Source organism: Hyperoodon ampullatus (genome assembly GCF_949752795.1).
Source record: "Hyperoodon ampullatus genome assembly, chromosome: 3".
Lineage (NCBI taxonomy): Eukaryota > Metazoa > Chordata > Mammalia > Artiodactyla > Ziphiidae > Hyperoodon > Hyperoodon ampullatus.
Window position 1 is genome coordinate 47,135,210 of NC_136916.1, and position 144,179 is coordinate 47,279,388.

General features: G+C 35.6%; 1 protein-coding gene across 2 annotated transcripts; it reads right to left on the reverse strand.

The window, feature by feature from the left end:
• Positions 1-10,980: 10,980 nt before the first annotated feature.
• ZNF280D (zinc finger protein 280D) lies at positions 10,981-107,435 on the reverse strand (the record flags this gene model as incomplete). Of its 2 annotated transcripts, XM_079699870.1 has the most annotated exons (19): positions 103,984-104,130; positions 101,544-101,609; positions 101,304-101,443; positions 92,536-92,653; positions 87,451-87,621; positions 87,197-87,306; positions 79,320-79,543; positions 75,822-75,979; positions 74,917-75,017; positions 73,749-73,895; positions 61,286-61,420; positions 59,145-59,452; positions 58,528-58,668; positions 51,499-51,561; positions 45,920-46,038; positions 45,733-45,769; positions 30,194-30,239; positions 14,570-14,625; positions 10,981-11,605 (listed from the first exon to the last, which is right to left on the reverse strand). In XM_079699870.1, exons 1-19 carry the CDS (start codon positions 104,117-104,119, stop codon positions 10,981-10,983), a joined length of 2,901 nt encoding a protein of 966 aa, XP_079555996.1. In that variant the 5' UTR covers positions 104,120-104,130. The 2 variants fall into 2 exon arrangements, with proteins under 2 accessions (XP_079555996.1, XP_079555997.1); XM_079699871.1 differs by lacking the exons at positions 10,981-11,605; positions 14,570-14,625; positions 30,194-30,239; ... (11 more) ...; positions 87,451-87,621; positions 92,536-92,653 and adding an exon at positions 107,387-107,435 and having other exon boundaries at positions 101,226-101,443.
• Between the last annotated feature and the right edge of the window lie 36,744 nt (positions 107,436-144,179).

A 144,179-nucleotide genomic window follows, 5' to 3' on the forward strand; every position in this document is an offset into this window, starting at 1 on the left:
CCTTGTGGCTTGTTGAGCTTCTTGGATCTGGGGGCTTAGAGTTTTCAAGTTTAGAAAGTATAGGCCTCTTGACATCCCACAGCTCACTAAATAGTTTCTATTGCTATGTCTTCAAAGTCTGTGATCTTTTCTTCTGCTATGTCTGCTCTGCCATTAATTCCATCGCATAATTTTTATCCCAGACATTGCAGTTTCCATCTCTAAAGCTCAATTTGGGTCTTTTTAACATCCTCTTAACTTTTTCAAGATAGTTATATGTTTTAATATCCTGTCCCTTTTTTTTTTTTTGGTACGCGGGCCTCTCACTGTTGTGGCCTCTCCCGTTGTGGAGCACAGGCTCTGGACGCGCAGGCTCAACGGCCATGGCTCACAGGCCCAGCCACTCCACGGCATGTGGAATCTTCCCGGACCGGGGCATGAACCTGTGTCCCCTGCATCGACAGGCGGACTCTCAACCACTGCGCCACCAGGGAAGCCCTCCTGTCCCAATTCTGACATCTGTTTCAGTTCTGGGTCAGTTTTGATTGGCTGTTTTTCTCATTATGGTCATGTTTTCCTGCCTCTTTATATGCCTGGTAATCTTTAACTGGATGTCAGACACTGTGAGTTTTACCTTTGTGGGTGCTAGATATTTTTGTATTCCTATATATCTTCTTGAATTTTGTTCTGGGATACAGTACACTTGTATGTAAATTATTTGACCCTTTCAGGTCTTGCTTTTATGATTTGTTAGTTGGGTAAAGAGCAGTGCTCAGTTTAGGGCTAATTATTCCCATAGTAAGAACTCCCTGAGTTCTCTACCCAGTGCTCCATGAATTATAATTTTTTTTTCATTCTGTCTGGTAGGAATATGCACTGTTTCTGTACCCCCCTAATCCTTTCAGATTGTCCTTTCTCTAGCCTTGGGTAGTTGCTGAATACTACAAATCTCTCTGTGCAGCTCTCTCCTCTTTGGGACTTGGCCCTATGAATTCGAACTCCCTGAGTTTCTCCAGACTCTCAGCTCTGTCTCCTCAACCCAGGGAATCTCCCAGTTTTTGTCTCAGTTTCCTTTCCCCGTGTTAAAGCTTGGAAACTCTCAAAGCAGTAAGCTGAGGTAATCATAAGGCTCACCTAATTTGTTTTCTCTCACGGATCACTGTCTTTCATTCCTGATATCACTGTCCTGAAAACCAGTTTCATGTCGCTTTGTTTCAGAGGGGAGGGTTAAATCCAGTCCTTATTGCTACAAGTTGGTCAGAAGTGAAAGTTCTAAAACTATTTTTTAAATTATGCAATAAAACAATTTTTAAAAATCCTTAGGGGGACTAATATAAAATTACTGGGCAATAGGATAATAGTAAAAGATAGGAAATGCTGAGATAGATCTAAAAAGGTTAGACAATTCTAATAGGTCCTCAGGCACAGGCATTAAAAGATTTTCATAATGTTACTAAGTTTATCAGTTAGGATAGGTTAGAATTATGTTACGGTAACCAGCCTGAAATCTCAATTACTAAAAGCAAAAAGGTTTATTTCTTACTCATTTTAAAAGTCCATTGCAAATTGGGAAGGTGATTCTTCTCTTCATCACAGTTACTCAAATGACAGAGCAACCACCAACTCAAACGTTGCCAATAAACAAATTAGAGGAAAGACAGGAGTTTAGAGAGTCAATTCAATTCTCCAGCTCAGAAGTGGAGCCCACAATTCACAGGCCAGACCCAGAAAGATGGCATCACCCAACCATAAGGGAAGTGTAATCCTGTTATGTGTCTGGTTCTCTAGAGAGAACTACTGTAACTACATGGTGAAGAGCCCTAATGACTATCACAGACCACGCTTCTGGTCAGTAGTTATTCAGTGTATCCTCCTTCTTATAGCCAAAACACACTCCTTCTCTTCGAAGGAGAGATAACTCAACAGTACCATTAAATCAATGGCATCAAGCTCAAAGTTCAGTATCTCTTGCTAGTCTCTAAATAAGGGGATAGTATGCACTAGTCCCCTCTAGATTGGTTATCCTATGAATTAAAAAGCTGTCCTTTACACACACAAGGTTGAAACACAGACAGAAAAACTGTAAATAAACACTCCTATCCTGAAGGAGAAAGATGGGAAACACATAAGCAGTCACTGGTCCAAAACAATTCTCTGCTACAAGGACACTACTCTGATGGTGCAAAAATTCCTTGATGAGAACCTGACTCTGCTTGCTGGAAGGGGGTCTCTAATCAATTGCTGTCCAAAGCTATTGATCCCACCATCCAGGAGGTCCTTCCTTTTTTCTTTATCCTTCTTGACCACAGAGGTAGACATTGGGGAATATGTTTTATTTGGGGACCAAGCAACTTTCTCTGTCTGCTACCCCATGTAGAAAGCTGGGGGCCCAAGGGTCATTTTGAGTTGATCAGTCATAAACTTTTAGTCCAGGCTCATGGTTTGACAGTTCAACTCTCTCAAAATTTTTGCTTTTTATTTATCTGACTGCAGTCAGCAGTGAGCCAATACTCACACCCACAAATTTAAAGACGTGCTCCCCCCAGCTCCTCTTTACACTTGACTGGAGTACCCTGAGCCCATCAGGCACTGGCAGAAGACTGATGTTTTAGCAACTGTTTCCTAAGCCATTTTATATATCTGAACAAATTACTGGGCATTGGTATTTCCAATTCCTGACAGATATTAATATTTAGGATGTGGGAATGAGAAATGAAAACTTCTGGGAGTTCTCAGGTATCCCCAAATTACACAGAATTGTCACTCTATATTTTTCATAGCACCATACTTAATATATTTAAAATAGTTATGAGTGACCAAAATAAATACTGAATCATTTTTCTGTGATAGTTATACTAAATGTTCCAGATATTTTCTGTTAAAAAAGACATAATAATAAATGTTTATTAACATGAACCAATGTATTGGGACAAGATTATATACTTCAATACCATTATATCTACCTGACATAGATATTTGATAACAGAAAACATTAAATAAAGGAAACATTAACAAAAATGCCAATAAAAATTATTTTTTAAATTGAAAGCACTACAAATATTTGTTTAAAAGTTTTTTCTTAAAATGAAATCTATCATACTAAGTGAAGTAAGTCAGGCAGAGAAAGGCAAATATCGTATGATATCAATCATATGTGGAATCTAATTTTAAAAAATGATACAAATGAACTTATTTACAAAACAGAAACAGACTCACCGATTTTGAAAACAAACCTATGGCTACCAAAGGGGAAATGTTGGGGGGAGGGATAAATTAGGAGCTTGGGATTAACATACACACACTACTATATATAAAATAGATAACCAACAAGGACCTACTGTATAGCACAGGGAACTCTACTCAATATTCTATAATAACCTATAGGTGAAGAATCTGAAAAAAAGAATGAATATATGTATATGTATAACTGAATCACTTTGCTGTACACCTGAAACTAACACCACATTGTAAATCAACTATACTTCAATAAAATTTTTAAAAAAGAAATCTAAAAAGACACAACACATTAATTGCCCTGATAGTCTTTATCTTTATTTTATAACAACTATTCCAGACATAGAAATTCTTCTTTCATTTTTTGCGTCGATATTAGTGATGTTGCTAGGGACTGTCCAAAAACATCTTCAAGTTGGTGTTAGGTTACATGTTACTTCATAGAAGCTCTTTTCCTCTTTTAATGATAAAAATATTTTGTCTGCTAGCCCAGATTTTGGTCTTACTGTTGCAATTGATAGTGCTTTTGCTAATTTAGACTTTAGATCAGTTTCTGATCTCATTTCAGAATGTTCCACAACATTTACTTCTTTTCTTTGCATTTATTGTTTAAGTATTTGTAAAGAATAGCACCCTTTGGCAAATAATCATACACTGGGAAGTGCCAATAAATTTATTTGGTAGTTACTTGACTAATGCCATATTTGGATCTCCTCTCAAGAGTAAAAGCACCACACAGAATCATAAGTCAAAATTGATAATTTATGGAATTATTTTTCTTCCACACATGTTATTTTTGGAAGGCCATTGATGGGATTTGTATAAAGTATCCTATGAATATAAACCTACTAATTTTTATTTTACTTGCAAGAATGACTCACCATTAGCAGCAGACAGGGGTATGAATACACATTTATACCATGGCAATAGCTACAAGTATGACTCAGTGATCAGACTATGACCACATCTCTTTTGGGACTCTTATTGTGGTTCCTGGAAATGTTGACTTTACTCTTGGACTCCACCTGTCAGCATTCCCTAGTCTTACTTTTGAGCTTGACTTCAGAGGATTCCTGCAAACCAGTAATGGCTCTAACTTCATTACTTAGCTTTAATTCTCATAGGAAAGTTACAATACTTTTTCCTGTTTCATCGATTTCTTGACTGATTTGTCTTGAAATTCAGAAAAATGTGTGTTTACCAAGAAATGCCGTGAAGGAATTTCCACACAGAAGAAACACTTCGGGGCCTCTCCTTAACCTATTTAATTGGTATGATGGTCATATTCTTAATTTAATTAAATTTTCTTGCTTAGTCCTTCTCCTTTTACTGGTTGGGGGTGAGAAGTTTAGCCTTTTATAACCCCGCAAGTATCTGGATTTGTGGACTTTTTCTATTCTCTTTTGTTCCTACTTTCAATCCTACCATTTCTCATCTGAGTTCACTCCTTTCTCAGAGTAAGTTGTCAAATGCAGCCAATATAGTAACCAAAACATGCCATTAACATTTTGTTAGTCAAACTCTTCCAATAGAGATACAACTTCATTATGTACACCATTTGTCTTTCAAGTATTACAGTCAAGTTTACCAAATCTCTCACCATAGCAGAATGTGGATCACCTCATGTAGCCTTGCCATCTGCCACCTAAGCCAATGCAATACACTGGTGTAATGTAGCTCAGCTGTGTTTCTTCTAATGGCAGCAATCCACTTTCAGGATTAATTCCTACACCAGTAGGGAGAGACTTAGTTATGCTGTAGAACAAAAATTCTCTAACTGCAGTAGCTTAAAATAAAAATGTTATTTCTCCTTCATGCTACATGTGTATCTAAATAAATAGGAAGGCTCTTTTCGTAGTCCCTCAGGAACCACGCCTGATATAGCAATCACCATCTGAACAGTAAAAATGTTACCATGCTTGAGGGAAAAGAGGGTTCTAAAGAGTCTCATATTAACAACTAAATCCTCGAAACCAGAAGTCACTTTCACTCACAACTCACTGGCCAGAAACTAGTCATATGGCCACACACTAGAAATATTTGGTGAATAGAAGGAATGAAAATCTACATTAGGCTAAAAACAAGCTGACTTTGAAGAATCAAAGAAAGAAATCTAGATGAATAAACTCTTTTAACTTCTACAAGTTAATGCTGGACCAAGAAGCTTTCTATAAGTACTATGGTATGATAATTAAAATAAGTATGGGTTTCTATTTTTCAATTTAAAAACTGAATACTCTTCAATCTAATAAATTATACACTTAGAATTTTAGTACAGGTAAATAAAATATGAACCAAAATTTATGAAATAAGAGCTTCACTGCAGTGTCTATAATAGTGAAAGTAAAAGAACAGTTATAAAGTTATGACTATACCCATACAAAAATATAGGGCAGGGCTTCCCTGGTGGCGCAGTGGTTGAGAGTCCGCCTGCTGATGCAGGGGACACGGGTTCGTGCCCTGGTCCGGGAGGATCCCACATGCCGCGGAGCAGCTGGGCCCGTGAGCCATGGCCGCTGGGCCTGCGCGTCCCGAACCTGTGCTCCTCGACAGGAGAGGCCACAGCAGTGAGAGGCCTGCGTACAGCAAAAAAAAAATTATAGGGCAGGGGTTGGCATACTTTTTCTTCAAGTGCCAGATTGTAAATCCTTGAGACTTACAGACCATATGGCCTCTGTCATGTACAACTGTGCTGTTGTAGTGCAAAGCTACAACAGACAATATATAAACAAATGACATGGCTGTTTTCTAATAAAATTTTGTTTACAAAAATAGGTAGCCAACTGTGGGTCATAGTTTGCTAGCCCCTGATATAGAGCAATTAAAACCAAGTTTTTAAGGCAGTGTGTAAATGCTTAAAATATTTTGAAAGCTTAAAACTATAGTTTATAGTTACCAAATTCTCCACAAATGGCAGGTTTTACTTAGTATTTAGGAGGGAAAATTCATCTTAAAAAAGAGGTTGAATTGGGTGAGTAATGTAGTCAGTTTTTCTGTTCTGTTTTTGGAAAAGTCAAATGACCCTAGATGTACGTGAAATATTTCTGTAAACCAAAATCCAAGGTCACTTCTGTGATCAGCAGTTATTCAGGACATTAACATCTGCAGCTACAGCTTCATTTATAGCTTGGTCCAAAAATCTTCATAACGATGACCCTCTGTGTCATCAAAGAAGACTAAATTATGCATAGTATATTCTTTTAAATAACAGAAGTGATTTTATCATACTTTTAAAAAGCAATTAAAAGTTACCTTTAGCTAACTGTAAAAGTAATTTCACCCAGGACACCTCATCCCTCGATGATGTTACAGATGCTGCTACAGATGTGTTTAATTCCTTACAAGGTGATCCAAGTGAAGTATCTTTGAGTTTACAGATTTTGAGATGAAAATTAAACATTACCATGACGTTAGAAAAATCTATTTGACTATTCATTTTGTGTACATGGATTGGCAGATACGCCTTATTAGTAAACAATATTTTTAAAATAATCATTTCCCTTTTAATGCTTAGACATAGGTAAATTGTGTTTTTTAGCTGAAAATACAAGACTTAGTGTTATAGTAATCTAGTAAAAATGAAACACTTGCAATTCTTTTTAGTGCCTATATACATACAAAAGTCCTAATTCACTGAAGTCAGTACAAGTGAGTGATCCTGGAGTAACAAGTTTGATGGAACAAAAATGATCATGTCAACCATAATTTAAAAATGACATTACAGAAGCCTAAAAAAATGTAATGATGTCAAAACATTCATAATTATTATATAAAGTGTATCTTTAAATCACATGCTGTCTTTCCTGTTAATAGAATATTCACTAACTCCTCCTCTTGAGGTAAAATTCCTCAATTCCTATTAGTAAAAGAGATCAGTAGGTCCTCTTCTTTAGGTTAAGAGGTCCTCCATTCCATATGCATATAATCACTGTAGGAATAATAAATAAAACTGTAATTAGTACCATCAATGGAAGGGTTATTTGCAAAAACTGATATATTTTTAAAAGGGACATTCAGTATAAATGCTAGGAACTACAGATGTGGTAGAAAACACTAACTTCAGAATCAGATCAAATTATGTTCAAATCTTGGCTTTGTAGCCTTAGACAAGTAATTTCCCAGATATCTTTTTACTTATAGCTGAAACAAGGTGACTCATATCTTGTCAGTTCCTTTTAAAAAATGTTTAGAATAGTTCTTTAAAAATTTATAGGGTGAAAAAAATGACAGTTTCCTCCCTAAAACATTGGAGATACAAAGGGGAAGAAATAACATAAATAAATATGGCATTCAGATTTTCAACGTAAATTAAAAGTGCATCCACAAAATGAATGTTTCTTAACGTCACTGAACTGCACATGTAATCAATCTTAATTCTGTTGTTAGATAACAGGAGACTATAATATAGTAAGGCACCTTGGTAGTTAGTTCTTAGGCAAAGAGTCACTTGAGTGCATCACTGGCTTTCATAGTCAATCAAGAAAATCTAAGTGCTTGTTGTGTATTGGTTTGTTATGATTTCAAATACACTTGTTTATGACTTAAGTGAAGTTGTTTTGATCTACAGGTAAATTTGTTTACACTAAGGAAGCTGTGCCAGGATGATGTCATCAACATCTGCTGTTGTTGATAAGTATTCAGCAGCTCAGCCATTAAGGGGTGCCGCTGGGGAGGATAATCAATACGAACATGTGGAAGAGCAGCTATCAAGTGATGGACATTTAAACTTTAAATACCAAGAATTTGTGAGGACTTACCGAGAGTGTTTAGTCTGGGCAAGGCTACTCTTTTGCTGACTTACATAGCTCTGTGAAGATCTTGAGACACTTGCTCCTGCCATGGCCAGGTCACTCTTGGTCCTCAGCAGTGTTAAACTGTGCAGCAGTCTCAGGAAAAGAAGGGACATCTGTTCCTGCCTTGGCAAGGCTACTCCTGGTAGGCAATGGTGTAAGTCATGTAATGGTCCCTGGAGTCATAACATTTGGAACAGCCCAGCTTGCTTACCGACACCGGTACTGTCACCCACTAGTTTCGTGCCCCAGCAGCAAGGAACCTACGCTGGCAGCTGATACCCAGCTTTTAGTTGGAAGGACTGACTCTACAGACAACCAATTCCTGGAAAGGTATACCTCAACTAAATTTGGACTTTCTTTCATCTCCTCTTTGCCTAGAACAATAGTGTAATCAATCTATTATTAGTTTGGAGTATGTTATTTCTTTATTAGCTAATTAACAGACATTATCCTGTATGGTATCAGCTTGCAAAATGTTATTTTTATAAATTATAATTCTCACAGTGAACTGGTGTTAAATAAGTTATTGGCAAAGAAAATCTCAGTCCCTGAGCACAATTTGCCTGGACAAAACAGCACTCTAAAGCAGGCGGTGGCAATCTACAGTCTACTGGCCAAATCCAACCAACATTCTGTTTTTGTAAATAAAGTTTTATTGGAACACAAACAGGCTACCATTTACATATTGTCTATAGGTGCTCTTAAGCTATAAGGAAGAGTTGGATAATTGAGACCACACAGTCCACATTTATTCACTACCTGGCTCTACAGAGAAAAAGTTTGCTGACCACTGTGCTAAAGCACTGCTACTCAAAGGTTTGGTTTGCATACCTGAATTGTTTGTTCCTGATCAGAAATGAGATAAGGAGATTATGTGAAAACAGAAACCAACTATGTTACCAAGTACAATGTTTACTTCAACTATTTTTTTTTTCATTGCTAGACTTTCTCAATGAAGGATTTATAGTCTGGTACAGGTTCCTTTTCTCACAGTGGATAGGTATAAACTATTCATTGATCAGGTACTTTCAATACCACTACTGTAAGTATACAGGGGCAGGAGAAGGAACTACTCAAAGCTCACAAGGGACTACAGTGTCACTTAGAGACTTATTTTGGTACAGTGCTCTAGGTTTTTGAAGCATTAGGTGACAGCCTTGGCAACTAATTGAATGAGATTCAGAAAATGGTCCTTACACAGACTTTTTCTTCCCCTTACTCCAAAAGTCTTCTCTGCTATAGATTTATGTTTCAACATGGTGAAGGATGACAGTTAATAAGTCCCTCTATCCCAGCTTTTCTTGGGAGCAGGAAAGATAAAAATATTTGCCCCCACCCTCAAAAATATTCAAGAAAATAAGTCAATAAAATATTTTGCCTATTTAGCCTCTTTAATTTACTGAGCAGATAGAAAACTATAATATTAAATTATAATTCTCTTGAAGTAGAAGAATTTGTAAAGCAAATCAATTCTCTGTAAATATTAGCACTTCTTCCCCCTGTACTTTAAGTCTCAATTTAAAATAAATCATGCATCAATTAAAGAATACGGAATAAAATCTACCACTAACTTTAACATGAAATTTCCTTGAGCAATATACAATTTCTAGAGGCGCCAAAGGTAATCCGACTCAAGCAGCTTTCTGAAAAATAAAATTATTCAGGGACAGATTTTTATTGCAAATATTTACTCAAAAACTACTATATACAGCAGAATTTTAATAGCCATTTTAAACATTTAACATTCAGTGAAACAAAATTTTGAGAATTCAAAGCACATTTTAAGAAGTAAAAATGTAGCATTTTAAATAAAAGTTTGTTAGTACGTCAAAGCAAACTACTGTTACTCATATTATTCATTTCTATATCTATTATTTTCTATATGATAAAAAACTGAAAAAATCAATTTAGCAGCCATCTTATGGATAAATTAGGCTAAATATCCCAAACCAATTTTTTACATCCTGCTTTAGGTCCCATTTGAATTTTCTATTTTACAATTACAGAAAAAGTCACTTAAACATGGCTGAATTCATGCCAGGACATGTTTTCAGTTTACTGCTTTACAATATCTACATTAATCCATACTTTGGTTTGGTTTCCAGACCATTTTTATGGGTCTATTTCTAAAGAAGATCATTAAAACAATATTAAGAGCATAATAGCTACAGGAGTTTCAACAGTGGGTTTCTACTTTATACAACTAGTACATCAAGGGATTTCTGCACAGCTTACACACTGACAAAAAGCACAAATATAAATTTTTATTTTAATAATTTCACTTTCACTGAAAGTTTAATTAAGGTAAGCTTACAGCCTGGCAGGCTAACACTTGTATGGAGGTACACAGATTCAAATATTCTGTTTACATGCTTCTGGCAGTCTGGAATGTAATATTATATCCAAAATTAAGTTTATGTTCATCCAAATTCTCATTAGATCAACTAATTTAGCATTCTAAACATGCTCCATTTACCAGTATCATACTCAAAATGAAGCCTTCATTAACAAAGCCAATTGGCCATTATTTTAAATCAATTATTCCCAAAAGGTATGTGGTTTCCAAATCTCTTCCTTTAAGTTAATTGAAAAGGATGTACAGGTAATAAGGACTTTTAGTTTAGAACTGATGGAAATTTCAAAAGCTTTATTAATATAACTAATATTCAATTCACATTGACCACCAGGTTCCATAACCTCAAAAACTGCTAAATGAGACTTTTTCATTGCAAACTTAACTTTCATTAAAATCTTACTCATGTCTTAAAAACTTTTTGGAAATTCATACTAATCATGCTATTAACGATGAATTGATTTAATAACCAAGGTTGAATATACAGGTAAAGTGTATGAATGACCTCCCTCACATTTTTCTATCTCTGCACTCTGCAACAGCACCACTGAGCTCACCTGATAGCACTGTTCCAAATGCTCTTATCGTTGGTACACTAAAACTTAGAATGCCTAATTAATTTCAACTTCTTTCTTTTTCATCTGCCAGGTCTCCTGTTGTCTCTGTTGTGCTAAGGCTATTTTCTCCAGGAACGTCATCTGTTTGATCAGACACTACTTCATCAGTCTTGGCTGAAGGATCACCACTACCTTTCTGAAGAATCTCTGTGGCTTCAAACTCAAGCACTTCTGATGGAGTCAAAGGTTCCAAATGAATACTGCCTTGCTCACTAACATCAGAACTAACAGATTCAGGTTCATCTCTTTTTCTTAAAAACTGATCAATGCTAACATCACCAGATGTTAACTGCAAATCCTTAATATTCTTTGAAGAAAATCTAGCTTCACTGGCATTGCAATCTTCAATCTGATCACGTGCAATGAGGTTTTCTGAACTTTGGCACCTCTTCAACTCTGTTTCCTGACAAATGTGCTCTATTTGTTTTTCCTTCTCCACCTTATCTGCATCAATAACTGAATCATAACTGAAGATATGCTTTGAGCCAGTTTCCTGGTCTTCAAGACAGGTATCATTTTCTTTATCTGAACCTGATACACCTTCTTCACTTTTTGTTGTTGATGAGCCTTCGAATAAATGCACATCACATCCATTTTTTATTTCCTCTGAAGAAGCTTCATCTTGTTTACTGGAAAAATAAAGCTATTTATTATCTATTTCTTCATAATACAATGTATTTGAACACTATCAAAATAAAGACATTCTCTAAAAAAAAAAAAAAAAGGCACACTTGCCCACCAAAAAAAAAAAAAAAAAATTGAGGTCCCCGGTCTTTGCCATGATGTTACAATTTAGGAGGTGGCCATGTTCTTGGGCAACAGAGTGAGAAACTCCGTAGTCGCAAATTAAAAGGAGCCCTGAGGAGGCTATTCACTGGTTTTAGTTCTGGTTATCATTATTTTTATCTGTTCATACCCTTGCTTATTTTTAGTTAAAATGTGAGTGTGCTTATTAATTCGTAAGAGTAATTTAAATAAGGAATGAATATATGTGGAAAAAACCCTATTTCTCTTTTATGATTTATATGTCCTCTTGGGCTTAGAGTGTTTTCCCTATGCAAAATCAACTAAGCATTCACAAACATTTCACTGATTTTTTAACAGCCTAATTTATAAAAACATAAACACATGCCTAAAAAATATGTAAATATAACACATGCATACATATATGCTTATGTGTATACCTGTCTCTGTGTTTACTCTTACCCCGGTGTGTTAACAGAAACTATTTAGTGAATATAGTTCCCTATGCTATATATTAGGACCTTGTTGTTTATCTATTTTATATATAGTAGTGTGTATATGTTAATCCCAAACTCCTAATTTATCCCTCCTCCACCTCCTTTCCCCTTTGGTAACCATAAGGTTTGTCTTCTATGTCTGTGAGTCTTAGAAACAGGAGGTTTCTAAGAGGCTCTCCAGTCCCTTATGTAGATGTAACAATGCTTATTTTAACAAAAAGAAATTTAATGATTACATTTATATTAGTTCTTACATTAATCCACCTGGAATTTAGACTTTTTCCTAATGAACTGCCCAAATATCAAAGCAATGTTATCAGATAGTCATTTATTATTTACTAAATTATACTTAAAAGGCTGTTTCTCTGCTATTTATTCTGTTCTGATGTGTCTTTTGACTATTAGAGGCCAATACCACCCAGTAACAATTAGAAATTAACATTGTACTTTATTATCTAATAGGTCAAATCACCTACATTCTACTACTCTTCTCCCTAAATTAAGTTTGAAAAAGTAAAAGATAATTGTACAAGGGTGCTCATTAAAACAATGTTTAAAATAGTGAATACAGAAACAACCTAATATCTAACACAGCTGTGATTTTTAAAATTATGGTATTAATAAGTAGAAAAATATGAATCTTACTTTAAACACCACTAGTTTCCAAATCAAATCCAATTTGGATTTTCAACTAAATGTTCATTAACCACAAACTAATTTGGGAAATGACCTATCATGTAAGTTCCTAATATATTATTTTCCATCTCAGTAAGTTTTTTCTTTGAAATTTTCTACATAGATGCTGCACTTTACTCATCTTGTTATTACTGTGAATTTTATCCATTATATTTTGTAATCAAATGTTATTGGTATACCGGAAAGATTCTGAATTTTACACCAAGCTGCCTTAATTAATACCCTGATTAATTTCAATCATTCTTAGCTCATTTTCTTGGATCTTACAGGTCAATTACATCATCTGCAAAAAATTATATTTCCCTCATTTAAATTTTTTAAATTCTTATTTTTGTTCAGATCTTATTGAACTAACTATAATTTACAGAAAATGTTAAAAAATATGGATGTAACTAGTCTGCTTTTTCTAAATCCTTGTTTGAATTTTTGTTAACTTTTCCCAACCAGAATTCTAGGAAAAATGCTATGTGAAGAAAGGGCTAGATAATTTTTCTTTCCTTTTCTTTTTTTATGTGGACTATTTTTAAAGTCTTTATTGAGTTTGTTGCAACATTGCTTCTGTTCTATGTTTTGTTTTTTTGGCAGTGAGGCATGTAGGACTCTAGCTCCCCCACCAGGGATCGAACCCACACACCCCCACCCTGCGTTGGAAGGCGAAGTCTCAACCACTGGGCCATCAAGGAAGTCCCAGGGCTAGAAAATTTTTCTAGTGAAGTCTAAGAAACATCTTCAAAAGGTCTTATTCCATAATTTTCTTTTTAGAGGCAATATATTAATTAATCTCATCAGGTTAACAAGCAGCCTACTATAAAACACACAGCATAAAGATAGAAATGGGGAAAGTACTTAATCTAAAAGACAAAATCACCTTTAGCTGGAATAAAGTTCTAATTAGAATGTTGGATTTTCTTTTGCTAAAAAAAAAATTGTGAAATCTCATGTTCTGCAGTGTTCTACTCAAGCATTAAATTTTTAAAAACCAATAAGTGAATTTTGGACCTTTTATGTTGAGATCCCACCAAAGAAGTAGCTTTACAGCTTTTTGAAAATACTTAAAAAATAAGATATTAAAATTACCTATTTGCAAGAATTGTCACCATCTTATAACCTGTAGCATCTTGTAACTATTTTCATTTAATAGAGACAATTAAAATCTGTTAACATTTTATTTACTTGTAAGTACTTTTAAAAAATTTAACAACTTATAAAACGTATTCTACATGTTTAAGATTTCAAAACTAAGCACCTGCAGTATATTTTTGTTATATTAATATTTCAAAATTTTATTTTAATTAAAAGCCATTACTAAGGGCTTCCCTGGTGGCGCAGTGGTTGAGAGTCTGCCTGCCGATGCAGGGGATGCGGGTTCGTGTCCCGGTCCGGGAGGATCCCACATGCTGCAGAGCGGCTGGGCCCGTGAGCCATGGCCGCTGGGCCTGCGCGTCCAGAGCCTGTGCTCCGCGACGGGAGAGGCCACAACAGTGAGAGGCCCGCGTACCGCAAAAAAAAAAAAAAAAAAAAAAAAAAGCCATTACTAAAAGGAACACCATATACAAAATTTAAATAGCCTTTTGCCAATTAACTGAAATATAACACAGCTCAAGTATCATTTTATATACATGAATTTCATGAGATTCAGTTTTTCCTTATATTTACCTTTCAGAATTTGATGTTTCTGTTTCTCCTTCAGCCATATTAGGTCTTGCAATTTCCTGAAATGATTAATAATAATTTTCTTTTATATTCAAAACTAAGCTTAAAGTAAACTACTTTTATTATACTAAACTTTCTAGATAAAAAGAACTTAAGTGTGATACCTAGTATACTAAAGAAAGAGAAAATTAATTTCTTAATTTAAAGTATGTATTAAAATAATTCTCATAACTAAAAGCATGATTTCAAAAATTGCTTTTTAAAAAACTTGTAAGAATTTCAGTGTACCAAAAGCTTCTGAATCAAGGACATGAAACAGTTATCCAGTTATAACAATACCTGCTTTCCTTAGATTCTTTCAAATATGGGCCATAATTACAATTACTTGAATAGAAAACTAGTAAAACACAGCTTGAATTTGAATGTGTCATCCACAGTATTTTATACACACATATTAAATACAGGTACTTAGATAAAACATTTATGAAATTATGATTTTATATTTGGAGCCATGGTAACCCTTCCATTGTCAACCCAAGTAATATTAAACAATAGACAAATGAAATATTTTTGCTTATTTCAAATGTTTTTTGGTGAGGAAAGAATACACTAAAACCTCAGTAAGCCAGAGGTCAGCCTAACAGTTTATAACAAATTATTGAGCATATATGATGCATGAGGTAGTATGTTAAGAACTTTACATTCACTATCTCATTACTTAATCCTCATATTATATATCATAAACTCCATTTCTACAAATGAGAATAAAGACTGCGGGGGTTAGGTAGAAAACTGAAGGCAATACTACAGTAAGTGGTGAAGTTTCAAATCTAGGTCCAGCTCAGCCACAATAGTGATTGATTCAAATCTGTGAAAGTGATATGGTGTATTAATCACATACATGTAATATTTCCTCACACTCCAAAAGCCCTGCTAAAATGAGGGCAAAGAAATAAAATATTTTCACTCATAAAGACCAAGAAAACATCAAAGCATACTAACTGTCAAAGAGATTTCAACAAATTTTTACATGGATAGTGGCTGGAGGAATGGAAATTGACTTCACAGTGTGGAGGAAGTTACAACTACATGTCTGAGCAGAGAGTGCAAGGAAAAGAGAATCAGTTTTCCCAGAGAACATAAGAGATCTGGTATTTGGAGAAATTCAGTACACTATCCAGTACACAAAAGGTAAAAATGAAGCATGAATACTGCTGAGAAATCTAAATGCTCTTTCCCCAACTCACACAACAGGTACCTATCCTTTCCTCTACCACTTAGGCCAAAGGTTAACTCTGTGAACTGGAGACAGTCTAGACTTGTGAACACCAGGAATGGCAAAGGACAGGCATGAGGTACTGAAAGAAAACAGAAAAATTTAGTAGAGGTCCATAAACTGAAAAATGGGACCCACATTTATCTCTCTGCCTGGCTCCCAGAATGCTAGCAACCAGAGGAACCACTCTTCACCCCACCACCTGCAGCTGGAATCTAGAAGATTCCTCTTTGGAGAAAATTATCAGCCTCAAAGACTTTGAGAGCATCCTCCCTACTGAAGAATCAATCAGTCAGCTCAGCAACTGATTTTCCTATGTTGAAGTCTAAACAATTGCCATGCAGACTGTGCAGGCTGTACAGCACACTAATCCATGAGGCAACCTTCACAATATAATCCATGTCAGCAGTTCTTCAAGTGTGGTTCACAGACACATGGGGCCTCCAAGACACTTTCAGGAGGCATGTGAGGTTAAAATTCTTGGTACTAAAGCAGTGGTGAGTAAAAATGCTGGCATCTTAACTCAAATCAAGGCACTGACATAGAACCAAAACTGTACTAGTAGTCACTGTATTCTCCACTGGCATACACCAGCAGTAAAATTAATTTTATTAAATATCAATCACTGAGTGCATGTCTTTTTAATATTCTGTGTAATGAAAGACCAAATATGCATAAAGCACTGCTATTGCGCACTAAAAACACTTGGGTCTGTGGCTGAGTTGCAAGCTGAACTTGGCCACATTTTTTTCATGGAACATGATTTTTATTTTAAAGAATGACTGTCAAACTATGAATATTTAGACTTGAGTATTTAGAAGACATTTTCTTCAAAACTGACAAAGTGAGCATGTCACATCAAAGAAAACAACCGACAGTATTTGTTGCCAGTAATAAAATTCAAGGAAAAATTAAATTTTAGGATAACTTTTATCCACTATTCATGAGATTAATGCTAATATTAATGTGATTACCTGATATTATATAATGAAACGTGTCAACACTTAGATCTATGTAACTTGTGAACCAATATATTCCAAATGACTAAATGCACATTGTTATAAAATCATGCATGGGTAAAAGAGCCAATCAAAGTGTAAGCCAGACCAATAGATTTTTTTTTTTTTTTTTTTTTTTGCGGTAGGCGGGCCTCTCACTGTTGTGGCCTCTCCCCTTGCGGAGCACAGGCTCCGGAGCACAGGCTCAGTGGCCATGGCTCACGGGCCCAGCTGCTCCGCGGCATGTGGGATCTTCCCAGACCGGGGCACGAACCCGTGTCCCCTGCATTGGCAGGCGGACTCTCACCACTGCGCCACCAGGGAAGCCCAGACCAATAGATTTTAATGTAATAGAGTACAAAAAGTTCAGTGATATGGAGTCAGATTCCACATTGCAACAAACCTTTTAAGAAAAAGTTCACTTGTCTACTTTGGCTGTCATAAAAAAGAATAATCACAATTATCTGAAGAGATTAAAGTACTAGATGAGGCTGGGTATTTTTCTTATATTTCAACCAAAATAACATATCACAACAGATTGAATGCAGAAACATGAGGATCCAGTTTCCTTCTATTTAACTAGACATGAAAGAGATATGCAAAAGCGTAAAACAATTTCATTCTTGTACCTAATTTCTCTTGTTTTGACAAATAGTTATTTTTCAGAAAAATATTTGTCATTTTAAGTAACAGTATTTTTAAAATTTCATACATTTAATTTCTAGTACTGTAAACATCAATACATTTTGAGAGTACTAAGGGGTATATATAAATATAACAGGGTTGTACCCTGTGGAGTGCTGCAGTGCACAACCTGTATGGCTATGCAAGGCAGCCCTGTCCCTGTCCAAACACAGGGTTTTCGATAAACTTTTTAGCGCTTCACTTTTATGGACAGCCAAGGATCACCACACAACTGAAGACATCCTTTACATCAGACAGATCAAAATAAACAAGAGAGTAAAGAAAGAGGCTGGGAGACATCAGAGACTTTGCTGGGAACAAAATAAATATGTATAATATATATTTAATATCCCTGGAGAGGTACGAAATGTTATGTCCGTTAAACAAGAACAAAAAACTATGAAGACAAAACAACTGAAGAACAAATAAAAAGAACAATTCAAAACTAAATATATGGCAACTAAAATAAGCAATTAAATTTAGAAAATCTTTTTTGAAAGGTTGAATGAAGGGACAAAAAGATAGAAGGCAAGAAAGAAAATGCCATACAATCAAAAGAGTTGATGCAGGAAGTAGTGTCAGATCAACAGGAGTTTCAAAAAAAAAGAGAGAACAGAGAAAATAAAAGGGAAAATTTACCAAAGAAATAAAACAAGAAAATTTCCCCCAAACAGAAATACCCAAAATTACAAAGGCTTATCAAATTCCTACCATAATGAATGAAAAAAGGATGATGGGTGAACATATGAAATTTCAAAACACCTGAGATAGAGATAATCATTAAAGTTGCCAGAAAGAATAAAACAACATAAACACAAAGAAAGTGGACCAAAAATGGCATCAGACTTAACGAAAACAATACTTTCAAATATGCATAGGAAAAATGCTTTCTATGTACCTCAGCCAAACTATCATTAGAGTAAATATAGTTTTAAATTTACACTAAGTGAAAAAAGAATCAACCTTTCTGTGGAAGTTGTTCGGGGACATGTTTCATCAAAATAAGGAGTAGAACAGAAAAGAAGAACTCACAGTTCAGGAAACAGGACATCCAACACAAGAAAGTGGCAAAGTAAAATCCTGATACAACAAATTATGCATTAGGCTTAGACAGCAACTAGTTTAAACTAAAGCAAATCGGAGAGAAGATCTCCAAGCCCTCCAACAATTTTTTTTTTGATGTGTGTGAACATTTGGAAAAAATACTTCCAAACATTAGACAACACATCACAACATTTTAAGAAACAGCATTAGGTACACAGAAGACTAAACAAATCAGTAAAAATATATTTTTACCCAGAAAAGTAAAATGAAGTATAGGAAAGAAAATCATAGTACACTTCCTGGCTCAGTATATATAATGGTCTCAAAAACTGTGATGTTAACTATGCTGACATCAGTGCTATGCCAAGCCATATAGAAACAAGAGATAAAATACACATAACATAAAATTTACCATCTTAACCGTTTTTAAATGTGTAGTTCACTGGTATTAAATACATTCACATTGTTATGCAATCATTACCACCATCCATCCCCATAACTTTTTTCATCTTGTAAAACTGAAACTCTACACCCATTAAACAATAGCTCCTTATTCTCCCCTCCCCACAGCCTCTGGCAACCAACACTATACTCTCTCTTTTATTTTGTTTAAGTACCTCATACAAATGAAATCACATAATATGTCTTCTTGTGACTGGCTTATTTCACTAGCAAAATGTCCTCAAAGTTGATCCATATTACAGAACCCCCTTCCTTCTTATGGCTGAATATTCCATGGTATGCGTATACCACATTTTGCTTATTCTTTCATCTATTGATGGACACTTGGTTTAACTTCCATGTTTTAGCTATTGTGAATAATGCTGCTATGAAAATAGGAGTACAAATCTCTCTTCAACTCTTTGCTTTCGAGTCTTTTGGGTACAGTATACCCAAAAGAGGAATTGCTGGATCATATAATTTTTTTGAGGAACTGCCATACTGCTTTCCACAATGGCTGTACCATTTTACATTACCAGCAACAGTGTACAAAGCTTCAATTTCTCCACATCAGCATCAACACCTGTCTTCTGGTTTTGGAGTTTTTTGTGGGGTTTTTTTTTTTGTGTGTGTGTGTTTACGTGTCTGTGGGCTTTTTGGGTTTTGTTTAACAGTAGCCATCCTAATGGGTGTGAGGTGGTATCTCACTGATTTGCATTTCTCTAATGATTAGTGATGTTGCACATCTACGTGTTTATTGGCCATTTGTATATCTTCTTTGGAGAAATGCCTGTTCAAGTCCTTTATGCATCTTTGAATTGGGTTGTTTATGTTGTTATTGAGTTTTATGAGTTCTCTATATATTCTGGATATTAATTCCTTATCAGATATATGATTTGCAAATATTTCCTCCCATTCTATGGGTTGCCTTTTTATTCACTGGATAGTATATTTGATGCACAAAATTATTAATTTGTACAATTTTTTTCTTTCATTACCTGTGTCTTTGGTGTAATAACCAAAAAATCACTACCAATTTCAATGTCATGAAGTTTTTGTCCTTTGTTTTATTCTAAGAACTTTATTATTTTAGGTCTTACATTTAAGTCCCTTATCAATTTTGAGTCAATGTTTGTATATAGTGCTGGGTAAGAGTACAATTTAATTCTTTTGCATATGGATATCCAGTTTTCCCAGCATCATTTATTAAAAAGACTGTCCTTTCCCCATTGGTCTTGGCACCCCCATAAAAATCATTTGACCATATATACAAAGGTTTATTTCTGGGCTCTCTATTCTATTCCTTTGGTCTATAGGTCTGTCTTTATCCCAATACCATACTGTTTTGTTTACTGCAGCTTTGTCATAAAATTTAAAAACAGGACATTTGAGTGCTGCACTTGTTTTCTTCTTTTTCAAAGTTGTTTTGGCTATTTGAAGTCTCTTGAACTTCCATATAAATTTTAGGATGAGTTTTTCTATTCCTGCAAAAAATATCTTTGGGATTTTTTCAGGGATTGCAATAAATCTGTAGACTGTTTTGGGTACTATTGGCATTTTAACAATATTAAGTCTTCCAATCCATGAACATGGGTTGTCTTTCCATTTTTTTTTTTTTTGTCTTCTCAAATCTCTTTCAGTAAAGTTTTATAGTTTCTTTGTAGAAGTCTTTTACCTCTTTGATTAAATTCCTAAGTATTTTATTCTTTTTTATGCTATTAAAGTTGTATTGTTTTGTAATTTCCTTTTCAGATTGTTCATTACTTGTGTATAGAAATACAACTGATTTTTGTGTGCTGACTTTGTGTCCTGCTATTTACTTTGCTGAGTTAATTTAAGTTCTAATAGGGTTTTGTATGAAATCTTTAGGGTTTTCTACATATAAAATGGTATCATCTGCTAACAGAGATAATTTTACTGCTTTTCCAATTTGGATGCCTTTTATTTCTTTTTCTTGACTAATTGCTCTGGCTAAAACTTCCAGTACTATGTTGAAAAGAAGTGGTGAAAGTGGACATCTTGCTTTGTTCTTAATCTTAGAGGAAAATCTTTTAGTCTTTTACCATTGAGTATGATATTTGCTGTGGGTTTTTCTTATATGGCTTTATTATGTTGAAGCAGTTTCCTTCTGTTTCTAGGTTGTTGAGCATTTTTAACATGCAAGGGTGCTGAATTTTGTCAAACACCATTTCTGCATCAATTGACGTAATATGTAGTTTTTCTTGCTTCCTTTCATTGAGGTGGCTTATTACTTTGATCAATTTTCATATACTGAACCGTCCTTGCATTCCAGGAGTGAATCCAATTTGTTCATGGTATATAATCCTTTTAATATATTGCTTAATTCTGTTTGCTAGTATTTTGTTGAGGAAATTTGCATCAATGTTCATAAGGGATATTTATCTGTAGTTTTCTTTTCTTGTATTGTCTTTGTCTGGCTTTGGTATCAGGGTAATGCTGGCCTCACAGAATGAGTTTAGAAATATTTCTTCCTCTTCAACTTTGGAAAAGTTTGAAAGAAGTGGTATTAGTTATTATTTAAATGTTTGTTAGAATTCACTAGAGAAGTTGTCATGTCAAGGGGTTTTCTTTGTTAAGAGATTTTTGATTACTCATTCAATCTCCTTACTAGTTATGGATCTACTCAGATTTTCTATTTCTTCATGATTTAGTCTTGCTAGGTTTTGAGTTTCTAGCAATTTGTCCATTTCATGTAGGTTATCCAATTTGTTGACACAGAGTTCATAGTACTCTCAAGATCATTTTTATTTCTATAGAAATGGTAGTAATGTACCCACTTTCATTTCTGATTTTAGTAATTTAAGTCTTCTCTCTTTTTAAGTATTTCTGGCTAAAGGTTTGTCAATTTTGTTGACCTTAGCAATGAACCAACTTTTCTCTATTGCTTTCTATTCTCTGTTTCATTTATTCCTGTGCTAATTTTACTTCTTTCCTTCTGCCAGCTTTGGATTTAGTTTCTCCTTCTTTTTCTAGTTCCTTAAGTTGTACAGTTAGGTTGTTGCTTTGAGATCTCTCATTTTTTAATATAAGGGTTTACAGCCATATATTTCCCTTTTAGCATCACTTTCACTGCATTTTAGAAGTTTTGGCATGTTGTATTTTTCCTTTCATTCTTATCTAAGTATTTTCTAATTTCCCTTGTGATTTCTTCTTTGATCCATTGGTTGTTTTAAAGTGTATTGTTTAATTTCTAAAATCTGGTGAATTTTTCATTTTTCCTTTTATTATTGATTTCTAATTTCATCCTGTGATCAGAGAAGATACTTTGTATGACATCTATCTTTTAAAATCCACTGAGATTTAATTTGTGGCTTACTATATTTTCTATCCTGGAAAATGTCCCATGTGTACTTGAGAAGAATGTGTATTCTGTTGTTGCTGGGTAGAGTGTTCTGTGTATGTCTGCAAATCTAGTAGGTTTATTAAGTCTTCTACTTCCTTACTTATGTCTAATTATTCTATCAATTATTGTGAGTAGAGTACTGAAGTCTCCAACTATTACTGTAGAATTGTCTATTTTTCCCTTCAACTCCGTGAGTTTTTGCTTCATATAAATTGGCAGTCTGTCAGTAGGTGTGTAAATATTCATAATTGTTATATCTTCTTGTTGTAGTAAACTTATTAATATATAATGTCCTTCTTTTTCTCTTGTAAGCTTTTTTGATTGAAAATCTATTTTGTCTGATATTAGTAAAGCCATCCATACTCTCTTTTGGTTACTATTTGCATGGACTATCTTTTTCATCCTTTCACCTTCAGCTTGTGTCTTTGAATTTCAAGTGAGTCTCTTGTATACAGCATGTAGTTGGATCATGTATTTTTTATCCATTCTGCCAACCTCTGTCCTTTGATTGGAAAGTTTAATACATTAACATTTAGACTAATTACTGATAAGGAGGGACTTATTTTGTCATTGGGCTATTTGTTTTCTATGTATCTTATTACTTTTTTGGCTCTCATTTTCTTCATTACTAACTTGTTTTCTGTTTAGTTGATTTTTTTGTAGTGAAATGTTTAAAATATTTTCTCATTTCCCCTTGTGTATATTCTATAGCTATTTTCTTTATGGTTACTTTGAGGATTACATGTAATATCCTAAAGTTATAACCCTCTAATCTGAATTTATACCAGCTAATTTCAATAACATACCAAAACTCTGTTCCTTTATAGTTCCATCCCCATTCCTTTTGGTTGCTGATGTCAGAAAATTACATCTTTATTCATTGTATACCTAGATATAAACTAAATGCGTTAGTCACCTAAATTATGTAGGAAACAAAATTAGAAGTTACAAACCAAAGTTAGAGAAATACTAAATTTTACACTAAAAATTGTTTTTTCTTTAAATGCATTCATCTCTTACCTCATGTAGAAAACAAAAAGTACAGCTACAAATCACTGTTACAAAATACTAGCTTTTGTAATTTCCCATGCACTTACCTTTATTGAGATCTTTATTTTGCCACAGAGCTTTGAGTTGTCATGTACTGTCCTTTCATTTCACCATGCAGGACTCCCTTGAGCACTTCTGGCAGGGCAGATCTAGTGGTCAAGAACTCTCTCAGTTTTGTTTACGTGAGAACGTCTTAATTTCTCTCTAACTTTTGAGTGACAGAATTGCTGGATAGAGGATTCTTGAGGTTTTCTTTTTAGCAATTTGAATATATCAACCCACTGCCTGTTGGCTTCCAAAGTTCCTGATGAGAAGTCTGTGGATAATTTTATTGAGAATCCCTTGTATGTGATGATTCAATTCTCTTTGATGCTTTCAAGAGTCTCTTTATCTTTTGGAAGTTTAATTATAACGTGTCTTAGTGTGGGTCTCTGAGTTCATCTTACCTGGAATCCATTGTGCTTTCTGAATGTTTACATTCATGTATTTCATCAAATTTTGGAAGTCTGCAGTCATTATTTCTTCAAATATTCTCTCTTTTCCTTCTGGGACTCTCATGATACGAATGTTGGACTACTTAACGGTGTCCTAAAGTTCCCTTAGGTTCTGTTCACTTTTCTTCAATCTGTTTTCTTTCTGTTCCTCAAACTCAATAATTTCTATTGTCTTATCTTCAAGTTGGCCGATTCTTTCTTCTGTCTGCTCAAATCTGCCTTTGAATCCCTCTAGTGAATTTTTCATCTTCAGTTATTGCACTTTTTTTTTGTGTGTGTGGTACGCGGGCCTCTCACTGTTGTGGCCTCTCCCGTTGCGGAGCACAGGCTCTGGACGTGCAGGCTCAGCGGCCATGGCTCACGGGCCTAGCCTCTCCGTGGCATGTGGGATCTTCCCGGACCGGGGCACGAACCCGTGTCCCCTGCATCGGCAGGCGGACTCTCAACCACTGTGCCACCAGGGAAGCCCCAGTTATTGCACTTTTCATCTCCAGAATTTCTTTTTGGTTTCTTTTAGGTTTTCTATCCCTTTATTTATATTTCCACTTTGTTCACATACTGTTTTCTTGACTTTCTCCACACATTCCTTTTGTTCTCTGGGCATCTTTAAGACAGTTGTTTTAAATTCTCTGTCTAGTATATCTGCCATTATGTCTTTTTCAGGAAAATTTCTGTTGATTTTCTTTTTGCTTTGAATGGGCCATACTTGCCTGTTTCTTTGTATGCCTTGTGATTTTTTGTTGAACACTGGACAGTTGAGTCTAATAATGTAGTAACTCTGGGAATCAGATTCTTCCCCTTGCCCAGCATTTGCCTGTTCTATTTTTATTATTATTTTTAATTTTTATTGTTGTAGGCTGTCTCTGTTCCCAAATCACCCTGAGGTGTAAACTTAAGGTCTTCTTATGTCTTTTCTGAGCCTTTCCCTGGGCATATGCAATCTTTTTCTAATTTTACCCACATACACAGTTGTTTTTGAATGTCCTAGTCTTTAATGTCTGACTCCTGAAAGGGGGAGAAGTGAAAAATGAAGGGAGAAAAAGGGCTGTCCACTTAAATTCCTTGGAAGTCACTTCAGCTGGAGGGAAAGGGGCTTGCAACAATGGGGGGTGAGGTGCAACAATAATGTGCCCACTTCTTTGTCTGCAACTCTTTGATAAGAAGCAGCAACCAGATTCCCAATATCTGGAGGACAAGGTCTTTTTTGCCCACTCTGGCTCCCATAAGTTGTGTGCAAGCTGCTCCAGGAACATGTGCACAGCTGCCTGCCATATGGCTGCTACAGTGCTAAGGGCTTAAACTGATGGAAATTAACTGCAATTCACTCTCTAAGTCTTCGCCTGGAAGTTGCAAGCCTTCAACAGACTTTAGAGCTTCAAAATAGTTATATCAGATAGAGTCAATCTGTGCAACTGCTGTCTAGGTGGGGAGCCAGATTCCTGGTGCTTCCTACTGTGCCATCTTCCCACAATTCTCCTCTCTGTATACTTTTAAAAGTTTTTTCCCCCAGAACATTAAAGTAGTTGAAAAATACTGAAAAGTTGGTATATTAAACTCACAATGGTAGTTGAAGTTTAAACATTTTATGCCTACCAAAACCAGAATTTATTATCATTTTACTTTTCTGGCTTTAGTGGAAGCAAGCACATCAATAACATTTTCAAAGTCTAATTCTTTTCTTATCTTGTTTCAAATAAGTAAATTGCCATGCTTGGCAATTTCTCTTGACCAAGTGACAATTCTAAATAATTTAAAATTAACTTCAGCTTACTGAAACTTCTTTTGCAGAATGCTACTGTGGCTGGTATTGTTTTAAAATTTTGAACACCACTTTGTTAATCAGTTTTAGAAGACCCAAATATAAGGCTTAGATTATATCACAATTTATTAATATTGTATGTTGCTTTAAACAATTCCACATGAAATTTCTAAAGAATTTAAATTGTCAAAATATTTAAGAACTGGGTCAGTAGCTACCTTTTGTAAATCAGATGTAATCTATAGAAAATAACTTTTCTCCAGTTTAAAAGTTCAAAATCTGAAGACATTTCATTTAATTTTTCATATACCTATTTCAAATATGAAGTTAGGTCATTTATAACCTAATGTCTACTTGATCAGCACTTTTCCCATAATTATCAATACTCTCATTTAGTGATTCATGCATTTCCAATTTCTTTTTCACTTATTTTCAAATTCAGGAAGAATATTCACATCTCTTACTCAAGTTTTACATTCCTTGAACACACTTTCAAAATTACTTTCATTTGTGGTAAGGAAAGGAATAGGATTTTTATTAAGCACAGAGCTTCATATATGGTCATGCTTTCTAACTGTAAAGCTTTATTAAACTTTTGCCACTTTGTTCAAAATACCATCCCATATGGATAATGTGTAAAAATCTGTAATATTTTTGTACCAAGATGGTTTTGATCTCAACATAATGTATTCTGACATTTGATATTATATCTTTTCATATCTGATACACATCTCTAATTTGTGTGCAAAGTATCAAGTATCTTGATTGTATTTAATCTTGATGCTCATCAGGTATCTGTGATTTTAATGTTGTTTTCAGAATTGACAAGAATATTCCATCCGCTCACTCCTAAAATATGTATCCTTTGTACAATACTAAAAAAATATGATCATATTTGAATTCACAAATGCAGAATTTTTTGTATTAAATTATGATTATGAGCTGGGCAAGGCACAAATTTGGCATAATTATTTTGGGGGAGAAATACTGGCTTATACACACTTGTATACATGTGCCATATCTATTCCATTATCATATCCTGGCCAGGACAACTTTTTTACATAAGTATCAACTCTTCCTAACTTACTGACAATGTGATAAGCTAGACCATATCTAGATTTTTTTTAAATAACAGCTTTATTGAGATATAATTAATTCAGTTTTTAATTTTGTTGGAATTAAGTGAAAACTTTCTTCTCGGGCTTCCCTGGTGGTGCAGTGGTTGAGAGTCCGCCTGTCGATGCAGGGGACAAGGGTTCGAGCCCTGCTCTGGGAGGATTCCCACATGCCGCAGAGCGGCTGGCCCCATGAGCCACAATTACTGAGCCTGCACATCTGGAGCCTGTGCTCCGCAGCAGGAGAGGCCACGATAGTGAGAGGCCGGTGCACCGCGATGGGGAGTGGCCCCCGCTTGCCGCAACTGGAGAAAGCCCTCGCACAGGAACGAAGAGCCAACACAGCCATAAATAAATAAATAAATAAATAATTTAAAACAAAAAACAAAAAAAACTTTCTTCTCTTGCAATGACATCATTCTTAATGTACATATACCTAGTAATCATAAACATTAATTCATGATGTACTATATCTGGTTTATAATCAAAAAGTAAGAAAAATTATTTTGCTTCTTTTATTCTTCCTAGTATATTTCAGATTTAACATGATTTCCTAATAACGTTATAAATTTGCTTTGAATTTTACTTTGATAAATTATTTTTGCACAAAACATACAATATGTAAAAATCACTCACACATATTTTATCACATTCTGTAAAGCATCATCTATTAAACTATCAGTCTGAATATACATTAAAAAACATTTCCATTTAAAAAAAGCATCATGATGAAATATGATTTTTTCATTATCACAAATTCTGTTTAAATTTTTCCAATCTTTGAAACCACTTTTTGAGTTGCAAATATTTGATTCTGTTGTAATTTTTGCTAAAAAGAATGCACAGGAAACAAACCAAAGACAAAGATTCTTTGGAATAAATGAGCCAGTCACAATGAATTAACTCACCACTAGACAATTTTTTAAAAGACCCATCTTCTGAAAATCTTTGCCCACCATGTGAAACACATACTGTACAATCTGCATCTTGTCCTTGGATGGTCCCATGCTCTATTAAAATCACTTTACTTTATTAGAAACAGGTGACCATGATGAAGAATTAAACATTTAATTCAAATAGCATCTTCTATTTTCTTGCACATGCTTATATTCACTAGCTTCTGAAATTTCTAATGGAGCGGCTGGGCCCGTGAGCCATGGCCACTGAGCCTGTGCATCCGGAGCATGTGCTCCTCAATGGGAGAGGCCACAACAGTGAAAGGCCTGCGTACCACAAAAAAACAAAACAAAACAAAACCCAAGTCAACTCACTACTAGGTAGACCAAATCCCACACTAGTGGCCTAACATGAGAAAAGTCATGCCCATTTTCAGATATAAATACTATTTATCTCAGTCCTACACATAATGTCTTGCTTTCAACCAAACATACACAGAAAAAGCAAAGGAAAAAAAAACAAAAGTACACTGTCAGAAGATAAAACAATTAGCAGAACCAGACTTAGATACAACCCAGCTGTTGGAACTATCAGACAGAAAATTTTAAATTACTATGATTAATATATTAAATGCTTTGGCAGAAAAAGGAGGACAACATGCATGATCAGATAGGAATTTTATCAAAGGATCAGAAACTAAGAATCAATGCAAATGCTAGGAGAAAAACCCCAAACAAACCACAATGACAGAAATGGAAAATGTTTTTGATGGGTTCAACAGTAGACCTTACACAGCTGAAAAATGAATCTGTAAATAGGTCAATAGATAAAAATTACCCAAACTGAAACACTAAGAAAAAAAAGTGTGGCGGGAGGTGGGGAGGAGGGGATGGGGAGACTAGAACAGGGCATCTAAGAACAGGGATTAATATCAAATGGTATAACATATGTGAAATTGAAACCCCAGAAGTAGAAGATACAGGACAAGTCAGAGAATACCGATCAGGACGAATGCCAAAAATAAATACATAAATACATAAACATGTAAATAAACAACTGAGCAAACCAGACTTAGACACATCATGTTCAAACTGATAAGAACTAAAGATAAAGACAAAACTTGAGGGCAGCCAAAGAAAATTGACACATTACATACATATATAGAAACAAATATAAAAATTACAGTAAGACATCACATCAGAAAATATGCATGCCAAGAGACAATAAAATGACTTCTTTAAACTGCTGAAAGAAAACAGCTAACCCAGAATTCTATACTCACCAAAAAATTACTTTCAAAAATGAAAAATAAAGATTTTTTTTGAAGGAAAAAAGCATGGAAGAAGTAATCACCAGTAGATCTGCAGTATGAGATATTTCAAAGGAAGTTGTTTAGGCAAAAGGAATGTGATATTAGAAAGAAACCAAGAGCTACATAAAGAAATGAACACTAGAAATGGAAAAAATGAAGGTGAATATAAAATTTTTTAAGTATTTAATTGCTATAAAAGATGATTTAAAGTAAAAATGGTAACACTGTATTCTGTCTTTATAACCTAGTTAAAAGTAAAATATATGACAACTTTAGAAACAAAAAGAACACACAAACTGTGGATATTGGAAATAAAGGATTATCACAGCAGACCCCACAGGCATTAAAAGAATAAGGGAATACAACAAACAACTGTTTACATATAAATTCAACATTATAGATAAAATGTACCGATTCCTCAAAAACCACAAACACCAAAACTCACTCAAGAAAAAACAGATAACCAAGAAATCCTATATCTGGTAAAGACATTTATTTGTAGTTAAAAACATTTCAAACAAATGAAAAGTTTCCATGAGATAAAAGAAAGCCACTTGAGAGAAGGCTGATACTGTCTAGGTTTCACTTATTCACTCTACAAAATAGAAATGCTGAACCTGCCTCACTTCATTACACTCAGAGACAAGTAACATTAAGCAATATTTCAAAAACTGACACCAAGAAAACATGTACATAAGCAAAATTATTTCTATACTCATACATTAGACTGCCCAGTAAGTAACATTTATATGATAACCCTGAGTGTTATATTCAGAGTGCCTGTTTAAGATAGCTAAAATGTATTTAATATATATTCAAAATATTTCTATTTTAAAAATTATTTAAATCTTTTTGAGTCTTCTAAAAAGATTAATTTTCCAATGTGTCAAATTGATATTTTAATAATTTCAGAATTTTTAAGTCATAAATTTATCTCCATTATTAGTTGAACTAAATAACAGGCAAGTGAAATATAATAATGCCTTTGTCAAAATAAAACACTTTACAATTTTACCGAGGGTTAAATATTTTTATATATAATGAAAACAAAAATCTCATGTTTTTTCTTTCTGATAACATACCAATAATTGTTAGCGACATACACACATTGAATTGAAGTGTTTTAAAAATCACACCCACAATACTTTCAAATGTGTAAATCTTTAAGAGGTATCAAATGTAACATAATTTACCTCAGACACAGGTTCTTGTTCCTTAGTGGGAGCTTCGTTTTTTAATCTTGAAAACAAAATAAGTATTGAGTATTTAATTTTATGTTTACAATAAAAAATATGAAACAGTTGTTTTTTGCATGCTTAAAATAATTTACATGTAAATCTAAATTAATGCACATTTATATTATAATAGTAAATGATCTCTGTAAATATTTTCAGGGAAAAATAAAATGCATGAGAATAAACAGTAGATTCAATATATGCTCTAAATAAATGAATACAGACATGTATTTCCTCTTCTCTAAAAACAAGAGCACTTAACAAATGTTCTCTATGTTAAGTACAATTTTAAAAAAAGACATAACACATTAGTATAACTGTTTCAAAAACAGAATTACCCTTTAAAAAATGAAAGCAGGTTATATGCTTAATATATATAATACACACCAGTATTTACTACTATAGGACTCAAAAAGTGTGAGAAAATAAATATTTTATCTATTGTAAAGTTCAAATGGTAATGTCATTTCAATATATATTACAATTAACTTACTTTAGAGGTGGTAAAATTACAGAAATAATTTAGAATTTTGAAGAATGTATTCTCTTAAAAACCTTCATAAGCATAGCTCAAATATTAACTATAAATTTTTAAACTTTGATTTCTAAAAAACACTAATTATAACTTATGACAACATTAACAAAGGCATATGTCATCTATAAAATCTTTTAAAATATAGGGTTGGCCAAAAGGTTCATTCGTTTGTTTCCTTAAGATGGCTCTATTAGCACTTAGCTGTCTTTAACTTCATCCAAAACAATTTTGTTAGATTGTATGTGACAGCTATCATATCAGTGTGCATTTAAAAACGGACTTATCAAAATTGGTGAATTTTTGTGCAGCCATTTTAATATTGAAGATGGAAGAAAAAAACCACATTTTCAGATGATGCTTTATTATTTCAAGAAAGGTAAAAACACAACTGAAATGCAAAAAAAGAGATTCGTGCAGTGTATGGAGAAGGTGCTGTGACTGATTAAACATGTCAAAGTGGTTTGCCAAGTTTCATGCTGGAGATTTCTCGCTGGATGATGCTCCACGGTCGGGTAGACCAGTTGAAGTTGATAGCGATCAAATCAAGACATTAATTGAGAACAATCAACGTTTTACCACGTGGGAAATAGCCGATATACTCAAAATACCAAATCAAGCGCTGAAAATCATTTGTACCAGCTTGGTCATGTTCATCACTTTGATGTTTGCGTTCTACATAAGCGAAAAAAAACTTCTTGACCGTATTTCCGCGTGCGGTTCGCTACTTTATGTAAGGAAAACGTTCCGTTTTTAAAACCAATTGTGATGGGCAATGAAAAGTGGATACTGTACAATAACGTGGAACAGAAGAAATCGTGGGGCAAGCGAAATAAACCACCACCAACCACACTAAAGGCCGGTCTCCATCCAAGGAAGGTGACGTTGATGTGGTGGGATTGGAAGGGAGTCCTCTGTCATGAGCTCCTTCCGGAAAAACAAACGATTAATTCCAACAAGTACTGCTCCCAATTAGACCAACTGAAAGCAGCACTCAACGAAAAGCGTCCAGAATTCGTCAACAGAAAACGCATAATCTTCCATCAGGATAACTCAAGACTGCATGTTTCTTTGATGACCAGGCAAAAACTGTTACAGCTTGGCTGGGAAGTTCTGATTCATCCACCGTATTCACCAGACATTACACCTTCAGATTTCCATTTATTTAGGTCTTTAACAAAATTCTCCTAATCGAAAAAATTTCCATTCCCTGGAAGACTGTAAAAGGCACCTGGAACGGTTCTTTGCTCAAAAAGAAAGTTTTGGGCAGATGGAATTATGAAGTCGCCTGAAAAATGGCAGAAGGTAGTGGAACAAAAGGGTGAGTACGTTGTTCAATAAAGTTCTTGGTGAAAATTAAAAATGTGTCTTTTATTTTTGCTTAAAAACCGAAGGCACTTTTTGGCCAACCCAATATGTCAATTTAACATAAAAACTACCTGTGCCAAAGGATCTTTCTTTTAAACTGCTGACGACTAAATATTATTTGGTGATATTATACATTAAACAATTTTAATCTGCATAAGTAAGTGACTACCTGATCAGAGATGCCATTAATAGTTAAGTGATTCATAACTTAATGAAGGCTTAATATCTATACTTAAGGATTAATATATTTAACATAAGCAACAACTGTACTAACTTAAATTTCATGGACAAAAATGAAGACATCTAGTAGGACAGAAATGTCAACCATCCTAAAAGCTAATCTCATGGTTACTCAATGAAATACTGAGTTGGCAAACACCCCTCTTTATCCATTCTCTGAGGGCATATTTAAAAAATTAGGTCTATAAATGTTATCTTCCTAGATATTAATAATAACTGTAAAATTACGTATGTCCATTTTAGTTATTACATGAAATTGTAAACAATTTAAAATAGGACATGTCCTTTTTTGTAGAAGTACTATATTGGTAGTGTTTACAATAACTTTCAACTAATTTTGCTAAATAAATCTAAATTAATAAAACTTGCATAAAAAATTGACAAATTATCATTTTTTGGGTTAAAGATTTTGTAAATCTCTCAGGTACTTAATTGTGAACAATATTCATAAAGATGAAATAATATCAAGTGTACAGTATAACTTCACTGCTTTAATAATTTATATGGGAAAATAATTGTTTTAAGAATAACATGTATAAAGTAAGAAAACATGAAAAATTTCTGTTTCTCGTTGGAAGAAACAAAAAGTAGATATTAACTGATTTTTATTTCTAAGCATTTAATAATTTTAAACTCAGTCTGAAAAACTGTAAAACATTGGTTACAAACTAGTTTAAAAATATTTTATAAAAGAATTTTCCTTTTCCGCTTACTGTTGAAAATGTTATCAAAGGTCGAGCTTAAATTCTTACAAAAGAAACATTACCATGCTAATCATTTTCACATATAGCTATTCTAATAAACTGATTTTAAGCAGCAATTAAAATGAAAGCTATTAAGCATGTGTTACTATTATTGCTGGCATTTCAATTGGGGAAACTGAATTTTCTTAATATCTCTGCAAGGGAGGTTGGTGACAGGTTTTTATTACTCTTCATTTTACTGACTAAGAAACTGGTAGATGAGAACAAAATAAATTATTGAAATAACTACCAATAAGAGGCTTATGTGCCCTATTTTGTTGTGTGGCTTTAACCATACTGGTATTCTGTTTAAGGAACAGAATTGTAATAACCAGTGAAAATATTTAGAAAAATAAATCTAAAAAAAATTAGAAAAGCACACTACATAAAATTTCATTGAGTTATAAATTCATCACTAAAATGTACACTATGTTTTTGCAACTACAAAAGCATACTTTGACATTAACAAATTTTAATACAACTACTAATATATCATTAACACTTTTGAAAAGAAAAAAATGTTCTTACCTTTAATCTTATTCATTAAAGATGCCTGCTGAAATAGTCATCATTTGAGATACTCAATTGCTTGGTAGAAGACAGTGAAATTTGCTAAGCTCAAAGTTCTGAGCTAATGACCTGCCATTAGATAATTAGACTTTTCACCTGTGAATTCTTGCAATATTGTTTAATAGAAAAATTTTGTATAGTATTTAAAACAAACACTATTTAAGATTTCAATTTAAACAGAAGGATTGACGGTTATGGATTTCAACAACAACCATTAGAGATCAAGATTGCAAATAATTAAATTTTCTTCTGTATGTAAACCTGCTTTCCCTCTAAAGTTCAAAATAAAATAAATGTCCCTACTTGCATTTTTCTGCAAATCACATGACCAATCCAAAGCTACATGTAAAATGAGCATTTTGGTTAAATTACATCATTGCATTCTTTTGAGGTTTCATTCATACTATAAATAAATGGGGTAGAGGGAAAATGCTCATATTCATTTCAATCAGACCACATTCTTTCCTTCTAATAACATTTAAAAGCCAAAAATTTCAATGCTGATTTTCAAAATGTAATCTTTGCGAATACTTATAAGCAAACTAAAAAGCTGAAAAAAGGTTTACAACAAGCCAGTAGTAAAGTCAACCAGTTCTCAAGACCTTCCAGTTACCCATTCCAGATTAAATTTAGGATAGTAATCATTATACTAATAAGAGTATATTGAGTAAATAAGAGTAAAACATCTAGTGCACCATTTCTGACCGTTTGTTCTGAGAGGTGTTAACAGATGTGTGGAAAGGATGATTGATCTAAACATTTACCAGGCTGCACGTACATTAGGTACTGTGCTAAAAGTTCCAGTCCAAAGACACAGTCCCTCCTGTGAAGGAGTTTACTGTCAAGGAAATGTATTGAAGCAAATGTTTACAGAATTATGAAGTGCTAAAAAAGAGACATGTATATTGTGGCTATACAAAGGACTGAGCCACTATGAGGGGGAAAGGTGCAAGGAGGCAGTGAAGATACTACAGTGAACAAGGTTTTGCAGCAAGAGTAGGAGTTAGCAAAGCAGGGAAAGGAGAGCCAAGGTGGAGGAAAAGCAAAGAAATATAAAACACAGCAATGATATGATACTGAGTGGTCTCATATGACTAGCAGGTAGGGAACGAGGGAGAGTAGTCGAAGATGCAACTGAAGAGATAGCAAGGGCTACTTTAGGAAAGATCTTGATTGTCATGCTAAAGCGTTTGTGCTAAGAACTTTATTCTAAGGTTAATAAGAAAGTATGATAAGATTTGTGCATCAGAAAGAAAAAGGGCAGTATCAGAAGAGGATAAGCTCCAGACAAGGAGTCCAGATAAGAGACAGTTAATGACTGATAAAAGAACAACAAAGTGTTTTTTTAAATCAGAATTATGGATCCTAGTTTTCGACTCAGAACAAAAAAAAGGTTAGACACATAAAGTGTCAATGAAAAGTCCACAGAAATTGGGAAGTCATATGGCATCTCAACTATAAAGAGTTCAAAGTTACTTGCAGTCCTAATGCTTGCTTATGCAGCTGTGATCCCTAGGCAGTACAGGAAGTTTCTGCTCAAAAATAGCAGGAAAAACTTTTGATCACTATTTTTCTTACTTCTAAGTCCCAGAAATTTCTATGTCATTGTATTCACATAATTTTTCTATCATGAAATATTGATTGAACATATTAATAATAAATTTGTTATAAAAAAAAGAGACAGTTAATGACTGTCCCAGGTAAAGCAGTAGGAGTGTCAAAAAAGAGGAAGGTTTTAGGAGGGTGACAAAGTAAAACCAACAGAATACAGGTACCAATTGGATAAAGGTACATGAGGAGAGCAAACATGACCCCCTACATGTCTGCCATTCATATAAAAATATTTACCGCTCAGACCTACTTAGTCTTATATAGCTCATCCTTTGGCACAATTCCAACAATCACTTCTAAACCAATAACCCGCAAATCATCAACCAGAACATGACCCCTACATTTTACTATTTATTTTTCAATCGATCAATTCAAAAATATCATAGTATATTAGAATTAGATGAGTCCTAAGAGAGTATATTATCAAACTGCCCCTATCTTGTAAATGAGAAAAATCTACAGCCTAAAAAGTAATAAATCCATTAAGCAACAGAACTGGTTCTACTTCAAATTTCCACTGCATTTCTTCACAGCCAAATCCCCTGTTATAAATCAGGCTTCCTTAAATTCATGCCAGGAAAAGTGAAAAACTTAACTGATCTCTCTGCCTCTTGACGTTTTCCACTCTAAAACATGCTATCATTGCCAAATTAATCTTACTAATAGACCGATTTATGTCATTTTTGCTGAAATGTTCTACTGCTCATATATCATAGAACTACTACTCTAAGATTGGGAGGCTAGATTCTGGTCCCCGTGCTACTACTGTATCAGTTGTTGCCTGCTCTCCTGGGGAAACAAAGGGTCTTCACATTGAAGCTCAGGCCCATCCAGCTACTCATACTTTATATAGTAAAAGTAGGAAAGTACATTTGGAACCACAAGCACAACCAGGGAAGCAATAGACTATAGTACTTCTTAGTTTAGCCTCTGAAAACAGACTACCATAATTTAAATTGAGGCTCTTAACAGCTATGTGACCTTGGGCAAATGACTTATCTGTACCTCAGTTGTCTCATCCATAAAACTGGGACAAGAACAGTGCATATCGCATTAGTTTGTGAGAATTAAATGAGTGGATAAATGTAAAACATTTAGTGTATGTACTCAATAATTGTTAGCTCTTATTACTGCCATGGGTAGAATCAGGAATCTAATCTTACTGTCTAGAATTTACGTAAGTGTGCCACACAGGCTCTTAAAGCTTTTTACCTAAATATCTTTAATATTTTGAGATTTTTCTGCCATACCTCCCCCATTCTCAAACAAAATACATTAGGTATTAGTTTTGATTGCTGAGCAATTTACCCTAGAAATAATCTACCCACTTCTGAAGATGTGGGTATGATTTGATCATCAGGGAAAATAAGAGTAAAAAATCATTCTAAATGGACAGAGGAAAGAACTAGGTAAAGACAAAGAATCAAGAGAAACAAAATATTTATGTGTAAAAATATGAAGCAAAAAATAAGACCATCAGTAGAGGCAGAAGATTCTAATGCCAGACTCGGGCTATAATTTTGGGATTTTTAAAATTTTGTTGGCAATATTGAATTAAGCCCTGAATACTTAATTTATAATGTATTCACAAACTACCCTCAGAATCAGGAGACTGAAAAAATGGTAGTAACCTCAGAAACACTGGCAGAAGTTGGTAGCATTTGCCTTAAATGAAGGACTACACCAAAGTTTCATTTATCTTTCTCTTTCAATGGGTTTCCCATTACTTCCTGCTTACCAGCTATCAAAGGCAGAAGTCCAAAATGCCAGAAACCTCTGTATTTTGATGCACAGTTCCTACTTGCTAACTTGCAATTATATACCAGGTGCAAATGTATTGCATCCACTTTGAAAAGGAAAAGCTATCTTACAGTTACTAAAGATTTGGTTTGAGGCAGTAATGAGACAGTAATGTCCGTGGTAGGATAAGAGAATCTAAGGACATGATCCCCCATTACCTCCAATCCCAGTTACATTTCAAAAGGTTAGAGAAAGAAACAAACCCAAAATAAATTCTGTGTATCTCATAGATGAGATGTTTTTTTTTTTCTGCTAAACCAAGTATATGAAATGAAGACACTCTGACCATTTTGAACATTTAAGACTCTAGTAACTTGGATTATGACCAGAGTCAATAATTCCTCCAAATAAGTTCAGAACTTCACAGGAAAATAATGGAGTGATTCTTTACATATTCTTCAATGGAAACAGAGTTAGTAGAGTAAACATTTTTAACAGAAATATTATTTTCAAATATAAAACATTTTTTAAAGGTTGCCATTCTGCTCTTAAAAGAGCTTACTTTCTGCTTGCATTTATGAAAGCTAATTAATGACTTACTGGTTTAGTTTAGAGTGGTATAATAAAGTGGTATTTCTCTTTGGACCAAGTCCAGATTCTCTTCTGGTGTAGCATTTCACAAAAATCACATAATCTTAATATATACATGGTATTAGGGGTTTAACTAATTATGAAATCAGTTTACTGTGTGGCCCTGTGAAGATATAGATTCAGTGTCTCCATTTCCGACTGCCTATTCTGTAATTACCCTGGTGGCATGAACTATGTCTCATTCATGTTTCCATTTCCAGCACTTGACAAAGAGTCTTGCATACAGAAGGCACGGAATCAATGTTTGTTGTCAATGAATATGTGGAAGGGTTATCTATATTATACTATGAAAGAGCCATGTAGTTAGCACTGGTGCTAAGTATAAAGTTCAGTAGCCAGAAATACAAGAGAGGAATTCACAGCTTCAAGGAGAGTCAGTTTTACATTTTAATTTTTTTCCTAGTACTCTTTAAATTAGGGGAATTTAATAAAATATAAAAGACATTTTTATCTATATAACACATTTTACATCTCTTTTAAATCTTCAAAACTATCATGTAAAGATTATTTACAGATGAATAAACTGAAGTAACTTGAACATAAAGTGAGAGAGCTGGGTTTTGAACTCTGATATTTTGACTCCAGTCAGTGCCCTTACATTATACTTTGCTTAGAACAAAATTGGAAGTCACTGAGAGAACTAAATCAACTTTTAAAAATCACTTCAAACTGTGGCTTTTAGAACATTTGATTCAGTCAATAAATAGACATCTTTCAATAAGTAGCCAGGTTTTCCAAGCTTGAGTTATTATGGATTTACTATGGATTCTTATGCTCTGAAGACTGCTAGAGGGAAATACCTATTCTCAACTTCTTGTCAAGAAAACAAACCTTGCAAAATTTAAAACTTTACTTCCATTCTATGTAATAATTAATCTATCCAGGTAGATATACAGAAGAAAATGGAGAAAGGGGAAAAAAAGGGAGAAACAGACAGAAAAGAGCAATTCCATGATTGAGTTACAATCTAATATCTGAGAAAAGCAGATTTTAAAAAATCATTTCAAAGGTCTACAAAAGAAAGAGCCACTTTACTAGCACAATTACACATTTTTCGTAAGTTTAGCAGTATTAGATAAGTAGCCAAGATGACTGGAAATGAATGCCTGGAAATAATTAATAAAAGGTTTTCTTTAAAAAAGAAATTCTGAAAGCTAAAAAAATAAAAGTTTTCCTCCTAAGCAGAGAGGATTATGTACCAGTTTTCAACAAGGATGTTTGTTGTTTCACAGTCTTTAGATAGGAAAAGTCAGAACTACAATCAAATTCTGACATTTGAGAATTATATGAGGTGCAATTGAACACTGTAATAAAATGCCATCCATCCAGCAGTTTGGAGGAATATACTCCAAGAACTATGAGCCAAAATTACAAATAACCGCTGTACAGTTAGTACAGTTAGTGGATTGCCACTAAAACTCTCAATGATGAGAAGATTCCACTGATATGTAGTTCCCAGGGTCTCCTGTAAGTAGCAGCAGTAATAACAGTACTAACAGCAATAACAGCTGGAGCAGCAGCAGGAACAGCAGTAATTAGTAGTAATATTAGCAGCAGCAGCAGCAGCTAGAGCAACAATGGCACCAACAACATGCATTTATTGAATGATTATTTTTTGTCAGGCCAGTGGCAAATAATTTGAATTATTTAAATAATTTGAATTATTTAAATTAATAAGTTAACATCCACAGATTATCTCTATTTCTTATAGCCACCCTGCAAAAAATTATTACATACCTTTCAATAATGAGGAAGATAAGGTGAAGTAATTTTCACAAGGCTACAGAGCTGGTTAGATATACAACCAGGATTTAAACCTGGACTGCCTTATTTTAAAGCTGTATTCCTTTCCCAACGCTACACTTCACAGAAGTAAGGATAAAGATACTTTTCAGTGTGAAGGATTAAAAACAGTAGATTCCTACATTTCAGTAAATGATATAGAAAAAGAGATCACAGTAGCTTCTCCATGTTTGTAGAGGAAGGTACAGTCTTCTAGGTGGGCAAATACCAGTGACTAGAGTGAGGCCGTAGAAGGATCTCAACATCAGAGATGTGGGCTGAAAGACGAGATGAACCACAGTGTGGTCAGTATAAAGCAGTATAATTTAGGGGAAAAAATGATTTACACTATTTTTAAGGACAGAGATTACTAAAATGAACCTAGGATTCATAACTATTCCCTAAAACTACAAGTTTATTGCGCTTCAGACACCAAAAATCTAATTTTATGACTAATACATGCTTCAAACAATTAGCTCTTAAGAAAGATTTACTGGGTTAGGAAAAGAAAGTTAACATAAATGATTTGTGAAAATGATATGAGATGGTTAGAATGAAAAGCAGGCTGAAGATTAGGATAATTCTATCTGAATAAAATGCAGGCAGAAGTAAAATTATGAAAAGTAATAAGAGTAACAATGATAACTTTACATAGTGCTTCCTATGTGACAATCACTTTCTAAGTACTATATATGTATACTAACTCATTTAATTCCCTCTACACTTTATGAACAGGTACTGTTGTTTACATGCATTTTACAAATGAGGAATGAGGCAGAAGTCTGTAACCTACCCAGAGTCACACATGTTCTAGTAAACAGCAGGGAAGGAACTCCAAACTAGGCAATCAACTGCAGAGCCTACGCTCTTTAACCACTACACCACACTGTACCTTTAAGGGTCTGAGAGGGTTTAAAATGAAGCTGGCTATCAAATCACCTAATCTTAGTATCAAAGAAGTTCTCCTGAAGCTGTTTAAGTAGGAAGTAAAACTTTAGTATATAAGAAATTCCTTAACAGATAATAAAAGGCTGAAAATAGTCTCAAGAAAAGTAGGTAAGTGGGTAGATTGATAAGCTAAGCATAAGGAGTTACAGAGAAGTTAGAAACAGATAATGAGAGATTCTTAAGCTTCTTAGTGTGAAATCATGTAAAGTAACCATACTCTCCAACAAAAATATCTCTTGCTGCTATAATCAGAGGTAGAATAAACTAATAACTGGCCTGTCCCTGTTATGCACTTATTAGATTTTACAAACATAATAATGAGGATATCATTTTTCTGATATAATTTCTAAAAATATGAAAATGTACATTGCTAGCCTCTAGTTACAAACACTATCTTACAAATGATTCATAAACATAAATGAAATGTCTAGGAACCCATCTTAGGCAACACTACACAACTACTTTTTATTTCCCAGTTCATAAAATTTGAAGGATTACTCCAGATCAGTATTCTACACACTATTCCATGGAGATTAAGAAGTGAATAAGTATTCAAAGAAAAAAATTCTAAGGTCAAATATTCTCTTAGACATTCACAAGTCACATACAGCATGAAAAAGCCCATATCAAAGAATCCATTTAACTTTAACTTGCATTGCCTAAATTTATTTGACCATGGAAACCTTTCCCCCCAACTTATAAATTATGGACATTAGTTGTACAGTACAGAACCTGGGAAAAAATGACCTACTTACCTTCTTTAATAGAAGTATAAGAGAACTACTTTTACAAGAGCCTATGAAAGAGTTAAATGTGCTGAGAAATAATGTGAACATTTAATTTTCTCAAGGTCAAAGAGTCCCTGTTTCTGCTACTGGGAATAGGATATGTGGCATTCTAAATCTTGTCATAAGAACAAATTATGACAATGTAAGTATAACCAATATTGAATAATAGAATCTCAGAAGTCTAGAACAAGTCAGCACTCACATTTTACAAATAGGGTAACTAAGGCTCCAAGAACACTGCCACTCCCCTGGTTTTCTTTCTATACCATCGGCCACTCCTTCTCAGTTTCCTTTGCCAATTCCTTCTCATCTCCCTGACCTTTTTTTGCCAGATTCCCCAGAGCTCAGCCTGTGGATCCTGCCCTTTCTCTCTCTCTCTACTGTATCCCTTGGTGATCTCATATAGTCCCATGACTTTTTTTCACTGAATTTTAAATTTTGGTATAATTGTATATTCACATGCAGTTATAAGAAATAACACAGAGAGATTCCATATTCCCTTTGTCCAGTTTCCCCAATGATAACATCTTATAATACAAAATAACAGTAAAAAATTATAGCACAAAAGCATAAGCAGGATGTTGACAGTGATACATATACCAACCTTACTCAGTTTTCCCCAGTTTTACTTTTATTTATTCCCATGACATTAAATGATATTTACAGCTTAGAACAGCCCCCTAAATTCATACAGGTGAATGCTTATGACATCTCAACTTGCATATCTAACAGATATCACAAACTAAAATATGTCCCAAATCACAGTCATCATCTTCCCTCTCAAATCTATTACTTCTAGTCTTCCCTATCTCAGTTAATATCAATGCCATCTTTGCGGTTGCTCACACTAATAACTGGAATCATCCTCAAAACTTTCTTTCTTCTACACTTCACATATAAACCATCAACGAATTCAAAACATGTCCCAAATCAAAACTCTTATCACCTAAACTGCTAGCAGCCTAGCCTAAATCCCCACCATCTCATACCTGGATTATTACAATAACCTCCTAATTAATCTCCCCGATTTTGTCCTTGGTCTTCTACAGTTTATTCCGAAGACAGCAGCTATGGTAATACAGACACTCTTCTGTATTTAAAGGTTTTCACTGATTGTGGTTTTTATTGAGGTATAAAACACTCCTCTATTCAAAATGCTCTAATAGCTACTTATCTCATAGTAAAAGGTGAATTCCTTACAATGGTCCATAATGTCCTATACACATGGCCCACATTACCTTGCAGGCCCCAACTCCTACTATTCTCCCTCTTAATCACTTATTTGCAGCCAGACCAGTCTCCATGCAGTTCTTCTTTCAGGTCTTTACTCAAATGTCATCTCTCTGTGAGATCTTCCCTGACTACCAAATTTTAAATGGCAGCCTCCAAACTCCCACCCAGTACTTCTTATCCCCCTTCCCTATGTTATTTTTCTCCGTAGTATCGACCACTATCTAACATACTATGTACTTATTTACTTTATATTGTCTGTCTTTCACCACTAAAATGTTCATTCTGTGAGGGCAGAGATTTCAGTCCATTTTTCTGCCAGGCACAAAGCAGATGTTCAAGAAATATTTGCTGAATAAACAAATGAGGCCCAAAGAGGTGAGGAGTCATGCCAAAATATCATAAAAACAGGGCAAGAATCCAAGTCTCTGTAGTTTAGCAGTCATTTTTTCTCAAAATAGCGATGGACTTAAACTGAACCAATCTCACTTTTTATTCAGTGGTAACCAAAAGCACACATGCATGAAATAGCCATTTCTGATCAGGTGAATAAACTATTTAGAATAACCTGATGGCAAGGAGGGATTAGACTCAAGCTAAAACTCATTAGCACAAAATTAAAATATGACCAACTGCCTATAATCAACAAGTTTTGTACTAGCTGCCTTAGGTGTTTTATTTAAATTATTTTTTTAAAAAGGAAGTTATAGGTGATAGAACTTTAGGAGTTTCAACTTTAAGAAAATGAACTTGATAATACTATAAAACAGAGTCCTATGGAAGAACACAAAGCAGTACTCCTACATTGCTATATCAAGAATACAATTTCTCATATTTTTTAACTATAGCCAAGGTAGAGCAAATATCTATAAATGAAAATGGAACTTATGTTAAAGATGTAAAGAAGTTGTTTCTGGGCAAAATTTTTAGATTTTTAAAAAAAACTGGGTAGAAAGAGGGTGAATGACAAAACTTCCTAGAGACAGATAAGGAAATAAAGACTAGCATAACACCAAAGCCACCTACTGAGAGACAAGCCACTTCCAGAGCTTTTGAAAAATTATTCATTTACCGTAGAAATTAGTTTGGAAATTTAAAACTAATGGGTTCAAATTTTTTGATTATTAATTGCAAGAAGCACATTACATAATAAGTAGTCATCTATACTGGCTTTAAATCTGTTTCAAAGTAAAACTGAGCAGGTTCTGACTTCAGAGTAAAAAAACATGACTGAGTCATACTTCCAGAGCCTGCTTAACCCTTATGGCAACTAAGATCACAGAAGGTATTTTGCATGTCATTAAAATTCAATAAATTGGTAGAGTATAAACAGTGACCTTTCAATTGTGCCAGAGGAAAAAAAGCAAGATGCACTAAGTAGATACAGCTCTGTGTGCAGGCCAAATAATAGGGCTTCCATGAAACAATAAAGGCAATGCTCCTATTTATATGATTAAATCTACAGCTTTCATATGAAATTCTTTATTAGTAAATAATTCCTGAGGCACTTAAACAACAGAATTTTTATTAAAACAAAATAATAGCATCAAAACTGTTTATTAGAGCTATAGTCAATGTAACTAAAATAAACAAATGTCAACTTTTTAAAATATATATATGTAGAAATATGTTTTATATATGATAGAAACAAGTACATTATTGGCCCTTATATTTTTTAATGTTACCACTACCCAAAGGAACTATTAATAGCTAAGTAGGTATTATGTATTAGATGTACAAATATGTAACTTTAAAACTTGTTTTACTGTATAAAAAAATACAACTAAATTTTTAAAAAACCTTGTTTTAAGGTCTCCAAGAATAGGTTTTGTCAATTCTTTACACCTTAGAACTCACAATTATTATGATAATATTAATAATAATAATCCTGAAATAAGAATGGATATAATAATGTCTAATGGTCTGAACAACAACCAAATTAAAAAGCTATAAATAAGCAGCTATAGGAAATCTGTAGAGAATTCTAGGGAATATCTTGGAGTTCTTAACAAAACAAAGCAAACATTAAACAACAGTTTTAAAGAAAAGAATATAAAAATAGACATCAATACATTTGGAGAACATAAAACCAAGCTATCAAAATTAAACTAAATTTAAAAAAAAAAAATCTGATAATTGATGTTGTTAAACAACTATGAAGTTACTCCTGGGTGATACATTTTAAATAACAGTAAAAATAAGTGAAATTTTGGAACATAATTGTAGAGACCTGTTGTTCCAGGGATATGAAAAATAACCATTTCCTAATAACCGGAGCTTTTGTATTCCTTGGATGCATTCATGCTAGAGGAAGATTAAAGGGAAGCAGCCAGAATGATTAAACTTCAACTGGGACGCTGAAGCACAGATTTGATTTTCTTGGCCAGAAGTGACCCACAAGCTTAAGATCAAGAGCCAAAGCCCCCAGTGGGAAGCTGTGCTCTATTTGGTGGGCCTTGATACCATCTCTGGCTATATCAACATCAGCCTCATGGAAGGCCAGCCATGAGAAAAGGGAGTCTCCCCAAGATCTGATTTCCTGAGACCACAACCTAGAGCAGGTCCCACAGTCAAATTAGTCACATTCCTTGGAAAGAGAGAACAGGCATCAGTTGTGTCCATCGAAGGGGGACACTGTCCAGGTGTACCCTGAACATTTTTTGAAATCTCTGGGCTGCTTCTCCATCTGAAAAATAAGAAAAATAGCACAATGACAGACAACGAATGAGGAAAAAGACAATCATCTGGCCTAAAAAACTTAAGACTTATAAGAAATTAAGAAAGCAGACAAAACAGACAAAAAGACAAACAGCCATATCATTTGGAACATATTATTCTGAAGTCAAGTAGAGCAGAGAAAAACACAAATTATTTTAAGCAAAGTAAGAAATGACCATAGCAACAAAAGTTATTTTTGGAGAGAGCCAACTGGGGAAAAAAAAACATATGTTAAGATATGTCAACCTGACACAAAGATAAGGTGGAATAAGAATCTAGTCCCATTTGAAGCTGAAAAGAGCTGAAAAATGAGAGCTAGTGTCATGAACTTGGCTGCTTAACTGCCTTTGTGTAAGAAAACATCTCAGAACTTTGAACTTAGGAAATTCCAACTTGTCTTGCACCAGGTCACGAGCTCCATAGAGCAGGAACCTATTTCAACAAGCAGCTTTAAAAAAAACAAAAAAAAAACAAAAAATACTTTAATATTTTTCATTTCTGTTAATGGTACATTTAAAAATGCAATAGTGCTAAAATCCATCAAAGTAAAATGCACTGAATAAAAATTAAACTTACTCAGAAAGATGTTCAGAAGTTGGGATACAAACAGAAACTGAAATTAGAAGAAAAGTATTATATTTAAAACAGCATATGAAATATGATGAGTGAGAAAAACGATTTCGTAAAGAGCACATACTGTGGCTGACCAATAATACCGGAATAAATATCAAAAATCCAAAGTAAAACAATTTTATATACGTACCTTTCTCTATTACAACTTGACAAGCATGAGTTTCATGTTGACTTAAGTGTGTAGCCATATTATCTAAGCCAGAAACATCAGTTAGGAAATCACAATTAAGGCACACTAGAGTAATGCCCCTATAAAAAACAAAGCAAATAGTATAAAAGAAAATGTTTTTATCTTTTATGAAAATCCACACACCAGTTCAATGAATACTTTTCCGTGATTTGCTTTTTGTGTCATAACTGTCATTCCAATTTTTGTTATATAAACTTGATATAACTGAAATGATTCTCTAGAAAATGTCATAGTCATATTCAAATTATACTACCATTTATTTACAGAAAGTATTTTTGCTTTATAAACTTTTCTCTCTCATATCAGTTACTGAAAGCTAAGAGTCAATAGACCTAGAGTCCAGTCTTGGCTCCACTAACAACATGTGTCACTTTGACAAGTCACAGTCTATCTGTGCCTATGCCCATCTGCAAACAAGAGTTCAGTATATATAAATGTACAATATATACATTAGTCAGTGTATATTTACTAAGACTGTCGTTACACATACTGTACTACTAGTGTACTGTATTGTGAATACAATGATGACCAAAAAATACAGTCTGTGCTCTAATGGAACATTTATCTAGTGTTTATCTAGGTGAGGAAAAAATTAGAAATGTGAAGGCTTTAAAAATAGATCATTGTCGTAGCTGCTATCATTGTATATTATGTGTTAAAGATTTTCCTATATATTATTTAGTTTATTCTCACCACAAGCATCCAAGGTTGGTATTATTCTCATATAACACTGAATTAACTGAAGTAGCTAATTCACTATTTAAGTCCAAAGTCTGAGTTCCTCAGCATCCCAGTACTCTGAACTGGCCCACTTGCTTGGACCTAAACTACTTGTTCCCTTAACAAAACTTCACTGAGTACTGTAGTTCTTAAAATATGTAATGATTATAAGTTTTCAAAAAGGTTAGAAAGCAATTCCCATAGTCATCAATACATAGTCATCAATACATTTTTTTGAATTCATGAATAGTTTTTATGCTTATTGGATCAAACTGTGCAGCATTTGCTATTTGAAGTATGTAAACATAATTGGCGTATTATAGTATGTAAAATTGGTCTTAAGACTCTAATTTAAAATGTGTTTAAACTTTTAGCTTTGAGTTTTATTTTAAAATATTAAGCCTGCAAAAATATGCAAATGTTTCAGAGAACTTAGAAAGCCACTATGTTTAATTTATTATGTTTATTAGAGTTAAGCACTTGGGAGCTTGTGGGTCAAGCATCTGAAGAGCTGTTTAAAAGAAAATCAAATATATTAAACGTATAAATGATGTTACATTGTTTAAAGGTAACTGAAGTGTAAATGAGACTTTAAAATATTCTAGTCTGTTCAGTTTAAATGAACTTTATCAAACATTATTATTTAAAGGCCCGATTGAAAGTGATTTTTTAAATAAATCTATCTATCTATCTATCTATCTATTTATTTATTTATTTATGGCTGTGTCGGGTCTTCGTTGCTGCACGTGGGCTTTCTCTAGTTGTGGTGGGTGGGGGTTACTCTTCCTTGCAGTGCATGGGCTTCTCACTGAGGTGGCTTCTCCTGTGTGGAGCACTGGCTCTAGGTGTGCGGGCTCAATAGTTGTGGCTTGCAGGCTCTAGAGCTCAGGCTCAGTAGTTGTGGCACACGGGCTTAGTTGCTCTGCAGCATGTGGGATCTTCCTGGACCAGGGCTCAAACCCGTGTCCCCTGCCTTGGCAGTCGGATTCTTAACCATTGCACCGCCAGGGAAGTCCCAAAAGTGATTATTAAATGTACTAGATTTCTAAATGGAATATTTTTAATCAAGGAAAGTTAAGATTTAAATACTTAAATTTAATAATTACAATCTTTTTCTATTAACAAACTGCCCTCAACAGACACTAAAAGTAGTCTCAATGGTAAGTAGCTAAATGCCTATTCCACTCGACATAGTTAATTGGACCAGGGATGGAATGTCTAACTCAAGCCTTCTCTGAACAGGAATTTGTAATTGGGATATATAATCACATTTCTTGATCTGGGAAAATGTGGGAAGCTAGGAATACTATGTTTGGGTCATCAATAGAGAAAGCTGGTCTACACAGAGAAAGGAGAATAGAACCCATGTCCAGAGAAAATAACAGAGACAAAATCATCCTGCTTCAGCAGGTCAGACTAGAAAGAAGCCGTGTTAGTAACTGATGGCTTTCTGTTTCCCTCGTATGTTCTGGCTGTATCTCTTCCTTCTAGGGGTCCAGGAGGGTCTTTGGAATCCTGCTAATAAATTATTTTTGCTTAGGTGGAAAAAAAATAGATCATGTAATGTGATCATTGGTATTGTCAGTTTATTAACAAAGCATAAATACATTTCTGAAGTTCATCACATACATTAAAATTTTAAATGTTTTACCAATATACAAATACAAACAAATAACATACCTTAGATTGACTTCTCCCCTAAAGCTCTAGTCTAACAGTCTGCTGTATATTTTCCCCTAGATGTCATACTGGCACATAAAAAACTGACCTTCATAAAACTAAAATCATGTACTTCCTTCCCAAATTAACTTGTCCTGACTGGCCTTTCTTATGATGCCATTTCCTCTGAAAATAAAGCTCAACCTATAGTTATCTCTGTCTCTTCTTCCTTAAACAGTCAGTATGTCAAGCATTTTATATCAACAATTTATTGAGTACTTATTCTGTGCTAGTTTAACAATTTTAGACATACCATCTCATCTAAATCTAAACAACCCATAAAAGGTAGATGCTATAACTTATCACCTTTTTAATAGAGGATGGAGTTAGCTTAGTAATTTACCAAGGACACAGAGCTGGTAAAGATCAAGACCAGGTTTGAAATCAAGCACTTTCATTCCAGAGCCCAGTTTCTTAAAGATGATATTATACTATCTCACCGTTCTAACCCAAGTCCTTACTAGATTATTCATAACTACCACAAAAGTCCTAATCAATAGGATTCATGCATCTATAATTCACCCTATTGTTAAAGGTGAGAAGAAATTCAACCTTCCTTCAGTTTCACTCAATTCTATATAAAACATCAAAGGTTGTCCAATGCCCTCCAAAATAAGTCCAAACTCCTTAGCCTTATTTTCAACACTTTTACAATCTGGCTCTAAGCTCAAAACTATTGCCCCCGATTTCAATATTATTACTATAATTTCAATGGTCCATTCATTTACTACTACCATTCCCCCTCTGTACGCCTTCTACTTTTTCATTTCTGCACCTCTATTCATGCTATTCCAACTCAAATGCACCTGTACCTCTTCTATCAGTATAAACAATACTCATCCTTTAAAGCCAAGTAAACTAACACCTATGTAGATCATTCCAAGTAAAGTAATCTCGCTCCCCTTTGAAAAAAAACCAACCATCACTGCACTTATTAAAATCCCTCTTGCTTTATTGTGGTTATTTACATTCACCTCTTATCTCCCACCCAATAAAATGTACATTCTCTGAAGGTTGGTTCCAAGACTTCTTCATTATTATTATTATCTTTACAGGATCTGCTACATTATAGACCTAATAGATACATAGTAAATAGCTAAAGAACAAATATTCCATTCCAATAAAAGAATAATTACAAAAATTATTGTTCTATACAATTATAAGTTTCTATGTTCCATTCACAGAAATAGGCAAATTTTCAATGTGAGACTTATTCAAGTTGAGAGAAAAACATCCCAGGGCTTTAAAATCATATGATTCATTTAAAAACCAAACACACAACTAAGCTTAACAACAGTGAGGTGAAAATCAAAAATCAAAAAATTTTGAATGCAATAAAACTCTTCATTCTTATAAAAATTTTCTGTATAGGCAACCTCTAATATAGCTTAATCTATTTCCTTGAATTCAGTAAATGTTTTAAAATTAGTACTAATATATTTTTAAAACTGAACCAAATTTTTCTCTCCCTGTGAGCTACTGGTCCAACATCATAGATGGGACCAATTGTCCACATAAGTCATTTTCAATACATACATTAATTTATTCAACAAATATTTACTGGGTGCCTAATAACTATCAATGCCTGGCATAGACAAAAATCCAAACCACACACATTCTAGTGAGAGGACACAGAAAATAAACAAAGTATACAGTGAATGAGATGATAAAAGATGATCCAGAGAAAAATGAAGCATAAAAAGGAGATAAAGAGCACTGGGGTAAAGCACAAGAGAAAGGATATAATTTTAAATCAACTGGTCAAGGAAAGGCTCACTCATCAGAATAAAGACCCAAAGGAGATAAAGGAGCTAATCATACAAAAATCTGGGAAAGAGCAAACTAGTCACAGAGAATAATAAGTACAAAGGTCCTGAGACATAATATCATCCCCTCTTCCATTTTTTCCACTAACCCAAAATATCAAAACAAGTATTGGTTAACCTTATCTGTATAGATTAGCTTGGTGCAGCAAAGATACTGATATTTCAGGTAGCAAAGGCGACATGAGCAAAAATAAAGAGGAGTGGGGTCTAAAGAATTCAGAAGAATATGAAAAACATGGTGCTCAGTGAATTCTGAGTTAAGTGTGTGGTAAAATCAAATTCTCAATGTCTTCAGAAATATTCATCAACAGTTCTTTCTGCACAGTAAGCAAGTTGTACACCTCTCTTAATTTGAAAAGGAAAAAGAATTATACAGACTACATACTAATTTCAAGAATTCCAGTGGTTTAAGAAATTTACTTCAAAACTGAAAAAGTGTTAGTCACTTTACTACATATTTTAGGTGTCTTTTTTTAAATCAAGTATTGTTGGTCAGCCCTATTTTTGTTCTCATTTTACAGTGTAAATACATGAAGACTTCATCTTGACACCATTGGTCACCCCTGAAACAAATTTAGCGAGAGAATATAGACTAATCAGGTACTTTGTAAAACACTCTGGCAGTTCCTCAAAGGTTTGATATAGGGTTACCATATAACCCAGCAATTCTAATCCTAGATATATACTAAAGAAAAATGAAAAGACATGTCCAAACAAAAATGAGTACACAAATGTTCACAACAGCAATATTCATAACAGATTCAAAGTTAAAATAACCTAAATGGATAAACAAACTATCATATATACATACAATGGAATATTATTCAGCAATAAGAAAAAGGAGCACTGATATATGCTACAATATGGATGAATCTTGAAAACATTATGCTAAATGGAAGACACAAATCACAAAGGATCACATATTTTATCATTCCATTTACATGAAATGTTCAGAATAGGCAAATCTAAATAGATAGAAAGTAGATTAGTGGTTGCTTAGGGATGAAAGGAATTGGAAGGAAATGGAGATAACCACTAACGGGTACAAAATGCCTTTTTAAAGTGACAAAAACGTACTAAAATTAACTGTGGTAACTGCACAATTCTGTGAATATACCAAAAACTATTAATTGTACAATTTAAATGTGTGAATTGCATGGTATATGAACAGTATCTCAATAAAAATGTTATATACAAAAGACTTAAGTCATATAATTTTTCAATAGAAAAAAATTTAAAAGATCAACTAGTTACCTGAGATCTTCTGAATACTTCTTAAAGATACAAAACCTTTTACTTGGATGATTACTATGAAAGCTGGGAGAGACAAAACAGATTTTATTAATTTTACTATACAGTAAGTCATATTAATTTATAGCTATATATCAAGTCTATACTTAAATCTTTAGTTTTGAATAAAACATTATGATATAAATAATAATATAATGTTCATCATCCCTATTTCATTCAGCATTTTAGCTTACATTCCAACTTATCTATTTATTTTCTAGTGAAATGTATTTCACTAAGCATATTCTTATACAATCAGCACCTCACCCTCACATAAAAAAAATACTCAAGAGTTTAAAAAAGTAAATCACATCAAATTATTTTCTTCAACTGTTAAGAGTTGAAAACAATTTAAAAGTTTTGCTAATAACATTTTTGCTATAATATGAATGGTTACCAATAAGAATCATTTAAAAAATCCTTTTCCAACTTAACATGTTTGTGTTGAGGAAGGGGAGTAGATTCCAAATTATCCTGGAAGTAAACAGTAGTTGAGCTAAATGCCACTGTTTACCATTTGTAAAATCAAACATTTAGAATTCTTTGCAATTACTAGGAGAGGTTTTTTTAAAAAAAACAAATTAAAACAGAACTCTTGAGCTAAAACAATGCTTCCCCTAAGCACAGAATAGAAAACCCCTAACCAAGCTTTGTAGCCGATGATGATAGCTTTCACACACCCTTTTAAATCTCATAAGGAAAGCTTTCCTATACTAGAAAACCAGGATCCGCTTAGCACAGTACTACTTAGCACAGATAAAAGTGGAGTCATAGACTAGTAACATCAGCATCATCTGGGAGCTTATTTAGAAATGCAAAGTCTTGTGCCCACCCCCCACCCACCCCCCCACACACATAGCTACTGAATTAATCTCTGGCAGTGGGGCCCAGGGATCTGTTTTAACAAGCTTTTTCAGTAATTCTTATGCAAGCTAAAGTTTGAGGAGCAGTAGCCTGCAATGAGAGACCTAAAGTAGCCAACACACCAAATCAATTCTAAGTCTCAGATACAAGGCAACCATCACCAGTAGAGCATGTACGTATGGGAAAAGAAATACTCTGACCAGTTATAATCCCCAGAGAACATTCTCAGAAGATTTTTAATAGTTATTTCTTCAATCTGGGGATAACTACTACTAAAGAGTTTATAAATTCAGCATAACATGACAAAAATAATTGAATGGTTTTTTTACGAAGAAACCATCAAGAGGCTGGGAACCACTGAAATTATATGCAAAAATTTGTGCACATAACTGTATTTCCTCGGAGTGTGTCCCAGATTTTATCTGATTCCCAAATAATGTGAACCAAGTAAATTATTTTTTTAATGAGATTTAAAAGTAACTTTTAAAAGCTCTTTCTTCCTTCTCAACAAACTGTTTCGGTTTCTTTATTTGGTAAGAGGAGAGGAAAAAATTACGTTTTAGGGTCTTTTGATGGCTTCCATTTCTGTCTATAACTTGTACCTTATTAAAATGTTGGTACTTTTAAAATTTTAGTTGTCTGAATCCAGTTTTACTTTAGAGTTCCCTACCTATAAAAAAAGACTTATACTGTCATTTTATTTATATTTATTACACAAATTCCATTCTTCTAGTTTTGTGTATTATAGGAATGGAAAAGTGGATCTGTAGCTCACCAATAAAGAGGGAAAAAAAAAACTACCTTTCTTCTTCCTATTAGACCTGTGTAAAGTTAATAACAATAGGGAAATAATCTAAGAAAGGAAAAGAAAGGTTAAGATTTTTATTACGATACAGTAAAACATAACATTAAAATCTAGGTTTTGAAAATTCACCATCTACTTAGACTATATATAATTATCAAAACTCATTAAGCTATTCTCTAAAAATAGATGAATTTTATTGTATATAAATTATACCTCAATAAGTCTAGAGGCAAAAAAAAACTCCCTTTGACCATCTTGCTTTGATACAAGTAAAAAGTTCACCTCTGAAAAAATACAAAAGTATGCAACAATATTGACAGTATGCCTACTATTAAGACACCAGACTAGAGGTTGATGATACAATAAAGCAGGCTGTCTGCCTTAGAGTTCATGGTCCAGGGTTTGGGGGGAAAGGCTGTCAAAAAGCATCTGGCACAGAATAAATGCCTAATAAACATTTGCTAAACAAGTGAATACATATTCATTATCACAGGATAAACATCAACAGTGACACACACACAGTTTTGTGGTTGCATGAGGGAAAGCTGCAGGTAAATGGAGAAGTCAGCTAACAATTAGTAGTACATTTCAGTTAGGAAGGTCCATATACTGACTTACTCCAGGCAAAGCAAAGAAAATAAGAGTTGAAGGCTCTTGGAAAAGTAGTTAGGAATTAGATATTAAAAGGTCTTACATTCTCCAGAAAATTTGAACTTCATCCTATTAATATTAGGAAGGTAAAGGATTTTAGGCCAAAAAATATCCTGACCAGGTATTAGTAACAAAAGAAAGGAAGAAATGGGAAAGGGCCGAAGGGGTGGGTTGTGGACAGAAGACCATTTAAGATGCCATCACAATAATCTTAACTGTTCTTCTAATGACTACTATTTAGTGCCAAAAAATCTATATAAAAAATATAATGAACTAAAGCATATCCTATAAAAATTAATTCAGTAATCTGTCTTATTATTATACAGGAACAAATTGTTGTACCAGCTTTCTTTTTCCTTGGAAAATTTTTAAATCATCCTTCAAAGCCTAAATGAAATGTCATTTATACAATACCTTCTCATTTCTTGTATAAAGAATTCATCGTTACCTTCTCTGGGCTCTCACAGTCATTTGTTTATCACATTAAGCTAGGTAAATATATCTCTCGTACTAAATTGTGAAAATTAAAGGCAAGGACTTTACGATACCGAATAATGACAATTTAGAAATAATACCTATAATTACTTGAATATCTCCTAAGTGCAAATCATTTTATGAAGCACTTTAAGTACATTTCCTCTAATAATCACAGTAACTTTCTCTTCAAGAAAAGGAAAATGGGAATCAGTTAAGTAATTTGCCCAAAGTCACACATGTAATAAATACATGGTGAAGCTTGGTTTCAAATCCAGATTTGTCAGATTCTTCATCACCAGCTTACCACACTTCTTAGCAAACAGTAAGCTCTGCTAGAAAAAGAGATATTAGGTACTTATGGCTGTTACCTAATTTTATTACACGTAGAGAAAAAAGCCTTCTTTCTTATACATAATGTTGAAGAATAATAGCAATATTACACAGTAATGCATTTTCATTTTTTCAGGTGACTTCTACTGCTACCTAAAAGCTATAAGCAAACAGGGTGCAATAATTTAAACAACCAAACCCAAATAATGCTACTTCTTTAAAAAAATCACTTAAAAATTATATGTCTAATGATGCTCTTCTTTGTAAGAGTCTTATTCCAAAAATGCTCCAACTGCATAAGATTTTTTAATATCCTCTTTTGAGATTTTAGAGGCTTTCTTTTATAATTACAATAATGACTCTCACTTGCTGTTTGTAATGTGCTAGGTGACATGGTAAATACAAAGAGCCCCTTCTTCTCAAGGAGATAATACAGATACAAACAAACATAACAAAAGGCAGAATGGATGAATGGCATACAACTCAAAGCGAGGAATGATCCCTGTGAGTGGTTGTGGTGATCAGACACTTCAAAGAAGGTAAAGTGAAAGGAAGGACAGGGGCTTTCCAGGGACTAACACAGAATAAGGAAAAGCCACTGTCAAAAATGAGTATGGGAGAAAGTTTATTCTGGAGAAGAGCAGTCTGAGACTGGAGGGGAAAAGACCAATTGAGAGTACAGAGGTAGTATGGGATAGGGATTGAAGAGACTCATCCTCTGGAGAAAATGAAGTTTCTGTACATATAAAACTCAAGCCTGTAACAAGAATTCACACTGGGAAGAAGTAGTGGTTAGGCCATTCAATGGGAGATATCTAAGGCAGTGAGTGAGGGAGGGGTACATATGAAGTAGAGAAAAAGGAAAAGTGAGCTACCAAACCCTAAGAGTGGCAATGGAAGCTTTCAGTTCCACATGAGGCTAACCATGAGTAAGATTGTGTGTCCTGACAATGAAGTGCAGGGTTGGGGCTCACTGGGAATTGGGATAAAGGTAGAAGGGAGTTGGGCTAATTGGGAATGTTTTAGAATAGAATGGATTTGGAGGTTTTATAGGACAAATGAGAAGCCTATGATAAATGGGAGAGGGAAGAGTAGAATGACCCTTGGCTTAGGAAAACAAAATATTTTCCGATTTGATCCCCTATAAACTAAGGGCAGAATTAAGGCCGCATTTGGGGAGCCATACATTTGTCAAAGAACAAGAGATATTCCACACAGAAGTACACTTGGGAAAGGATGGCTGGGGCCTGGTTTAGAGGAAATGGATTATAGGTGTAGTCCACTGTAGTAGGTGGGAGGCAGAGAGGCAGAATGCAGAAGGTGTTGTCTCAGGAAGCCATGATGCAGATCAAGAGAACTTCACAAGCTTAAGATACTTGCAACAGTGAATTTTTTTCCAGCTGGTATTCCACATTCACACAAATGATGCCCTGAAAGAGTATTTGGATGGTAGTAAAGTGAATTCTGGAAAGATGATAATGTTTGGTTTATTTAGGTTCTTTTTAGATGCCAATGAGTCAAAGGAAGGTAAAAACAAAACAAAACAAAACACGAAATAATTAGAAATACAGAGTTAGATCTCAGGAAAACTAAGGAATGAAATTGGAAGATTCAAAGTTGAAAGGTAAAAGTGACAGTGGTTACATTACGAAGAAAGGAAATGTAAGGAGGAGAGAAGAGCTGAAGGAAGAAAAGGCAATGAATAGGAGTAGGCAAAAAGGAAGAAGAAAAATAGTGGTAACGGTTAAACACAAGCTGAGGAGAACAGTTTCAAAAGTGAGTGACAACAATGACTCTAAAGAAGTCATAGAGTAGTAAGTGAAAAAAAAGTGAATAAATAGGGGGATCAGTACTTGACAGATAATCTTTAAAGGGGCAGTGTTAGTTGGTAGGTGAGGATGATACTCAAATTAAAAGGTAAAGAAATGAATCACAAATATACTAGTTAACAAATACTTTTTACAAATGTTCATGGTAATAAGAAGACAAGAGATAAGGAAAGTAGGCAGTAAGGACAAGTCTCCCTCATCTTAAAAAAAATACCTGAAATCATCTGTAAGCAGAAGGAACCAGGTAGATAGAAGATGAAGTTGCAAATTAACTGAATGAACTTGTGGAAGAACTAGAGGAGATAAGGAGCAGGGTTAACTTTGGAGAAGTAAAACATGTTTGATTTCTGAGATTAATGCCTGGATAAATGTAACAGGAAAAAAATTTGAGGCTGAAAAGATTAATTAAAAGGATGACCTCCAACTATGTGTAGGCCATGTTAATAACTAAGAGAAGCCAAAATAAAATCTTTAGAGTACAAAAAAATGTTTAATCAGATACTGTAGGTAAGAATAAAGAAGTATTTAAAAATAAAAAGATAGGACCCAATTCAAGTTAAAGACCATGAGTCAGAGTTGATTGAATCAAGCACTATTTGGGGGTCTAGAATTGAGCATAAAGTTCAGAAGAAGAAGATGGTCAAGTCTTTGGCCTTTATGCCAGGTAAGCATGACTAAATGTGTAAAGGATTCTAGAACAAAAACAAAGCAGCAATCAAAACAGATGACCCTGACGGTGAGGATGGCTATAGTTAGATAGGTGTTGCTGGACTGGAAAAAGAACTTAAAGCCCAGAAAGTTATTGGGAAATGGGAATTCAAAAGAAATGAACAGTATATATGACAAGATTAAAATAGTACTGTGGTAAGAAAGGGGGTACAACAAGTTTAAAGGTGATGTAAAGCAATGGCACTAAAGAAGTCAAGTTACCATAATGTCAGGCTAGTCATCAAGGGGGTTAAAAAACTGTGAGAGAGGTGCTGGAGCCATCAAGAAACATGGGAGAGTCCTTGAAAGGAGTATCTGATAATGACCAGAAAGTAACACAGAGGTCATGTTGTGATCTATAAGAAAATCACTTTTATTAATCATATTCTGACTTCTGAAAAAATGGAAACTCACTTTGAATAATCAACCTAACTGGCTTATATCTGAACAACTTTTGACTATTTTTAAAATTTTTATTTATTTATTTTTTAAATGTTTTATTCTCATAATCTGTCGTTACTATTTTCTTCTTCTTTTTTTTTTTTGCCGTGCCACGTGGCATATGGGATCTTAGTTCCCTGACCAGGGATGGAACCCACACTCCCTGCACTGGAAGCGCAGAGTCTTAACCACTGGACTGCCAGGGAAGTCCCAATTTTTGACTATTTTTTAAAAAATAAAAATCCATCCTGAAGGATGCCCCAACTAATGAGATACAAATGAAGATAACATAGGCTATGAAGGCTCTCTCTGCATAGAATACTCTAATTATCTAAGTTGAATGAATTAAAGAAAAATAATTCCAACAATGGCATCATGACTGAAATAGTCTCTCATTTCACTGAATGAATGCAAGGAGACATGGTTTGATGGATGGACAGACAGATGGATTACAGAGAAAAAGAGAGAGAGAGAAACAGACTCAATGAAGTTTCTAACATCACTGAAAACCCTGGAATCTCTCAAAGTGACTGCTTTGAAGAGAATAACACTCATGAGATTACATGTATTTGTTTCACAAATATACTTAAAACATTTACTTTTCTGTCTTTGGAATTAACCATGTTTGAAAGTTCTATAGGAAAAAAAATTCCCATAGAAAAACTATTTTCCCTAACAAACCTATCCTAATTTCATTAGTCTAACTGTTCTTAAAATTCGAGTTTCCAGGAACTTCATGAATTACTATGCAGAAAAATAGTACCAGGAATCATCTCAGAAGTTTTCTTAGAAGAGAGAAACTGACTTCTAATAGGATAACTGTTTTCAAAAACAAACTTGCTGAACTGTAATTTTAATTGGTAATTATAGATGTTTAACTCATCTTACCTCATCATATGATTCACATAGGCTTTGCTACAGCTAGTGTTGTATCTGCAAAAACTACAGTGGACATATGTAGGAAAATGGTTTGCAAAATCTTTTATTTCAGAACAACACTCAATGCACTTGTGAACTCCCCGACGACACCTTATAGAGATATAAAGAAAATGATAAAAATATATTTTAAAACAAAAATAATAAGGGACTGCCTTATTAATTTTCTGTTAATTAAAGCTAAGGTGTTTAAATTAACATCTTCAAACAGAGACTTATTATTTGAAAAATCTGCTATGGAACAGCAGCTAGAATAAGTATAAAAAATCTAATATCAGCTAATGTTTCTTACTGGAAAAAAGGGATTAATCAATTGGTTAAATTAACCAATTCAAACAACACAAGATATAAGCACAACATAAAACACCAGTGTAATAAATGAATATTATAGAAAAACAGTAATTTAAGTACTGTTCAACTGTTGTAAAAAATATTTTTTATTATTTGCTTGGCCTTAAGTGACAGTGTATAAATGTACAAGAGAGTTGTGTAATAGGGTAAATTTATATTAAATAAAGTTTTTATACTTAAGATTAAATTAGTATTGTGTATCAAGAATAAAAGATTACCTTAAATTCCTCAATGCTGTATTGACTTTACTTTTTTTATTGCTACTAGCCAATGTGCTTTGTTTCTTTTGCATATTAGATATTTTTGATTTGTATTTAGATTTACTTCCATTAGGCTTACTTGCATTAGGTTTACTTGCAATGGATTTAGTTATATTAGGTTTACTTGTGTTAGATTTTGTGGGATTTTTAGCAGTTATATTTTTAGTCCTTGGAGGTGAGAGCTGAAGTGTAGAAGTGCTTGCACTAATGGTAGGTGTAGTTGAAGATCCTGATTGAAGAGGGCCAACTGAAGCTCGAATAGTAACCTACAAAAATGAAGATAATATTTGCTTTAGAAAATTAATCACTGCATTACTGTTAAAATATCACTGCATAACAAAAAGTTAAACATCAAGTTTTTGGAAAGGGCAAGTATAAACTGTAACTGCTAAGTCTTCCATTTATTCTAAATGTTCATATCAATTAAATGAAATTAAACTTGATATTTACTCACTTGTAATCTTACATTTTTGTACTGATATCAGTTATATGTTAAGAGTTATTAATGGATAATTAGGAGTTAAAGCAAATTATATGAATATTAAAAGAGCACATTCCATAGCTATTTCTATGCTCTGATATAACTAAAAATTCACAAACACAGAGGTCAAAATTTAAATCTCAAAGCCTAGAAAGGACTGTGTTACCCTTCGACAACTATAAAACAAACAGATCTACAGTAAGTGTGACTTCTTTCCAGGGGCTAATTGGGCAGGATTTATGTTTACAAAGGTTATGTGAGGGGTTATATCAATTCACTATATTGCATGGCAAGTTTAATAATACTTAGAATTTCCTTAAAGGAAACTAATACAAGACTGAACATTTGGTATTAAGAAATTATATTTGCTGGTTGACAATGAAGAACACAACTGCTCCAACTTTCTCATTAATCATTTGACTATACACCCCCCCATGTATTTGAGGAACAGCCTATGAGGAAGTACCATGAAAAACATGTGCTTTAGTATCATACAAAGGCATTGGACTAGGAATCAAAAGACCTGAGGTTAAAGCTAATACCACTCCTTTCTAGCCATGTGACCTTGAATCAGTAACATCTTCTCTAAGTTTCTTTATCTATAATAAGGGACAATACTTCCCTCGTCTACCTCACTGGCTTACTATATGGATTAAATAATAGAATATATGAATAAACATAACAAAAGTCTAATTCTAAGGTGCTATAAAAACATTTAGTATCATTATTATTATTATTATTATTATTATTAAGGGAAAATATGAGAGAGGACTGCACTGCTTACATTAGTGTTCTGCATGTCTAGTCCCAGCATGGAATGAATGGATTGCAGGGAAGGATGCTGGATAGCTTCTCTTGCTCTAGGTCTTCAGAGCATGGCTTTATATTGTTTTAGTTAATTCAAATAACAGACATACCCACATTCAAAGGTAAGAACCCAAAGCCAAATATAAATGTTTTGGGGATTATTTCACTTTGGATTATCCATGCCTCTGTTTCCCTCCACTGGAGCAAATATTCAAGAGCTGACTGTGTATAAAGAAGTCAGAAAAAACAGAGGTATATAAGGCAAAAAGGGAAAAGTAAATTACAATCATCAGTATGCAGTCAGACATGTGTTTGCTCACTTAAAACATAATGCTATCCAGCAGCAGAACTTGCTTCTCTGAGAGTAGACTCAGTAATAACAATTTCAATAAACATCTGAGAACCTACAGCATTCAAGGCACTATACCAGATGCTGAGGACACAAAGATAAATAAAACATGATTCCTGATCTCAAGCATCTTACAGTTTAACAGATAAAAATGACATATACACTGCCAACTGGAATAGCTCCAAAATAGCCTATGTAACATTGACATAACCCATTAACCCTGGAACAGTTAATCTAGCTATACTTTTTACAAAGGAATACCACTCTAGAGTTGCACGCACTACTGACCAAAAAGCAATGGTTAGAAGTTTTATTCCTAAACACAGGAATGGTAAAACCTAAAATTAAAGTCTTAATTAAATCAGAAATCATTTTTAAAGTATTATATTCATAAATAAAACCAGGCAGGAGTTAATGTCTATTATCATACAAAATGTCAGAATACAGCATATTTGAACTCACTTTTGTTCCTGGAGGCAATCCTTCTAGTTGTTTAGGTTTTATAAATGTCCGATGATGCTGAGTCTTGTGATCCATTTTCTCTTTGCATGTTAAAAACTGTAGTCTGCATTTTGTACAACGATGTATTCCTTTTTTCTATTTAGAAAACAGAAAAAGTGAAGAAAAATAATTTCTACAACCACAAATATTGTGTCCTGAAACTGCTCTGATTTAATTTTAATGATACTAATTTTAAAACTAGTATTTTACACCTCTTATCATATATAATAGCAAAATATTATTTTATTTTTTAAAACATTCTTTGCATTAGTATTTAGGTTTCAAAAATGTCTGTTACTATCCAGAAATTGAACATGAAAGTTGCATCAACAGATTCTAATGAAAGTTCTCTCAATAGTGCTATGAAAGCTCTTTTACTTATAATTTTAAAGTACTTAGACACATGATACTGTGAAAATGAACTATACTACATTTTTATCCTATAAAATTCTTTTTAATTTTTGCTATTTCTAGTTGGTTGACAAGTTGGAAAAATAAATTCAAATAGCCAAACACAGATTTCAAAGAAAGTTGTTATAGCAATGGCTGTATAAAGCAGTGTTGTCTAATAAAACTGTCTTCAATGATGAAAATGTTCTAGAGCTGCACTGCCCAATACAGTATCAACTAGACATATGTGGTTAATGAGCACCTGAAATGTGCCAAGTGCAACTGAGCAAACAAATTTTAAATTTTATTTAATTTTAATTAATTTAAGTTTAAATAGCCACATACGGCTAGTGGCTACAACATTGGACAGTGTGGATATGGAAGCATAAATAAAAACAACTATTCCCAATCTACTTACTGGCTGAGACCCCTTGACTAAGTCTCTCCTCAAACTTAATTCTGTTATTATTCCACAGATGGGAAACAGGACCCAAGAAAAATCCAAATCACTTTCCCATAGCTATTCAGTGACAATTGCCAGACACCTAATCCAGTGTTCTTTCTACTACACAATATCAACTACAATATTGATATTTATGCTCTCATTAATTTAAAAATTATATATGTATATGCAAACATATATATAAACTGAAACAACATATAAATACAAAAGAATGTTTTCTCTAAAGCTACAATCTGCCAGATACATCACTATTTCTATTTAAATACAATCAATCATTTATAAAATTCGAACAGATAATACACTGGGAAGTACCTAGCACAGTACTGGCACATAGCAGGCATTTCATAAATAAAAGTTCTTTACAAAGTTCAAAGCAATATATAAATATAGTATGTTTGTATTGTATTTTAGGTGCATCTTAAGACTATTTTAGAAGTGTGATGCATTCTTGGAGGTACAGGCAACTTAAATTCACTCATATTTGCTCAAAGAAGAGGAAGAAAAAGAGAAAACGTGGACAAGAAACAGATACCAAGTCAAGAGGACAGAAAAAGAGTTCTCCAGAATCCATTACCCAGAAATATTTTCTCTATCTATAATCCCTCCCGAGGTTACCTTTTCATTTCACAGCTTTAAGTATCATCTATCCAACTACCTACTTGATATCACTACTTGATGTCTAATATGCATCTCAAACCAACATGGACAAAACTGAATTCTGGATTTCTTCCCTACCTCCCTGCCCCCCAAAATATGTTCTTTCCTCAGTCTTCACCATATGACAGTATATGAAAATTCCACTCTTGCAGCTGCTTAGGACAAAAAACTTGGTCACTCTCTCTCACATCCCATATCCAACCCGTTAATAAAAGGTGTCAGCTCTACCTTCAAAAACTGTCATAATATTTCCACTTATTACCTTCAACCACTGCTACAATACTTGTCCAAGACACTCAACTTGACTAATAATAACCTCCTATGTTCTCCCTTTCATGTTCTTTCTTCCCTATGATCTATTCTCCCCACAGCTGCCAATGATCTTAAAACATGGCAGATCTTTCACATGCTTAAAATGCTGATGGTTTTCCAAAGTCCTGATTCTGGTTTACAATGCTCTATATGAATCGGCCTGCATTCTATTGCTACAACCTTATTTCCTACTACTTTTCCTCTTATTACTTTACTCTGCTCCAGCCACAACTGGCCTCTGTGATGTTCTTTGAGTGCCCCAGGTACACGCTCACTTCACTCCCGATATAATGTTACTTCTCCCAGATTTCCTCACAGCTTACTCCTTTATTTCTTTCAGAGAGGCCCGTTTTTGGCCACTATATGTACAAGACAGCAACCACTCCACTCCTCCACTCCCAACATCTCCCCAATCCTAGGTACTCCTTATCCTCCACATTTTCCTTCTACAGTACTTATTTCCACCTAGTACACATATACCTTCAAATATAAGCACACATATATTTATTATTTTTCTCCACTATAATCCAAATTCCAGAGGACACAAACTTTGCTTTGTTCACTGCTATGTAATACCTAAAACAGTCTCTGGCACCAGTAAGGCACTCAATAAATATTTGTTATATAAATGGAGGCAGAAAGCAAGAGACTGACAGAAAGTGCATATGAGCAGCAGGTACAATTTAACTAGTTCAAAATGTCTGCCATTCCATTCAATGAAAATACATCCAGAATCCTGAGACAGAATACATTAATCTACTATTCCCTTAGTTGGACATGTCTTGTACATTTCTCTTGTGTATGTATGCATTTAAATGTGCAAAAGGTGATAAAGACACAGTACATTTTTTAATAACATGATGTTCAACCAAAGAAGTAGTGATCTATTCCAAGGGTAGAGAAATAATTGTCTGTGTTGAATTTTGGATAAGCATGCTACACTGTTTAGGGTAATACTGACTATATGTAATTTCTGACCTTAGACCTAATAATACCAAAATAAAATCTGACTCTGTGGTAGAACAATGAAAGGCTGGGCTCAGAAATCAAATTTTAACTCTGGTTTTTATTAGGTAATGTGACATGGAGCAACTTACTTTCTCCAAAACTTTGTTTCCTCATCTCTAAGGGTGATTGTGAGGATTCAACAAGATAATATGCATGTAAAGCACCTGTTGCTGTCATAAGGTAAATGACTGCATATGTTAACTACTTACTGTTTTTATTAAAGATCTAACGGACATATTTAACACATCCAAAATCACTTTCATTATTTCTTAAAAGTCGTAACAACTAGAATGTTAGCTCTAAAATCACCCAAGACCTAACAATACATTGTCTTAAACAAAAGTTACAACCAAAGTCTTCTAAAACAATAAAATGAGCCATAGAGTCAACAATTCTTATTATCTCATATTGCTCTAATAATGTTATCGCGATTACAAGTTTTTGCTCAGCTATAATTTCCCAGTCTTTTGTAAATAATCATACAAATTGTAAATTTCTTGAAGGATGCATGATGATCCTTCTTTTGATAGATTTTCCCCTCTTAACTGCTGCCTACCTCCTAGGTGCTCCAAATAAACAAAAAAGAAAACTGGACAGGCATGGCAACTGAAGACATAAAACTCAGGGTATAAAAACTGATTACAAATCACATAGCTGGGGAGGAGCTTCAAGATGGCAGACGAGTAAGACGTGGAGATCACCTTCCTCCCCACAAATACATCAGAAATACATCTACATGTGGAACAACTCCAAAAGAACACCTACTGAACGCTGGCAGAAGACCTCAGAGCCCCCAAAAGGCAAGAAAGTCCCCACGTACCTGGGCAGGGCAAGAGAATAAAGAATAAACAGAGACAAAAGAATAGGGACGGGACCTGCACCAGTGGGAGGGAGCTGTGAAGGAGGAAAGGTTTCCACACACTAGGAAGCCCCTTTGCGGGCGGAGACTGCGGGTGGCAGAGGGGGGAAAGCTTCGGAGCCACGGAGGAGAGTGCAGAGACGGGGGTGCGGAGGGCAAAGCGGAGAGATTCCCGCACAGAGGACCGGTGCCGACCAGCACTCACCAGCCGGAGAGGCTTGTCTGCTCACCCGCTGGGACGGGCGGGGGTTGGGAGCTGAGGCTCCGGCTTCAGTTTGATCCCAGGGAGAGGACTGGGGTTGGCGGCGTGAACACAGCCTGAAGGGGCTAGTGTGCCACAGCTAGCCAGGAGGGAGTCCGGGAAAAAGTCTGCACCTGCCTAAGAGGCAAGAGACTTTTTCTTGCCTCTTTGTTTCCTGGTGCGCCAGGAGAGGGGATTAAGAGCGCTGCTTAAAGGAGCTCCAGAGACGGGCGCAAGCCGCGGCTATCAGCGTGGACCCCAGAGACGGGCATGAGACGCTAAGGCTGCTGCTGTCGCCACCAAGAAGCCTGTGTGCAATCACAGGTCACTCTCCACACCTCCCCTCCTGGGAGCCTGTGCAGCCCGCCACTGCCAGGGTCCCATGATCCAGAGACAACTTCCCCGGGAGAACGCACGGCGCGCCTCAGGCTGGTGCAACATCACACTGGCCTCTACCGCCGCAGGCCTGCCCCGAACTCCACACCCCTCCCTTGCCCCAGCCTGAGTGAGCCAGAGCCCCCCAATCAGCTGCTCCTTTAACCCTGTCCTGTCTGAGCGAAGAACACACGCCCACAGGCAACCTACATGCAGAGGCGGGGCCAAATCCAAAGCTGAAGCCCAGCAGCTGTGCAGACAAAGAAGAGAAAGGGAAATCTCTCCCAGCAGCCTCAGGAGCAGCATATTAAATCTCCACAATCAACCTGATGTACCCTGCATCTGTGGAATACCTGAGTAGACAACCAATCATCCCAAATTGAGGAGGTGGACTTTGGGAGCAACGATATATTTTTTTCCCCTTTTTCTCTTTATGTGAGTGTGTATGCATATGCTTCTGTGTGTGATTTTGTCTATATAGCTTTGCTTTAACCATTTGTCCTAGGGTTCTGTCTGTTTTGTTTGCTTGTTTTCAGTATAGTTTTCAGTGTTTGTTATTGGTGGATTTGTTTTTTGGTTTGGTTGTTCTCTTCTTTCTTCCTTTATTTTTTAATTACTTGCAAAATTTTATTTAATAATTACCTTTTGCTTTTATTTTAATAACTGTTTTATTTTATTTTATCTTTTTCTTTCTTTCTTTCCTTTTTCTTTCTTTCTTTCCTTTTTCTTCCCTTTTATTCTGAGTCGTGTGGATGACAAGCTCTTGGTGCTCCAGCCACGTGTCAGGGCTGTGCCTCTGACAGGGGTAGAGCCAAGTTCAGGACATTGGTCCAACAGAGACCTCCCAGCTCCACGTAATATCAAATGGCGAAAATCTCCCAGAGATCTCTATCTCAACGCCAGGACCCAGCTCCACTCAACGACCAGCAACCTACAGTGTTGGACACCATATGCCAAACACTAGCAAGACAGGAACACAACCCCACCCATTAGCAGAGAGGCTGCCTAAAATCATAATAAGGTCACAGACACCCCAAAACACACCACCAGACGTGGACCTGCCCACCAGAAAGACAAGATCCAGCCTCATCCAGCAGAACATAGGCACTAGTTCCCTCCACCAGGAAGCCTACACAACCCACTGAACCAACCTTAGCCACTGGGGACAGACAACAAAAACAACGGAAACTATGAACCTGCAGCCTGTGAAAAGGAAACACCAAACACAGTAAGGTAAGCAAAATGAGAAGACAAAGAAACACACAGCACATGAAAGAGCGAGGTAAAAACCCACCAGACCTAACAAATGAAGAGGAAATAGGCAGTCTACCTGAAAAAGAATTCAGAATAATGATAGTAAAGATGATCCAAAATCTTGGAAATAGAATGCAGAAAATACAAAAAACGCTTAACACGGACCTAGAAGAACTAAAGAGCAAACAAACAACCATGAACAACACAATAAATGAAATTAAGAATTCTCTAGAATGGATCAATAGCAGAATAACTGAGGCATAAGAAAGGATAAATGACCTGGAATATAAAATAGTGGAAAAAACTACTGCAGAGCAGAATAAAGAAAAAAGAATGAAAAGAATTGAGGACAGTTTCAGAGACCTTTGGGACAATATTAAAAGCACCAACATTCGAATTATAGGGGTCCCAGAAGAAGAAGAGAAAAAGAAAGGAACTGAGAAAATATTTGAAGAGATTATAGTTGAAAACTTCCCTAATATGGGTAAAGAAATAGTTAATCAAGTCCAGGAAGCACAGGGAGTCCCATACAGGATAAATCTAAGGAGAAACACGGCAAGACACATATTAATCAAACTATCAAAAATTAAATACAGAGAAAAAATATTAAAAGCAGCGAGTGAAAAACAACAAATAACATACAAGGGAATCCCAATAAGGTTAACAGCTGATCTTGCAGCAGAAACTCTGCAAGCCAGAAGGGAGTGGCTGGACATATTTAAACTGACGAAAGGGAAAAACCTACAACAAAGATTACTCTATCCAGCAAGGATCTCATTCAGATTTGACAGAGAAACTGAAACCTTTACAGACAAGTAAAAGCTAAGAGAATTCAGCACAACCGAACCAGCTTTACAACAAATGCTAAAGGAACTTCTCTAGGGAGGAAACACAAGAGAAGGAAAAGACCTACAATAACAAACCCAAAACAATTAAGAAAATGGGAATAGGAACATATATATCAATAATTACCTTAAATGTAAATGGATTAAATGCTCCAACCAAAAGACAGAGATGGGCTGAATGGATACAAAAACAAGACCCGTATATATGCTGTCTACAAGAGACCCACTTGAGACCTAGGAACACATACAGACTGAAAGTGAGAGGATGGAAAAAGATATTCCATGCAAATGGAAATCAAAAGAAAGCTGGAGTAGCAATTCTCATATCTGACAAAATAGACTTTAAAACAAAGACTATTACAAGAGACAAAGAAGGACACTACATAATGATCAAGGGATCAATCCAAGAAGAAAATATAACAATTGTAAGTATTTATGCACCCAGCATAGAAGCATCTCAATACATAAGGCAAATGCTAACAGCCATAAGAGGGGAAATCAACAGTAACACAATCATAGTAGGGGACTTTAACACCCCACTTTCACCAATGGACAGATCACCCAAAATGAAAATAAACAAGGAAACACAGCTTTAAATGATACATTAAACAAGATGGACTTCATTGATATTTATAGGATATTCCATCCAAAAACAACAGAATACACTTTCTTCTCAAGTGCTCATGGAACATTCTCCAGGATAGATCATATCTTGGGTCACAAGTCAACCCTTGGTAAATTTAAGAAAATTGAAATCGTATCAAGTATCTCATCTGACCACAACGCTATGAGACTATGTATCAATTACAGGAAAAGATCTGTAAAAAATAGAAACACATGGATGCTAAACAATACACTACTTAATAACCAAGAAATCACTGAAGAAACCAAAGAGGAAATCAAAAAATATCTAGAAACAAATGACAATGAAAACACGATGACCCAAAACCTATAGGATGCAGCAAAAGCAGTTCTAAGAGGGAAGTTGATAGCAGTACAATCTTACCTTAAGAAACAAGAGGGCCTCCCTGGTGGCGCAGTGGTTGAGAGTCCACCTGCTGATGCAGGGGATGCGGGTTCGTGCCCCGGTCTGGGAGGATCCCATATGCCGCGGAGCGGCTGGGCCCGTGAGCCGTGGCCGCTGAGCCTGCGCGTCCGGAGCCTGTGCTCCGCAACGGGAGAGGCCACAACAGTGAGAGGCCCGCGTACCACAAAAAAAAAAAAAAAAGAAACAAGAAACATCTCAAATAAACAACCCAACCTTACACCTAAAGCAATTAGAGAAAGTAGAACAAAAAAACCCCAAAGTTACCAGAAGGAAAGAAATCATAAAGATCTGATCAGAAATAAATGAAAAAGAAATGAAGGAAATGATAGCAAAGATCAATAAAACTAAAAGCTGGTTCTTTGAAAAGATAAACAAAATTGATTCACCATTAGCCAGACTCATCAAGAAAAAAAGGGAGAAGACTCAAATCAGTAGAACTAAAAACGATAGAGGGGAAGTAACAACTGACACTGCAGAAATACAAAGGATCATGAGAGATTACTACAAGCAACTCTTTGACAATAAAATGGACAACCTGGAAAAAATGGACAAATTCTTAGAAATGCACAACCTTCTGAGACTGAACCAGGAAGAAATAGAAAATATGAACAGACCAATCACAAGCACTGAAATTGAAACTGTGATTAAAAATCTTCCAACAAACAAAAGCCCAGGACCAGATGGCTTCACAGGCGAATTCTATCAAACATTTAGAGAAGAGCTAAGACCTATTCTTCTCAAACTCTTCCAAAATATAGCAGAGGGAGGAACTCTCTCAAACTCATTCTACGAGGCCACCATCACCCTGATACCAAAACCAGACAAAGATGTCACAAAGAAAGAAAACTACAGGCCAATATCACTGATGAACATAGATGCAAAAATCCTCAACAAAATACTAGCAAACAGAATCTAACAGCACATTAAAAGGATCATACACCATGATCAAGTGGGGTTTATCCCAGGAATGCAAGGATTCTTCAATATACGCAAATCAATTAATGTGATATACCATATTTACAAATTAAAGGAGGAAAACCATATGATCATCTCAATAGATGCAGAGAAAGCTTTCAACGCCCATTTATGATAAAAAAAAACCTGCAGAAAGTAGGCATAGAGGGAACTTACCTCAACATAATAAAGGCCATATATGACAAACCCACAGCCAACCTCGTCCTCAATGGTGAAAAACTGAAACCATTTCCACGAAGATCAAGAACAAGACAAGGTTGCCCACTCTCACCACTCTTATTCAATATAGTTTTGGAAGTCTTAGAAACAGCAATCAAAGAAGAAAAAGAAATAAAAGGAATCCAAATCGGAAATGAAGAAGTAAAGCTGTCACTGTTTGCAGATGACATGATACTATATATAGAGAATCCTAAAGATGCCACCAGAAAACTACTAGAGCAAATCAGTGAATTTGGTACAGTAGCAGGATACAAAATTAATGCACAGAAATCTCTTGCATTCCTATACACTAATGATGAAAAATCTGAAAGTGAAATTAAGAAAACACTTCCATTTACCACTGCAACAAAAAGAATAAAATACCCAGGAATAAACCTCCCTAAGGAGACAAAAGACCTGTATGCAGAAAATTATAAGACAATGATGAAAGAAATTAAAGATGATACAAATAGATGGAGAGATATACCATGCTCCTGGATTGGAAGAATCAATATTGTGAAAATGACTCTACTACCCAAAGCAATCTACAGATTCAATGCAATCCCTATCAAACTACCACTGGCATTTTTCACAGAACTAGAACAAAAAATTTCACAATTTGTATGGAAACACAAAAGACCCCGAATAGCCAAAGCAATCTTGAGAAAGAAAAACAGAGCTGGAGGAACCAGGCTCCCAGACTTCAGACTATACTACAAAGCTACAGTAATCAAGACAGTACGGTACTGGCACAAAAACAGAAATACAGATGAATGGAACAGGATAGAAAGCCCAGAGATAAACCCATGCACCTGTGGTCACCTTATCTTTGATAAAGGAGGCAAGAATATACAATGGAGAAAAGACAGCCTCTTCAATTAGTGGTGCTGGGAAAACTGGACAGCTACATGTAAAAGAATGAAATTAGAACACTCCCTAACACCATATACAAAATTAAACTGAAAATGGATTAAAGACCTAAATGCAAGGCCAGACACTATCAAACTCTTAGAGGATAACATAGGCAGAACACTCCATGACATAAATCACAGCAAGATCCTTTTTGACCCATCTCCTAGAGAAATGGAAATAAAAACAAAAATAAACAAGTGGGACCTAATGAAACTTAAAAGCTTTGGAACTTTTTCCAAAGGCAAAGGAAACCATAAAGAAGACGAAAAGACAACCCTCAGAATGGGAGAAAATATTTGCAAAAGAAGCAACTGACAAAGGATTATCTCCAAAATTTACAAGCATCTCATGCAGCTCAATATCAAAAAAAGAAACAACCCAATCCAAAAATGGGCAGAAGACCTAAATAGACATTTCTCCAAAGATGATATACAGATTGCCAACAAACACATGAAAGGATGCTCAACATCATTAATGATTAGAGAAATGCAAATCAAAACTACAATGTGATATCATCTCACACCAGTCAGAATGGCCATCATCAAAAAATCTAGAAACAATAAATGCTGGAGAGGGTGTGGAGAAAAGGGAACCCTCTTGCACTGTTGGTGGGAATTTAAATTGATACAGCCACTATGGAGAACAGTATGGAGGTTCCTTTAAAAACTAAACATAGAACTACCATACGACCCAGCAATCCCACTACTGGGCATATACCCTGAGAAAACCATAATTCAACAAGAGTCGTGTACCACAATGTTCACTGCAGCTCTATTTACAACAGCCAGGACATGGAATCAACCTAAGTGTCCATCGACAGATGAATGGATAAAGAAGATGTGGCACATATATACAATGGAATGTTACTCAGCGATAAAAAGAAACAAAATTGAGTTATTTGTAGGGAGGTGGATGGACCTAGAGTCTGTCATACAGAGTGAAGTAAGTCAGAAAGAGAAAAACAAATACCGTATGGTAACACATATATATGGAATCTAAAAAAAAAAAAAATGGTCATGAAGAACCTAGGGGCAAGACGGGAATAACAACACAGACCTACTATAGAATGGACTTGAGGACACAGGGAAGGGGAAGGGGAAGCTGGGACAAAGTGAGAGAGTGGTAGTGTATATATGTCCATATATACACTACCAAATGTAAAATAGATAGCTAGTGGGAAGCAGTCGCATAGCACAGGGAGATCAGCTTGGTGCTTTGTGACCAGCTAGAAGGGTGGGATAGGGAGGGTGGGAGGGAGGGAGATGCAAGAGGGAAGAGATATGGGGAGATATGTATATGTATAACTGATTCACTTTGTTATAAAGCAGAAACTGACACACCATTGTAAAGCAATTATACTCCAATAAAAACGTTAAAAAAAAAATCACATAGCCCATACAGTTGGCCCACACATCTCTGTCATAATTATCATTCTTCCTACATCTATATCTCACTCTGGAGCTTAATATAGCATATGGGGAAAATGATGTTAAAAGCCCAATAATGAAATAAAACTACTGTTTTATACTTTATTCTCCCTTTGAAAATTAAAAACCAAAGAAGAAATACAGAGTACCAAGAATAGTGTTTCTCAAACTCTGTTCCTCAAGAAATGTTAATAGATACTGAGCAAATAAAGGGTTCAATAGCCAAATAAGTCTGGGGAATACATATAATATCCTTACTTAGAGATTTACAATGTTCATTAGCATATTAAAATTTCTGAGGAATCCTGTTTTAAAAAAGAAACAATGATTTAATTTTGTAAATCTAGGCCTTTAACAAATTCATTTACCAGTAGCAATTGGTGGGGCTGAGGGGACATGTATTAACAACTGATGGAACAGTGCCAGGGAAACCCAGAATCGAAGGATCTTGCCAGAACTCCTCAAGGATAGGTAGCAACCCAGTCACAACATAGGTGATCCCAAATTTATTTTGAAATTCTACTTTTATGATCTTTCCCAATGAAGAACCACAAGCCGATTTCATGATTATCTAATGACTAGAATGGAAAGCAAAGTGAGCACCAATGCTGAATAAACTGACATGCCAGTTTAATCAATAACAAGAAAATGTAGTGAGCTAATTAGTGAGGTGGCAAAACTTGATTACATGATCATATTGAATAAATCCACTGACTTCTGGTTTTGGCAAAGGTGCTGTTACTGTTCTTTCAAGCACTTAAGAACAGGGTCAGTGTTGCCTTAAACTTTTCAGCCCAAACAAAGGATGACTTAACTCCTTCAGGAAAAGAACCAGTAAGTATAACATCAGAGTTCAAGAGATGGGTATAAGCACTAATACTGGGTCCCAAAAATTATGTAGCAGGACTAAATACAGTTCTTTGCCAGAGTTCATATATCAAGCAGTAAGTGTCACTACTGTTTCCTCTATCCCTGGCAACTATAAAAGACCACTCCTGGTCAATGATGCCAACATGTCTTATAATATGGGAGCTAAAAGTGCAAACAAAGTTTGAAGAGAAAGAGGAAAACACGATTATGAGTCATCAATCTTCTTCATCAGTTCAAACTCATCTTTTCCCCTGCTCCTGATAATTACCTTTCCCAGAAGGTAATTCTTAGCCTCGAAATATCCGATCTTTTGGATATTCTTCCACTCATCTTCTCTTTTTTCCTTCAATCCAAGGTTTCCTATTTCTAGCTATCTTTCAGAATTTTCATGTAGGAACCACATCATCACCAGAAAGGAAGCAAGGAAAAGAAGTGGAAGTTTCACAGGTAATTCAGCATAAATTGCAAATTAATCATGTCATTTGGAACAATGCTGCTTCCCTTGCAGAACAAATCTAACCAATGTTCTAAGTCATAATCTATCTTTTCTCTAAAACAACATTAAAGGAATAAAAACTGGCAAATCTCACCTGATGCTTCATGTAATGATGCATATAGGGTGTTGCAATTTTAATAACTTTGAGGCAAAACGGACATAGCAAGTTCTTAGTGTTTTCATGGGATGTTCTAAAATGAGTTTCTACATCAGAAAATGATGATGATCTATAATTGCAAACCTACAAAAAAAAGAGATTTAGTTTAACTTGAAAACTTATAATGATATTCAATTTCAAAGTAAGAATGATAGGTCACTTGTTCAGAAGAATATTTTGTACTATTAATTCAGCCCTGATGCCTACACAACCAAGAATTCCATTAATGCAAACATCGAAAGATAATCTTTGAGACAGAAGAGTCATTACCTTTCAAAGCTTAAGGATACTTCCCAAAATATAACTAGATTCCCTTATTTTTATCAGATATTTTTATCTGTCACCCCCAATCTTGACTTGAGTTTTCAAACTCTGACACCTCTGGTACTATAAAGTTCTTCTGCTATATAAAATAGCATCTTCCTTTAGATTATAAATGGCCTCCAGGCTATGGAAGTGACAATTTATTTTTATCTTACTTTCTCATTCCTCCAAATCTGGAAAAATACGAGTCCCAAAGCATTTGGTAGGGTTCTCTGAAGTAAAAGCATTTTATATTTCCCTTGTATGACTACATCTTCCCTACAGGGTAAGATAAGTTCATGTTTGTCTTTCTGCCACAGGGCTTTTCTTTGTCTAGTACAGGAGTGAGCAAACAATGGCCTATGGGCCTATTCCAACTGTCTGCTGACCCTACATAACAATGTATGATTTATGCCAAGGGACTTCCTACTAATAAATTATTTACAGAAGATACTTTAATTTTAGCAACCAATTTTATCGAAATGGTTAGAAAAATAAAATATATTTCATGACATGAAAATTATATGAAATTCAAATTTCAGTGTCCATAAATAAAGTTATATTGAAACACAGTCATGCCCATTCATTCACTTATTGTCTATGGCTGCCTGTGTGCTACAATGGCAGAGCTGATTAGTTGCAACGGAGACTGATGATCCTCAAAGCCTGAATACTTACTATCTTGCCCTTTATATAAAAAATTTGCTGACGCCTGTCCTAATAGGTTTAAATCTTGTAACCAAAACAAGAGATAACAAACAAACCAAACAAACATGATGTATACAATAAAATATGTGTATACCTGGCAAATATATGGCATTTCACCAGGTTTATGATTGTCCTTCATATGTTGTAAAAGAATATGCTCTGTTTCAAATGATAATTCACATATTTTGCAAATGGCTAAAAGTGGGGGAAAAAAGATATATTTTAAGATATATATACACACATAAGTATTCAATCATTATGTTGTACACCTGAAACTAATACAATGTTATATGTCAATTACACCTCAATTTTTTAAAAAAGTATCCTATCGAGGCAAATAAACAAAATCAGATATATACATATGTAATTCATTTTGTACATCTATATCAACAACAACAATAATAGTACTAGTATTGGTGGTGGTGGTAGTGGTGAACAGTTCCATAGTTGTTAACTGTGTGCCATGCACAGTTCTAAGGACTTTACTTACATTAACTCACTCAGTTCCCATCAAAACATTATGAAGCAGGTATTTTTATTATCCCCATTATTCAAATATTAAGTGACCTGTCTGAGATCACATTAAGATCACATATTAAGAGGCAGAGCTTGGATGTGAACCCAAGCTGTCTTGCTCCAAAATCTGTGATTTTAACTACCGTTGTATTTACTTTTCTTATTCAAGTTTAAAAGAAGGGCACTGATTTCATATTTGAAAACTATTATCTGAGGCTTCTAATTTAGTCCCCCACATGTAATGCACAGGTTATTTACCATAGTGAATTATTTACAGAGGGACTTTAATTTCAGTAACTAATTTTATTTAAAAGTTTATATAAGTTAAAAATTAACTTTTTCAACTTTACTCTCAAATTTCAAAGTCATCTTCTTATTCTTATTTTTCTAACACACTTGTTCAGAGTTCAGTAACAAACTTTTCTCAGAGTTTACATTGTTAAAATCAACAATACTCAATACTTAAATGAAATTGTAACTTACTAGAAAATTCATGGGGTGTGTGTGTACTTTCAATGTGACACTGCAGTTGAAATGGTGTGGGAAACTGACGGTAGCAGTGCTGGCAGGTGGTGTGGTTTTCCCAGCTTTCACTGCTCTGCTTCTCAAGTTCCAAATGATGTTTCATGTGGTTCATAAACCTATAAATGATTGTCAACAGGTGCAAAAATTCAGATTTAAAAACAAAAATCTCACAAATAAGTACTTGAATCTAAATCTTAAAATTAGAGATATGATTACTGAAAATAAAATCTCAAAAGTCTTAAAGTCCTCTAGAAAAGTGTGCACTTTATTTATTAAGTAACTAAGTAAACATCTTTTCATCCTTGTTTTAAAATAAATAGTTATTATTAATTTGCAATATCACTAATATGCTCTCTTGATCATTTCAGATTATTAAAATTTTTTAAAAGATAAAACAGCAGGTTTCTCCTCCATGCAAGAAATACTACTTACATTTTTAAATAAAATACTGAAAGGAAGGAAACTCTACCACCAAAAGCAGCTACAGAGTCATGAGAGAAATCTTTTAAGCTATGAAGATATACATTAAATTCTAGCTGCTTAAAAGACAAATTACTGGTATTTTTACTTGTATCTTGGTTTCTAAATGCATGTAATAGCAATTTTAATGCCTACAATTACAAGAACCTTTTGTCTTATTTAATGATACTGGTTTACTGTTAGCAAAGACTGTTCATTTTAACTTGCAGACTGTGCCCTTTGTAGGCAACGTCCATTTTTCAGTTTTACATTCTGCTATTTCAGCTTCCCTAAAAAGGCTTCTTATGAGCAGGAATTATGACCTTCAACAACAGACAGTGCAATATAAATGGGAGTGCCTATTTAAAAGAGCTTACTGAAGCTTTTTGCTGAATTTGAAAATAAAGTTATTCAATCAAAATAACAATTTTTAGACGGGGTCAACTATTAACAATTACTCATTTTGAGTCACTACAAGAAATAATGTTGAAATTAAGTGATAATATCATCAATCTGGATAGCAATCATCATAAAGGTTATAACATTTATTTTTTTTTCACACCTTTCACAACACTACTCGTTAGTACAGGTTATGGTACACTTTGAAATATCTTTTAGACTTCCTTTGGTTTTTACACCAGCTCTACAAACACCTATAGGAAATCCTAGTCTTGGCTAAATATTTACGTATAGAGAAAATGTCATGAGCCATTAAACGCTCAGCTTATGACTTTCAGCAAGTAAAATGTATCTAAATAAAATAATTTCTTAACTAGCAAGTTTTCTCTCAATTATTATATGAGCCCTCATCAGGAGCTCATACTACTTAAACCAACAGATGGAAATGAGGGAAACAAAAAAAGCAAACATCTTGCAAGGATATTCACAGAATAAAATAAACCTGTTTTGGGTGACACTCAATGTAGGGAAAAAAAACCACCACACATTGACAGGGCAGAGAACAGAAATCTACAGCTATCAGCTTCTTACCATTCTCTACAAGTATCAATTTACCCTCCCAGTTTTTAATATCAAGGTAAAATATTACTTAACATATTCAATTTCTTTGGTTATAAATTGTTTTCTATTAAGGTTACATTTACTAAACAATCAATATATCAAAAAACGCTCAATTCCTGGATGTTACCAGATGCTGCCTGCTTAAAATTTCTAGATATTAGGACACTCTAGAAATATGTAACTAGTATTCTGAAACAATAACAAAAAAAAGAAAAATTTTACTTTCATATGTTTAATATTAATGTGTTAATCTCAAAGGAAAATTAAAAAAACTGCTGAAATAAATTCTAATATCATATATATATAACATTTAAGAATAACAAAGAACTAAGCAGGGGAGCCATATTTCTATGCATTTTACTATATTAACATGATTTTTCTGGTGTATTTTACTACTAAAATGGTAAAAATATGAAAATAGGGGAAAGAGTTCTATTGTAATATTGTTTCAGTGTTATATCACGAAGTACAATATTTCTTCTGTTAAACTACTGGGACCATTAGCTATTGATGGCTGTTAAAACTTAATCAAAGGGGCTTCCCTGGTGGCACAGTGGTTGAGAGTCCGCCTGCGGATGCAGGGGACGCGGGTTTGTGCCCCGGTCTGGGAAGATCCCACATGCCGCAGAGCGGCTAGGCCCGTGAGCCATGGCCACTGAGCCTGCACGTCCAGAGCCTGTGCTCCGCAATGGCAGAGGCCACAGCAGTGAGAGGCCCTCATACCGCAAAAAAAAAAAAAAAACTTAATAAAAGGGGATAAATGTGAAAACTTGTATGAAATAATATATGTAAAAGAATTTTTAAAACTATAAAGCACTACCATAAAAAAATAATTATTATAGGAGTTTATCACAGTGTATTTCAGGGGTTTTCTATATGCTTCTTCTTGGACCCAAGAACTCACAGGAAAATAAAATAAATGCTGGGTCTACAAGTAAACTATAGGTGCCTAAGAATGCTAATTACAAATAATAGTCACCAAGGGTAAACATAAAAAGGTATGCATATATATGTACACACACACATGCCTCAACTGACGGAAGTACACTGACATCTGCAACTTACTCTGAAATGCATAAAAAAACCCAAATAGTTTGAAGGAAGGATGAATAGCTATATGATGAAGCAAGTATAGTTAAATGTTAATGATAGAATCAAGATGATAAGTATACGAGTGTCCATTACAAAATATTTTTAAATTTGTTGAATGTTGAAAATTTTTATAATAAAATGATGGTAAAAAACCTTACCAAATATAAATATCAAGCTATGTAACCAATAAAAATATCAATCAGTATGTCTTCTCATTTTATCTTGTAACTAACTCTTTTGTGGGATTCGAGCATTAAACAAGATTAGTATATAAGAGGTCAAACTGGACAAAACATAAATAAGTGGTTCCTCTTGTGGTGTGAAAAAAAATAAAATTCAAAAGCAGCTAAATATGAAAATCATCTCATGAAAATTCCTAGATCACTGATAATATAGGTAAAAGAAGTTAATTTTGTTTTATTTGAAATAAAGTTTGTCCTTTCTTAAGTTATTTTAAAGAAATACAACTAACTGGATCCAAGAGTCAACTCTAAAATATAAGAAAGGACAAAAGCCTTTTATTTATTTATTTTTTTCTTTTTTCTTTTTTGCGGTACGCGGGCCTCTCACCGCTGTGGCCCCTCCCGCTGCAGAGCGCAGGCTCCGGACGCGCAGGCTCACGGGCCCAGCCGCTCCGCGGCATGTGGGATCCTCCCAGACCGGGGCGCGAACCCGTGTCCCCTGCATCGGCAGGCAGACTCCCAACCACTGCGCCACCAGGGAAGCCCCAAAAGCCTTTTAACAAGAGAATATGTCTTTGTTCTTAGTGCAAAGTGTTAAAATCTCTTATCTGGAATAATATTTAAAAATGCAAGATAAAGATACAACATTTATATCTGTAGCATTCCAATATTCAAATAGAAATAAAAATAAGTGCTAACATACCTAATATTATTTTTAAGAATTTTCAAGCAACTGAAGCATTTAAAGGTTGTGTAAGTCTTCTGTTCTTCCTGGACATCTCCTTCATGTTTTCCATAATAGAAGTCATTAACTAACATGATCAGTTTTCCTTTTTCTGAATCAACAGTCTTACTTTGATTTGCTGTACTTGAAAATTCTGTTTTAGCCAGTCCCAAAAAGTTATTTATCATGTCTGGACAACAGTACTGAAAGAGAAAAAACAGAAGTCTTATTTATCTCTTAAAACAATTAGAAACCAAAATAAGGTTCTTTGTTTACAACTAAGGTCAGACCATGTAAAACTATGCTTGGTGATATATCTGGAAAAATATTCACCACAAGCTTGTGGTGCATATACATACTCTCAAAATCTCAAACAATAAACATCTATTATCTTAGTAAAAAAAATTTTTTTAAAGAAAGAAAAGAAAAACCTTAAAACCAGGACTTGACTATTGATCTAATAGTCTTTTCCTTATAATCTGTCTTTTCAGATGTAAATATTTAACAACACTTAAATTAAAACTAAACACTGTTCATATCCATGCCATGACAGAGTATAGAAAGGAAATGAGTTTTACATGCCATAATGTATGTGTTTAACTATATATATACTAAATTTCCTAATATTGGTTGGAACTGGACATTGAGCACAGCTAACCTGCCATTCCTTAGACTCAAGGTGCTAAAAAAATGCACAGGGAAAAAATAAAGAACCATCGGTTATGTCTTGAAAGCTTCAACAGTTACATCTTGAAATCTAGAATGCTTATATATTTGACGGGGAAATTTAGTTCCTCATTTGGAAAATCAAGATGTCATATAAACTGGTTCCAATGTGAAATACTTTCATACATGAGCTTTTTTTTTCCCAAAAAGATAATTAATTAATTTATTGTACATAATTTTCAGTTTTAGAATTTCTCTAAGGCAGTTTTACTCAGAGGGCTATCCAAGGAAGACCTGCATTAGAAAAACCAGAAGTGCTTGTCAAAATGCTAATTCCTGGGCCTACTTCAGACCAATAAGCCACAAAGTCTAGAGGTAGGGCCCAGAAATCTATATTTTTTAACAAGGCACCTACGTAATTCTTTTACAATATAAACCAACTGACTTAAACTCTTCCTAAACACATTATCTCATAAATTAGTAGCAACATAAGAAAGTCTGAAAATCTAAACACAACTCTATTCCATTTCTAAGAATAATAAAATCCACTTCCTCTCCTGCCATATTGAAATGTGACATTATTGGTGAAACTTTCTGTGTCACATGAGAAGCTGGACTTTTGATGCAAGACAGACCTATAATATTTCCTTCGATTGCACTTATTTTGTTCACTTCTCAATTCTGAAACCTACAGAGGAAAAAAACACACACACAAAATCTGAAATAGATCCAAAAGAGAGGAGAAAAAAATACTAAATAAAATGAACTGACAAAAAAGTGACATAATTTATGCTTAGGAGTTAAGGTTGCACCCGTAAGCTAAATTAGGATAAGGGTATTAATTCTCTAAGACAATATGACCCTCTGTAGTCTACCACTCTGAATAAACACAATTGAAATGAAACCACAATAAAAAGAGAGAAATGAAAAAGGTTTTGCTACCTATGTTTCTAGATTCTTAAGACACATAATATTTAAGAGCTCAAACTTAAGAAAGTCACACTGGGGCTTCCCTGGTGGCACAGTGGTTAAGAATCCGCCTGCCAATGCAGGGGACATGGGTTCGAGCCCTGGTCTGGGAAGATCCCACATGCCACGGAGCAACTAAGCCCATACACCACAACTAGTGAGCCTGCACTCTAGAGCCTGCGAGCCACAACTACTGAAGCCCGTGCACCTAGAACCCATGCTCTGCAACAGAAGAAGCCACTGCAATGAGAAGCCCACGCACTGCAACAAAGAGTAGCCCCTGCTTGCCGCAACTAGAGAAAGCCTGCTCGCAGCAATGAAGACCCAACACAGCCATAAATAAATAAATAAATAAATAAAATTTATTAAAAAAAAAAGAGTTGCACTCTTACAAAGGACTTTAGAAAGCTAAAGTCAAAAAATGTTGTTTTTGACTTTAAGGACAAATGGAGAAAAGGATGAATCAGAGTAAACTCACCAACACTATTAGAAAAATGATTTAATATATGTCTTACTACAAATGATGTGTATCAGTAACATCATTTTGATAGACAAAATTCCTCATCTTATCTGCAGTTTTACTATAGGGATGATCTCAAACATCAATTGGAAAAAATTATAATGTACAAAATGACGTAATACAGAATAGTCTCACTAATTAGAAATGTGGGAAATCTTATATACTCAAAACGTTAAATCTGGCTTTCAGACTGTAGGAGTTACTCTGAGTCATATTTGAGAATTGATTCTCTTCTAAAATCTATAAAATAATCTATGTAATCTACAGAAGAGTGTGCTGCAAGGTTTATATTCTCCAGAAATGTCTAATTTAGTACATCTATAAACGTTTGTTACTCTAAATACTCATAAATGCATTATAGACGATAAATTGCTTGCTGTTCTTCCAGTTTCTTTTTTGTTCTACAGAAAAGCAAGATAGGACCAGATTTTAAAAATAAACATGCAAATCTCATTCACAATATCGTTTAAACAATGTTTCATATTCCTATAAAATAGCTGAATGATAAATCACTGATAAACAAGAATGGGTGAGGTGCACTGAAGAAGGTTGGGGGATTTAGTAATTGAGAGGACAGTATCTTACAGAAAATATCCAAAAGGCAAGAAAGGAAGTTAAGAAATGAGAACTAGGCTTAGATTTAAAGTTTTATGATAAGACAGAACAAGTGATGGATGGCACGGCTGAGCTACGGCCCAACACTAACTGGTCACCTTTTATTCAGCCCTAGTACCCTTTTGGTTCTAGCCCTTCACTGTAACCCCAGGTTCATCCCTTATTTCCTGGGTTAGTCATTCTGCACATATTAAACACTTTAATGCCATATACTATAATTTGACAAACAGTAGATAACATCTAAACACCATTCTAATCTTTATTCCTCCCAATAGATATACCATGTTCTGTTGCTTTGTTAGTACCTAAAAATTTAGATGGGATTTCCAGAGCAAAGAAGGGGTACCATTTTTAAATAGTAAAAAAAAACTTCCCATATGGTCATCCTACATAAGTCAACATTTTTCCCTTCTCCTTGTGAGATACATCCAAAAAACCACAACAACCAAATTCCAAAAATTTAATTTTCATTAAAACTCAAAGTCAGATAGAATCCACAGACTCCACAACACATGAAAGCACTACCAAAAGCAGCCAGATCAGGCAGAAGACAGGCAGCTGGAAGCAGACCAGAGAAGTCAAAAGAACCCAATGTTAACAGACCTTAGAAAGTGTCAGGAAAACATATATTCTAAGGTGAAATACACATCATGAAGTGCAAATCTATGTTCTTTGTTTGCAAAACCAAGTGTAGGAGCTAGAGCAAGAAGGACGGCAGAAATTCCTCAAACCTCATTCAGTACAGAGAAACAGAAAAGGAATGCTACATATAAAATCAGACACACAAGTTACACTTACAGGAAGAAGTTGTATAAACCAGCTAATAGGCTGTGAGATTATCCTGGCAACCTATGCTTCCCAAAAGGAGCTTTGTACAAAACAACTAACCCAAGGAAATCTACCTTGTTCAATATGATAGGAACTTACATCTAAACAAAAATAATTTAAGATAAATTGAGGAAGTGTAAAATTCTCACAAAAACACCTTAGAGCAGATGCAGATAAAAATAGGGGCCAAAATTTTTGCCATAAATTTAAAAAAACTTAATGAAGCAACTGTGTCTATTTGGAAGACCAAAAAGCAAAAAGAGATGGCAAGACAAAAAGAAGACATAAAGACTGGCAAAATCAAGAGTAAAAGTAGAGAAAAAAAATAAAACCAGATAGCTAAACACAAATTAGAAAAGTACACTGGTGAACAGATGTTGGAAAATAAAATAAATGAGAAAAGCTTAGTAAATTAAAAGAAGGATGGAAGGGGAGGGGAGGGGAGAGGAGAGGAGAGGAGAAGAGGGAAGAGAGCAAGAATTAAAAGGATTAGGAAGAAAATCACAAATATGCCAGACAAAGGACATTGAACAAATGAACAAATGAGTACTGGACAACACCCAGCCTCCCAAATAACAAAACAATTGTATGGAATTTAAAGATACAAATCAAGAAAACTGCACTAAAATAAAGGAAGACACAAATTTACAAGCTGAAAGAACATGCTATATGTCAGAGAAGATTGATCCAAAATTCTCAACACGAAGTCACTGCAGAATTATCAGTCTTTCAAAATAAAGAATCCTCTGGACAGCCAGGCAAAAAGAGCAAATCATTTATAAAGGGCAAAATAATTCAAGCTTATCCCAAATTCTTAACAACAACATTAGATATTGTAAAACAAAAGCAACACCAACAAGATCCTCAAAGTGGGCTCCAACTTTATTATCTGGCCAAACTGTCTTTCATGAATGGACTATAGTCAAACTGTTTTAAACATGAAGGAACTCAAAGAATACTGTTCTCAGGCCCTTCCTGAGGAAATTACTATGGGATGAACTTTAGTCAAACAAGAGATAACCAAAGGAACCATAACAAAAAGACTGGTGATGAGCACTGAATATATTTACTGTGGAAAAGAATTAAAACAAATACGGAAATAAGGTTAAGAAAACTGAATGAAAATGTCATATGCCCTGACAATGGAAAAATGATACAACCAACAAATATAAACTGAAAGGAGGTAAAAGGACAATAAATATGAGGTCAAGAGAGTTCATAGATTGTTTCACATATGGTAGCAGTACATCAAGGAATATAATTTAGAGCTACCAAATAAACAAGTGCAGGTATGAGCATTTTCAATATTACAAAGAAATAGTACAATCAGAAAGATAATATTGACTAAAATCAGTAGGAGAGGAGAAGGTAAGGATGGGGTTAAGAATAGAAAATTTAATGCTACTTTAATCAATTTTAATAGTAGAGAATAGCCAAAGGAATAGAAGACTATTGGAATTATATTAACATTAAAATTAGAAGGATAAAAAGGAAAACAAAAATACAACTTCCATAAAAACCCAAATTACCTACATGTAAAGCAACAACATAGTGAAAGAAAGAAAGAAAGAGAGAGAGAGAGAGAGAGAGGAAGAAAAGAGCAAAAAATTGTGACAGAACCAAGATCAAATAAACCTATCACATCTATGAAAATAAGTAAATTTAACTCAACTACTGAAACAAAAAAGATTTTCATGATAGGATCACAACTTTCTGCTTAAAGCAAGAGGCATACTTAAAACAAAGCCACTCAGAAGGGTTGAAAATAAAAGGATAAACAAAGAATACACTAGGCAAATAGAAACCAGAAGAAAACAAGGGGTGAGCCTAAAAGGCATTAAACTTTAAGACAAAAAAGGACATTTTATAAAAATGCTAAAGGATGCATTCACAATACAGTTATAAAAGAGATTCATCTGTATCACAAACAATAGCAACAATCTTAAAACAGAATTGCAATATACCAAAAAAATATATTGGTGGTGAAAGATGTGGATTGAGATGTGGTATTTCTCAATTCATGACAGAGCAAGTAAACAAAAAAATAAGTTAAGTTATAGAAATCTAAATAATGTAATTAATAAGCTAGATCTGGTTGATAAATATCAAATTCCCTAAAAAGAAATAACGTACCTATCTCCAAGTTAAATAGCCCATACACTTGTCAAAAGGGGAATAATAATAAGTGTTTGGGAGAACTTGAGCTTTTTACCATTAAAAGTTTGAATACCAGTTATGCCAATTAACTGGCTATAAAACAATGAGAAAAATGTCTATCTCAAAGAATTTTCTAAGGATTAAATGAAATAACGTATTTAAAGCTTAGTAGTCTCACATGGTCTCAGGTAAGTATATTGTTGTTATTATTGTAGCACATTTGAATTATGTTTTAGGTATTCTTCCCTGAAAGAAAACATTATTTCTGTGGTACAGTCATCTACTTATCTATAATAAAAGCAAAATAATCATTTACAAATAATCTAAAAATCTTATTTTTTTAAATAGAAATTATTATTGTAAATTATAATTTATATATAAAATGCATAATCTAGAACATAAAGTCTCCATAATTTTATACTTCCCTGTCCGAGATCTGGTGACTATTCTCTAAGATTTCTTTATGATATAAAGGAATATAATAAATTATTCATAATACATTCAGCTTAGTTCAATAATATGTCTTAGAGCTATCTTCCCATATCATCATTCTAGAGATTCCATCCTTTTTAAAAATGCTGCATAGTGTTTTATTATATGAATATTATATGAAGTTGTGATTGTTTCTAATATGAGTAATCACAAACAATGCTATAACATGTTTTGGAAGTAAAGCTACATTTTGGAAAATGATTGCCAGTCTCACCAGGTACAGTATATATAATGAGCTACAGCTTGTACACAAAACAGAAAAGAAGTAAGAGCACTTGTGTTCACCCATTTATGCAGAAAGAAGACAAGGGAGGATAGAAAACAAACTAATAAAAATTATTTTCTTTGAGAGTCATACTGGGAACCAGGTAAATAGAGACAGGGATAAGAGTTTTTACTTGTATGCCTTTGTAAACTTTTCAATTTTGAATCATATGACTATTACCTATTCAAATAACTAAAGATAACTAAAGAATTTAGCCCTTTCTTTTTTCCCTATGTCCAAAATGAAAACATGAAAAAACATCAGGTTATCTCATCAAAATATTACATAAATAGGAAAACTGAAAGCACTTGTACAGGTTAATTCTCATATAAGAACAAACCACAAAGTGCAATTATCAGGGAATACATACTGCGAGCTAGAAGTAGTCACAGATCAAATAGAGTTTTGTATTTAAATAGACTATATTTGAAATTAAAAAGTTCCTTTATTTTTTTCTACTTTTTTTGTAAAATACTGAATTTCAAAAAAGATTTGTCAATCCCTGAAACAGTGAGCAATCCCTGAAACTTTTCCGTAGATATTTCTTTACCACTGCATCCTTCTCCTTCCTTCTTTTCTCCATATGATCTACACTGCCTTTTTTCTTGTCTCTTTCCCCCTTCCTTGCATTTATACCGGGCACAGAAGAGGAATACAGGCTATCTTTCCATAGACACAGCAGGGTACTGTAATATCTACCAAAATATTTTAAGTGAAGTGTTACCTAAACCTCCTATTTCATTTGTACTTTGAAAATTTCTTAAAATCTAATTTCAGGAGCTTCTTATACCAATAAAAAGCTCAAATTAATTTATAACAATTACACAAACTATATTCTGGACTAAGTTAAAACAATTATTTCATATAAAATCCTCCATCATTTGGAGTTTATGTCTGAGTGCTGAAATTAAAGTAAAACTAAGATTTTCATTGCGTAACATGACACACACGTTAGTATGAACAAAAAAGATAACTAAAGAACTGTTAACTTATATGAAATATTAAACACATAATAAAATGCCTATTTTTAAGAAGTTTCAAGTATGCATAAGCTACTAAATAAGATATTCTGAACAATGCATTATTTTCATTTAAAGTTAGAATACAATAAGCAGACATTATAATGTATATGAACTTTATTTTTTAAATTTGATGATTCAGAAGAAATTTTTAAATCTTATATGAATACAATCATTATGAATATAAACTTTTACCTAACATATGTAAATACCAATATGAGAATATTTATCTAAATATCTGAACAAATCATTATTTACTGCAAATCAATCAATATTTTTAGGGATTTGCAAACCTTTTTAAAATTAAATTTTGAAAAAGTTTTACCTTCATGTGATTTTTCAAAGGATCCAAAAGATTGAAATGAATATTGCATTTTGGACAAGCTCTTGGAAAAGGTGTTCCATTTTTAGATTGATTTGATGAGATATTTGTACCTAAAATAAATTCAAAATATATATGATTCAAAATTCATCACTTTTTAACCTTCAATAACCATTATTGATAGTCTGTACTACAATTTCTATAATTCATATATAAATACTATAATTTCTTTTTTATATGCTACATTTCATATTTACCTTTTGATGGCATAGCCTGGGGAGATGTCACTGAAAGAGATTTAACTGAAGAAAATACAGCTGAGGAATTTGTTCCAGAAACACCTTCACTGGGTTTAGACTTTTTTGGATTAACACTGTTTACTTCAGAAGTAGAAGGACGTTTTGATAAAAATGAACTTTCATTCATACCTATAATGATTTAAATAGTGAGAAAATATTTTTAAAGACTTTATTTAGAACATTGCTTACAACTAAGTAAAAATACTTTGGAGTGAAATTAAATGTAATATAATTGAATTATCACATCATACAAATAACAGTAAATAATGACAAAAATTGATGTGATCAAAAGTTAGGGGATATAAAGAAACTGTATAAATATCTATTACATACTATATATATTCAAATTATTCATAAAATACCATTCTATGTAAGACAATACTAAATATAATGTCAAATAAAGAAATATATAAACAGCTATTATGAAAGAAGGCAGAGCAAGCAAAAAAAAAAAAAGTTAAAGTACAAAGAATATGCCAGGGTTCCCACAAAAGAATTAACTTTAGATGCTTAAGTGAGTGAGTTCGTTTAAAAAGAACAAAAATCCAAAAATTTAGAGAGACACTTTAGAATCTTTTTATTTAATGACTTAATGAAAAGTTAGTTTTGTCCACCTAACTAAGAAGTGGTCTACTCATGGCTTTAGGTTATATTATCCATTTATTCCTACATACAAAGTGGAAACTACTAATCTTGAATGATAAAACCTCATTCATTCATGTGAAAGGGTTCATAATAGAAGGAGTTAGTATTATACTATGGTTTTCAAATTATCTTCCCCAGAGCTTAATGGGCTCCTCTCAGGGAATACACTGGGTGTGTTTGACAGAGGAACTCTGATTTTATATTTTATTGATTAGACTTTTGCATAAAATTTTGTTTTTACAGGGATTTCATTCCTAAATGAAGTCTTAGTTTGAAAACTATAACCTTTTTGCTAAAGGATTTTAGCCTTATTCAGAGCATTAGCAAGGGAAATGGGGATATTTAGGCTATAACCAGGCTGGGTAACAAGGATTTTAAAACTGCACATCATATTCTAATGCTCCCAACTGTACACTAAAAGTAGAAGCAGTAAATACACTAGAAATATTCCAGGCTTTTAAACCAGACAGGATAAGTTCAAATCCAGGCTCTGTCACTGATAGCTATGTATTCTTGGCTTATTTAATTAACTTCTCTGAGCCTCCGTTTGTTCTTTTATAAAGTAAGAGTTATAATACCTTATTTTATACAGCGCTTTTAAGATCAAATAAGATACTGTATTTAAAACACCGAACACAATATTTGGTACAAAGAAGGCATTCAATAATAAATGAAAGCTATTATCATTACTAAAAAAATTTCATATCTTAACTTACTTTTAAAAGCAACCAACACAACATCTAGTACATAGAAAGCATTCAATAATAAAAAAACAGCTATTATCATTACTAATAAAATATTTTAGGGCTTCCCTGGTGGCGCGGTGGTTGGGAGTCCGCCTGCTGATGCAGGGGACACGGGTTCGTGCCCCGGTCTGGGAAGATCCCACATGCCGCGGAGCGGCTGTGCTTGTGAGCCATGGCTGCTGAGCCTGCGCGTCCGGAGCCTGTGCTCCGCAACGGAAGAGGCCACAACAGTGAGAGGCCGCGTACCGCAAAAAAAAAAAAAAAAAAAAAAAAAAATTTTATATCTTAACTTACTTCAGAGGGGAAAAAATTATTGTAATAGATTCACCTGTCAGCTTTTTAATAAGGAGAAGTATGCCCGGAAAATAAGAGTATTACAGTAGTTGGCTCCTCTGTTTCATCCTTTGAGATAAAATAAAAATGATTTTTTTTTCTACCTTCAAAGCATGTGATTACTGACGGCTATACTATGGGAACTTGGGAAACATTTTGTGTAATCACAGTAGCATTCTTGTGAGATGCTGAGGTTACCTGAAAAGCTAATGAGTGCTGGTATTTTGGATTAATATTCTGATCATATAATAGGCTAGACAGTACATCGGACTTTTATTATAAGTATTTTTTAACATAAGAAATAAAATTACTCTGAATTTAAGAGTTTTAAATTCTGACCCTTTAACTTATCTCTATTGTCTTTGGTTTGTATTGTTTCCCAGTCAACACCTCTATCTCGGCCAGTAAAAGTCCTGTTCTCATTCAAGATCAAACTCAAACCCAGTTCTCTCCAAACAGCCATGATCACTTGACCTTGATCAGTTAATGCTACTGAACATATTGCACCTGTTACCATTCATAACAAATATTTGTTGTAGAGTCCTTTAAAGCTTATAATGCATTTCACATTTTATTTATCTTATTTGGGCTTCAGAAAGCCCTAACTGAAATAGAGCAAGAATTAAAATTATATCTACAAATGGCTGATTGAAGGTCTGGAGAATGAATGCATTAAATAAGAAAAATAAAATCTCCATTTTAATAGTATGAGAAAACTGAAGTGTAAAGACATGCTAAAGGCTACAAAAATCTTAAGAATAGCAGTTCAAATCTACAGACTAAAGTCTCTCTGCAGAAAAAAACTTAGGAGAGCAGGAGTCACTGTCCTTAGTCCCAAGAAGTTTCAAGAACTCAGACTTTTTCTATAAATAAAGTTGATGTGTTTTGTAAAACCAGACTTAAGACAATTATTTTTTCTCCTTGTTTCTTTTGGTTCTTACCTATTTTACTAACTAGTTTTTTACAAATATGTAGGTGATACCCAAAGAAATGAATATCAACTAAATATTATCTAAATGGAAAAACATTTTAGGTACTGATATTACTATTAAAAAAATCAGGAAGCATTTGGTAAATTTTCCACACTGATTTATTAGTGAATAATCTAAAAATTCCCCCAAATCTCTATTTAGTCAAATATCTGAAATATATCAAAATTGCTAGTATACAAAGCATAATTGCCTGTACAAGGAATTTTCAATTAGATAAAATTCTTTCATAACACACTAATTTATTTTAGGTTAATGAAGAACTTTGTTAATAGTATATAATAAAAGTAACTTCTTCAATAGGGAAATTTCATTGCTCCTTCAATAGGCATTTACTGAGTAATGATTATAGACAAATTTAGTGCAGCCACTTTATAACAGCACTCTGTAATCATATTTTATACCTAAATCGTTTATTGAATATAAACACACTAACCTAATTGAGAATTTAACTATAACCATACACTTTTCCATACTAGTGGCCATAGAACCTAATAAATATTCCTTTTAACAGAGTATTTAGGATATCAGAGGACTTCGCTAACTTATAGATATTATTTTAAGATATTTCTCAAAAACAGAAATATAGATCAATGGAACAGGACAGAAAGCCCAGAAATAAACCCACGCACCTACTGTCAATTAATCTATGACAAAGGAGGCAAGAATATACAATGGAGAAAAGACAGACTCTTCAATAAGTGGTGCTGGGAAAACTGGACAGCTACACATAAAAGAATGAAATTAGAACATTCTCTAACATCATACACAAAAATAAACTCAAAATGAATCAAAGACCTAAATGGAAGGCCAGACACTATAAAACTCTTAGAGGAAAACAGGAAGAACACTCTTTGACATAAATTGTAGCAATATCTTTTTTGATCCACCTCCTAGAGTAATGAAAATAAAAACCAAAACAATGGGACCTAATTAAATTTAAAACCTTCTGCACAGCAAAGGAAACCATAAATAAAATGAAAAGACAACCCACAGAATGGGAGAAAATATTTGCAAACTAAGCAATGAACAAGGGATTAATCGCCAAAATATACAAACAACTCACGCAGCTCTATGTCAAAAAAAACAAACAACCTAATCAAAAAATGGGCAGAAGATCTAAATAGACATTTCTCCAAAGAAGACATACAGATGGCTAAAAAGCACATGAAAAGATCCTCAACATCACTAATAATCAGAGAAATGCAAATCAAAACTACAATGAGGTATCACCCACACCAGTCAGAATGGCCATCATCAAAAAGTTTACAAACAATGAATGCTGGAGAGGGTGTGGAGAAAAGGGAAGACTCCTACACTATTGATGGGAATGTAAATTGGTATAACCATTACGGAGAACAGTATGGAGGTTCCTTAAAAAAATAAAAATAGAGTTACCATATGATCCAGCAATCCCACTCCTAGGCATATATCTGGAGGAAACCATACTTTGAAAAGATACATGCACCCCCATGTTCAGTGCAGCGCTATTTACAATAGCCAAGACATCAAAGCAACCTAAATGTCCATCAGCAGAGGAATGGATAAAGAAGATGTGGTACATATATACGATGGAATATTACTCAGCCATAAAAAGAACGAAATAATGCCATTTGCAGCAACATGGATGGACCTGGAGATTATCATACTAAGTGAAGTAAGTCAGACAAAAACAAATATCATATGATATCATTCATATGTGGAATCTAATTTTTAAAAATGATACAAATGAACTTATTTACAAAACAGAAACAGACTTACAGATATCGAAAACAAACTTATGGTTACCAAAAGGGAAACGTGGTGGGGAGGGATAAATCAGGATCTTGGGATGAACATACACACACTATTATATATCAGACAGATAACCAACAAGGACCTACTGTATAGCACAGGGAACTCTACTCAGTATTCTGTGATAAACTATATGAGAAAAGAATCTAAAAAAGAATGAATATATGTATATGTATAACATCACTTTGTTGTACACCTGAAACTAACACAACATTGTAAATCAACTCTGCTCCAATAAAATTAAAATAAAAAAATAAAAATAAAGATTTTTTCAGCCCATGTTTAATGCCAAGTGCGAACAAGGTCAAAGTTGGTTAGCCTACTTAATTAACAGGAAGAAATAAAATATTCTATTAGTAAATAAGATTTCATTTAAAACCATCAAAAAAGGCATTCGAGAACTATTAGCGCCATTACACCTTACAATATGTGAAAAACTTAACTTGAAGGCATGGACTTCAAAACAGAAAGTCAATTCCATATGCATATTCATCAAGTTTCTTTTTCTAATTTTTTGAAAAAGTGCTGAAACCAACCTGCTATAGAAAGTGTTGGTCCTCCTTGGTAAAGTGGTAATCCTGTATCCTGGGTCAAGTCAAACAGTAACTCTGAAGAATTATTAGAAACAACTCGTGATGACTTCGTTACATAACCCTGTTAAAATATTTCAAAGGAAGAACATTACATATATTCAACATAATTATAATTATTTTGTTTCATAAGCTTTTTTTTTTTTTTTTTTTTTGCGGTACGCGGGCCCCTCACTGCCGCGGCCTCTCCCGCTGCGGACCACAGGCTCTGGACACACAGGCCCAGCAGCCATGGCTCACGGGCCCAGCCGCTCTGCGGCATGTGGGATCCTCCCGGACCGGGGCACGAACCCGTGTCCCCTGCATCGGCAGGCAGACTCTCAACCACTGCGCCACCAGGGAAGCCCTCATAAGCTTTTATAAAGGTAAATTTAACTGTATGCCAATATTATAAGGATAACCTTTGATGACTCCATTACTAGTTAAGTTATAAAACACAAAGGCAATTATTACTATTATGCCAAAATTATCATCTACTAAAACTGAAAGCAACCTATTACTTAGAGCTGGCTTGTTCCTGACTAGTCAATTAAAATGGGGGAAAAATTCTAGCCTGATTTTTTTTCAAGGTAAAAGAAACATACAAACCCATTTTAAATCAGTAAGATTGATACACTTCAGAGAGTCAGTAAAAATCCAGGATTCCTATCAAAGAGCAAATAATAGAACTTACCAAAATCTTTGGGTAAAAGCAAGGAAAAATATATGTAAATATTCTGACATATGTACAATTTTAGAAGCTTCTATACCTCTATAAACCCCACAGATGGGGCTTTTCTGGTGGCGCAGTGGTTGGGAGTCCACCTGCCGATGCAGGGGACGCGGGTTCGTGCCCCGGTCCGGGAGGATCCCACATGCCCCAGAGCGGCTGGGCCTGTGGGCCATGGCCGCTGAGCCTGCAAGTCCGGAGCCTGTGCTCCGCAGCGGGAGAGGCCACAACGGTGAGAGGCCCGCGTACCGCAAAACAAACAAACAAACAAACAAACAAAAAACCCACAGATAAAAATATCAGGGCAAACATACTGGGAATTAATCTGCAGTATGGTGCATCAGGGTTAAGGATGAACATATCACATGATATGAGTTTTGGGATCGTCTTTACTGGCAAAATTTATAAGCCAAGTCTAAGAAAGAAAACTAATGGGTCCCCCCTCCTCCCAGCACCCTACGGAAAGCCATGCTGGGCCAGGCAATCTCCCACCTCTTAGGTCAAATACAAAACTGCCAGGTCAGCAGGGTGAACAAACAAGAAAGCTAGGCACACAGGGTTTAGAATGGAAGCTGTTTATAGGAATGATCTGGGACACCTGTTCCATTCCTGAAGGGCTTGGAGCTCAAGGAAAGTTTCAGCCCTTCCATCAGGAGAAAGTGTGGTCCCAGTTAACAGGAAGATATCAAGAGTGAAAAGTATGAAATGAATCATAATGTAGTCAAATATAAGATAGTATAAATTTATATGTTAGCACACACATATATTAATATAAATAATCATAAAATGTGGTCAATATAATTTAGGGATATATATGTATTCCAGAACTATTATATATTAAATATACTGATACACACACACAAAAATAGATCCCAATTCTATTTATAAAAGACCATCATTGTACAGAGTGAGCTCTCATTAGAGTGATTTTGGACCATTCTACGAGTCATAATATATAACAAGCAAAAGCTCTAAGATTTAACAAGACTTAAAGATCAAAAGGGAAAAAGTCACTTTAAGAGAAAAATGGGCAAAGGGCATAAACTGAGGCACTCCAAAAGCAAAAAACAAATGACCAGTACATACAAAAAACTTTTTTCCCAACTTACTAGTCAAAGAAATGCAAATAAAGACAATGGCAATTACATAACACAAAATAATTGCCACTTCTCTTGAAAGTATCAAGGTCATAATAGACAAAGAGTAAGTAACTGTAGAAAAATATGAGGAGAGTAAGAAGAAATAACAAACTGTTAAGGTGTGATCCTAAATAGGATGCTGGGAACGAAAAATGACATTAATGGAAAAACTGGTAAAATTCAAATAAGGTCTGCAATTTAGTTTTGATAAGTAAAATGTTAGCATTAGGGATATTGTATTATACTTCCTATAAGTCTAAAATTAGTTTGAAATAAAATTAAAATTTATCAATTAAAAAATAATGATAACATATACTACTGGCAAAACAGAAGCTATATTTAGGTATAACTTTTCCACATGAAAAATTTGGCAGCAGCTATCACAGGCTTTATATTAGTTCACATCCTTTCACCCAACGATTCCACTTTAAAAATTTATAGTAAGGAAGTGAAAATGTTTATTGGAGAATTATTTTTAACAGCAAAAAATTAAAATCTTTATGTCCAACAATAGAAAAATGGTTAAATAAATTAAAAGATTACCATGCAACCACTAATATGTTTTTGAGAAATATCCAGTGACACATTCCTAGTAGAATGTTCAGTGAAAAAAGAGAAATACGCATCTGTGTATATAGTTTGGTTCTGACTGATATAATATATATTGTTTGAAGGGGGAAAAAAATCAAAATGCAGTATGTACACTTCTTTCTAAACTTTCCCAACAAAATACATATTTTTTCAAAATACAAACAGGAAGGTTTTGCTTATTTTGTGCTTATAAATTAAGGGACAAATAAGTTTTAAGAATTTTGGTTTACTACTAACTTTTCTATTGACATGAGTTTGTCCATAGGAAATTATAGAAACAAAATATGGGTGAAGGGAGTCAAAGTGTATAAGCTTCCAGTTATAAAATAAATAAATCATGGGGATGTGAAGTTCAGCATGGTGACTAAAGTTAATAATGCTGTACTGCATATGTGAAAGTTACTAAGAGAGCTCTTAAAATTTCTCATCACAAGAAAAAAATTCTGTAACGACGTATGGTGACTGACTTTAACTAGACTTACTGTAGTGATCATTTCACAATATATACAAATATTGAATCATTATGCTGTACATCTGAAACAAATATGCTGTATGTCAACTACACCTCAATAAAAATTTTTTTCTTAATTTAAAAAAGACATAAGCCTTCCTCACCACACGCTGCACACATTGCAGATCTGTGACTAAATAAATGATTGTTGCTGTTTAAAAAAAAAGAAGTTGTTATGGAAACGGGTATCGAAGTAACCCAAGCCACTCAAAGAATTTGAAGCCTAACAGGCAGATATTTGCATTTGAGCCTTAATGTGCAACATTCAAAAAAAAAAAAAATCTGTGATGCCATATAACTTAATTGTAACCAAGCACAATCTTGCTTCAAGATATTTTCTTCAAATATTTACACTTAAAAAATGGATAACATTCACCTACATTTTCTAAAACAGTTCTTTAACAGAAGTACAAAGTTAATACTGTTAAACACTTTCCTAGGAAATAACTCTGGCTAATGTAAGCACCACAGTTTCAGAGAGCAGGCACACATTATTCAACAATACCTGGTAGACTTCCTGAGTGGCGCAGTGGATGAGAATCCACCTGCCAATGCAGGGGACATGGGTTCGATCCCTGGTCTGGGAAGATCCCACATGTTGGCGAAGCAACTAAGCCCATGCGCCACAACTACTGAGCCTGCACTCTAGAGCCCATGAGCCACAGCTACTGAGCCTGCGTGCTGCAACCACTGAAGCCTGTGTGCCTAGAGCCCATGCTCCATAACCAGAGAAGCCACCACAAGAAGCCTGCGCACCACAATGAAGAGTAGCCCCCACTCGCCACAACTAGAGAAAGTCTGCATGCAGCAGGGAGAACCCAATGCAGCCAAAAATAAATTTTAAAAACTTAAAAAAAAAACAGTAACTGGTTAAAATAATTATCCAACATGGAATTTTTAATGTCTCCTAAAACCGTTCAGAAAGATATCAAACACAACCGTAAGGGTAGAATGGGTGCTAGACTGGGATCCAGAAAATCCACACATTTATTTAGCTACAAAACCTCGGGCAAGTCACTTCTGAACTTGAAGTTATTCACCCTTCACACCTAAAAAACAAGTCACAGTCATATTTTAAATATACTGGCACTTCACGGTTCACTGCATGTATTAAATCAAGTAGTTGTCACAACAGTACTAATAAAGACCTTATACCCCATTTTATAAGTAGGTGAACTAAGGTTAGGTGTGGTTATGCAAGGTTCCCAATACAGCCCCACTTATTATTGATGGAGCTGTAATTAGAAGTTGGGTCTAATTACAAAGCCTATGCCCTTAAGCTATATCACACTGACTTTTTAAATGATAACAATATATCCCCACTACCTGAAACAGATTTGAAAGAGACACTGAAGTATAGAGATGTTACATGAAAAAGTAAATATACACGTACACACAAAACATGACATAAAATGAAAAACTATAATTTATTAAAAGCAGTGGCTTCCAAAATTCACAGTAAATAATTTCCTTACATAGCAACCTCAATTCATTCCAGAATGTCATTCTTATCTGTGCACATTAGAATCACCTGGAGAGCTTTTCAAACTGTATTACTTCCAAGAACCATCCACCCAGACCAACTGACAAAATTTCGCCTTTTAAAAACTCCCCAAGATCTAGAACTATCAATTGAGGTGTTTTGATTTAAAAACTATGCCCACAAAAGTAAAACATTTTGAGTTACAAAAAGCCCTAGTTTCTAACTTTTATAACACCAAAGATATCACCCCTATTTTTTTTTCTCCCTGGGTCCAATGTTGGAAAGATTTTTATCTATCAAACTGAATTAAATAATAAAGTTTCAGGCTTCCCTGGTGGTGCAGTGGTTGGGAGTCCGCATGCCGATGCAGGGGAGTCGGGTTCGTGCCCCGGTCCGGGGGGATCCCACGTGCCGCGGAGCGGCTGGGCCCGTGGGCCATGGCCGCTGGGTCTGCGCGTCGGGAGCCTGTGCTCCGCGGCGGGAGGGGCCGCGGCGGGAGAGGCCGCGGCGGGAGAGGCCGCGGCGGTGGGAGGCCCGCGTACCGCAAGAAAAAAATAATAATAATAATAAAGTTTCTTTTTCCGGTTTTCTATCCTCCCAAATGCCAAACAGCTTACAATACTAATGAGAAACCTACCAAGTTAATTTGATTCCACTAATAACAAAGAATCTTTACATTTTGGGTAGCTTACCATCTTAGGATCCAAGATTGAGAGTCAGCAGTCTGGGTAAAATTATCTCTCATTTTAGAAATGAAGAAAATGAGGCTCAGAGAGGTTTTGCCAATGCTTTAGTTAAGAACAAGGCAGAATCAGCATTCAAGTCTCTTGCTTCAATCTTAAGTTATTTAAACTACTAGTCCAGGGCTCATATCAACATTATTTCAGAATGATAAAACTACAGAAACGATTTGGGGTGGGGGTGGTATTTGCCCAAAGATACTCTTATTTTTTATGATATATGACCTCTTCAAAATATACGTGGGGGCAGAGTTTATTTAGCCAGAGATTTTTCTTTTCATGTAAATAAAATTAAATTTAATAAGTCTTCTATGAAAGATATACCTCAAATATCAATTTTTAGTGGTAACAAATATGTAGATTACTTTGTAGTAATATGATATAAAGTGAAGGAAAAATGGATTAGTCATACCAAAAATATCTGGATTCAATTCTGGTTTTGAAATTGAATATTTGCAAGAAAATTTATAGGTGCTTTGGTAGTTGTTTCACTTATTGTAAAAAGAACAAATATTTTAGGGGAAATTTACTATTTCTGTAAGGCCAATGCCAAATAGCTTATGAAGCATGAAAAAAACCAATGAGTTAATTCAATTCCAGTAGCAAAGAATCTTCACATTTTGGGTAACTTTTTGTTTGAGTACTCTAACTCCTTGGTTTCAGAACCCCTTTATACATTGAAAAATTACTGAGGACCCAAAAGAATTTTTATTTAGGTAGGTTATATCTACTGATATTTACCATATTAGAGATTAAAACAGAGAAATTTTTTAAATATTTATTTATTAATTTCATTTTAAACAATAATAAATCCATTACAGATTAACATAAATAACATTTTGTAAAAAATGGCTTATCTAGCAAACACAAAAAAATCAGTGAAAATAGTGGCACTGTTTTACATTTCTGCAAATCTCTTTAATGTCTAGATTAATCAAAAACTGCTATACTCTCATACCTGCTTTGGCTTTCATTCTGTTAAAATATGTTGTTTCAGTTAAAGAATATAATCTGGCTTCATAAAAATTAATAGTTGAAAAAGGGAATATTTTAATAGCAAATTAGAATAAATGGGGTTATATTTCTTAGATACAATACCAAAACTCAACAGTTGGTATTTTCTTAGTTTGTTGCAACGTGGAATACGACTCCTCATCACTGAGTTTTTTGAACTTTGTTACATTAAAATCTATTAGCCTTATCTTGCACTTTGAATGAATCTTACCCATGCATGATTTTATTACACCATATATTAGTTATTTAGAAAATATTGGTTTCTTTGAATTATGCACATCTTCCAAATGTTGAAAAATTACACAATATCAAAAAATCATATTTATTAATACCACCACCCACCAGAAAAGACTTTACCTACTGGGAAGCTGTCAAGATCACGATAGCAGATACAAGTTGTTCAAAATTCTAACTTTGCTTGATAGCTCAAATTTCATCGGTGGCAAGAAATACCACCAGTTGTTTTCCTTGAAGTGACAGGTGCACTTTGTTCAATTTTGAGGAACTGTCTACCAAACAGCAAAGACTGAAGAACTCGTGTGTGGCAGACAGACTCTAAAGTAGCTTCCATGATCCCCACACCCTGGTATTCATGTCCTGCGTGATTCCCTCTCTTGGAGTGTGGGTAAGACATGTGACTTGTTTCTGACAGAATATGGCAAAAGTGACAGAATGTACATGATCTTTTGTATGTGATTACATTACATAAGGCTGTAATGCCATCCTGCTAAGGATTCTCTCTTCCTTGTGTGCTTTGAGGAAGTAAGAAGCCATGTTGGAAAGACCCACCTGGCAAGGAGCCAGCCAAAAGCCACTAACATTCTGAGACTCTCAATCTGACTACCCTTAAGGAACCAAATGGTACCAATAAGCATGAGAACTTGGAAGCAGATACTTCCTCAGCTGAGCTTCAGATGAGACTGCAAGCTCAGAGCCCACACCTTGAATGAAGCCTTGAGGGACTATGAAGATATAACCTGACTCCTGACCCACAAAATCTGTGAGATAATAAAAGTAGGTGTTTTTTTGTTTGTTTGTTTTTTGCGGTACGCGGGCCTCTCACTGTTGTGGCCTCTCCCGTTGCAGAGCACAGGCTCTGGATGCGCAGGCTCAGCGGCCATGGCTCACGGGCCCAGCCGCTCCGCAGCATGTGGTATCTTCCCGGACTGGGGCATGAACCCGTGTCCCCTGCATCGGCAGGCGGACTCTCAACCACTGTGCCACCAGGGAAGCCCTAAAAGTAGGTGTTTTTAATCCACTAAGTTAATAGTAGTATAAACCATGGTTTGTCAGTCATCCTTTCAAGTAAATGGTCTTCTGGGTAGTTTAGCTCACAATTTAATCACACTAGTGCTTTTCCTCATGATAATCATCATACCTCAGACACAGTAATACTTTATGCACACCACCCATTTCATCACACAAAATATTTTAAAAGACACATCTATTCAAGGGTAGAGAGTTAATAAAGTTAATAACATTTTAATTCTTCATCAAGGGAACGGAGTATGACTGGAATAATTTTTATTGTGAGTGCAGGGTGGTGACTAATACAAAAACTACTATTCATACTAAGGAACCAGCAGTTTACCCACCACTGCTTTTGCATCATCAGTGCAAATGTCAACACAGTGAAAAAAGCAAATAGTGTCTTTGTGTTACTGTGACAATACTGTTGACCGAAAACCTATAAAAGAGTCTTACGGGAACCCCAGGGGACTGAAGACTACACTTTGAAAATTTTCACACTAAGGCAATGCTTCCATTTTTTTTTAGAAGTATACATTTACGTACAATACACATGCATGTATATACAAATACAAATAAACTATGGATTAGTCTGGATTGAAATCCTAGATCTATCATTTGCCAGCTGTGTGACCCTGAGTGAATTATTTAAATTATTAAATTTAATATTTAATTATTTAAATTCACTGCAAGCCTCAGTTTCCTCAACTATAAAACAGAGATAAATAATAGTGCCTACTTCATAGGAACATTTAAGAATTAAATGAGATTAATTCATGTACAGCATTTAGCACAAAGCCTTGCACATATTAACAACTCAATATGTATTAACTATTAGTTTTTGTTAAGAGTTATTTAAACTAACTAAACTATGACAGTATGTTTTCAGAATAAAAAGCTCCAGTAGCCTCTTAGCAATTTTCCCAATTAAGAACTAAGAACATTTGGCCCAATTTACAATCTGAAATAGTTTGCCATTATGCAATATTCATTACTAATTATACTTTTATCCATGCTTTGATAGCACAGTTTTCAATACTATACCTATTTAATTTAAGCATATTACCTGATTTAAAAACAGGCTGAGTAGTTTGTTACTGCAATTATTATTTGGGTACCAGTTGAGCTATCATAGAGAAGGTGACATTTTCTGATGCTGATTATGATTCCATTAAATGATTACCCATGGTAGTACAGAATTTTAACTAGGCATTGTTGATACTGATAAATAATACCCAATGTATCCCTGAGCTGACTGTGTAGTTTCAGAAACACTTACAGGTTTAGACAAAGGCTGAACAATAACAGAACTATCTGAAGATCTAGATTCAGGATGAAAATTTACTGGCGAGGCAGGCACTGGATTTGATGTTGGGTTCGTGTAGTGTTGACTTGTAGGCTTGAATGCAGCAGTAATACCTGTATTTTAAAATTACACAACACATTGAATATATTTCTATATAATCAATGATGTCAAAATACTTCACTTTAAAACAAAAATAGTACAATAATACTGTACCTCGGCTGAGCGCACCATTCTTTATTCCCCTCGAATATGAGCTGGGGTTTACTCTATTCAAAATATCTATAAAAGATTACATTTATTTTAAAATTCATTGTTTGAATGATATATATATTAAGATAACAGAAATCATACACTGAAAACAAACAGATTCCTAGAAGAATACAAGTTAACACTGACTTATGAATACAGTTAATTTTAAACGTATATATCTTTATCTACTAAAGAAATAAGATTATGCATCTTAATTATCTTATAGAATAAGAACAATCTTTCTAACTGTAACTCAAAATCCAAAAGCCAGAAGTTAAAGATTGATAAATATGACTACATATAAGTCAAACCTTCTGCATGGCAAAGAAACAGTCATATAATTGGCAAAAAAATTCTAAAAATATATTCATATACAACTATAATTGAAGTATATATCTTTCTTTGAGTGATGAAAGGGCTATACATACACTCAAGTTCCTATTAGTCAAAATCAAACCCTGTCTAACATCCATATCCAATTCACACCCTTATAAGCCCTGAAGTATCATTATAAGGGATCTCACCGGATTATCTACACCATTACTGAGTCCTGAAAGGGAAACTATCTCAGAGAATACAGACTGCAATGAACATACAGTTTACCAGAATATCTTACAACTTAAGGGGCTTCAAATTTATCACTATACCAGAAGTCCGAGCGTAATATGACTTTCAGGATCAGTTTAAAGTTCCTTATTGCAGTTTAAAGTTCCTAATTACAGGTTTTTCAGTAATCAAACTAAAATTTAGAAGAGTAAGGATTGCCTGAAATTGTTGGTTAGAAAAAGGTAAAAGCACAAACACCAGACCTCATATAAATTTCCTTTTTTCCCCTCGTAGTAGAAAGGAACCAGCTCCCATAAAATAATTCTATAAAGTAAAGGGCCATATAAAAGTAGGACTGTTTTCTGAAAATGGCAATGCAGTGCTCTATACCTAAGTACTAGAGATGTCTTAAAGGAGAAAAATCTGCTCAAGCAACTTGACCCCATTTTCATTCAGAAATTCAAGATTAAGTACTTACTCAAACCATCAAAGAACTATTGCTAAAGTCCTTTTGGTGTTTGTATTCTACAAAAGTTTGTACCTTCCTTTCTGGCAACTGTATATAAACATTTAGCTCATACTCCATATGTTAAAATATTTTATGGCTTATACATAAACAGCAATAAAATCATTTAAATTGTGCATCTTAAGAGTACAGAAAAGAAATTCTTCCTGGTCAATCCCCTTCTGACAGAATTATTTTAAAACTAATATACGTTATTCCGGTTGAATACTGTTAACAGTCATCTACAATCAATATAAATTCAATTTAAATCTTAACTGTCATGTTTTCAATAAGAGAACTTGAGTACTAATTTTGCAATATGGTAATATTCCAGTATAAAATAATCACAGTGGCAAGAAACAGTAATTAAGAGAATATATAATTATGTTCCACTATCATCAACAAGCATGCCATCATGCCTAGTTCAATTTATAATCGAAGTGGCACTCCACTTAGAACCTCTAGGAGCTATTATCAATCTGCCACAAAAAAAATGCTACTGAGAATTCAATTGGTTAAGCTATTCTTCCTCTAATAAAACTGACTAAAAATGCCATTCCAAGTTTAGAGGCAATAGAAGGAAGAGCCAGGAGAAAATTTAAAAGTAGTCTCTTAATTACACTTCTACGCACTAACTTGGTAAGAAAACACTAGTATGCTGGTTACGTTCTTTGGTAAATTCTCCTGACTTAAGCAAATAAACATGTAAATGCAATGGGAAGGGATCTATTTTCTCTTTCTCCCCTGAAATTTGTACATTATTTCTCTGTACTTCTATACATTTTTGAGTGGACGTTTTAACAAGTGTTGTTTGTCTTGAACATTGTAACAATGTCAAATCGAATTACTCTAACTGAAATCATTCACTTCCTATACATTCTGTAGCTATGTATAGATGACACTGCAATGAGGCAGCTGCTTAGATGTGAGAACCCTCATCTGAGACTAACCCAAACTTATTTAGTGTATTCTGACATTTTAAGCAAAATATTCTAAACTCTTCTGTTTCTCAGTTTAAAAGAGGAAAAAAAAAAAGAAAATGAACAAAAACATAAATAGGTTTACCTGGCTCCACTAAAAATTATGATTTCTAATATGAAAAGACCTCCAGTTTCACCAGCTAATCTTAGTCCGTTTCTTTTTCTCACATCTGGTATTTTAACCTCTTACCTCCTTAAGTCCCCAATCAAAACCCTGACTCTGAAATTCTTACTGACCTCCCACCCAATCTGTCATCCCTAACTCCCTACAGAGGAACAAGGACTTAATTAAATACTGATAAAACAGTTCACAAGTTTTTCTATTAGAAACAGTATCTTACAAAACTGGGCTTCACTAAAAGTAAATGCTCACTTGAAATTGCTGGCTTTGAACTTGATATCTCTCCAACAAAGATCGGCTCATCATCATCATCATCATCAACCTCTTTTACTTTCTTCTGCCATGGTTCCAACTCTTCTTCTTCACATTCCATAAAGAGTTCTGCCATTTTTGATTTATCTAATTTTCAAAAGGAGAGAAGCAAACCTTATTTTCAAAAAAGAAAAATAAATACATTTTTGTAATACATAGTATGATATTTAAGATCTACTTTAATAATCCTAATAGCAATTTCTGAATTGATATTTATAGTTAGTACATGGTAGCAACAATGAGAAACCCAGAGCTCACTCTCTAAGATATAAACTAGTAAGATTTAGATAAAGAGATGATAGATACGTAGACAGATAGATAGATGGATGATGGTTGATAGGAGTTCTTTACAGTGGACAGAAAATCTGGGAACAAAGTCAGTTTCAGTCATATGCCTAGAATATGATTATATCTACAAAAAAAGATTGCACCTAACCATTATCCAAAAAAAAAAAATGTACTAACAAAAGGCAGATAAACTAAGAATAAGAGGCAACAGGTGGGAGATATAACAGAAAAACTTAATCAAATTCAGGAATGCCAGGTACACAGCAAAGCAGGGATGAGGTGCTAGGCTAAAATAAAAGAACAAAGTGAGGCTTATTCCAATCAGGGAAAATTAGACATTTCCCGCCTGAAGAAACAGACCAAAGAACATACAGTAAATATCACCATCCTAGAAGTTCTGACCAAGCACAGACCTCCTAGGAAGCATTTTAGTGCCTCAGTAACAGACAACCAATTAGCACCAGAAATTTTAGGAAAACCTCTTGTCTTTCAGACCAAAATCAATAAAACAGATAAAGAGTCCTAAGGAAAAGAGATAATGCAAAAAGCAAGACAAATACTAGAAAAAATATAATTAGCATTTTTAGAGGTATGAGACAAAAAAGGATGTTATAAAAAGTAATGTTCAGAAACAAAAATAGAACTAAAAATACAATAGCCAAATTTTTAAATTCAGTTAAAAAACCCAAAATGTCCTCAAAGGTGGAACTACGAGAGAAAAAAAAATATTTATATATACATACATACGTACACACACACAAGTATATATATAAACAAAACAGAGAACACAAGGTTGTTAGAAAATCAATTTCAAAGGTACAACACTCACCTAATAAAATTTATAGAAAGAGAATAGAGAAAAAGCAGGGGGTAGGTTATCAAAGAAATAATGTAAGAAAATTTCCTAGATCAGAAGACAAAAATCTCTTGGTTGAAAGATCCCACTAATACTCAGTACAACAATCAAGAAAAAAGTTATACCAAGACATATAATTACCAAATTTCAGAACAAAAAAGATAAAGAAAATATCCTCAGATCTGTAGGGGTTGGGGGGCAGAAACAGATCATATAGAAAAGATCAAGAGTAATAAGAACAGAAACTAAAAGACAGTAAAGTAATACTTCTAAAATTCTTACCAGAATTATTTTTCAATTTAGAATTCAAACTTTTCATCAAGTGTGAGAGTAAGGACCAGCAACATCACACAAGATTTACTTCCCAGGCACCCTTTCTCAGGAAGCTACTATACAATCCACCAAAACATGAGACTCAATCAAGAAAGAGGAAGACACAGGATGAAGAAAACATGGCATTCACCACAATACAAAGTCCCAGAACAACAGAAGTTCAGTAGGCCTAGAGAACAACCAGTCCAGACTAATTCAGGAGAACAGTACCTTCAGGAGGAATGTCTCTAGGAGGCCAAAGAAAAGATGATTAAAGTATAAACTTTTAGACTACCTGACAAGTTTTACAGTATAGAAAATTGAATTGAGAGGCTCTTGAGAGTGTGAGAAGATTTAGCTATAGACTTCAATACAAGTTAGCAAATTAAAAAACATGAAAAGTATTAAATTGCTGGGTACACCAAAAGAAAGAAAAAAAAAAGAAATGTATCCTCTCATATGCTATTCCATATATAATGGCATATTAATAGCATATTACCATGCTTGTCAGTGAACAGTATTTATATGGTCATCATAATGAAAATATCAAATACGGATTTGATTTTTTATGTTGGGAGATATTTAGAGGGAAGGAAGGCATAGCTGTAAGAAAGCATAAATCCTCATGATAAACATCACTAGAAAATGGTTAAAACTGACTATGCAACAGACAGCACACATATATGTGCATAAGCACTCTTCAAGAAACTGAGGTTAAACCCCTTAAAGCCTTTTTAGGTTGTTTGATTTTTTAAAACTAGGTATATATATTACTTTAAGCTGAGATAGAGGAGAAAAAGGAAGAGTAAGAGGAGGGGAGGAGGGAAAAAAGAGAAACAGTACTGAAGGTCTAAACTAAAGTAACATCAATGGAGATGGATACAAGTGATGCTTAACTAGATATATAAAGAGGGTATACATAGCTATATACCATATATATATATATATATATATATATATATATATATGAATGGGACAGGGTGTGGGCGTTAATCCACTATGACCAGTTTCCTTAAAGGAAGAGCAGATCAGGGGACTTCCCTGGTGGTCCAGTGGGTAAGACTCTGTGCTCCCAATGCAGGGGGCCCAGGTTTGATCCCTGGTCAGGGAACTAGATCCCACATGTATGCCACAACTACGAAGTCCATATGCTGCAACTAAGATCCCGTGTGCCGCAACTAAGACCTGGCACAGCCAAAATTAATTAATTAATTAATTTTTTTTAAAAAAGAAAGAAGAATAGCAGATCAGGACACAGATACACGTATTGAGGAAAGACCCTCTGAAGACATAGGAAGCAGATGACCACCTATAAGCCAAGGAGAGAGGCCTGGACAGATCCTTCCCTCACGACCCTCAAAAGGAACTAACCCTACCAACACCTTTATCTTAGACTTCTAGGCTCCAGAATTGTGAGCAAATAAATTTCTGTCATTTAAGCCATCTAGTCTATGATACTTTGTCATGGCAGCCCTACCAAACTCATGCAGAAGACAAAGATCTTCCTTACTCTTTTTAGCACGGTACTGCCATTGTCAATATATACAGGATATATTGTTGAGAAAAAAATTTTTGAAGATACGTAACAGCTTTACAATTTTTTTAGAAATAATTAATTTTTGTCTATGCATAAAAGAAACATACATGATTATGTATACCAAACTAACAATAGTAGCGATCACCAGGCACAGAGAGAAATCATTTCATTTCTACTTTACTCATATTTTAATTCACATTATTTGTTTTTATGTGAGCATTTGTTACCTTAACAATTTTAAGTGTTTTTGTTTTTAAGGAAATGTGCCTACCTCTCAGCCTTTCTCCTGATGCAAAGTTACTGGTACAAGAGCCACATATACTAGTATCAATAGTGGCAGCAACACTTACTTTTTGGCTGAAAAGGGTTGTCGCCAATCAAGTTGAAGAGCTGACTTTCTGTAAATTGTCATTTAAGTACTAACATAAGGTATCAGTCAATTTTATGAGCCAAATATTGAAACGTGAAACTTGAGGTTTAGAAATTCTTGGATCTAATTTTGATCATCATGTGACTCCACACAAGGCAGCAAGTTATATCTATTTTCCTTCCTATAAAATAAAGATACCTAGTATTAAAGTGGATTTCATTAAATTAAATATACACATACTCAATCATTTTTCCTATAAAAAGCTCAATTTTTAAATTTGATAAGTTTAACATAAACATTTAACTCACTCTACATAATTGGTTCTTTCTTGAATGAACCCAAATTTAATAAGTAAAATGGTGATCCTATTAAGCTCTTACTATTTGAAGAAGTCTGAAATTATTAAATTATAAATAGTTTTTTAAAAGCATCCTTGTGTAAAAATGAATAATTGCCTCATAATGTACTATTTTAATAAATCTGAATTTTTCAGATGCTAAGTGACATTAATCTTTAACTGTTACCTATTCTTCACATTCCATAATAAAACATAATCTTAAATAAGTTTTAGTTTATATTTCTCTGGGTTTTTAAATCAATGAAACTTAAAAGGAAAAAATTAGTTGGATATAGTACTTCATTATAGATTAATTCATTCAAAAAATAACTATTCAAACTAATCATACTCATTGCTTTCTGTATGTAAGGTAATGTACAAAGTTCTAGGGAAAAAACAAAGATAAATACTTATTGCTTTCTGTATGTAAGGTAATATACAAAGTTCTAGGGAAAAAACAAAGATACATAAGTCACAGTATTTGCCTTCAAAAATTTATAATCTAATATGTTTATAATTCAAAACAAATGCTTTTAGAATAAACATAAAAAAATTTGAATTGGGGCTTCCCTGGTGGCGCAGGGGTTAAGAATCCGCCTGCCAATGCAGGGGACATGGGTTCGAGCCCTGGTCTGGGAAGATCCCACATACCACGGAGCAACTAAGCTCGTGCACCACAACTAGTGAAGCCCGCGTGCCTAGAGCCTGTGCTCCGCAACAAGAGAAGCCACCACGAGAAGCCCACGCACAACAAAGAGTAGCCCCCGTTCAGTGCCACTAGAGAAAGCCCACGCGCAGCAACAAAGACCCAACTTGGCCATAAATAAATAAAATCTTTTTTTTTTAATTGAATTGCCTTATTTAAAACAAGAATTTGCTTTCTGGATTCCCACACATACAATAGCATAAGTTTTTTAAAATATACAAAATTTTTTAAAACTGCTTTACTTATAAAGGAAAACAAGTAAAAAATTAGATGACAGAAACCTAAAATATTAAGATACACACCTAATACAATCTTCACATTCCTCTTTATTCTCAGGCTGACAAAAGCTAGTTTTCCTGCTTTTTAATTTCCAAGTTATTTGGATGAAATTAGTCTACAGGGGAAAAAATTATTATTTTAACCTCAGAAGTTATTGCTACAAATGTTTAAATTCCTATTACAAGAGACTCTAGTGAATATTGTGTTCAACTAAATTCACCAAGTTATGAGGTCTCTTTAACTCAATTATTTGAATAGTTGTAGCTTGCCCCTAAACTAACATCAGCGGTATCTAAGCAGATACATGACAATTCTTGCTCAACATTAAGGACCTCCTAGTACCAAGAATACAGAATATTCTCTAAGAGCCTTAATTACACAGCTTATGAGACTCATATATAACATTTTTGTTAAGTGATCATATAAATATGATTTAGCAAAACTTTAAAATTAGTACTCAATTTACAAATATTCAATTAATAAATGACCTGTCCATATGAACAAGATATCCACTGCCTATGACTATAAAGATGACTTTAAGATAACCTACTTCAGAAGCCTGAGGATCATAGTAGCTACTTAGGAACCTCAACTGACACACTAGCAAACACACTAAAAAGCTGGCAATTAGATCTGTAATTCAACCAAAAGCTGCACTGTGTAATACAGTAGCCACTAGCCACAGGTGACTATTGAAGTTTAATTAAAACTAAATAAAATTTAAAACTCAGTTCCTCAGTTTCACTAACCACATTGCAAATGTTCAAAGTCACATGTGGGGCTTCGCTGGTGGCGCAGTGGTTGAGAGTTCATCTGCCGATGCAGGGAACACTGGTTCGTGCCCCGGTCTGGGAAGATCCCACATGCCGTGGAGCGGCTGGGCCCGTGAGCCATGGCCGTTGAGCCTGCACGTCCGGAGCCTGTGCTCCGCAACGGAAGAGGCCACAGCAGTGAGAGGCCCGCGTACCGCAAAAAAAAAAAAAAAAAGAACAAAGTCACATGTGGCTGGTGGCTACTGCATTTGACAGTGCAGCTACAGAACATTTCTACTGGACAATGCTGGTCTAAAGAGTCATTGCCTTATTTCATTCTGGTTAATAAACAAACACTTTAATGGATTCCTTTGGCATGTCAGCCACTGGAACATGCCAAAACTATCACGGTCAAAATCTCTCAAGTCACCACTTCAGAATTTTAGTGGTAAGGCATGGAATTCTATGAAGGTTAAATCAGCTGCCAGTGAAGTGAAATATCCAACAAAGGTATGCAGTGGGGATCTCAAAGCTCCAAAAGGTTCCAACAGCTTCTGCAGCTCAGAGGTGGCTCCAAAACAGCCAGAAAAAGAGAATACACTACACTTCAGCTACTGACTCAGGTAGAAGTTTTATGACCATGTTTAATATGCTTGTTTCTAAATGAATTCCAAGTAAATGACTTACAAGACTTTTTTATATTATAACATTGACTTTTGGAGACTGCTCACATAAATAATTATAATTTCTACTTTACTATTTTTTGTTTCAGATTTTATATATCTAAAATTAAACTATATCTTAAGGATTTTTTCCTACAAAAAATTTAAGTCAAAGGAAATGTGGGGTCTAAATTTTTAACTGTTTGAAAATCTTACTTTTAGCCATTGACAGATACCACCTGATGCAATATCACTGTGTTAAATAATAAAGGTAATGCATTTAGTCCTATATACTCTCTGGTAAGGGGAAAATTAAGCCATTCCACAATCCACAGCTGTAGCATCTACACATAAAAAGAGTACTAGGCTAGAAGCCAGAAGAACCAAGTCATAGCCCCAGCACTGCTACAACTTTCAGTCAAGTTACCTTACAATTCTAGGTCTCAGCTCTTAGTTCAGGTGAATTATCTCTAAGGTTTAATTCAGCTTTTTATACTTTACTGTATACTTTAAACATTTATTAACCATAAACTGTAAAATTTGGTGAATAATAATAGGTTCAAACTCTGACTCTACTTATTAGCTGTATGACCTTGGCCAAGTTAGTTAATCTCTGTGCTTTGCCTACACACACGCACACACACACACACACACACACACACATATATATGCATATATATGTGTGTGTATATATATATAACTTAATTCACAGAGTTATAATGGAGATTAAATGATAATATACATAAAGCACATAGCTCAATGCCTGGCACACAGAAATCACAGAATAAATCTTAACCATTTTTAAATCTGGGCTAAATTCCATTTTAAAGAACTCTAAAAACAGATCACAATTTCATTATTATACTGAAATTTATAAGCTATCAGCTGAGCATTTAGAAATCATTTTGTCATACAGGATCTTCATTACAGTAGATCCCTCATAATAAAAGTTTAGCTTTATAAATAAACTTTCTGGAATGTGGCTGTCAAATCTATCCTGCGATATTTTCATCTTTTAAAAAAGCATTTATAAACTAGTTAAAACACTCATTAACATAAAAAATGTTAAACCATCATATGCACATAACACACACCTATAATTTATCAACACTTAAATTATACACTCTACTAATCTTATAGAATAAAATAAGTATCTAGTTCAAAATTACCAACATATAAAAATTAACATTTGGATAAAGTGTCTTATACCATTTCCATTTTTAAAAAATCACTTTCATTATATATGCATCCCCATAATTTAATTCTAAAAAAATCATTTTTAAAAATGAGTAGGTGGTAAGTAGAATACAAAAGTGAATATGAAGAATAAGGTAAATGGTTAAGTTCTCCATCTAACCAGACCCCAAAAGTTAGAGTTATTAGAAAAAATAATCCAAGAAATCACATTATGAAGTTAATCTCTGTGTTTTTCTTCATCATAAAAAATGATGTTGGGGCTTCCCTGGTGGCACAGTGGTTGAGAGTCTGCCTGCCGATGCAGGGGACACGGGTTCGTGCCCTGGTCCGGGAAGATCCCACATGACGCGGAGCAGCTGGGCCTGTGAGCCATGGCCGCTGAGCCTGCGCATCCGGAGCCTGTGCTCCGCAACGGGAGAGGCCACAACAGTGAGAGGCCCGCGTACGGCAAAAAAAAAAAAAAAAAAAAAAAAAAGATGTTTTAATTGGGGGTTGCATTACTAACCAAGAAGTTGGCAACACCAAAACCAGATATGATTAACTTAACATAAAAGGGAAAATGTGAGAGGATGTCCCTGGCAGTCCAGTCGTTAAGACTTCGCCTTCCAATGCAGGGGGTGTGGGTTCAACCCCTGGTCGAGGAGCTAAGATCCCACATGCCTTGGGGCCCAAAAAACCAAAAACATAAAACAAAAGCAGTATTGTAACAAATTCAATAAAGACTTTAGAGCTTCCCTGGTGGCGCAGTGGTTGAGAGTCTGCCTGCTAATGCAGGGGACACAGGTTCGAGCCCTGCTCTGGGAGGATCCCGCGTGCCGCAGAGCGACTGGGCCCGTGAGCCACAACTACTGAGCCTGCGCGTCTGGAGTCTGTGCTCCGCAATGGGAGAGGCCGCGATAGTGAGAGGCCCGCGTACCGCGATGAAGAGTGGCCCCAGCTTGCCACAGCTAGAGAAAGCCCTCGCACAGAAACGAAGACCCAACACAGCAAAAATAAATAAATTAATTAATAAACTCCTACCCCCAACATCTTCTTAAAAAAAAAAAAGACTTTAGAAAATGGTCCACATCAAAAAAAAAGGGAAAATGTGAAACAGAAATTAATATAATCATTTCAAATGGTGAAAATTTATATTCAAAATAACACATAAAAATAAAGTTCAACTAACATAAATTTAGTCTAAGATTAACATGCTAGCTATAAGAAACATTAAACCTTTAACAATTTTGCTTATATACTTAGAAGAGTTCTTCAGAGGAATGATTTGGATGACACAGGGTCATGGAACATTGTTCAAAAAATTTTATCGCTTTTCTCCTCTCATAAATTTCACAAGAAATCAGGCATTCAAATCATTCCACTGACTTAAAGCTTTGGTTTATGTTCTATTTCATTTTATAAATAATTCTTTAGTCTTTGTCATTAACGTCATACTGAAATGGAGGTCTATAATTTTAGAATTCTAATCCCAAATGATTAGAGCTCTAAGGATTCGAAGTGGGTTCTTTTTTTTTTTTTTTTTTTTTTTTTTTTTTTTTTTTTTTTTTTTGTGGTACGCGGGCCTCTCATTGTTGTGGCCTCTCCCGTTGCGGAGCACAGGCTCCGGACACGCAGGCTCAGCGGCCATGGCTCACGGGCCCAGCCGCTCCGCGACATGTGGGATCTTCCCAGACCGGGGCACGAACCCGTGTCCCCTGCATCGGCAGGCGGACTCTCAACCACTGCACCACCAGGGAAGCCCCGAAGTGGGTTCTTAACTATGAGTAACAATCTAATATTTCCAACCCTGGTTTTATGATCTCTCAAGAATTTCCACTATCTCAAGGAGATACTAGAAAATTAATTTTAATTTGATGTTCATTATGTTAAAACCATACAGTCTTTTGAAGAAGAAGAGTCATGTTTAAAATTCCAGTTTTTTATCACTTAGTATCCATCACCTACTGATTCCATCATGGAAATTAATTTTAACAGGATTAGAAAAGCAGAGAATGATCATGTCTACTTTGACATTCTAAGACAAGTCATGCAAATAGAAACCTTAAATCATTAGATAAACCTGTATATATTTGAAAGAGAGACCCACAGAAATTTGATTTCATAAAATTCAGGTATTTAAATTTGAAATTTTATAAATAACTTATAATTTTTATTTTAAAACATTAAGCAGATGAAATTTTAAATCAGTATTTCCTCCTTTTATGGCTTTTGTTTTATTGTTAGAAAACTAAACATCTATCTTTTTCAGAATCAGTCTAGTTGTTACTGTTAAAAACCACAGACTTATTCTTGAAAATTGCACATTCTAACTACACAAAACGTACAACTAAAAACATCTGATCGCTAGCAGCTAAAATACTGCAGACAAAATACTGGGGAATTACAGAAACTCTAGAAGATATTTCATCAAATCTCACCCAATTTCTGAAAGACTCTAATTTTTATCTGAAGTAGAACATTGCCTTCTGGAAATGGTCACTTCAAGAAAGGGAGAAAACGACCTTAAAAAGGGAGACTATGGATATACATAGTTTTTTTTTTTTAAATAAACCAAAAATTTCAAATGTCATTTTAAAAAAAGATGATTGGGCTTCCCTGGTGGCGCAGTGGTTGAGAGTCCGCCTGACGATGCGGGGGACACGGGTTTGTGCCCCGGTCCGGGAAGATCCCACATGCCGCGGAGCGGCTGGGTCCGTGAGCCATGGCCGCTGAGCCTGTGTGTCCGGAGCCTGTGCTCCGCAACGGGAGAGGCCACACAACAGTGAGAGGCCCGTGTACCGCAAAAAAAAAAAAAAAAAAAAAAAAAAAAGATGATTCATTCAGGAATCTTAAGAGAAAGACGCAAACAGAGAAGGGGAAGGACTGGGAGTCAGCCTTGAAAGAAGTGGCCTACAATGAGATCAGAACAAGGATAGGGAAAATCCAGGTCTTGAAAGAGGTTGCCCTAGCTACTTCCAAGAATAGACTTAAAAAGCAATTAGGCCAGCTTCTCCTGTCCACCTCCTGATTTACAGAAAAAACTTCATTCTCTGAAGGTAGGTAACCAAAGAATTAACACTTTAATTCTCTGAAATTAGAAGAAATCCAGAATTCCTTAAAGCCTATAGGAGATCAACATATGCCACTTCAGCAATTAAGCAGGAAACACAGAAAGCGCTCTCTGCCCTCCTCCTATCTGTCTAAAAGCAGGACATACATTTCCCATTGTGAAGGTCTTCCCCTTTCCCTCTCCCATTCCAGGAGGAGGAAAAACTACCATTATTACCGGAGACAGAAAGTCGGCATTGAGATGGGGCTGCACAAACCTTACTAAAATAGCCCTAATCTTCCATTAGTTTCCCCCATATATGTACATTCCCTCAATTTACCACTGCTAGAAGCCCAAACCTCTTTTCCTTTGACCTGCCACTTCTCCCGAAATTTACCATCTTTTAAAAAAATGGTATATAAGCCCCCATGTCTAACCACCTCTTTGAGTCTTCATTTTTTTTTTTGGATGAACACCTCCACTAACGTAAAATATTAACATCAAATAAAATGTGTACACCTTTTATCCTATTAATCTGTCTTTCATCAACTTAATTTGCAGATCCCAGGCACTTAACCTAAGAGGATAAAGGAAAAGGGTTCTTTTACCTCCACTACAAGTAAAAACCAATTCTCCAAGTTAGTGAGCTCAGATTTTCGAAAGACAATAAAAATACTTCATAATACAAATAATTAAAAGTTTAAAAAATAATACACTTAACCATTTTCTATCTAACGCAAGGCACAATCCTCAATGAAAAAAGTCCCTACCTCAAGAAACTATCTGGTAGGGGGATTAGGATAAATATATAAATATCATACGAAACAGGGCACGGTAGTTGCAATAATAAAAATTGGAATGTCCAACGACAAATGAATGGATAAAGATGTGATACATATATACAGTGGAATATTACTCAGCCATAAAAAGGAATGAAACTAGGTCATTTGTAGAGAGGTGGATGGACTTAGAGTCTGTCATACAGAGTGAAGTAAGTCAGAAAGAGAAAAACAAATATTGTACATTAATGCATATAGGTGGAATCTAGAAAAATGGTACAGATGAACCTATTTCCAGGGCAGGAACAGAGACACAGACATAGAGAATGGACATGTGGACACAGAGGGGGAAGGGGAGGGGGGGATGAATTGGGAGATTAGGATTGACATATATACACTCTACCATGTGTAAAACAGATAGCTAGTGGGAACCTGCCATATAGCAGAGGGAGCTCAGCTCGGTGCTCTGTGATGACTTGGATGGGTGGGATGGCGTGGGGAGGGAGGTCCAAGAGGGAGGGGATATATGTATACATATAGCTGATTCACTTCGCTGTACAGCAGAAACTAACACAACATTGTAAAGCAATTATACTCCAAAAAAAAATAACAAAAATAAAAATAAAAATTGGAAATGCTATAGCAGAGGTTCTTGACAAGGTGCTGAGGAAACCACAGAGCAAAATTCTGTGCACACATACATTTTCTGGGGCATCAAACTGTTATAAGGTTTATGAACCAAAAAGGCTAGGAATCTCTAGGTCAGGGGTTGAAAAAAGTAATCACATCTAGCTGGAGGACTTGGAAATGCCCCACCATGGGAGAAACATACCCATTAATCTCTAAAGGAAAGATGTTTTCATTAGTGTTTTTTTTAAAGTAAAAATGCTCATTAAAAGGGGACTCAAACATACAGAAGTGTGTAGAGTAAAAAGTATGAATCCTTATTCCTTCCCCTGCCCTAACCCCAGTCCCACATATCAGAGTTTGCTATGTGATGCAGTGGATAATAATACTGATTGAAGATACAGATACGGTTATGGTTCAGGAATAAGAAAGACATTCCAATGTCTTATATGTCTTAACAAAGGGCAATATTCATAGCAATAATTTGGATAAAGATCATACTGTGTACAGATTACATTTATAGATGAGTAAATAGTATAATGCACGTTAAATAACAAATGAGACTTTCAAAAGATCTCAACAAAGTAGGATGAATGGTAAAATCTAGCATAAAATTAGTTTTGTATTTGCTCAAAAACCAAAATTTACAAAAAATATAAATTGAAGATATACTACTTATCAGTTTTAGTTACCAGAGAGGCAGTAAGTCCAAAGTTCATTCATTTAAAAAGTACATTTAGGGACTTCCCTGGCGGTCCAGTGGTTAAGACTTAGCCTTGCAATGCAGAGGGTGAGGGTTCAATCCCTGGTCAGGGAGCTACGATCTCACATGCCTCAGGGCCAAAAAACCAAAACATAAAACAGAAGCAATATCATAACAAATTCAATAAAGACTTTAAAAGTGGTTCACATCAAAAAAAGAAAGTACATTTATTAATAAACATGCACTATGTGCCAGACATCGTGCCAGGCAGGAATACAATGACGGTCAAAAATTAAGACACAGGTCTTGCACTCATGAACCTTACAGTCTAGAGACAGCAACAAACACTCATACAAACAGATTAAACTGTCAATATGTGCTATGAAGGCTATGGACAAGGAATTTGAAAACTCAGAGTAAGGAAATTAGGTCTAGTTAGCATAATCAAAACTGGCTCCCCTAAGGAAGCAATGACTAATTGTTATTTGAAGAATGAGTTAGAGTTAACTAGGCAAACAGGAGAGGGAAGAAAGCATTCCATGCAAAAGCAACAGCATGTGCAAAAGATCTATGGCACAGCAAATATAAGAAACTGAAAAGAAACCAGCGTGACTGGAAAAGAGAGCAAGATGGTACACAATGGGAGGTGAGACAGGAGTCAAGCAACGCCGCGCTTTGAAGACCATGTTAAGGAATTCTGTCCTTACCTGAAGAGCAACTGGAAAGCCACTGAGGGGATTTTAAGCAGGAACTGATACAATCAGACTTGTGATACAGTGTCAAAATAAAAGAATTAGAGTCTAAAGTCAAAGAGATGATGGTTTCATTCTATTCTGTTGGATTCAATCCCCACTTGGAATACTGTGTATTGGCTATGACTCTTTCAACTTTTAAGTAACAGAAAGAAAACCCAACTTAAACTGGCTTATGCAAAAGAGAATTTATTGGCTCATTTACAGAATTCGCTGTAGGCATATTTTAAACAATGATACGTAAACCTGGTTTTTCTCTCTCCATCTCTAGGCTTCACTTCCTCTATTCTGATTCTATCCTCAGAAAGGGTCCTCCCATTGTGAATGACTACAGCAGCTCAACCTAACACCTTCCAACATTCAAGACCAGGACAATGATAAAAGGACCAGCTCTGATTGGAGTTGACTGGGTTGGCTAAAGTCAATCAATCACTATTGATCCTCCTGGTACCAGAGACCCAAAAGGGGTGGGTACAACACACCACCCACAAGATAAATACTGGAGGAGGGGATGGTTCCCCACAGGAAAATCAAGATCAAGACATATGTTACCAAGGTAAGGGAGGTAAGGGTGAATGGATGTTGGGTAGCAAAAACAACAGATGCCCACTACAAAGAATTAAAATTAAAGCTTTGTCTAGGTCAAAGGACTAATGTATCTAACCTAGGAAAAACATGAGACTGTGAGGCAGGGGTGGCAGAAGTGAAAGCTGTTTACAGATATTTTAAAGTTTGTCATAAGAAAAAAGGCAAGAGGGTGACTTGTTCCTTGTGGCTCAAGTGATAATAACAATAACAACACTGCTAATATTTACTTGTTTTGAGTAAACTAGAGAATTTCATTCCTAGTTTGAGCTTCAATACTACTTAATTCATTACATACTATTATAAGTTACAATAAGTTATTATTTATAATAACAATTATCCTTACCATTTGCTAATTAATTAAATACATGCATCCAATGCATTTCATCCAATCCCCAAAAAACTCTATGAGGCAGACACCATTAGTGTCCCTGCTTTAGAGCTGTGGAAATTGAATTATAGAGATTAAGCACCTTACCCAAAGTAACAAAACTAAGTGGTAGAACAAGGATTCAAACCCAGGCACTTCGAAGGCCAGAGATTTCAGCCACATATTATTTGCCTCCACCAGGAACAAGACCAAAATAACAGGGAGGCAGATTTCATATAAGAACAAAACAATCAGCAGTTAAAATATCAGGAAATGAGATGAACTTGAGATGTGACAGATCACCAAAGAAAAATATGAAAAATTCAAACATTATGCAATTGAAAATGGTCACTTTCAAGATCCCCAAGGATCCTTCCAACCCTAATATTGTAAACATATTCATCTAGTATTTGTAAATTTTTTGCCTGGACTGAAAGAAAAGGGGGATTTGTCATATTTCAGTAAAAAATACTGCCCTAATTGAGAATGCTGAATTATGAAAGTTCATTTTGGAATTAGAAATTAAGAATTTTAGTAATCTACCTACTATACCCAAAGATTTTCTAGAAACTCTCAAGTACAATGTGAAGAATGAAACAACACTCAGAATGAAATTCTTGATTTTATTCGAAGCAAGTAAATTCCTGAAAAAAAAAATAACAGTTGATAATTTTTTTTTTTTTGGCCACCCACGTGGCATGCAGGATCCTAGTTCCCTGACCAGGGACTGAACCTAGGCCCCCCCGCAGTGGAAGCGTGGAGTCCTAACCACTGAATCGCCAGGGAAATCCCCAATAATTTTAAATAAACAATATAAATTGCATTTTAATGAGTAAGCCTGTTTGATGGCTTAACTCAGAACTCCCAATGATATCAAGATCTATTTAACAGATACTGATTCAGAGCAAACATCTCAAGTATCAAATCATCATGACAAACCAACTTTTTAGAATTTTAACATTTTTGTTAACACAAAAAATGTTAATGTAATATTAATAAGTAGAAAGCCTGTGCTTGAGCAGACTACTTAAATCTACAAAGCAATCCAAATCAGCACAATCATTAAAAGTTCCTATGTATTGATAAAAGCAACCCTTCTTTACAACAAGGTATGGGGAATCTCTCTTTGCACCATCTCCACTTGGTCCAAGTATTCTAAAACCTCCTGCTGATCCTGATCCAGGCTGCAGTCGATTTACTGTAGTTATCACCACCCACTCTGTCAGTCAAAACTGAGCTGAGCACAGCAGGACAGCTACATTTTCTACCACACACTATTCTGCTGAAGGTATCCATCTTAAGATCCCAATAATCTTTCCAACAGCCAAATCAAATAACCCTTTCTTCCATTTTCATTTTCCTTATCTTGCATCAATTTTAACCCAATTTCTTTTTTTTTTAAACCTTTTATTTATTTATGAGGGTATTTATTTTTGGCCATGCCACACAGCATGCAGGATCTTAGTTCCCCGACCAGGGATCGAACCCACACCCCCTACAGTGGAAGCACAGTCTTAACCACTGGACCCCCAGGGAAGTCCTAACCCAATTTCTTGAGACATGCTCCTCAGTAATTTTCTGTATGCCAATAGACTGGTTCTCTATCCATCTCCTCCTTTTTAACTCTTTATAGATTCTCCATATTCTCCTCCTTCTTAAACAATGTAAAATCAGGTTCTATAAAGTTTAGATCTTAGCCCTACACAAATTGTTCCCTAAAAGACAGATCTAATAAACTTCATAGACTTAACTATCAGTTTTCAATAGCAGCCTATAAAATCATCAAATATTAACTTCCAACCCTAACTTCTTAACTATGCTTCAGTCCTTCATCTCTTAACTGCTGAAAACTGCTATATGGATACTTAAACTCACCTCAAATTCAATATTTCCAAAACTGAACATTAACTTTCCCTCAAAAATTAGTTCTACAGCATTATTCATAATAGCCAAAAAGTAGAAACAAGCTAAATGTTTATCAACTGACTGATGAATGGATAGACAAAATGTGATACATCCATACAAGGGAATTAAAAAAAGATGAGGTACTGATGTATGTGACAACATGATGAACCTTGAAAACATTATGCAAAGTGAAAGAAGTCAGTCATGTTATGCTTCCATTTATATAAAATGCCCAGAATAAGCATATCCATAGAGCAGAAAGCAGATCAGTGGTTGCCAGGGGCTGGGGGAGAGGGAAGAAGTGGGGAGAGACTGCTTAATGGGTAAGGGTTTGAGAAACTGAGAATATTCTGGGATTAGATAGCATTGATGATTGCACAACATTGTGAATATACTAAATGCCACTGAATTGTACACTTTAGTCAAGAATGGTAAATTTTATGTTAGATTAATCTTACCCTGATTTTTAACAATTAGTTCTACTTTTGCCTTTCTCTTTTTCTACAAATGAAACTGTCACCCCTTTGCAGTTTTTTTCAGTGTTTCCCTCTTTCATTCATCCTATCAATTCCCCAGTCCTATAGTCTTCCTTCAAAATATTTCCCACAACCAACCTTGCCTTTCCATTCATAAGTACTTGTTCAGGCCCTTAGAACCTCACACCTATAGCATCAGATTTACTTTATAAGATTCACTTTATACTGTCTCTCAGCATCCAGATCTACCTGCTTTCATCCATTCAATACAGAACCACCAAATTAACAATTTCCTAAAATAATGCTTTCATTGTGTCACTTATCAATTCCAAACTCTTCAATAACTCTCCACCAACACATGCAGAGCTGGGTTATACTAGTACCAGAAGCTTCCAGAATGCAGTGAGGCAGAGAATAGACCAAATGCTCTAGGAGCTGGCACTTCCACCAGAGGTTGTGCTGCCAGGCCTGCACTGTCTAACCCAAAGAGAAGAGAACACGATTCTGAGCTAGAAACGCTGAAGGTGAAGTGAGCGAAGACCACGGTATCACACCTTACAAAATGAATATGCAGTGTCTGGCACCCAGTAAGTATTACAATGAGTGAAATGAACTTTTTCTGAAACTCAATTTCCTCATCTATAAAGGATAATACCACCCATCTCCAAATACTATTTATTTTGAGGAGGAAATGTAACCATGAAATACTTTAGAGTCGCTAAAACACTGCAATAAAAGAAATGAAAAATTAGAAAGATATCTTGTGTTATAACTTCTCAAAAAAACACAAATACTAACAATGTAGTGTCAAAAGTAGTGCCAATTTTCTTATTTACCTTTTTCTATTCAATACAGTTGGGAGATATATTATTTATTTTTCCTCATGGAATTTAACAAAGCCACTTCCATGGTGCATTTTGTTCCATGAGGACCTTTCTATCAGCAATCAGCAATCCTGTATAGTTGAAAGTCAGATAATCTTAAACCCTGAATAGGAAAAGCAAAATGAGTGAGTGAGTAAACAAAGGAGATAGGGATTAGGATATACCTAAAATCCCCAGACCTCTCCCAAACCCTCCAAGTTTTGCTTCTCAAACTTGCCAAAGGTTAAGAACAAATACCCACAAAATAAGGAACACATGGGTAGAGCCTAGAAGCAAGGAGCAAATTATTTCACAGACTAATGATCTTTGCTTTGGTTAATATCCCTCAACTGAAAGGCATTCAGGCAGTTATCATGCTGAAGAAATCAAACCTGGCAAAAAAAAAAAAAAAAAAAAAAGAGTGTAGTTGATTAACTTCTAAAGATGACGCCTACAAACCCAACCTGAGAAATTTAAGAAATATATATTAATTTACTTAAAAGTGACTATAACAAACCCATTGCATATTAACAAAAATACTTTTATAAAAAATAGCTGTATTTTCCAAAACAGAAATTTAGAGGAGTGGCATTGTTTTCCATTTTTACAATCTCATTAATTTTAATATCTGTGTTCATAAAGACAGCTGGATTCTCTTATCTGCTTCTGTATTCAATCTGTTACACCATCTTGTTCTGTTGAAGTGAGGATAATCCAGCTTCATAAGATACGTACGTGGTAAAGGGAGGGCCTTGTAGAACCCTTATTCCATTAGAGATGGAGTGCAAAAGGGTGAAAAAAACCTATCATAGTAGTAGGAGGAAAGCAGTATTGGAAAGCAGTGGAACTCTGCACCTTACCATCCAAACTAACCATTAACCTTCAGCACACTATCAGAGTCCATAGGTTCAGTTTTTTTTTTTTTTTCTTTTGTTTTTTTTTTTTTTTGCGGTACACGAGCCTCTCACTGTTGTGGCCTCTCCCGTTTCGGGGCACAGGCTCCGGACACGCAGGCTCAGTGGCCATGGCTCACGGGCCCAGCCGCTCCGCGGCACATGGGATCCTCCCGAACCGGGGCACGAACCCACGTCCCCTGCATCGGTAGGCAGACTCTCAACCACTGTGCCACCAAGGAAGCCCCCCATAGGTTCAGTTTTTAATTTTCTTTCCTTAGCAGTTCTAGTTTTAAAAATTGACATTTTATGACTTTCATTGTTTCCTAGAGATCTTCAAACAACAAAGGGAAAAGTAACTTATTACTTTAAAATAGAAAAAAACTCATTCTATCTTACAATTACTAGGTGAGCCCATAGAATCCTTTTATAAATCTAAGATACATTATGGGATATTTGTGATTTTATTCTTCCTACACCTCAAAATATTTTGCTAATTCCATCATCCTAGGTGTTATTTCACCACTGAGCATCAATTTTTCCCAACTATGCTTTTAAAAAACTAAAATAATAAGAAAACAGAAGAATGATTTAATTGCCTAGAAGGATAATGCAAGAGTGAAATAAATCATCACTAATGCATTATCCTTCACCTTTTTTTCTTGAGTTTTCCTATTGTTTCCCACAAAATACTGCATCAGCTTCCCAAAAGGTATAGAAGACTCAAGGCATTATCTTTGTAGCCTGTGTTAGGAAGAAAAAACTTTACTTCTATCCTTTTAGGTTGCAGTATTTGGGGCCTGTGAATTAAATTAACAACAGACAAACCAACAGGAGAAAAAGCACATAATTTTTATTAATATTTACATACACTGGAGTTCACAGAAAAGAAGTAAAACTCAAAGAAGCAGTTAGACTCAGGGTGTATATACCATTTTAACAAAGGAAAGGGAATTGGGGCTTTGAGAGACAATAAATCCTGGGGAAGAAACTAGGAAATACGTGGCAGAACTAATGGAAGATAAAGGTTATTTTAGTTGGGTCTGTTTATGCAAACTCATCTATCAACTCTCCATCTTAGGTGATAAGAGTCACTCTTCCTTTCCTGCTACGGTAAGGTAAGAACCTTCACAAAAAGAAATGTATGCCCTGCTTTTAGGCAGTTAATTTTGAGCGGGGCGGGGGGGGAGGCAGTGAGGGGATGGGAAGAGGGCTCCTCCTGCATTTGTTGGTTCTCAATTGCCTTTTGCTCAAAATAATCCTTATGTCAAAGTGGCATATTTTAGGGTGGCAGATCCTTTCATCTGCTTTTAGTTTTCACTGACTACTGTTATGAACTCAGAACTTTTTATTTTCTGTTCATAATGAACAGAAGAAAACTAACAGAGGAGACATTTCAGAATTATTAAATGAAACTAAAGATAAATGCAAAGGTAGATAGCAAGCACTTCAGACTGTAATAATGACAGTGAAATTTGGGAAATCTCAGACTAAGTGTAATTAGACTAAGTCCCAAATAGATTTTCTCAAACTCAACAATCAATGAGTGAACAATATATTTCTAAAAACTAAAAGGAAATACAGTATTCTCATTCAGCAGGAAGAACTTCATCATGCCATGTTTTTACAAAAATGCAGGACCATGCTATTTTGCTAAAAGGACATGTGACAGTATTCTTTCATCCTTCACGTTTGTGCGCTAAAATTTAACTTGATACAGTTCATAAGTGGAGAAGTGTTGAATGCAGATGTATACAATGGTGACTAGAAGGAAATAGATGATGCAGAAATTTTAATTCATTGGATTGATTATTCTAATTGGTGTCTAGAAATCTAAAACTGAAAATACCTTGCAGTTATGAAGCAAAGATGGCCATCTTCCCTTCAACAAAAATTTAAACCATAGAAGTTTTCAAAAAATCCTTCAAGTGTTGCATCTGATGATGCACACTGCAAAAAGAAGATCCAGAAGGAATGATAAGCAAGAACCTACTGGGGAAGTATTTGAAATCTCAAATCACTATGCTCCAGGTTCACGTATGACAGTTGATGAGTTAGTCACATGCAGACAATGTTGCCCATTTCAGGCAAGCTTCAATCCTGAAAAGTAAAGACTAAAAATCTGGGCAACATGTGACAGTGTAACACTGTAAGCTTGAAAAATGCATATCTACACAGTGATTCAGAAAAGGGGTGAGAGCAGAACCAAGATTATTACAAGAATTGACAAAAGAATTTGAAAATTCTGTCAGAAATACAACTTGTGACAAATTTTTATAAGTTTAGAATTGGCTTAGTATTATCTAGTGAGAGATTTTCCTCAGTTGGCAATATCAGGAAGAACAAGGTTGAACTTCTGTGAATTTTCACAAAGGGAAAGGAAGAGAAGTCAACTGCACATAATCTGGTTTTCAAACAAATTTGATTCTTACTGTCCTAAGAAAAACTAGTACTCTTCTCAGCTCAATGCATTCTCAAGCATCAGTTAGTTTTTAAAAATCCTGCATAAATTAACCTGGAGAGAGTTGTATTGTATAAAAAGACTAAAGGAGGGATAGACACTGATTAAGAAAGAACCTATCCAGTTGATTGCTGAACAACACAGGGGTTAGGAGCACCAAGCCCCGTGCAGTTGAAAATCAGGGTGTAATAGTTGGCCCCTCTGTATGCATGGTTCGGCATCCATGGATTCAACCCAACTGCTGATCGTATAGTACTGTAGCACTTTTTTTTTTTTTGCAGTACGCAGGCCTCTCACTGTTGTGGCCTCTCCTGTTGCGGAGCACAGGCTCCGGACGCGCAGGCTCAGCGGCCATGGCTCACGGGCTCAGCCGCTCCACGGCATGTGGGATCTTCCCAGACCGGGGCACGAACCCGTGTCCCCCGCATCGGCAGGTGGACCCTCAACCACTGCGCCACCAGGGAAGCCCCTACTGTAGCATTTTTATTGAAAAAGAAAATCCACGTGGACCTACACAGTTCAAAATCATGTTGTTCAAGGGTCAACTGTACTTGCAAAATAATGACTTGAAGATGACGGCCTATTACTGATATGATGATCATTGTATGGGGAAAGTTTCAATTACAAAACTGTAAGTTACCAAGAAGAACATTCCTCATGCAACTAAGGAAAAGCACTTGCAGGAACTATAAGAGAATTCTGTCTTACCCTCTAGCTACAATATTCTTGTGCACAAGTGTAAGAGGGAAGAATAAAGGAAGATGCTCTTTGTGTGGGTAAAAAACTAAAACAAAAACCAAAAAAATTGTGGGCTACAATTATAGTATTTGCCAAGAGCATTCAAATGTGATGTATATTAATTGTAGGGGTAGTATTTAATTAGATGCATGAAATATATTTTTTTGTTTCTTATTTTTCTAAGTATATACAAAAATATTTGCTATGTTTGAATTCTTATTAAAAGCTCTAATAAGTTGTTTTACATTACCCCTTTATTCTTCTGTTAATTATATAAATTATATGATATAAAATTATATAAAATATATAAAAACTTTTTTTTTTTTTTTTTTTTTGCGGTACGCGAGCCTCCCACTGCCGTGGCCCCTCCCGCCGCGGAGCACAGGCTCCGGACGCGCAGGCCCAGCGGCCACGGCCCACGGGCCCAGCCGCTCCGCAGCACGCGGGACCCTCCCGGACCAGGACACGAACCCGCGCCCCCCGCATCAGCAGGCGGACCCCCAACCACTGCGCCACCAGGGAAGCCCTATAAAAACATTTTAAAATAATTTAAAATGTTAAAAAAATAAAAGTTCCTTTTGATCTAGAAGATAAAGAGTGGTATCTATTTTTCCTGTTACATTGAGAATTAAAAGAATCCTTAAAACAAAACTGCTTTGCAAAAATTAATAAAAATCCCAAACACACACTTTTGAAAAAAGTTACCAAGCAAATCAAATCATTATATATCTTTAAAACAACTTGACTGAAAAATCAAATATTTTTGAGTCCTCTGAAACAGGAAAAAATAAACTATTCAGGACTATATATTTAATTAGCATGTCAAAAATATTTCTTATCATTCAAAAGTTACTTTTGAAATAACAAAATATATTGTCAATAATCTCCAATTTCCTGTCATCTAAAACTATCATTTACTTTCTATTTAAAATTGCTATTCCGCGTAGGTACATCCCCTGCCCAATTAGTAAAGAAAAAGAAATCTTGGTATGGTTCTAAATGTTCTCTTCGATAGAGAAAACAGTGTGGGAGAGAAGGGTACAAAATTATTTATTCCTTTCCTTTGACCTCCTCTCTCTTACTAAGAAAGCCAATGCTAGGTAGTAAAACACTGGACTGAAGAAGCAGGACTGGATGAGATAGCCTAACTGGAAAGAATGAGTTGAAGTGGGGATGCTGAGGTTTGTAGTCCTCCAAAACCAAACTACCCCAGAACTTTCTATTTCTCACAGCTCACTACTCCTACAAGGGTCTTGAGCAAACTTTCAAAGGAGGCAAAGTCTGATATCTACTTTCTGTCTCCTCTCCCCTAGCCACTGTAGGCTCTGATGTCAACTAGAGCAGCAATTCCAAGTTTCCTAAACTAGGTAAGTTAGTTCTATCCTTCAAAACTGCTCCCCTCCTTCATCCCCAAACACCCATTTCTAGACAATTGCTCCCAACTATGTGTTATCAGATTACTGCAGTAAAACCCTTACCAAATACTAATGCCAAAATATCACCCCACAGACTATCTGCTAATTGCAAAGGGAAATGCTTACAATGGAAAGATAGTCTGTCACCATCTTATCCAAGAGATCAAATTTAGGATTACCAACAGGATAACCCCCCTTTACATGCCTTCTGATGTTGCATAATGAGCAGTACACTGCATGACTTGTGAAGTATTCTTGCCAAAAATATTTAGCCTGATCTACTCAAGCCTTTAGACCTAACTTCAAGTTTAAAGGAAGTATAGGGGATACAGGGTACAGTTAAACCCCATGAGGAAGAAACTGTCAGTAAAATACAGAATGTAGGTTATTCTACAAGCTTACTGGCTTGGTCTCTTCAAAAGGTCAATGTCATTTTTAAAAAAAGAGGAAACTACACTAAATTAAAAGGAACTAACACAAATGTAATGCATGATTGTTCCAAAATAAATGACTAAAAAGAACATTTTGGGGACAACAAGGAACATGTGAAGAACATGTGAATACATACTACATACATGCATTAGATTATCAGGGATTATGTAGGGATTATTCTTAACTTTAAGTGTGATTATCCTATTGCAGTTACATAGAAAATTGACCTTAATCTTATGATATATATACTAAGACACACACAGTACTTCGGTGTGAACTGTCGTGATGTATGAAATATGTTTTGAAAATGTTCACCAAAAACAACCGTGAGACAGGTGGATAAAGCAAATGTGGCAAAACAGTAACAACCGTAAAAACTAGGTGGTGGGTATGAGGGCTCAACCCAGCTATTCAACTTTTCAATGTCTGGGGGAAAAAATAGCATGAAAACTTAAATAACAAAAAGTTAAAAAGCTAAGAAATGAACTCTTAAAAATAAAAATGCGAAGGAAGGGGCAACTGAATAGTGCTTCTTAAATTTTGTAGGTGAGCCTCCTTTGCTCTTTTCCTCACTCACTTCATTCTCACAAAAAATGAAACATAGTGAATGGAGCACTGAATGAGGAATCAGAAGACCTAAGGTTCTAGAAAAGGCTCTATCACTTCCTAGCCATGACTTCATTACAGACCTCTCACCCTGAGCTCTCTTTCCTAACCTTCAAAATCAGTTCTAGCAGCAAAGACCACTGTAAAAGGGGTTAGGAAATACGTATCAGCCAGTAACAATGACCCATACAAATGCAAGATACAGTTAGAATGGTATTTGTACGATGTTTTAAAAACATCGAGAGCACACAGCCCCAACTTAATTCTCTAAGCAAACCAGTGCCTTCGTCACAGGTACAGTAAGTTTCTGCTTAGAGACAGCCTGAGTTGGCACAGTAATCCCCCAAAGCAGGACACCTCACAATTGCAGAGAGGTGGCTTTTGTACTTTAAATCGCTCCTCTAATGCTTCAATTTTATGTTTAATGCCGATAAAAAACGTCAAATTCTTAAAACACAGTTCAAACATGAAAACAATAAATAAATCAGGTTTAAGTGCACAGAATTTTTTTTTAAACTAACAATTCTTGGCAAACAAAGAGAACCCCCTGGAACGAAGGTCTCCCGTGCTTGCCGAAGTGGGTTCACTTTGACATTTCTCCTCTCTAGCCGATCGCTCCATAAAAGCGTTAACACTTGAGATAAGTTGGGAGGAACTCCGTCCATCTCTAGAGCAGGATAAAACCTCAGAGTGAGATCATTCTTTCCGTCTCACGAAGTGAAACCTGCAAGCTCAGTTAGGGAACTGTGTTATCAAGTCCACGTTTCTCCTCAGGGCCCCTCTCCTGCAGACAATAACGGGACGTGTAGGGCAGAGCGGGGAAGTCCTTTGACAAGAAGGAGGGTGTGAGCAGGTACTGACTGGTCACCCGGGCGGGGGAACCTGGGCTCTAGGGTCCCCGAGCCTCAAAGTTCGGCACCCCCTGTGGTCTCTGCCTACGACTCACGAGACTCGGGGGGAGACCTGGAGCGAGAAGAGCACGGGTCCCCGCCAAACAGCGGCACAAAATGTACGGAAGACCAAGGGAGAAGCCTCCGGAAAGAAAAGCCCAAACCAGGCCAGGGGCAAACAGGCCCTGGGGGGCGAGGCGGGGCGGGGAAACGGCGTCGTCCGCGGCCTGCGCGGCCCCGGCCTGCCGCACCGAGCTGGCTGCAGCGTCGCGCCGCGATCCCTCCCCCGCCAGGGCCGGCGCAAGATGGCGGTCCGGCCGCCGCCGCCGCGCAGCCGGTCCCCTCCCCCGCGCCCTGGGCGCTCTCGGCGACCCGCGCCGGCCTCGACACCCCCAGCCCGGCGCCCCCGGAGTGAGGCAGCGCAGGCCGCGCGGGAGGGCCTCTGCCTGCTGCAGCGCGGGGCGGGCGGAGGCGGGCGGGGGCGGGGGGCGCTTACCGTGAGCGGAGCGGATCGGCCTGACTGGGGCCCTGAGGAGGAGGAGAAAGAGGAGGAGGAAAAGGAGGAGCACGAAAAACTACACGGCGGCGACGGCGGCGGCTCCCATTGCGGAGCAGGCGGCCGAGCCGTGGGCGGGGTGGGGGGGCTCTCGAGGAGCCGGCGCGCTGCCTCATGGGTAGGCTCCGGGTCAGCCTCCGCGCGTCCGGGCTCCCTTTCTTCTCGCCGACGCGGAAGGCGGGCACGGGCATGTGCGCCGCGTTGCGGGTCCTCGAAGGCCCCGGCGCCCAGCTACGCGCAGGCAGCGGCCGAAGGTCAGGGTCTGGGTCGGGGCTGGTGCGGCCGTGGGTGCCGCCTGCTTCCCGGCCAGCAATCCTGAAATCTGGGCTCCATCGAATCTGAAGGCGTGGAAACACGAGTTCTGGGGCGTCCCTGTGTGTAACAGCTAGTTCTCTGCAGGCTTGGAAAGTAAGAAGGTCTAGGAAGAGAGGCGCCATTAAAAAGAAACACCTGGGGCTTCCCTGGTGACGCAGTGGTTAAGAATCCGCCTGCAGGACACACGGGTTCAATCCCTGGTCGGGGAAGATCCCACATGCCGCAGAGCAACTAAGCCCATGCGCCACAGCTACTGAGCCTGCGCTCTAGAGCCCGCGAGCCACAGCTACTGAAGCCCATGGGCCTAGAGCCTGTGCTGTGCAAGGAGAGAAGCCATCGCAATGAGAAGCCCACGCACTGCAATGAAGAGTAGACCCCGCTCACCGCAGCTACAGAAAGCCCGCAGGCAGCAACGAAGACCCAACGCAGCCAAAAATAAATTAATTTTAAAAAAGAAAAAAAAGATGGGCTTCCCTGGTGGCGCAGTGGTTGAGAGTCCGCCTGCCGATGCAGGGGACACGGGTTCGTGCCCCGATCCCGGAAGATCCCACATGCCGCGGAGCGGCTGGGCCCGCGGGCCATGGCCGCGGAGCCTGTGTGTCCGGAGCCTGTGCTCTGCAACGGGAGAGGCCACAGCAGTGAGAGGCCCGCGTACAGCAAAAAGAAAAAAAGAAAAAAAAGAGACACTGTGCCTGAGCAGCGAAGACCACACACCAGATGAGAAAAAGAAGTGTTGAAGGTTCTTTTAATAATTGGCTACCTTTTCCAAATTTGTTTCAAACTTGAGATTTTGCTTCCGTCTCCTTCAATTCCTAACTGCCATATGGATGCCTGTAATAACTAAAAAAACGAAAACAAAAGATAAGTACAGTTACAAGAACACCTGTTAAGATACTACTCGCACAAATACTTGCAAAACATTGTACTCTGATCTGTAAGGAAAGTTTCCTCTCCCAGTTGTACTCACAAGATGGTTGTCAGTAGTGGTCCAGCTCTCAAGAGTGACCTGGATTTGAAATCTTGCCTTGTTAGATCCTTAATACACACCAATCACTGCGCTCACCATTCAATCACTGGATCGTACTAATTCGTCCCGTCTATTTGAAATCAGTTTCTTCTTTCTCAACCAATCTGTCCCCAGCTTTTCTCTGGCATTTATCATTACAGTTGTTTCCTTATTGATTACCACTCCCAGACCAGTCTTTCCCGAAGACCACTTGAATTAGCCCTAGAAACCTGGAATGGCTACAGATGACCATGACCTACTCTTCTCCCAGCTGGGCCAGGGATAGTCCACTCAGCTTTCCCTTTCTTGTAGGCACTGCAAATAAGTTTCATAGGAAAAGAGAATAGTCAAAACAGCAAACGTGGAAAGCTAAAAGTTCAAACATCTTGGAGCATTCTTAAGTCATTATATTTCAAATGTTTCAAATATAGTTCCTAATGGTTAGCAAAGGGTGTTACAGTATGAAAGTGAACTTAAAATTTCACTCTGTATTCTACAGTCTGGTCCTCAGTTTGCAGAGACAGAAAGTTAATGTTGTTAGCCTCCAGAGCTAATTTGGGGGGGGGGGGGATTTTTTTTTAATTCAAACAGAAAGTCACAAAAAATATAATCATCCTCATCAGTTCACTCAGTCCCATGTAACCAGAGCTAATTTAAATCCAGTGGGATGATTCATGCCAACCAGACTTACAAGAGACTGATATATAAACCAAATTCTTCATAACTGCCAAGAAGACCAGAAAACTGTACACATTTTTACTCAAAAGGAACATTTACATGAGAAGCCAAATTTTAAAGGATATCTGGTGAGTATGAAATCAACAAATTGAATGATCTATTTCACTACGTCATTCTCAAAATTCCTCCCTTGGATCTATAACACAACTGTCTTGGTTCCCTTGACACTATCCATACCTTCCCATCATTTTTAAGTGCTTCCTCTGACTTGTTATATTTTCTGCCCCTTTACATTCTGTACGGGCTATAAGTACCATCACAGTACTCATTCTCCTTAAGTGAGATCATGTGCCACTCTTTCCTGACTGCAACGGATATAGATGATTTCCCAGTTCTATTCCACAACTCTATTGTGTTCACCCAAATTCTGGTGGAATAATCATCACCACAACCCCAACTCCAAGAATAGTACAACTAGCCTAAAACTATAGTACAGCTAGCCTCACTGCCCTTTGAACAAGTTTCATAAACCAATCAGAGTGAAGACTAGGATTTTTGTTTGATTGTGAGCAAAAGAGAAGTTCCTTCTTTCTCTGGATGGTACGGCATTAGAATGTGAATACCGGAAAAACTACAACCTTCCTTGTGTGTGTGCTACTGAGAGCCAACTGAGAGTAAAGCTAACGTGGAGGAGGAAGGGCTGAGCGAATCAATCACAGGAAAAGGAAGTCAATCCCTGAGAGCATCATAAACCTCCAAATCAAACCCAACCTGAACCCCATTCTGCTGCTAGACTTCTCTATTAGCCAATAAATTCCCTTTTCTGTTTAAGCCTAAGGGGTCCAAAATAAGCCACTGTGGCATAAAAATTATTTTTAGCCAAAGGCATTTTTAAAAAATATTTATTTATTTAGTTGGCTGCACCAGGTCTTAGCTGCGGTACACGGGATCTTCGTTGCAGCATGCAGGATCTTTTAGTTGCAACATGCAGGCTCTTAGTTGGGACATGCGGGACCTAGTTCCCTGACCAGGGATCAGACCTGGGCCCCTGGCACTGGGAGCGCAGAGTCTTAACCACTGGACCACCAGGGAAGTCCCTAGCCAAAGGTATTTGAGTTCCTGAAATTCCTTGTCTGCCTAAAAGCAGAGTCTTCCAAAAGAACTCAATTGTCATAAATCTCCTCCCAGGGAGCAACTAGGGAAGATTGACTTATGGCTAGAGACTATGAGAATTGTCACCACACCTAAACAGACATTGTCACAAACTATCATATCTCCCACCTATTCTCTTAAGGGCCCATTTATCTTTCCTAAAAGTCATTGGTTTTCCCATAAATGCCCTCTCTCCCTCGCCCCCCTTCTAAGAAGTTATTTGTTTTCACATAAATGCCTTTCTCCCCTTCCCCTTCATCTATTAAAATAGTATATAAGCCCCAAATTCTAACTACCCCTTTGAGTCACATTTCTTTGTGAACTCCCATACATGGTATGTGATTAAAATCTCTCTTTTCTCTTGCTAACCTGTCTTTTGTCAGTTTAATTTGCAGGTACCCCAAAACTAAATATAAGAGGGTAGAGAGAAAGCTTTTCCTCCCTGGCAAAGCCAATATTAGTTTGGTTTTCTGTTATCTGCAACTGAAAGCATCCTAACTGGTAGAGACAATGATAAATATTCACCATCTTATCTTCCTCTGTATACCCAGGAAATCCACATTTCCTAGCTCCCTTACTTCTACATCAGGCTGTGTGACTATTTCTGGCCAGTGGAACATAGACAGAAGCAGTGATTGCCTAATCTAAACCTGACCCTTAAAACCTCCAGTGATTTATAGTTCCTTTTTGTTTTTTGCACATCAGTCAGCCAGATACAGAAAACTCTGAGGAGCTAAGGAATGGCAGAAGTATTAGATGGAAGGACCCTGGGTCTCTTAATAATTACACAGAGCACTTTCACCGCACTGATCCTCACTGTACTGATTAGAGCAAAACATAAATCTTTATTGGGTTAAGACACTAGGATTTTAGGGTTGTTTGTTACAATAGTAACAATCACCTACTTGGATTAATAATAGAAATGGTGGCCAACTATAACAAAAAATCTAAAATATGTGGCATTAGCTTAGCATAGCAGTCATGTAGGAATTAAGAAATGTAGTAGGCTGGATAACTGTAGATTCATATCAGGCAGTGGCTAAACTGTTGCCCATAATACATTAGAAAGCAGATCTGAACAAGTACATAATTTGTAGCTCTATGGGAAGAGTTCAGAAAGCAATATTAATAGTGGATGTTGGTGATTTTTTATGTGATTGACAGGATATTACCAGAAAGAGATTAGCATAGAATAGAATTAACCAATTTACAAACAGAACTGAAACGGAATAGAGTCCAGCATTTGGGGGCCTTGCAGGGTTTGAAAACACAATACTTCTACATAAAAGGCTTTGAGCTAGGAAGCCCCAGTAGGAGTTGAAGAAAATGACTCAGCCTTTAGGAAAGATCAGATTACACATGTTTATTTCAGATAGCGCCTATTGTTTCAGATAGCCTCAAAGTAGCAGCCGTTATTTTTTGTTTCCAGCTTCACGGAGGTGTAATTGACAAAATTATATATACTTAAAATGTACAATGAGATGATTTGATATACATATTCATTGTGAAATGACTACCACAATCAGGTTAATTAACACACCCATCACCTCACGTAGTTTGTGTGTGTGTGTGTGTGTGTGTAGTGAGAAAGCTTAAAATCTACTCTTAGAAAACTTCAAGTACGCAATACAGTATTATGTTGTACATTAGATCTCCAAAATTTACTCATCTTAAAATTGTACCCTTTAACCAGCATGTCTCCAAAGTAGCAGCAATTAAATCGAGAGAAAGATCTAATCAAGAAAGTAGAGAAATACGGCAGCTTTTAGGACTATGTCTCCAGAGGGAATATGTTGGTACTTCAACCATGACTCCTGGATACTTATCCACCTTTTTTTGAGTGCCCCCTTTGCCTGAAGTTTCAATGTACTTTTACTTCCAGCAGCCAAGACCTGCAGCTCTTTTTCAGAGGACTATGCTCAGGCTATTGGAGCCACTTTGCCTGCCTTCACAGAGGCTGGAAGTACCTGGGAAATTAGCCCGGTAAATAGGGCGAGCTCTTAACCAAGGACTGATAAATGCAGGAGTGTGAAAGCCCTAACTCCCCTGTCTTGGGTGGGAGGCATCATTTACACTCCAGAATTCTCCTGTAGGATCAGGCTGAAGCTACCTCTGTAGCTTTTTATCTAAAGTTGTATCCTTGCTTATGTGCATGTTAAGCTATTACCCCAGATCCAAAGCCACCCTTCTTAACTCAGCTTTGTAATGCTGGGGGCTGGGAATCTGCAAACCAGTTTTGTGCTTTGCCAGCTGCTCCCTGTTATGTTCTGCCAACAGAGGACACTTGAAGGAGACTGAAAGGCTGGAAGAGGAAAAGGGCGTTGCTCCTTCCTGTTTACTTCTATTTGTTTTATGTTCCTGTCATGATGTATCCAGCAACTTTTCATTAGTCCCAGCAGCAACAGTTCATTCCAGTAGCAGAGGCTGAATCCAGTTTACAGTTTTCCTAATGCTTGCAGAACTAGTCTCATTGCACCCCCATAGAGATATCAGTACCAGCCACCATCACCCCCTCCTCAAAGGCCTGGGTCCCAGTTCTATGGTAACTCTCCTCCAAGCTAAGAGATTCCAGCACCAGCTGAGCAGTGCCCCTTTCTCAGAGGTCTGAGTTTCAGCTGCATGGGGCCAATCCTTCAGGCTTCTAAGAGTTTGTTACGAACTGCATATATGTGTCTCCCCAAAATTCCTATGTCGAATCCCTAATCCCCAGTGTGATGGTATTTGGAGATAGGGACTTTGGAAGGTGCCTCTCTCCTCTTCTTCCTCCCCTTCCTCTCTCTTCTCTTTCTCTCTCTCCCTCTCCCTCTCGCTGTCTCTCAATACGGCAAGAAGGGAGCTGTCTACAAGCCAGGAGGCAGGTCCTCACCAGACCAGATCTGCCACACTTTGGTCTCCGATTTCCCAGCCTCCAGATCTGTGAGAAATAAATGTTTGTTGTTTAAGCCACCCAGTCTGTGGTGCTTTTGTAATAGCAAGCAGAACTGACTAAAACGGTGTTAGTCATTCAACCATCTTCTCTTTGTTCCCTCAGCCCTAGAGGTGGTCACTGCTTCCTGTAGTTGCTACATCCACGATATTTAATGTTCTCTTTTTGCCTTTAACAATTCTTTATTTTAAATTCTCTTTGCTAAAATAACTAGTCTGTCTCCTAACTGAATCCTGAGTGATACACTTGACTTCCTCTTCTCCCTAGTTCTGCTGTTCCTATTGCTATGCAATGTTCTTATTAAGTCATTGTTCACAAATCCTCTTCTCAGGATCTGTTTCTGGGGAACTCAGTCTAAAACAGACTAAGAAAGAATTTCAGGTGTTGTTAATGGCATATTGAACTGAGTGGAAACAAATGGATCACAACACTACTACATTTTTTGAGGAAACTGTATTGCCAAAGTAACCATGCCCCAAATCTGAAATTATTTTTAATTGATTAAGCTATAAAACCATCTTTGGTTGACCCCCAGGCTCTTCAAGTATGAAAACTATGCAGTCTCCAAGGAGAGCAAACTCTCATTCAGATATGGCCATGGAAGATTATGGACAAGGAAAACTTCCCAAGGGTAGAGCCAGAGGAAATGGAGAAAGAGTCTGTGATGGTTAATTTTATGTGTCAACTTGACTGGGCTAAGGGATGCCCAGATAACTGGTAAAACATTATTTCTGGGTGTGTCTGTGAGGGCGTTTCCAGATGAGATTAGCATTTGAATCAGTAGCCTAAATAAAGAACATTGCCTTTACCAATGTGGGTACCTGTCATCCAATCTCTTGAGGGTTGAATAGAGTAAGAAAGGCAGAGGAAGGGCGAATTTGCCCTGTCTGCTTGAACTGGGATGTCCACCTTTTCCTGCCCTCAGATATCAGCCGTGGGCCTTTGGACTCAAACCAGTACTTACACCATTAGGTATACTGGTTCTCAGCTTTTAGACTGGGACTGAATTATATCACCAGCTTTCCTGGTTCTCTAGCTGTATATACAGATACATAGATATTATACATGGAAATTTATTAGATAGATAGATTGATAGATAAATAGATAATCTCCTATTGCTTCTGTTTGTCTGGAGACCCTGACTAATACAGAATCTCCCCAAAGGAAGGATTAGAGCTTAATCACCTAATCAAGGAAATTTCTTGACCCCTGGAATAGAGGGCCTTCAAAATGATTTGTAACCAGGATTTCAGAATTGCTATGGAGCAGTGACTGCTTTGTCTCTCATTCTTCTCCTTTCCTAACAAGGGTGTCTTTTGCAGTTATCCTTCATTTCAATATACCATTGTATATTGGGTGTAAGTCTGGTGAGAGAAGTTTATTTTTTTTTCTTAGTTTATAGGTCACCAGACCATGAGAAGTCATATCTACATCTGATGGAGAGATCTGGGATTTTAAGCTACATGCAATAACTTGATGAGACTTTGGATTATATATTTTGGATTATATATTTTGGAGATGGGTCAGTATGACGGAGGAAGAAAAAAATGGATATTTGGGACTGCAAGGGTGGATTGAATTAGAGACCATCACTTCATTTCTTCCTTTGAACATTTCCAATTTCCCTTACATTCACATGGCAGCATATGGCTAGTTCAGGCCAGTGGAATGTCATCAGAAGCAATTTACACCAATGCTACTGAGGGTGTAGTTCAGAGACCAGTGTCGTTCTATGACTAGTTTGTTTCTGATCCATAACAAGGTAAGTACAGCAAATGAAAGTGTTTAGAAACCTTTATAGAAATTTTACATTCTTACAACATTTTTATTGTCTTTTACAAAAGTAATAGTATGCAGTAGATTGGAAAGTTTTTTAAGAAGTCGTCCTTTGCTATAGATAGTTTGAATAGCTGTATTCTAACATCCCTTCTAGCCCGGTCTCCAAAATCACTTAACATCTTCTAAGATCTTTTTGTTCTTCAGTTGGTACAGAGGATCCACCAGAGTATTTTGAATCCCTGGAAGACTGCACTGGGTATAACTAACCTGGAATTTCTGAATGACTGTTGGAAGAGAAACACCTCCCCCACCAAACATATCAGTCTACACTAGACCATGAGACCATGAGGGGAGTAATAAATAGACCTTAATATGTTAAGTCACTGAGATTTGGGGGTTATTTGTTTGAGTAGCTAGTGTGAGTTATCCAACTACATTGTTACTGAATTTTCCTAGGACAGTGACTTTTATTTCTATACTCATGATTCCTGAATTTATATCTTCAAAGTATCAGAGACATATATCTTATCACATACTTGACAATCCCATTTAGATGTCCGACAGGGACCAAAAACGTCAACATTTCTAAAACTTAATCCACTATGCTCCCTCTCTTTTTCCTTATCTATTCCATTGTGTTGAGCCATATCACAATCCCTCCAATTTTCCAACCCTGAAACCTAGGAGTAACCCTCAGCTTCTCCTTCTCCTTCTCTAGTACCCACCATAACCAATAAACCCACTACCAAGATCTGAAGATTCTTTACCTTCTTTACCTTCCAACCCTTTCCCTATTCTTTTTTTTAGTATCTATTTATTATTTTTTAAAAATTTATTTTTGGGGCTTCCCTGGTGGCGCAGTGGTTGAGAGTCTGCCTGCCGATGCAGGGGACACAGGTTCGTGCCCCGGTCCGGGAAGATCCCACATACCGCAGAGCGGCTGGGCCCGTGAGCCATAGCCGCTGAGCCTGCACATCCGGAGCCTGTGCTCCGCAACCAGAGAGGCCACAACAGTGAGAGGCCCGTGTACCGCAAAAAAATTTAAAAAATAAATAAATAAATAAATAAAATAAAAATTTATTTTTGGCTGCATTGGTCTTCCTTGCTGCACACAGGCTTTCTCTAGGGGCGGTGAGCAGGGGCTACTCTTCGTTGTGGTGAGCAGGCTTCTATTGTTGCCGAGCACGGGCTCTAGGTGCGTGGGCTTCAGTAGTTGTGGCACACAGGCTCAGTAGTTGTGGCTTGCGGGCTCTAGAGCGCAGGTTCAGTAGTTGTGGCGCATGGGCTTAGTTGCTCCGCGGCATGTGGGATCTTCCTGGACCAGGGATCGAACCTGTGTCCCCTGCACTGGCAGGCAGATTCTAAACCACTGTGCCACCAGGAAGTCCCCCTTTCCCTATTCTTGATTTCTAGTTCCTCTGCTCTATCTCATTTGAGTGAAAAAAATCTTCTATTTTATACTTTCAAATTAATTCCTTCCAGTATCATTAAGATACCTCTCTAAAAAGCAAATCTAAGTATGTAACTTCCATGCTTTAAAAGTACATCGATTTTTTTACATAGTTCTTAAGAAAAAATTGTGCTCCTTAACATGATGGGCTAGATACTATGGATTGGCTACTTGGATCACCATCCTACTCTCCTTCTAATCGGAGATGATGGAAAGCTACAAACTACAATATATTCCCCATATAGCCTTGCTGCTAGAGTGCTAGGTATAGTAGGTTCTGCCAAATCTGGTTCTACCCCTGAAAATGAGGTAGAAGCTATCTTCTCTTATTGTAACTTCTCCTGGCAAGTAAGGTTATGAAGAGGTGACTGTTAGAGGCAATTGCAGTAGGTAGGTTCTAGTATCTATTCACCAGCCCCACAGACATGAGAGGCAATTGAGGCAACATCAATGGCGGCAGCAGCAGCTTCCTGAACCCTGGATCTCAGCTTTGAAATCATAGCAGCCCCTTGACTTCTATGCCTCCAGCCCTTCTCTTAATATGGCATTTTCCTCTATTAAATACCTTTCTGTCTGAAACACCTAAAGTAGTTTCTATTTCCTGCACCACAACCTGATGAATCAACATGACATACGGAGGCTTTTTATGATCTTTCCCCATTTTCCCTCATCAACCTGATCTCACTGCCACTTCATCCACATCCATCCCTATACATTGTAGTTGAGCCATGCTGAACTACTTGCAGATTCTCAAATGTACCATGTCTTCCTTATTCATGTTACCTTTCTTCAACTTTCTAGCTCTTATTTATTCTTTAAGATTTAACTTGAACCTTACCTATTCTGGGAAACCTTCCCTGATATCTCTGCCCTCATCTGCTAGCTTGTAATCAAAACTTCTCGTCCTGTTTTTGCTACATAGCATCTGAGTCCCCTACTTATGTTTGAGATACTCCCCATTCTTATGTGACAGCAGCTGCTACCTCCAAAGAAACTAAATATGCTAGCTACTTGCTTTCCCATCTCCCCTGTACACGTGATCTAGGATCTGCCAATCAAACACCTCTACCCCAGATTATGAATTAGAAGCTGATGGCACAAAAAAGCATGGAGTTGGGGTTTTTTGGGCAGAACTCTGACAATGTGTAGCAGTAGGGAAGGCACCTAAAACCAGTTCTAGAGGCAATAGTGCCAGTTAATTGTAGCAATAGTGGTATAGGCACTTTGAGCTGGAGTGTCTGTACTAGTTCCTTTCCAGTCTAGTTCTGTGTGATTTAGAAAGTTGTTCTGGATGCATAGTCTCTGAGACTGTTTTTTTGTTTGTTTGTTTGTTTGTTTTGGCTGTGTTGGGTCTTCGTTTCTGTGCGTGGGCTTTCTCTAGTTGCGGCGAGCGGAGGCCACTCTTCATCGCCGTGCGCGGGCCTCTCACTATCGCGGCCTCTCTTGTTGTGGAGCACAGGCTCCAGACGCGCAGGCTCAGTAGTTGTGGCTCACGGGCCCAGTTGCTCCGTGGCATGTGGGATCTTCCCAGACCAGGGCTCGAACCCATGTCCCCTGCATTGGCAGGCAGATTCTCAGCCACTGCGCCACCAGGGAAGCCCTGAGACTGGTTTTTAAGCCTTCCAAGAGACTTTATGTATTAACCAATGGCTCTTTAATAAATTCCTTTTCTGTTTAAATAAGTCAGAGTCTTTCTATTGTTTACAGCCAAGAACTTTGATTGATATAATACCCTCTCTGCTCTCTCCCACTGCACTTTGTGAGTTTGTTCAGCAAATATTTCCTCCTGTATACTCCAAGTAAACTGTCCTGCTCTACTGGTGTTGGGCTTGATCATATGTTTTCCTTTGGCCGATGGGATGTCAGCATTTGCAATTCAGACAGAGGCTTGAAATATGCTTCAGTGTTTGAGCTTGCTCTCCTGTGCTCCAATAATGAGAAGAGCATGTCCCAGGTTGCTGGTGATTATTTGGCCTGGGGCCCAGAGTGAGACACATGGAGCAGATCACATACCTTAAGCAGCCACTGGTCCAAAGACAAGGAACACATGGAGCTGCCCTGTACCCAGTCTTCATTGGAGAGCTCAGACCCTGGAGCCATCCCACAGAACTATGAGCAAGGGAATAAGCTTGCTATTTTAACTCACTGGACTCTGTTTATTTTCTTTTTTCCTTTTAATTTTTTAATTGAGGTATAATTGACATACTACCATATATTAGCTCAAGTATACAATGTAATGTTTTGATATTTGTATATATTGTAAAATGATCACCACAATAAATCCAGTTAACATCTGTCCATACATAGTTACAAATTTTTTTTCTTGTGATGAAATCTTTCAAGATTTACTCTCTTAGGAACTTTCAAATATGTAATACAGTATTAATAACTATAGTGGCCATGCTGTATATTACATCCCATGGCTTATTTATTTTATAACTGGAAGCTTCTACCTTTTGACTCCCTTCACGCATTTCTCCCACCCCCACCGGGTGGCAACCACCAGTCTGTTCTATCTATGAGCTTGATTTTTAGTTTTTGGTTTGTTTGCTTTTTTAGATTCCACAAATAAGTGAGATCATACAGTATTTGTCTTTCTCTGTCTGACTTATTTCACTTAGCATAATGCCCACAAGGACCATCCATATAGTTGCATATGGTGAGATCTCATCCTTTTTTATGGCTGAACAATATTCCTGTGTGTGTATGAATATATATATATATATATGTATGATATATATTCTTTATCCATTCATTCATCAGTGGACACTTAGGTTGTTTCCGTAGCTTGGTTATTATAAATAATGCTGCAATGAACATGGGGTGCAGCTCTCTCTTCAAGACAGTGATGTCGTTTCTTTCAAATATATATACCCAGAAGTGGAATTGCTGGATCACATGGTATAACAGGAATAAGGTGATATCTCATTGTTGTTTTGATTTGCATTTCCCTAGTGATTAGTGATGCTGAGCTTCTTTTCATGTACCTGTTGGGCTTCTGTATTTCTTCTTTGGAAAAATGTCTCTACAGATCCTCTGGCCATTTTTACATTGGATTGTTTAGTTTTTTGCTTTTGAGTTGTTTGAGTTCTTTATATATTTTGGGTAATAACCCCTTATCAGATATACGATTTGCAAATACTTCCTCCATTCTAAGTCACTGCATTCTTATGCAGCATTCCATCTATAGCTGACTAACATAGTATGTAATTATTAATAGCTATAGTAATAATCAGCCTATATCATAATTTTTAGTTTACTTGTCTGTTGCTCTCCACTGGACTGGAAGCTTATTGAGAGTGAAGACTGTGTATTATTGGCTTTTACATTTCCACTGATTATTACAAAACCTATACCAAGTGTCAATGAATGTTTGATGAATTAATAAACAAATAAATGAATGAATGGCAAGCATTCTAAAAAAACTGCAATTTGGAAGTCTTTTACCACTATAGAAGGCTTGTAGAACAACATTTCTTTATTAAAGGATTTTCTTCTTCAGTCAAAATATAGTAAAATTGATTTTATTAAAGCTGGATTGAATTATTGCATGGCAATACAACCATTCTTTCCCATGAGTACTCTCTTTTTATCTTACTTAGGATTTTGGATGCTCCTCAACACAGGACCAGCTCATAATAAATATGTTCAGTGAATTCCATTTCAATTTATTCTTTCTAAAACTCCTTAGTTATAGATTTATACACAAACTCTTCTACTGCTTCTATAGATAGCTGGTTACTTACATTATGTATGGGTTCTACTAGTTTTATTTTCAAATGTTAAATTAATTTCCAGGTTTTCAAATTTCGGCTTATTTGGTAGTATCTCACCATCACCCCCATGCACCAAATACCTAAACCATAGTTGAAATATAATTTTAAAAACTGTTAAATTAATTTGACATTTATTTTATTAATAGTTCCCCGAGTAAAATTTTGATTCTATCATCTTGACTAGGGGGCATTTTGGTACAGACTAAAATCGAAACCCATATATTTGTTTTATTTTGACAAAATATACAAAATGATTTTTCTCATATAATTACTGACGTCATCAGTTGGAATAAAGATCAGGAACGGGATGAGGTTCAGAGATGAAGTGAGTATAAGGAATGAGGTGTAAACAACAAAAGTGAGTTTATATTTTGTCACGACCATGACCATTTTGATGAGTCTGTAACAACTGCATCAAAGTGGTCATGTCAATAAACAGAGTTCAAAACTATGCATATGTCCTGTCTCTGTGACTAAGTTTAAGCCCTAAAGCAGTGGTAGCGTACTGGATATAAATAGACAGATGTATTTCTCTAATTACTATAGGTGATCATATTTCTAAGTGATAGCAGGTGGATGTATGTAGTATAATCCATAAATCTGTTGACTGAGTACACATGAACAGCATTTCCTAATCAAATAAAGATATAACACATTTCATCCAAAACATTCAATAATATACATAATCATAGTTATGCATCATAATGAAAGATAAATGACAAAGAGCCCACAAAAATGATATCAGTGTTTTTCCAGTTTATTGAGATATAATTGACATGTGGTGTGGTATAAGTTTAAGGTGTAAAACATAATGATTTTAGGTTAAGTATATATTGTAAAATGATCACCACAATAAGTTTGGTTAACATCCATTACCTGACATAGTTACATTTTTTTTCTTGTAATAAGAATGTTTAAGATTTACTCCCTTAGCAGCTTTCAACTATACAATACATATTGTTAATTATAGGCACAATGTACATCACTGTACATTACATCCCCAGAACTTATAACTAGAAGTTTGTACCTTTTGACCACCTTCATCCATTCCCCCCACTTAAAGTGATTAGATAAATATCAGTGTTTGTCTTTCTATGACTTATTTAACTTGGTGTAATGTCCTCAAATTTCATCCATGTTGTCACAAATGGCAGGATTTCCTTCTATTTGTGGCTGAATTCTATTTCATTCCACATATATACCACATTTTCTTTATCCATTCAACCAACAGTGGACAATTAGATTGCTTCTGTGTCTTGGCTATTGTAAATAGTGATACAATGAATGTGGAGGTGCAGATATGTCTTCAAAACAGTGATATCATTTCTTTCAAATATATATATCCAGAAATGGAATTGCTGGATAATATGGTAGTTCTATTTTTAACTTTTTTGAGGAAACGCCATACTCTTTTCCATAGTAGCTGCACCAAATGACATTCTCATCAACAGTGGGCAAGGGTTTTCTTTTCTCCATATCCTCAGTAGCACTTCTTATCTGTCTTTTTGATAATAGTCACCCTTACAGGTGTGAGGTGATATCCCATTGTGGTTTTGATTTGCATTTCCTTGATTATTAGTGATGTTGAGCACCTTTTCATTTGTCCATTTGAATATCGTCTCTGGAAAAAAATCTATTCAGATATTTCCTAATTGGATTATTTGTTGTGTTTTGTCTTT